Below are 114,392 nucleotides of genomic sequence, written 5' to 3'. Positions count from 1 at the left end.
CATCTGCACCTACAGTTAAATCTCCTTTCTCACGATCTGTATCTGTGTCTAAAAGCGCCACACCTGTTTTTCTTAATTAGGCTCACTAGTGATTTTGGACTTTACAAAATATTTGCAAAGAGCCAGTTTTAATTCGCTCCCTTCGCTGCTTTTTATTTCTTTTCTATTTCATGAATTTGCCTTCTTTTTATTAATTTTCTTTTACTTTTCTTTATTTTGTCCTTTTTCTAGGTCTTAAGCTGCATACACATTGAGTTCATTCCTTTCCAGCCTTTTTTATTTTAATTTAAAAAAATTTTTTTAACATTTTTATTTATTTTTGAGACAGAGAGAGACAGAGCATGAACGGGGGAGGGTCAGAGAGAGAGGGAGGCACAGAATGTGAAACAGGCTCCAGGCTCTGAGCGGTCAGCACAGAGCCCGACGCGGGGCTCGAACTCACAGACCGCAAGATCATGACCTGAGCCGAAGTCGGCCGCTTAAACGACTGCGCCACCCAGGCGCCCCTTATTTTAATTAAAAAAAATATATATTTATTTTAAAAGAGAGAGTGCACGTGCATGAGTGGGGGAGGGGCAGAGAGAGAGAAGGAGAGAGAGAATCCCAAGCAGGCTCTCTGCTGTGAGCGCAGAGCCTGACGTGGGGCTCGAATCCAAGAACGAGGAGACCACGACCTAAGCTGAAATTAGAGTCAGACTGAGCCACCCAGCCACCCCTTTTTCAGCATTTAAAGAAAATATTTATTGGGGCACCTGGGTGGCTCAGTTGGTTAAGCGTCCAGCTTCGGCTCAGGTCATGATCTCGCAGTGCCTGAGTTCGAGCCCCGCGTCGGGCTCCGTGCTGACAGCTCAGAGCCTGGAGCCTGCTGCGGATTCTGTGTCTCCCTCTCTCTCTGTCCCTCCCCTGCTTGCACTCTGTCTCTCTCTCTTTCAAAAATAAATAAACATTTAAAAAATTTTTTTAATAAAAAAATTTAAAAATGTTTATTTATTTTGGGTGGAGGGAGAGGGGAGTAGGGGAGGGGCAAAGAGGGAAAATCCTAAGCAGGTTCCATGCTGTCAGTGCGGCTCAGGGCTTGGTCCCAAGAACTGTGAGATCATGACCTGAGCCAAAATCAAGAGCAGGACGTTTAATCAACTGAGCCACTCAGGCACCCCAGCATTTTTTTTAACTACGTAATTTTAAATGATAAATTATCTTGTGAATGAAGATTACTGGACTCCATAGATTGTGATACAAATTTTCCCTAGTTTGATCATTGTGATTTCTATTTTTATTTCCTCTTTTCTCAGGTATTTTCCTCCACCCACTCTTCCTGGCAAATTCCTACTTGTTCATCCGTTTTCAGCTTAGATGTTATTCCTCAGGGAAGGCTTCCTGACCCTCCCAATCAGGTTAGGGCTTTTAGCTGTAAACTCTTACAGAGTTGATACTTCTGACACACATTAGAACCATTCTTTGTGTGATGATCTGTTCCTTCTCGTTCCTTACCAGTCCAGAAGCTCCTGAGCTCAGGGACTGTATTGATCTTTATCACCGTCTCAATATCTTCTTATTGAATGAATGACTGAAAAATACTTATCAGGGAGAATGCGAAATAGTACAACTCTTTGGGCGGTGACCTTGGCAATACCTAAAGAAAAAAAAAAATCCCTGATGACTTATGCATTTCCCCTTTGGCCCAACGTTTCCACTTCCAGGACTCTAGCCTAATGATACCCTGGAAAAAAGGTTAAAATGATTAATGCACAAGGTTATTCGTTGTGGCATTATTTGAGATAACAAAAGATTGGAAACAATCCAAATGTCTATCATTAGGGAGACTGGCTGAATAAACTGTGGTACATTCACACCAAGGAACCAAAGGGTGCCATCCAGCTGTAAAAAGAAATGTGGAAAATGCACTACAGTGGAATGATCTCCAGGATACGCTGCTAAGTGAAAAATGCAAGGTGTGGAACTGAGTATCTAGCATGCTATCTTTTGTGTAAAAATGGGATAGGAAGGGGTATAAATATGTATACAAATTGTTTATATTTGCAAAAAGAGACACTGGAAGAATAAACCAAAAAGCAAAACAAAAACAAACAACCCACCACCCAACAACAATAAAAATGATTGCTGAGGGAGGAAAGAACACGGTGCAAGGACAGTGATGGAAGCAAAATTTTCTAAATACATATTGTTATATGGTTTTGACTTTGGAATCAGATTAATATTTCACACATTCAAAAATAATATTAAATCAAAAGGAAAAGAGAAATAAAAGCAATGTCTAAAATTCGAAAAACAATCTGAAATGAAGGACCTTAACTGTATATTAAGTTGGTGATATAACCACTCAATGAAAATAATTACCTGAAGTGGCTTTACAACACAATATATCAATGGTACATGCTTAAAAAAATATTTTCTAAGGATAAAAAGAGCTGCAAAGAAATTTTAAAACTTCATTTGAAAGTCTTACTGTTAGTACAAATATTGGCATTGTTTTTGTAACTATTTTATATAAATCATTGCATAATGCAAATAAGTAATTATGTTAATACTAGAATCTGAGATCTTCAGAGTACGAGATATGAGGATAAAACCAAAGAAGTTAAGTAAAAACCCTGAAATGGTACATTTGAATTGGAAATATTAGCAGGAACTCATAATCCTGTTGGTTTTTTTTTTTTTAATGTTTATTTATTTTTGAGAGAGGGAGAGAGAGGGCATGAGCAGGGAGGGGCAGAGAGAGGGGGAGACACAGAATCTGAAGCAGGCTCCAGGCTCTGAGCTGTCAGCACAGAGCCCGATGGGAGATTCAAACCCATGACCTGTGAGATCATGACCTGAGCCGAAGCTGGATGCTTAACCGAGAGAGCCACCCAGGCACTCCCATAATCCTTCTATTTTTCTGCTCAAAAGTATGTATTTTCCAGCTCTGTCCACTGAAAAATTTGGAAGCAGTGATAATCCACCATCAGTGAGCATGCCTAGTGCCCGGATTGTGTTTTCCAACCACCAAGAATCAGGGCTCCTTGGAAAAGCAGCTGATTCCAGATCTGGGGCAGGAAATAGACAATACAAGTCTGGGGCATCTTGATGGGCCAGCAAGCAAGGACACTGTCACAGAGTAATGGGATCACACTGAATATATAAACAATCATCTGTCCATATTGACATTCCGCGAAAGAGAGAGAAAGCCTTAAATCACCCAAATATTATTAAACACCATTGGCGGTAACCAGGCCAGTTCTCATCCTGAGAATTAGCAGTGACAAGGAGAGAATCAGGCCCTTCTTCTGTCATTCTTCTATTTCATCTCAACCGAAAAGCTGTCGTTTATGAATGGTAGTTTCTTATAAAAAAAAATTTCAACTAATAAATATAGAGGGATTGATAGGATTAGAAAATTACCTTTTTTTTTTTTTTACAATCACTAATAAAATAATGGATTTAGGCAATAATCACCGATGGATGAAATTATTATATGAAAAGTTGATGGGGAATTTTATAACGGAGGGAATCAGGTTGTCCCTGCCTGAGCCCACAGGTCCATCTTTGCAATTGCTGTGTGTCTCCTGATGTGATGTCATATGACGTGCACAGCCTCACCCGTGAAGTGGCTGCCATAGTTTGGATTCCCTCAAAAGCACACCCTAGGAAAAAGATTTGGGTGCCAGTGGTTCACTTGAGAGATGATCCCGGAAAGTACCTTTAAGAGAGTGGAGAAACGAGGCAGGGAAAGAAGAAAACCGCTGAACAGTGAATCGATGAACGGGGGGCCACCACTCACACACCAGGGGGCCCAGGTCCTTTGGGGATCCTCTGAAAGACTGCAAAACAGGTGTCAGGAACCCCCGTCTCAGAGGCAAGGAGGCTGGAGCCACCAGCTCCCACCGGGCACTGGTCAAAGACTGCTCCTGGGGCATGAGCTCCCCAGCCACTCTCCAGACCAGAGAACGCCCTCAGGGTGCAAGCCTCAAAAGGGCATTGGTCTGGGGTGTCTGGAGGTGGCTATCAGGATTAGCCAAGAGGATTTGGTGAAGCACCAAGACCCCCCGCGGTGGTGCCATGCCAGAAGAGTTGAATTTAGGGCTGACTTCTATTTCTAGAAAATCAGGGGTAACGAGGAACAAGGTAAATAATGGAGTACCTAGAGAAACCCAGAATGGGGGGGGGGGGACCTTCTCCAGGACAAACGATTTCTTTCACAAGGATGGTCTCGGAGTTGGTTACCCCTGTGGGCAACCGGGCTCCGTCTGGGCCGCTCTGAGGACCCACGAGCCGTGGCCTCGGAATTGTTCCACTTGGGGCCTGACAGCCGAGGTGTTTTTCCGAGATTCCAGCCCCCCTCCCCTCCCCTCCCCCGTTAAGGGTTGCCCCACGGGCATCAGCTTCCTGCATTTCTAAATTGTTCCCAGCTGGAGGGCTGAGCGGCTTTACCCAGCTAAACACAGGCAACCTTTGCTGCAGGGAGGGGGAAGGGCACCGAACTGTCTCCCCAGCTGCTTCGAGTTGGGGGAGGGGGCGAGGGGAAGTGGGAGGGGCAACCCCAGTCCCCGAAGGCGTTTTGGGGGAGTCCTACAGGAGCTCCCAAAGAATTCCTGCTGCCGGTGCGGCTGCTGCCCTCCTGGGTGCCCCCGGCACCCCCCCCAACCCTCGGCAGGCAGGCGCCGGAATTTGTGCGTGCAGGCTGTAACAGACATGCTGTGCGATGCGTGAGTGTGGCGTGAAAGCGCCGGGCATCCCCAGCCGTGCTTCTCTGCGGGTTTGTGCTGGGCCGGTCCCCCTCCCAGACGTGGGCCCCCGCGGGCGCTCAAGTTCCATCATGTTGTTTCCCTGCTGAGGACCATCCGGTCCAGGCAGCCGTGGGCCTTCCTGAGATGCTGGAATGCGGCTCAGGCTCAGCTGCCCGGGTCAGGCGCGCGGGTGGGGGGGGGGGGGGGTTGCTGGCGGGGAGGGGGCTGGCGGGGCCATCCTGGCGGCCACCTCTCCTCTCTCCATCTGCCTCAGTGTCCCCTCTCTCCTTCCCGGGGCTGTCTCCCTCCCGCTTCAGCCTCAGCCCCCGTTCCCTCCAGGTCCGCCTCTATCTTGGCCTGGAAACACCGCCAACCTTTCACAGCTCTCTGTGTCCTTCCTCCTCCTTCGTAGTTTCCCCATCGAGAGCCGGTTTACAAAAACAGCTCTTAGAAAAAGGTTTTTTCTTACAAACATGGTATAAGGAGACATTAAAAGTTGGAGAGGGGGAAAAAAAAAAAGAATAACCCTGTCACTCTAACTCAGCAGCAGCTGTGGTCAATTTTGGTTATTTCCTTTCAGTTTTGTTTTTAATGTTTATTTATTTATTTTTGAGACAGAGATAGAGAGTGGGGGTGGGGGTGGGGAAGGGAGGCTGTGGAGGGGGCAGAGAGAGAAGGAGACAAAATCCCAAGCAGGCTCTGTGCTGTCAGCGCAAAGCCCCATCCGGGCTCAACCCCACCAACCGTGAGATCCCGACCTGAGCCGCGAATCAAGAGTCCGATGCTCAACCGACTGAGCCACCCAGGCGCCCCTCCTTTTAGTAATTTTAAAATGAGTTTTTAAACCTCTCAAGCTGTACTTTGAGCTTATATTCTGCTCTTTTTTTTATCTTAATGACAAATCCCTCCAGTGATTTCCAATCTCAGAGCAAGTATCAGAGTACCTTTACAGCGGCCTACAAGGCCCTACATGACCTGCCTACCCATGCCACCTCCCACGGGTGTCCGGTGTGCCCTCCTCCTTCAAGAGACCTCTCCCGTCTGCCCATCTCTCTGCTCCAGCCACAATGGCAGCTTCCCTTTCTTGCAGATGCAGCTTGGGGGCCTTCACATCAGCTATTCCTGGTGCCTAGAATGTCTTCTCCTGAGTCCCCATGGATCGCTTCTCACCTTCTTTAAGGCTGTGTCAGTCAAGCCTATCATGTCCGCCTTCCCTAAAAGGCAGCACCCCCCAGCTGCACTCCCAGTCTATTACCCAATTTTTCACTCTAACCGCGATGTTGGGAAACAACCCTACTGCACTCCTGTTGGGCAGACACCCTTTACCCAAGATTCTCTCATTGCCTGGAGGGACATTTTGGTTGACAGAGAATTGCTGGGCTTAAAGGTGTGCATATTTAACATTTCTACCGAGGGGCGCCTGGTTGGCTCAGTCAGTGAAGCGTCCCACTCTTGATTTCGGCTGTGATCTCACAGTTGCTGAGTTCAAGCCCCGAGCTGGGCTCCCAGCTGCCAGCCCAGAAGCTGTGTGGGATTCTCTCTCTTTGCTCCTCTCCCCCATGCTCTCTCTCTCAAAATAAATAAATAAACTTAAAAAAAAAAAACAACCCCGTATTTTTCTTTTCATACACTTTGTTAGAGGTTTGTATGTCTTCTGTGCATTTTATTTTTCATATTCTTTGCCCATTTTTTGTATTGCATTATCGGTCTATTTTTTTATTGATTTATAAGAGTTCTTTATGTCTTGTGGATCTCTTTAGCCAAAGCAGATTTTACCGTTATCTAGTTCTAGCAAGTACAGGTTGCAAGGGGTCTGCACTTCCATACTACCGCCTCTTCTATGGGTGTCAAAGATCCCACCCTCTGGTTTAGGAGGCTGACAAGAGTCCGAGGCCATTTAGAAAGGGGTGACATTGATAGGGGTGAGTGTGGATGGAGCTCCTCAGCAAAGTCTCAGGACAGGGCTGGGCATCGTTCCTTTTGAGCACTCCGGACAACTGTTAGTGAAGGCCCTGGCTGGACAGTGAAGAGCCCAGTGGCCAAAGTGGCCTGGGGCACCCACCTAAGTGACCACAGAGGATCTGCCGGTGAAGGCCCAGCCCCCCCACGAAGCTCCCTGGTAGTAATGACGGAGGGCTTAGCGGTCTCTGGGCACTGACTGTTTTCCCCTCCTTGTGGCCCCACAGGTCTGGTTCCTTCATCTCAGTCCCCCTTGACCTCTTCCGAGGCCCTGTCTGATCCCACTCCCTTCCTTTCTCCCACCCCAGTGACCCCACTGACTTCCCCAGGCGGCACATGGTCTGGGTCTTTTCTGTCCTCTTTCAATCTATAGCAGCTAAGGTATAAACTCTATCTTCAGCTTCCTTCAGGATCTACCTTTTTTGATTTTCGAAAGCACTTTTCTTTGGCAAAAGCAGCCTCTTGCAAATGAAAGCCTCTGCCTTCCAAAGTGTGGTTTCTGATGATCTGGGAAGTTCAAAAACAATGACATCTGAATGCAGGCTGTTTCTCTTTCTTTATGTTCCTGCTATGAAAGCACTAATTCTCCTGGGGGTAGAGTGGAACCTTTGATTGACATAAGGAAGTCGAAAAAATAAAAGCAAAATTGTTATTTTGAGATATGTACTAGCTGCATTCCTGCCTGTCTATGGCAGATTTGTTTCCCCGGGTCTGATACTTGTCTTTTAACTTGGCTCATGTAGTCTCTGTCATTCTGAAGCGAAATGTAGTCAAATCTTTCCACCTTTCCTACATGTCTTCTAAAGCTTTTATGGGGTTTTGTTTTTTTACATTCAGCTCTTGAAATCAAAGGTACTTTGTATGTGTGTCTGGTGTAAGGCAGAGTTCAAATTTTCCATCTTTCAAATCGGAGAGTCATTTGTCCTAGTGCCATTAATTAAATCGCCTATGTTTTCTTCGCGGATTTGAAATGCTACACATAATATAGATAGATGGATACATAGATAACGAAGGAGAGAAGGAAGGAAATAAAGAAATAAAACTCTTGTTTTATAAGTATTTTTATTTCAGGCTTGATAGTCTCCCCTCATTTTTATTCATTAAAATTAGTTTTTCCTGTGGAGAAAGAGGGAATGCGGAGTTAGTGGGGTTTTGGTTTGCTTTTTAAATGTTTATTTATTTTTGAGAGAGAGAGAGAGAGAGAGAGAGAGAGAGAGAGAGAGAGAGAACACGCGCGGGCATGAGGTGGAGGGGCAGAGAGAGAGACACACACAGAATCCGAAGCAGGTTCCAGGCTCCCAGCTGTCAGCACAGAGCCCGACGCGGGGTTCGACCTCACGAACCATGAGACCCGTGACCTGAGCGGAAGTTGGACACTCAACCGACTGAGCCACGCAGGTGCCCCAGGGAGTTAGTGTTAATGGGGACAGAGTTTCAGTTTGGGAAGATGAAAGAGTCGTGGAGATGGATGGTGGTGTTGGGGGCACAGCTCTGAGTGTACTCAGTGCCACTGAGCTGTATACTTACAAACGGTTAAAATGGTAAATTTCATGTTGTGTATGTTTTACTACAATAAAAAATTCTAAAAAAATTTTTTTTTGGATATTCTATTCTTGGGTATTTTTTCTTCCTATTAGACTCAAGAATCAGATTGTCAAATTCCATACAAGGTACCTTTGATATTTTGATTGAAATTGCGTTCAATTTATAGATTACTTTGGGGAGAACCAACATCTTTATAATCCCGAGCTTTTCCATCCGTGAACATGGTGTGGCTCTCCATTTATTCAGATCTTTTTTTTTTTTATGTCCTTCAGTAAAGTTTTATAATTTTATTCATATCAGCTTATTCCTAGCTATATTATGGCTTTAGTTGCCGCTGTGAACGGAATCATGAGTAGAGCACAGGGGCTGTCACTCAGGTCTGTCCCCAGCCCAGCCCCTGGGATGAATGACTAGGTCCAAAAGACACATGAGTCAGGAAGTAAAAAATGTCTTCTCATTACAACCTTCTGCAATAGGGAGCAGGTGTATCCAAGTGAGCCGAGCCGAAAAGGCTGGCAAGGTCCAGAGGAGGGCCCTTCAGGATCAGAGAAAGCCAGTTTTATCACCTGTGTGGTCAGGAAGAGGGAGAAGCTGAGATGATAAAGGTTAGGGCTGATGCTCCCCATGAATACTGATGTATCCCAAATGCCTCTTTCATCCTGCTGGGCAGATTGTGGCCCTGGAGCCAGGAGCCAGGCGTTTGAACCCTTCTCTGTCATTCACTAGTGGAGTGGCCTTGGGCCACTGACTTTGCTTCTCAGGAACCCGGTGTCCTCACCAGCAAAATAGGAGTGAATTCTAATTACATATTTAGTTGTTTAATTATTTGTCTGTCCCCCACCCCTGAACCGTAACTGCACGTGGGTGGGCATCATATCGATCTAACTCGGTGACGTGCAGGGCTGCTTCAGGTACATCCATTGCTTTTGAAGGAAGTAGGAAAAGGCACCCTGTTGAGCAGACACAGCTTTGTGAGCCCACAGTCTGGTGGTTGGTCCACGGGCTGGATCTTGGCCCCACTTGTCTGTCAGCTGGGGGGACTTCGTGTGGTGAGCGACCTGTCTGGGCTGTATACCCGGTGCTTGGCACAGGCCTGGCACATGAGAAGTGCTCAAGAAATGTACTGAATAAGTAGATGATTAGGTGTGGGGGCTTAGAAGATGAGGGAGCCTCTGAGGGGCTCTCACTTGTGCTCAAAAGGAAGTCCTCTGCTTCCAAGTGCAAAATAATATGGAATATTCCAGGTGCATTTTATTTTATTTTATTTTATTTTATTTTATTTTATTTTATTTTATTTTATTCTCTTTTATTTTATTTTAGAGAGGGTGAGAGAAGGGGAGAGAGGCAGAGGGAGAGACAGAGAATCTTAAGCAGGCTCCATGCTCACTGCAGAGCTGGATGGGGGGCTCAATCCCACAAACCTGGGACCACGACCCGAGCCAAAATTAAGAGTTGGACCCTCAACCGACTAAGCCACCCACGTGCTTCCCCTCAAGTATTTTATTTTCCTTCATTCTACAGATACTAGGGATGGTGACCTCGGTAGGAATGGGGTAATCTGATGGTCTGGTGGGATGGGCACCCCAGGCCTGAGGGAGCCTTCAAGAAGCATCCTCACTCAGGGAGGAAGGAGCCTGACTTGGTAACAAAAACCTTGAGCAATCCAGGGAAGTAGAGATGAAGAGTATCTGGTGTGTGCGTGGGTGCTTTCTGAGGAGGGGAAAGAATGGGGTGACCTGAAGGGTGAGGAAGAGCCAGACACAAGAGGTGTATCTAGAATATGCTTGGATGTTGGGTGGAACGTGCAAAAGTCCTGCTGCAGGGGACAGGTTGCTTAGCCTCTTTGGGGAGTTGAATATTGACAAAAGTGACTAGCCCTCTGAGCATCATTTCGTAGACTTTTCATTAATTAGATGCCTCTTGGGATTTTCTACACTGTCCTCCCCTTTCTGGACTTTGTGAAGTTCAAATAATGGAGACATACCCTCACTACACCACCGTCTCCCAGACACGTACTGTGTCTCTTCATATAGGGCCAGCCTAGGGCTGACAGAGTCATCCAGCCCAGACAGATAAGAGTCCCATCTCCACTGTGTGCTGTGTGCTATGTACTGTGTGGTATTTGTCAACTCCTCACAGCCTCCTTCTCCATCTATAAAATGGGGATAAGAAAACCGACCTTACCAAGTTGTTGGAAAGATTCTGCCCTCAGTAATAAAGGCAAATAGTGTAGAGCGAAGGAAAGACCACTTAAAACTCCAGGAAAAACATAAAGATGCAGAAGGAAGGAAATATACAAGCACACTCCTTGACTCAGCGATGAACGGTATTTAGATACAGTACAGTAATCCTTACCCTTTTAATTTCTTTTTTTGTGTCTTTCTGTGCCGGCCAGAACTTCCAATGCGACAGTGAGCAAAAGTGGTGTTAGTGGGCAACCTTGCTTTGTTCCTGACTTTCAAGGGAATGACTCGAATGTGTATCATCAAGTATGAATGCTAGCTTAAGCAGCTGTGGGAATAGTGAAATCTGAATCCTCGTGGAACCTCTGATCTTCTTCTGCGACTAAACAGTGGTTTTCATGCTTCAACCATTCCAAGATTCCACAGTCCCTATGGGATGAAGTTTAAGCCTTTGAAAAGCCTAGCATTCAAGGCCTCTTACTCTTTCCCAATCCTGAGTCTTTAGGATTTACCCACTGATCCCATTCCAGATGTCTGGACATTCCAGAACACAGTTTTGATGAGATCTTAAAGTCTGTCTTAGAATATCTGTTCCATTCCTCATTCCTGCCGGCTCTTCTCCTTGCCTGGAATACCCTTTCCTTTATGTACTCCCACTTATCTTTCAAAGGCCAACTCACCTCTTCAAGGAAACTTTCCTTCCACCCTCTCTCGCCCTTGATACGAGATTCGTTTATAGTCTGGGACACAGGTCCCAACACATACGAGGGTCTGTAAGTGTCTGTTGAATAAACAAATAAATCAAACTATGACTAAGCCTTTAGGTCACCAAAAGGAGAAAAAAAAAAAAAAAGTCCTGTTCTTCCAATAAATCCAGACTGTGCTTTTGCTTCAGCCTCCAAACTCCCACACATGTTCAAAAATGTTGTCTTCTGCTTTATACTTGATCAGCAGTTTGGCTCAAAATAAAATTCTTGAGTCACACTTTCTTTCCTTGCTGACTTTGTAGGTGGTGCTCTATTGAGTTCTAATGCTGGATGCTGCCATGAAGAAGTCAGAGGCCAGCCTGATATGCCCCCACTTGTAAGTGACTAGTTGCCTTTTGTCAAGTTGCCCAAAGGATGATGATGATTATTATTATTATTATTATTTATAACTTTGAGATCTATAATACCCTTATTAGGACATACTTGGTATTGATCATTATGAATCCATTTTCCTGGGTCTCATTAACTTTTCACTGTCTCCTTTTTTTAAAAAACATTTTCTTATATCTTAGGATATTTGTTTGATGCTGGGTTTTTTGTTTTTTTTTTTTTGTTATGTGTATATGGTCTCTGTCATGTTCTCTCATCATTTAAGCTTAAGAAAAATCTTTCCATTTTGTCTTTCTCACACTCCTCATTTCTTTTTTTTTTTTTTTAAGTTTTTTCTTAATGTTTATTATTTTTGAGAGTGAGAGTGTGTGTGTGAGCAGGGGAGGGGGAGAGAGAGAGGGAGAAAGGAGACACAGAATCCGAAGCAGGCTCCAGGCTCCGAGCTGTCAGCACAGAGCCCGATGCAGGGCTCGAACTCGTGAACCACGAGATCGTGACCTGAGCCGACGTCGGACGCTCAACCGACTGAGCCACCAAGGCACCCCTCACATTCCTCATTTCTAACCACTCTGTCCCTAGTGGTATTTCAGAAGAGTCTGTTTTCTTCGGTGCTACTTTCACATTGACTTTTATTTCTGCGATACCATTTTCCTGAATCCTGACAGCTTGTTGTATTTCCTTCGGTTGTTTTCTTTTGTTTCTGTGAGGTCTTCTATCTCTTTTCTGTACTCTTGTTTAGTAGAAATAAGCCCTTGGCATAGTGTCTGGTGTATGGCGGGCATTCTCTCTCTCTCTCTCTTTTTTTTTTTTTTTTATCAAGGTGACTGTTTTCATTTTCTAGTATTTTCTGCCAGGTTTCATCAAGTCAAGATGAATATCTTGCACCCTTGTGATCACGCTTTAAATCTAATTTTCCGGGGCGCCTGGGTGGCGCAGTCGGTTAAGCGTCCGACTTCAGCCAGGTCGCGATCTCGCGGTCCGTGGGTTTGTGCCCCGCGTCGGGCTCTGGGCTGATGGCTCAGAGCCTGGAGCCTGTTTCCGATTCTGTGTCTCCCTCTCTCTCTGCCCCTCCCCCGTTCATGCTCTGTCTCTCTCTGTCCCAAAAATAAATAAACGTTGAAAAAAAAAATTAAAAAAAAAATCTAATTTTGCAGTCTGCTTGTAGACTTACTATATTATAAGCACTTGTGCCCATGTTCTTGTAATTATTTAATGGCGGAACATCATGCCATTGAATCAATGTATCATTATTTATGTGACTGTTCTGCTACTGGACATTTTGCAGGGTCACAATTTCCTATTGAAATACATATTCCATATTATTGTTGTTTTCATTTGCATCTCACTTTTATTTCCTATTTCCTGTTGAAGGTTGCATATTCTTCCATGTTTACTTACTGCTTCTATTTCCTTGCTTGAATTACTTGCTTGTGACCTTTGTTCAGATGTATCTCTTAGCAACTCAGGCATTTTTCATCGGTGTGTATGAAACCCTTACATAAGGTAGACGTTAACCACTTGCCACTTTCCCCACTCCTGGGTGACCTTTAAATTATAGTTATTTTTCTAATATATGGAATTTCGGTGTTTTTGTCTATAAGTCTCTGCATTTGTGATTTCTTTGACTTAGCTAATTGTTTATACAACAAGCCCTGTGTGAGCACCCCGTCCATAGGACAGGTACATGGGGAGATAGGGAGCGGGGGAGTAATGGACACCCCGGTTCCTGATTTCCAGGTAAGCTGGGGGTACAGACATGAAAACAACCATAGCGTTGCCTCAGTAAGTGCTAGAATAATAAGGATTGCAAAGGCAGCAGCCGAAATGGCAAACCGAGCTAGCTCTCTTGCACCCAGGCCCCCCCCCCCCCCCCCCCCCCCCCGCCGTGGAAGAGCTTGCATACAATATCTCGCTTAAACCTCACAACAACTCTGTGACTTAGACAAGGAGAGTGATCCTCAGGATCTTCACAGATGAGAAGAACAATTCTCAGAAGGCGAACATGACTTATTCAAGCTCTGACACCTAGTAAGAGCCTAAGCCAGCATTTGAAGTCAGCCTTTTAGACTGTAACCTCCATACCAAACCCATTCCCTGGGGCAAAGTGGTGATGGTGGTTGACCATGGCAGTGATAAGTGATGGAGTTGCACATCGAGGAAAGCCTCCAGGAAGAGGTGAGTCAAAACTGAGAAATGAAAGGTGAAGACAATTTCACCATCAGGCAAGAGGCTGTGAAGGAATGGGCATCCCATTGCAGCCTGCTGAATCCATGAATCGTATGGTTTAACAAGGAGCAGATTTCCCCCAGGCATGGAGCTACAGCCCCCTGAGAGACTGCAAGTTGGCCGATAGCCTCAAGGTACAGGTGGTTCTTTCCTGACCCACGTTTTATTTGTCTGTTCATTACCCACAGGCTCCATGTAAGGTGCTGGGGACAGAGAGGTGAACGAGAACGAGACATTCAAGACATCTGCCCCATGGAGTGTGTGTTCCAGGTGGGGGAAATAGACAAAAAAGAAGCTGTACTGAATATTTGCTCTTCGCCCAATGACCTTTAAAATTTCTTTCTATATTTTGATTATTCCGGATATCTTGAGTTCCTCCTTCCCAAAGCAGAAGCCTGCCTCTCTTGAAGCGAAGGTGCAGGCATGTGACCTACTTCCCTCCAATCACACTCACCGATCGATCTGAGATACCAATGGCGGGGCGTGGGGGTGGGGGGCAGTGAGCTCTGTGTGGGGCCAGCTGCATGCTAGCCTGGGTGGTGGCCAAGGCGGTATGGCTCTGGAGTCAGTGACGACAGCAGCAGCTCCCACATCGGTTGTGCGCTTCTTGGACACGCTCCTGAAAACTGCATCTAGAGTCTGTTTCTTCACCATCCGATAAGCTAACATCCCTGAGTAAATTCCCTTTCTACTCAAACTGGCCAGAATGGACTCTGCTGTGTGCAAGCAAGAATACTGTGAATGTGCAAAGAAGTAAATATACACACTAAAGAAACTAAGACCTCCTCCCTCTTTGTCAGGTGCACAGATTATAGGAGCCTGGGATGAGAGCCTTTGTACCTGGTGCCCTGGCCAAAGGCTCTTGATCTCTTGTAGGGAGTACTATACTGTCCTCCTCTGTGAGGACTGTGAGATGATATGTACTGGGATGGGATTGTGTATTTTTATTTTTAATCTGCTTTTTTATTTTGTTAAAGATTTTATTTCTATGTAATCTCTACACCCAGTGTGGGGCTTGAACTTACAACCCTGAGGTCAAGAGTCACCTGCTCTTCCTACTGAGCCAGCCAGGCGCCCCAGATTAATGGTATTGTCATACAATTATGTACCCATCTCGTGGTCAGAAATAAGCAAGGGGCTAGAGCCTGACTGGACCTGTCTCAGGAAGGGAAGAAGGAAAGAAACAATCCAGGATGTGTGGCCTTGGGGTTGTGGGCCCTCCAGGTCCTGCATATCTATGTGATGGAGGCTGGCTCAGTGTCCCCGGAAGCCAGATTTACGCCCTCTGACGTCACCGTTAAGATTAGCTGCAGAAGGGAAAATGGGGGTCCTGCCCACAATTCAGGCTCTGCTTTAATTAAATCAGTGTCTTGTCCTGGGAGACAAAACGACTCGCCAAGAACACTAAACTGATGGCAGGGGAAGTGAGTGCCATGGAAGTGCTTTGTGCACTGGCAGGTCCGGTCTGTTAGCAGCGCAAGGTGAGAGGTGTTTTTCTGTCGGATGCATTTCTTTGCATTTTCCAAGGCTGGTGGATCAATAGCTACACACAGCTGAAATAAATTTCTGTCTTTGCTCTCCGTACCCTGTGACAGGGAGATGTTGGGCCATTAGATAACTCTGGTTCCCATCCGGTGTTCCTCCTGTCAGTGACTGCTGTCCGTGACCTCTCTAGGTACTCACAACAGCCTTCTAAGGTGAGGGCTACTGTGTCTATTTCAGAGACAGGAAAACCGAGGCCCGGGGCGGGGGGACATCATGAGGCAGAGTCCCAGGGCCTCTGTGCATGTAAGCTGTTGGTTCTTCCAAGTTCTGTCATTACCATTGTCTATTTTCCGGGCTACAGAGGAATCATGACCCTCAGAGAGGAAACATTGCTTGCCCAAGGTCACAGAGCCAGTGAAAGGCAGGGCTGGAGTTAGAAGCCGGCCTGTTGGATCACAGAGCCTCCTGCTAGGAGAGCTCATCAGCCTGGGCTGGGCTGACCTCTGCATGCCTGCCCTGGAATCAATGGGAGAAAGGCATCAAGATGTATATTCCTCTGAGAGCCCCTGGAGGGAGAAGCAGGCTCCTTCCCCATCCGCAGTAGCAAGGGCATCAATTCCTGGCTCTGGAAGGCCCTACTCCCCAAAGCTGCAGCTCTATTTTTAGCCTTGAATCCATCAATAAATGGAGCCTGGCAGAGCAGGCGACTCCTGGCTGCCTGATATTAATAAGATGAGAGAACGGGACCATTTATTAAGCGCTTTCTGTGTGCTGGGCATTATGCAAAGTGCTTAACATGGATTATCTACTTAAATCTTACAACATTCCTATGGAATAACTACTATTATGATCATTTTATAAATAAGGAAAGTAAGGCGCAAAGAGGTTAGGGGACTTGCTTGAGGCCACGCAGCTGATAAACTGCAGAGCCAGGATCCAAATGCAGGTCAGACCCAGGTTTGTGGGATTCTGAGCCCACGTGCTTTCCTCCTTACCACTTGGTCCAATAAAACAGGCCCCTGTTTGCCCACCCTGGGGGTGGGGGGCAGAGGCGGCAGCCGCAATCATGGTACCAGGAGGTGTTGTGAGGCAGGAAGGAGCCACAAGCTCCAATTGGTTGGTTGGTTTCTGTCACTGAGAACAGAAACCCGACCTGAGCGTCTCCAGAGGGAGAAAGGCTGGAAGAGCCTTGTGGGCAGAAGGAATAGCATAGGCAAAGGCAAGGAGGTATAAAGTGAGGCCTGTTCAGGGCACAGTGAACAGTCTGGTGGGATTTGGGCAGAGAAGGAAGACGAGGCCAGTCTTGGAGCAGGGCAAGATTCCGTAAGATCTTCAATCCCGGGAAGTTTCGATATTCTGGATCCTGGAGGGATTGTGAGTGAAAGAGTGGCTTTGTCATGTCTGAGCTTCAGAGCAGGGGGTGGACTTGAGAAAGAGACGTGGGAGAGGGAGACAGATGGCTATTCTCACTACTGGTAGTGACAATAGCTGCCATTTGCTGAACACCTGCTATGTGTGTTAGGCCCCATAGTAGGTGCTTTTCCCAAGTTATCACCTAATAAACACAGTGGTGGCCATTGGAAGGCTTTCATTATCCCTCTTTTACAGAAGAGGAAACAGAGGTTTTGTGAGGTCAAGTGACTGCTCAGGGCCACTAGGATTGGAATCTCCAGAGACCTTGGTGCTACACTGGCCAGAGAGGAGGGTGTGTAACAGTAACAGTCTCAGGCAAAAGGACATTTGTCTGAAGTCTCAGGAACAGAGACGATAAGGTAGGTTTCAAAGATAACAGAGACGAAGATTTTTTTGTTTTATTTTGTCCTTTAAATAAGTTTATTCTCACACATTGAGGATAGCATTTATGTTACTAAGGTTACAAAGCTTTTCTGGGGCCGGAACTGGCAGAAAGACTCAGCCAAGGGAGAGGGCATTGTTTCTCAGGGCAGTGGCTAGGAGAAGGAAGAAAAGGCAGGGTCTCAAGTTCAGTGTGTCCAGTGGCACAGTCAGAGGTGCAGCCAGGGCTCAGGGTTCGAAGGCCCTATGGCAAGCGGCAGGGGTGAGTGAAGGAAGGGGTCAGTCTGGGTCCCAACTGCATCTGACATCTGACATCAGTAGGGTTGCAGAGTCTCCAAAGAGGTGGGAAATATACCTCCCTCCACCCCCTGCCCACCACACACAATAATAGAGATATGTCAAAATGTTAAGAGACACAGGACCCAACTAGAAGAACTCCCAGTGGCCACAGCTGGAACAGTCTGACCAACAAAATAAATAAAGCAGCACTGGGGGCACCTGGGTTGCTCAGGCGGTTCAGTGTCTGACTTTTGATTTTTGGCTCAGGTCATGATCCCAGGGTCATAGGATCAAGCCCTGTGTCAGACTGTGTGTTGAGGGTGGAGCCTGCTTGGGATTCTCTCTCTCCCTCTGCTTCTCTCCCCACTCGTGCTCTCTCTCTCCTTAAAATTAAAAAAAAAAAAAAAAAAAAAGGCAGCATTGGGTTGTAACCCAAGTATAAAATAAATATCCATGAGTCTGTACTGATATAAATAAATGATTGGATAAATGATATAAATAAATGATTGCGAAGAGACAAATCTCCCATGCGGAATCCCAAATAATTTATGTAGAAATTCCACCCTCAGGGAAATGGTGCCCAGCTCCCCCCCACTGCTTGAGCGTGGGCTGCACACAGTGACTTCCTTCCTAAGAGTACAGGTGGGGGGCACAGTGGCCTTTTCAGAGGAGAAACCTGGCAAACATGACCCAGCCAGGTGATCGGAGTCAACCTCAACAGCGGTTAAGTCACATCGATCTGATGTGTGTCCATCAGCAGCCTTGGTCAGGGTGCCAGGGGCCCCTGGCAGCCTTGGAAAAATTCTGCTTTTCATAAACACAAGCGTACTTGCCTGCAGTAGCCACAGCTCGGGTCCATTCCTGGCTGTCTGTCCACACCCCGGCAGGATGGGAATGAGGACATGGCCTGGACGTGGCCTGAGCTGCTGGGAGCCCAGGGGCACGGGAAATCTAGTAACTTCAGCAACAACCAGGTCTTAGAGGTGCAGCCCCATCTAGGGGTGTGCCGGCAGGGCTCTGGCAGAGGCCTAGCAAACTGCACTGGAAGAAACTAAGGTATGCACGTTATAAGTTTAAGGGTCACTGTTGAAGATTAGAAATAGGGCGTTTTTTTTTTCTTTTGAGGAAAATAAAGGGGGTAAATGTGATTTGATAAATCCTAGGGCGCCTGGGGTGGCTCAGTCAGTTAAGTGTCCGACTTTGGCTCAGGTCATGATCTCGTGGTCTGTGGGTTCGAGCCCTGCATCAGGCTCTGTGCTGACAGCTCAGAGCCTGGAGCCTGCTTCCGATTCTGTCTTCCTCTCTCTCTGCCCCTCCCCTGCTCACACTCTGTCTCTCTCTTTCTCAAAAATAAATACACGTTAAAAATCAATAAAATAAAATCCTAAATAAGACGAAGAGGAACACAAAGGAAGCAGAGAATTTGTAATAAGTGTAGAAAGCAGCGGCAGAAATAAGACCAACTATATTAGTAATCCCAAGAATATGATTAGATTAAACACATCGATGAAAGACAGAGACGCTCTGATTGGAATTCTAAAGACTAGCTATGTCATGCACAAGAGGTGTGGTGAAAAGCTAAACTGCGCATACAGGTTGAAAATAAAAGGATAGAGAATTTAAGATGCAAGACAGATGAACATAAGGGAAGGGAAGCAAAAATAATATAAAAACGGAAGGGGACAAAACATAAGAGACTCTTAAATACAGAGAACAAACTGAGGGTTGCCAGAGGGGTGTTGGGTGGGGGGGGGATGGGCTAAATGGGCAACAGGCATTAGGGAGGACACTTGTTGGGATGAACACTGGGTGTTATACTACTCCTGAAATCATTATTGCACTATATGCTAACTAACTTGGATGCAAATTCAAAAAAATTAAAAAAAGAAAAAGAAAAGGATAGAAAGATTATACCAAGCAAATAGTGACCACAAAGAAGCAAGGTACTAATAAATATAAGCGAATAGTAAATGAATAATTATGATAATAAAGAATTTATTACTTCTAATAGAAGAATGAACTAATAAATGAATTAAAGCAACAGAACACCGATCATAAGAAAGAACATTTGGCACTGATGAAAATCCTAATCTACCAAAAAGATGTCAAAATAAATGAACGTGTACATACCTAATTAAGCGTTTGCGATATATAAAGCAGGAACTCACTGAAGTAGAGGAGAAATCTACAAGTCCACGATTATAGCGTGAGATTTAAAAACACACGCTTAGAAGCAGATCAAGCAGGTGCTTAGTAGCTGCTTAGAAGCAGATCAAGTAGGTGAAAAATAGTTAAAAATACAGTGGAGGACAAAGTGGACTGATTCACCCTGCATCTGTTCCCACCTGCCGGTGTGCCTTCTTATCCTGCAGAGGAAGGAAAGCTGACAATTATTTCCCAGAATCCCTTACAGCTAAGTGCTCCAAGTGTGGATTAGTTTCCAGCACTGGTTGCCACTGTGCAAGATCCAGAAGGCAGATGACAGGCAGAGGCCACTGTCGTCTTCCTTGGGTCATTACTGCTCACAAGCTCAGTGGGAGAGCCGCTGGGTTTTTCTGTGTCCATGTCTGGCCTCTAGTGTTGCGAATGTTGGGGGGCCGAGGCAGCGGCTGCCGTGCTCTGTCCCAGTCTTGGCTCGCTACCACCATGCCGTATTTTTAGCCAGCTCTAGTGGTGGTGTCCCTGAGCCCAGCCCAGAGTACACTCCTGCCACCCCTCCAGCCACCTGGTAAACACCCAACGCCTCCTTATGCTTCAGATACCAAGAGTGGTTTCTGTTTTCTGCCCTGAATACTGATTTCTATAGTTTCAAGTTATTATGGATCACCGTGGATTTGAAAAACATGAGGTAAAAGCTGACACGGTAAAGAAAGAGGCAAGGAAAGCTCACACCATTAGATCGACACTTTACATTGTTTCAAGGTCAAGTCTCTACCATCAGGACTGGAGCATTCCATAGTGGGAGGTCTTTTCACTTAAAAATCATTTCTTTTTGAGTGGTAGTCAGATGTAATTAGTGACATCCAGTCTCAACTCCTCCATCGTCTGTGACTCTAACAGCCAGATCATGACGGTTTTCGGTATGGATCACACGACACATTCGTTTTGTCTTTTCTTTTCTTTTCTTTTTTGTAGTAGACCTTATTTTTGACATTTTAATCTTTTTTCAGTTTTAATGTTCATTCATTTTTGAGAGACAGAGCACGAACGGGGGAGGGGCAGAGAGAGAGGAAGACACAGAATCTGAAGCAGGCTCCAGGCTCTGAGCTGTCAGCACAGAGCCCGATGCAGGGCTTGAACTCATGAACAGTGAGATCATGACCTGAGCCGAAGTCCCACGTCCAAGCTAGCCTGAGCCACCCAGGTGTCCCTTATTTAAGGTCTAAAAATAGTAGACCTTATTTTTTATGAGTTTTAGATGTATAGAAAAAAAAATTGAAGATTAGTACAGAGAGTTCTCATATGCCTGGCACTCAGTTTCCTTCCTATTAACATTATCTTGATTTTTAAATTCAACATTATGTGTCTGAGATACAGCCATGTTGATATAGAGACCTAACGCGCTCACTCTAACTGCACTGGAGTATCCCACTGACCCGAAAGCTTCTCCTGGCCTCACGTGGTGCCGGTTTAGGGCTGGCCGATTCCATTTCCCTCTCGGTGATGTCTATCAAATCCCTAGGTCCTCAGTGAAAATATTTACATAGCTGTAATGTCATAAATGTCATATGGTTTTAATGTTAAGAATCAATCTACAGGCAAAGTATGGCAAACTGAATTATCTTTACAGGCTGGGGCGGACGTACTACAAACCTTAAAGCAAAAGTAAAAGGTGAGACGCTGGGGGAAGGGCAGCAGCCGGGAGGGGGCGCTATTCATTTCACAGAGAGAGTCAAGCGATGCAAACTAAGGGAGAGATGGACATTTAAGACTATTATTCAAAGCCGTGATAGCGTTCGATAGAAACAATAACAAAATAAATACAAAAAAGAAAAACTGGCGGGGCGGGGGGAGAAAGGAACACAGGTAATACAATCACCACAGCAGGGAGTGAATAGATACTTTTTTTTTTTTTTTGAATGTTTTTTAAAACTTATTTTTGAGAGAGAAAGAGAGCGTGAGCAGGGGAGGGACAGAGGGAGACAGAATCAGAAGCAGGCTTCAGTCTCTGAGCTATCAGCACAGAGCCCAACGCTGGGCTCGAACTTGTGACCCAGGAGATCATGACCAGGGCTGAGGTTGGACGCTCAGCCAACTGAGCCACCCAGGTGCCCCAGTCCAATAGATACCATTAACATGAATAAGCCTAGCAACAGAGTAGGAGAATATTATTCACGGTTACGAAAGTCGCATAAATAAAAAACTAAAACAACAACAAATACAGTACAAGAAAGGAAGGTGGCTCCCAAGAGTCGGGATGTGAGAGGACGTTTAAGCTTTTTATTTCTAACCTTTCAGTTGGGCTTGGAGGTGCTTTTTCACCTATATGAATTATATTTTTACATTTGAGATGATTAAAATAACAAAGAATTAGGCAGAAATGTGACTCTGACTTCCCTCAGGCTTCAGGAACTTTCGGTAACTCCCCATGGCCCTAGGACCAAGTTTAAACCGTCAGATTCAAGGTCCTTCGATTCTGATCTCTGGTTCAGGCGCCCACCCGTCCCCGCCCAGGAGCCCAAGGGATTGGCGCCTCCGCCGGGAAGCCCTCGAGAGGGAGAGCGCGCCCCCTGCCGGTGCCAGGACGCCAGCACGCCTGGGGTGCCGTCCACGTGGCGTCTTCAGAGGCCCCGCCTCCCTCCCTCACCCGGGGGCTCCCCGCCTCACGTGACCCCAGCTCCTGCCCAGTCCGGGGGTGGAAGCCGGGGAGGGGGAAGCTCGCGGAGCCCAGGTGAAAGCTTCTGGACGCGTTGGGCCGTGGGGGACCGTCCAGGTCAGGCCTGGGAATCTGGAAGTCGTATCTACTGGAACGGGATCGGTGGGAAGGGAGTTATTCCCACTCACTGCTCATTGCCCAGTGGTTTAGAGCTGGGCTTTGGGTGGGGGGGGGGGGGGAGAAGCCCCGCTCTTCCTCCCCTATCTGCGTGTCCTGACCTTTGGTGAGTCGCTAAACGTCCCCGTGTCTCAGTTTCCTCACCTGTGGCTGCCGGCATGAAATGAAATTAGGCACGTAGTAGGTGATTAAGAAATGGCACTTTTATCACTCCAGCCCCGTTAAGCAAAAGCGTGAACTCTCGGAGATGGGAAGCCCTGCAGCGAGCGTCGCTGTCGCTCAACCCGGTTTGATGGTGGGCCTCCCCTCCCTCACCTGGGGCTCCAGGCCCTGCTGGGGTGCTTATGTCGCTGGGTGCTGTCTCACTGTGGCCGCCAGGCCTCAGAGTCGGCAGGGCCCCCGGGGCCTCCACCTGGAGGGGAGGCTGTCCCCCAGGTTCCCCCTGGCCTGGTGTCCTGAATGGGCTGGCGGCCAGACACTGCATGATGGGGTCTCCTCTGTCTCTTCACAGGGTCTGCGTTCTGCTTTGGGCCCCTGTAGGTGGACAGACATGTCTCAGGAGGGGGCTGCAGAGGGCTCCAGCACAGAGGACCCTGCCCTCAGTCTCAACAGCAGTGGGCTTTTCCAGGAGGATGTGGAAGAAGCCAGCTCCCTGTCAGGCCCCAGGCCACGTGTGCCAGGGGTGAACTCTGGGGCCCATGTCTGGGCTGGCAGCAGGAAAAGGGTCCTGAGGGGAAGAACCCATCGAGGTGCCGGCTCCCAGGCTGGGGGTGCTCCTGGGACCAGCCTGGAGGCGGAGGCCCACTTGATGGTCCTGGAGCTGCGAGCCATGACACAAAGCCAGGGTTTGGTGCCTGTCCCTGGGCTCCACTTCCAGCTGCCCATAGTGCCTGCTCAGGGGAGGACTCGGGCCTCCAAGAGGCTCCAGGTTTCTCTGCACGACATCTTAGCTGAAAGTCGGCCTGGGAATCCTCATGGCACGTCTGTGGGTCTCCCAGAGAGAGCTTTGGTTGGCAGGGAGAGGCTGGCGGGGCTGGAGGAGACAAGCTGCCCCCAGCCAGGAGAGGCCAGAGGAGGTGGGAGTTCTCCAGGGCGTGATGAGAGAAGCCCCACCCTCAGCAAAGAGGAGCCCCCCAAAAGGAGCCTGCCGTCCTCACCAGGCCCAGCCCCTGTGGGCGCAAGAAAGGAAAACAGGAAGTGTGAGGCCCACTCAGAGGGTGGGGAGGGGGGCTTCTTGTGGTCCCCTGGTGGGGACAACCCCCAGTGTGTGGGAGGCCTCCCACCAGGTGCTGACTGGGAGTCCCTGGGAGACCTTTGCAGTCCTCTCTCTCCCAAGGACAGTGGGTCTGGGCCTGGAGATCCAGGTGGCAGTTGTGTGGGATGTGTCTCGGGGACTGAGAAGTTTGAACATTTGCCCACTGCGGGGAATGGGGCCCAGCCAGTGGGCCCCTCCGACCCTGTCGGGGTCCCACTGCTGGACGGAGGATTGTCCCTCGGGCCAGCTGCCCGGGATCCTCCACAGAGCTCTGTGCTATGCCTGGAAGTGCCTGGAAAGGCTCTCACAGAGTGGCAAGAAGCTGAGCACATAGTCGGGGCCGGCTGTGATGACGGGCCTGCTGTCTCGCACAACCAGGAGGAGCTAGATGTCAAGGCTCAGCCAGAGTCCAGAGGGAGGCTGGGGCGAGGACTCCCTGCTCCCGCCGACGCCCCCGCCAGCTCCCTGGAGCCTGCAGCCAGCAAAGCTCGCTCAGGCCCATCCGTGGGGCAGAGAAGATCCAAGTGTGCTAGGAGGTTGAGGAGGGGCCCAATGCCCCATGCCCAGCACCAGGGCACAGACAACTCCAGCTGGGACCAGCCAGAGGAATCCAGCCCAGGAAGCTTCCCCAAACTGGTAAGTTGAGTCTGAGAGGTTGGGATAGGAAGGGCTTGGCCAGTCTTAACACACCATGCTTAGCGGTGGAGTTTAATAGTGGTAAGCTACAGAGGTTCTTAATGGACATTATCCTTCACGCCCATTTTATATATGAGTAAACTGAGACCCACCGTGTCAGGAAAGAGAAGATGAACTACATTTGCTGACATCTTTTGCAGTTGGTGAGTCCTGGGTTTAAATCTTGCCTCTGTCCACTTCCTAGCTGAGTAGCCTTGGAATATTTTTTAGCTGAAGATTCCTCATCTGTAAAAAGGGGATAGTAGTTCTAATTAAATGTATTTTTTTTATGTTTAGTTTTTGAGAGAGACAGACAGAGCATGAGTGGTGGAGGGGCAGAGAGAGGGGGAGACACAGAATCGGAAGCAGGCTCCAGGCTCTGAGCTGTCAGCACAGAGCCCGACACGGGGCTCGAACTCACAGACCAGGAGATCATGACCTGGGTTGAAGTCGGATGCTCAACCGACTGAGCCACCCAGGTGCCCCAGTAGTTCCAATTTAATAGGGGTTGTTCTAAGAATTACGTGAGATGATGGTGGAAAATAATGCGCCTAGCACAGCGTAAGGCACAAAGTAAATTAATTAATGTATGTTAAATTTGCGTTTGCTTTAGTGTTAACAATAACCCTCAAAGATGGGCATTAGCTACATGTTTCCAGATGGGGAAACTGAGGCTCGGGGCAGTTAACAAACTCCTCCAATCTCACACAGTGAGAGAGTCGATGCCCAGCCATTTCCCCCTGTATTCACTGCTTCTCTCTCCATTGCTCTTTAATTAGAATAATCGTTATTTTATTAATAATCATAGCTAACATGTTTCTACACCAAAGGCAGAAGGTGATGCTCCTGGTTTTGGTGTATATTTCTTACATAGTGGAAGTTTTATCACATTCATTGAATATGTATTATGTGTCGTAGGTACTTTTGATTTAATATTCCCATGATGCCTAGAGAGGTAAGGTAACTGGCCCAAGATCACACCTCTGGTAATTGACGTAGCCAGTGTATAAACCCTGAGAGCTCACCATACTGCCTGTTTGTGCAGCTTCCCTGTCGGCATCATGGTATCTGGCCTGCTTACCATGTGCTGGTAAGCACTTGGTCGTCGTCGTCTTTTTTTTTTTTTTTTTTAAGCACTTTATCTTCTTAACAACGCTATGAGGTAGGGGCTGTTGATGTATACCCATTTTATTGATGTGGACACTGAGGCTCAGAGAGGTGAAATGACTAGTTCAGGGCCAAACAGCAAATTAGGAAAACTGGGATAGGAGCACATGAGCTGCTGTGTGATATACCACTATTTGGTATTACAATTGCACTAGAATGCTATTACCTTGTTTTTGTAAACATCGCTCAAAAACAATTTTTAATAAAAAAACGCATGTGTTTATCATAGAAGATAAGAAAAAGAAAAAAAACCACGATGCCAACTTTTTGGGATGTCCTTCCTCTCGTCTTTTTCCTGTGCATACATATCTTTTCTTTACACATGTCCGATGTATAACTCGGCTTTTTTGGTATTTAAAAAAATGTTCACAGTGGGGCTGCCTCGTTGGCTCGGTTGGTAGAGCAGGCGACTCTTGATCTTGGGGTCGTGAGTCCAAGCCCCACGTTGGGTGTAGAGCTTACTTAAAGAAAAAAAATTTTTTTTCACAATTAATTTGTTAACACAGAAAGAGGAAGTCCCTTTGAATGCTTTCAGGCCTCATTGCCCTTCGTCTGGAGATCATCGCTGTTAACGGTTGGAGTCCCCCCCCCCCCCAGTGTCCTTTTATGAACATCTACATCTATCTATTACACACATATAAATAAGCTCATACTATGCTTCATTGTTCTGGGATTTGTACTTTGTTTATTTTTCAAGCATTATAGCGTTTGGAGGTCTTTCCAAGTCGGTACGTATTGTTCTGTCGAATCTGTGCTTTCCCTGAGCCCTATATCCTAGCAGGCTGCAGACATATTTGTCACAGCCACAGGCGCTGGTGTGACCAGAGGATGGGCTGGGACTTCCTTTTCTCATTTCCGACTGCCGTCGTGTAGTTAAGAGTACGGAGCCTGGATGCGGACAGGCTGACGTTCCGTCCTGGCTTTGCCACTGTCCGAACGACCTAGGCAAGTGGCTTCACCTCTCTGAGCATTATTTCCTCATCCGCAAAAGCGGGGGGGGGGTGTTAAAAGTACTTACCTGATAGGGTGGCGGTGAGGAGCAAACGAGGTGACATGTGTTTGGCATTTAGCACAGTGCCTGGTACAAGGCAAACACTCCAAAATGTTACCTATCATTGACATATACAGTGCTGTGCTGTTCTAAGCCACGCTGGGGTGAACGTCCCTGTGCATCTGGTTTCTCCCCATTTCAGGTGATTTATTTGGGCCACATGCCCAGAATTAGGATTCCGGGGCCTGAAGCGTTTTGAGGGGCTTGCTTGAGCTCTGTGGTGGCGCCAGGTGCCCACCTGCCTTGACCGGAAGCAGTCCACAGCTGCCTCCCCCTCCGGGCCCCATCCTTGACTCAGCCGGACAGCTTCCCAAACAACCCGTTGCTATGGCAACTGGTTCCCAGCTTCAGGCCAAGAATTGAGAGGGGGCTGTGACAGGGACGGATGGGTGGCTGAGGTCAGGGCTGAGTGCGGTGCGGGCAAGCGTGGGCAGAGAGTCCAGCCGGTCTGGGACCCTTGCAGTGACCTAGCACCTTCTGCTGGAGGCAGCCTGGCTCGCGCTGGGGGCTGACAGGTGGGTTCGAGATTAGTCTCTGCTTCGCACTACAGGGTCACTTGCGATGGGAGATGTCTGTTCTCTGAGTCATAGCGGCTTCCTCTATGAAATGGGAATCAGGTATGAGAGGCTGGCTGTGTTGTGTTCTTCTGGTGTGAAATACAGGGGCTCTGTTCTGAGCTCCTGGCCAGTGAGGTCTGGAGCCGCTTTGCAGATGGAATAGCAGGTGATGTGGGGAGGGCAGCTTTGCCAGGGCCCCCCTGCTCTGCTCGCCAGAGCCGGGGAGGTACCTCTGGCCCCACCCAGGTGTCCAGGCTCAGGTGCACTGTCTGCAGCTTCCAAGTGTCGGGATGTGTGCGAGAGGAGCCTGTCTTTCTAGCAGGCGGTAACCTAAGAACAGCTCTTTTTTTACTGGGTGCTTACCAGTGAGAGCATGCATACCAGGAACTTCACATGACGTTACCATCTCATATTTAATCCTCACAGCAGCATTAAAAGTTAGTGTTAAGGGGTGCCTGGGTGGCTCAGTCGGCTGAGTGTCTGACTTTGGCTCAGGGCACCATCTTGCAGTTTGTGGGTTCGAGACCTGCGTCAGGCTCTATGCGGATAGCTCAGAGCCTGGAGCCTGCTTCAGATTCTGTGTCTCTCTCTGTCTCTGCCCCTCCCTTCCTCATGCTCTGTCTCTCTCTCTCTCTCTCTCTCTCTCTCTCATACAAAAATAAGTAAATCTTAAAACAAAACAAACAAAAAACCAAAACCAGTTTCCTTTAAAAAAATAAAAACAAAGATAAATAAATATCAATAAATAAATAAATATGAGTGTTAATACTCCTGTTTGGGATTCAGAGAAGTTAAGTGACTCAGTCAAGGTCACACAGCAAGTAAGTGGTGGAGCCAGTATTTGAATCCAGGCCCGTGGGATTCCAGAGCCTGTGCTCTGAGCCAGGCTATGGGGTTTGGATTTTTATGGGACTTTATTATAATTTGTTTAACAAGCAGGGGGGCTCCTCCAGGGATCTCATGGTCCAATGGGGGGTGGTGAACAAGTAACCAGAGGTAGGGACTGAGGCCCGGCAGACCTTAAATACCCAGAGGGCACTTGAGTCTACCTTGGGGAATGGGGGGTGGGAGGGTTTGAGGTAGGGTAGGGTGGAGGAGCGGGCTGCCTGAGTTGGGTCTGGGCAAAGGAAGTAAGTGTTCAGCAGGCAGAGAAGGGTAAGAAGGACATATCAGGAAGAGGGCAGAGCATGGGCAAAAGTACACAGGCAGAAGGCAGCTTGGAGTGTTACGGGAGTGGAGCAGTAGATGGGGTCGGGTCTCGAGGGGAGGAGTGAGGTGGGGAGATCAGCAAGGACAGCATTGCTTGAATGGAAGTGGGGAGCTTAAGTGTGGTCGAGTACCCGGAAGGGATCTCTCAGGGCATGAGCCAAGGAATCTTTATTTATTTATTTTAACATTTATTTATTTTTGAGACAGAGAGAGACAGAGCATGGACGGGGGAGGGGCAGAGAGAGAGGGAGACACAGAATCGGAAGCAGGCTCCAGGCGCCGAGCCATCCGCCCAGAGCCCGACGCGGGGCTCGAACCCACGGACCGCGAGATCGTGACCTGAGCCGAAGTCAGCCGCTTAACCGACTGCGCCACCCAGGCGCCCGTAGGGAATCTTAACATCAGCATTGACAGAGACAGCATGCTGTGTTCCAGGCCCTGTTCTAAGAACCTTGCATCAACCCTGTGAAGTAGATACCTGGTATTATCCCTGTTTTACTGATAAGAAAACTGAACCACAGAGAGATTAAGCAATTTCCCCGAGATTATACAGATCCTAGATGTTGGCAGCAAGTATCCCATTGCATGAATATTGCCACGACTTATTTATTGACTCCATGTGGACATTTGGGTTGTTTGAATTGTTTTGCTGTTCCATCTGGTGCTGCTATGATGAACAGTTCTGTGTATGTTTCTGGGTACGCACGAGCAAGAGTATCTCCGTGGAATATTCCTGGGAGTGGAATTGTAGGTTACAAGGTATACACGTCTTCAACTTTCCTTAAACAATGCCAGATGTTTTTGAAAGTGGTTAAAACGGTTTATACTCCTACCAGCAGTGTATAAATTCCAGTGGCTCCAAATCTGCACCAACACCTGATACCATCAGACTTCAATGTTTGCCATCGTGGGAATATGCTCTAGTGTCCCAATGTTGTTTCAATTTTTATTTCCATTTCCCTATATTAAGGAGAACCTTTACATACATTTTGGGCATTCCTCTTAAGCCTTTGCCAAAAATTTTTTTGTTTCTTAAAAAATTCTTTTAAAAACATTTTTAATATTTATTTATTTTTGAGATAGAGAGCACAAGCAGAGGAGGGAGAGAGAGACACACAGAGAATCCGAAGCAGGCTCCAGGCTCCGAAGCTGTCAGCACAGATCCCGACGCGGGGCTTGAACCCACAACCCGTGAGATCGTGACCTGGGCTGAAGTTAAACGCTTAACTGACTGAGTCACTCGGGTGCCCCTCAAAGTGATTTGTTAAAAGAAAAAATAAAAGGAAGAAGGAAAAGAAGAATAAAGATAGAACAGTGAGGCCCAGTAAGATTTCTTGGTAACATATGGTGGGATTATACTTCTTAACTCTGTCAAACTCTATTATGGCAGAACTTTTACTCGAGTGCTCTAGTTGGGAGAATACATCGCCCCTGAATCTTTAAGTCTAGCCCAGACAGATCCCAAGAGCCACAGATCCCCTGGATAATTCCATCAAGACGAACCATAGCATCCCAAACTCCCATCAGAAACCTGGTAAAAGTCACTTGCCCCCTTTCTACTATTGCCTCCACTGTATTCTCCTTGCCTCTTCTCTTTTTATTCTCTGATACAATCTCTGTACTTATATCTCTGTCATTCTATTTTTTTATTTTAATTTTATTTTTTGAATTTACATCCAAATTAATTAGCATATAGTGCAACAATGATTTCAGGAGTAGATTCCTTAATGCCCCTGACCCATTTAGCTCATCCCCCCTCCCACAACCCTCTGTTTGTTCTCCATATTTATGAGTCTCTTCTATTTTGTCTCCCTCCCTGTTTTTATATTATTTTTGCTTCCCTTCCCTTGTGTTCATCTGTTCTGTGTCTTAAAGTCCTCATATCAGTGAAGTCATATGATTTTTGTCTTTCTCAGACTGACTAATTTCACTTAGCATAATACCCTCCAGTTCCATCCACGTAGTTGCAAATGGCAAGATTTCATTCTTTTTGATGGCCGAGTAACACAAACACATGTTCTTTATCCATTCATCCATCAATGGGCATTTGGGCTGTTTCCATACTTCGTCTATAAAAAAATTTTTTTTAATTTTTTTAAATTTATTTTTGAGAGATGGAGAGAGACACAGCACAAGTGGGGGAGGGGCAGACACACACACACACACACACACACACACACACACACACACACAGAATCTGAAGCAGGCTCCAGGCTCTGAGCTGTGAGCACAGATCCCGACGCAGGGCTCGAACTTACAAACCATGAGATCATGACCTGAGCCAAAGTCCGACAACTGACTGAGCCCCCCAGGCGCCCCTAACTTTTCCTTTTTGATCAGTAGGAGTTCTTGATATATTTTGGATACTATCCTTTTGTCAGTTCTATGTTCTGTATCCTTCCAAAATATTGCTCACATTTTGCTTGCCTTATAGTATCTGTTGATGGACAGAAATTCTTCATTATTTAAAGTTTTTTTCATTTTAGTAAAATGTACCATTTTAACCATATCTACGTATACAACGCAGTGGCTTTGAGTTACATTCACACTGTTGTGCTGTCAGTACCACCATCCATCCCCGGAACTTTTTTCATCTTCCCAAACTGAAATTCTGTATCTGTTAAGTAATGACTCCCCATTCCCTTCTTCCCCCAGCCCCTGATAACCAGTGTTCCACTTTCCATCTCTATGAATTTGGCTATTGTTGGTACCTCATATAAATGGAATTGTACAACACTTGTCCTTTTGTGATTGGTTTATTTCACTTAGCATAATGTCTTCAAGCTTCATGCTGTAAGCATGTATCAGAATTCCATCCCTTCCTAAGGCTGAATAATATTCCGTTGTCTTGCCTGGAGTACATCTTGTTTATCTGTTTATCTGTCTGTGGACACTTGGGTGGTTTCTACCTTGCAGCTATTGTGAATAATGCTGCTAGGAACAAATATCTGTTCAAGTCTGTGCTTTCAATTCTTCTGTGTCTACTCTGCTGCGAAGTGGCAGTTGAACCAAAGTGGGATTGAAGGGAGATAGAATTGCTGGAGAAATTCTTAATTTTCTAATTTATCTATTATTTCACTTGTGATGTATTAAAAAAAAATTTTTAGGGGTGCCTGGCTGGCTCAGTTGGTGGAGTGTGTAGCTCTTGATCTTGGGGTTGTAAGTTCGAGCCCCACGTTGGGTGTAGAGGTTCCTTAAAAATAAAATGGTAAAAAAAAAATTACAAAATAAAAATCTTTTCAAGAAGAAATGTAACGTTGGAAAGAAGTGATGCTAATAGGGACCCTTGTGTTGTTCTGGACTTTCCAGGAAATGTGGTCATCTCACCAGAGTATGTTTGCCATGTGTTTATATAACATGCCCTTTATCAAGTTCAGGAAGCTCCCTTCTATTGCTGGTTTGCTCATTATTCTGAATGGACAGTACATTTGACCAAATATGTTTTCGGCATTTTTTGAGATAATCATACGATTTTTATTCTCTAATCTATTACTGTAGTGAGCTTAATGACTTGGGTTAAAAAAATTTTTTTTTAATGTTTATTTATTTCAGAGAGAGAGAGAGAGAGAGAGAGAGAGAGAGAGAGGGTGTGTGTGAGCAGGGGAGGGGCAGAGAGAGAGGAAGACACGGAATCTGAAGCAGGCTCCAAGCTCTGAGCTGTCAGCACACGAACGGCGGGATCATGACCTGAGCCGAAGTTGGATGCTCAACCGACTGAGCCACCCAAGCGCCCCTAAAATTTTTTTTAAGTTTATGCATTTACTTTGAGAGAGAGCGCGAGTGGGGGAGGGGCAGAGAGAGAGGGAGAGAGAGCATTCCAAGCAGACTCCATGGTGTCAGTGCAGAGCCTGATGCGGAGCTCGAACCCATGAAGCTATGAGACCATGACCTGAGCTGAAACCAAGAGTTGGACACTTAACTGACTCAGTCACCCAGGCGCCCCATGAGTTGGGTTTTTAAAAAATGTTTATTTATTTTGAGAGAGAGAGAGAGCACTTGAGTGAGGCAGGGGCAGAGGGAGAGGGAGGGAGAGAATCCCAAGCAGGCTCTAGGCTGTCAGCACAAAGCCCCAATGGGGCTCAAACCCACGAACCGTGAGATCATGACCTCAGCTGAAATCAAGAGACGCTTAACCAACTGAGCCACCCAGGCGCCCCATCTAGATACTGAGTCTTAAATTCTGACGGTTATTATGTTTTTATTTCCAGAAGTTGTGTTTGGTTTCCAACCAAATCTGCTTGGTTATTGTTTGATATTGTTTTACCCTTCACTCATATATTTGACTCCTTCTTTTGTTAAACATATTACATGTATTTTGTATTCTAGTCTGATAAATCCAGTATCTAAAGTTCTTTGCTGGTCGGATTCAGCTGCCTGTTCTGGAGCCTAGTATGCGGGTGTACAGACCCCTGAGACAGGGGCCAGTCAAAAAGTTTTAAGCCAGGGAGGACTGTTCTCAATATCTTTCCTGCTTTCCTTCCCAGATATCCCGTTTCCCCCCCCCGCCCCCTTTTTCTAATTTACTTTTTTGAAAGGCTGATTCATTCCCATGGTTAAAAAAAAAAAAAAAAGTGAAAAGTCTCCTTTTCAGCTCCCTGTCCCTTTCCTACCGGCAGCCTCTGTTTTTAGGTTTGTGGATACTTCCAGAGATATTTTATGCAGATTCAAGCAAACACAAATTTAAAAATTCTTTCGCTTTTAACGCAAATGGCAGCACACTACACGCATTGTTCTAAACTTGCTTTTATATTTAAAAAATATGTTTCTGGTTATAAAAGAAATACGTGCTCATTTTGAGTCACATAAATACCCAAGTGTCTACAAGCAGAAAGTGAAAGTCCCTCTGGAATTTCGTTCCCCAGAGATAACCTCCATTATGCGTCTATAAATATGTATTTACATAAATGGGCTTATGCAACAGATACTGCTCTGTAACCTATTTTTTTTTTCCTCCAAATTCTATGCCTTGACATCTTTCCACGAATCTTTCCACATCTGTCAGTGCTGTCCACATAGCGCAGCAGTTCAGTGCCTGGGCTTGAGTTAGACAGACACAGGCTCTAATCCCTCGCTCTGCTGCTTAGTAGTTGTGGGACTTTTCGTATCCTCTCTGACCCTCAGTTTTCCTCATCTGTGAAATGGGGATGGAAATAGTACATACCTCATGGTGTTGATCTGAGACCTTAATAAGATCATGTGTGATGTGCTTTCTTCAGGGGCAGCTACTTTATAAGCCTCTGACAAAAAACTAGAAGTTTTTATTATGACTCATTCTTTTTTTAATGTTGATTTTTTATGTTTTAATTTTTTTAATGTTTGTTTATTTTTGAGAGAGACAGAGAGAGACAGTGCAAGTGGGAGAGGGGGAGAGAGAGAAGGAGACACAGAATCCGAAGCAGGCTTCAGACTCCCAGCCTTCAGCACAGAGCCCAACACTGGGCTCGAACCCACGAACTGTGAGATGATGACCTGAGCCGAAGTCGGACCCTTAACCAACCGAGCCACTCAGGCGCCCCTTTAATGTTTATTTTTGAGAGAGAGAGAGAGCGTGTGCACAAGGGGAGGGGCAGAGAAAGAGAGGGGGTCCGAGGATCCGAAGCAGGCTCTGTACAGCAGAGAGCATGATGCAAGGCTTGAACTCACGAACCATGAGATCATGATTTGAGCTGAAGTCGGATGCTTAACCGACTGAGCCATCCAGGCGCCCATGACTCACTCTTTGTAATGGCCACTTCGAATCCATAGTATGCTGTATCACGGTTTCTTAACCATTCCCCCTTTGATGGACATTGGAGGGTACTCATTCGGGATTTTTGTTTGTTTTTTGCTAATCCGGCGAACACTGAACATCTTTCACACCTTTGTGTGAGTGTCTTCTTGTGAATTATCTGCAGTGGGGTCACTGGTCCTCTGAATCCTAATCTCTGCATCCTTTCTCTCCAAGGAGGAAATGAAAATGCCCCATGGGGTGAAGCATGTGTGTTACGTAGGTTTTTCCTTTTTATTTCTGCTCTTCCTCCTCCCTCTCCTCACATTCGGTGGGGTGGGAGGGATCCTCCACACTAGAGGCAATCCCAGCCCCCCTGGCCTGCTGTCCTCCAGAGCCTTGTAGCACTCCCCTTTCCCTACGATGCTAAACCTCAGACTTCCAGTTTCCCCACCCTTTGGAACCTGACCATTCGTGATCATTCATTCAAAGATTAGATTTCAGACACATCTGCTTTTACAATAGTTCTCCATGGTTTGCAATAGATTAGAAGAAATCAAACATACTTGTAATGGAATAAAAGCCCAAAGTAAGAAAGAAAAGGGGAAAGAGAAGGAGAAATCTTGGTATGACAACCTCTACTATCTACCAATCCCGAAAGGTACAACTGCTGGACCCAAAGTTAATGCTGAGCTCCCTGGCAGCCAAAGTAAAAAGGGGAACGGGATAGATTCTACAGCTCATAAGAAGCCCCAAATCCATTTTGCACCTTGAGATACTCATAAAGGGCTGGGGCTGAGGAGGGAAGGTGAAAGGATAAGAATGAAGACAGGCTCCTCTCCTGGGACAGAGGCCATGCAGTCAGCAAAACATTTCTTATTTTTTTTTTTTCAACATTTATTTATTTTTGGGACAGAGAGAGACAGAGCATGAATGGGGGAGGGGCAGAGAGAGAGGGAGACACAGAATCGGAAACAGGCTCCAGACTCTGAGCCATCCGCCCAGAGCCTGACGCGGGGCTCGAACTCACGGACCGCGAGATCGTGACCTGGCTGAAGTCGGACACTTAACCGACTGCGCCACCCAGGCGCCCCAAAACATTTCTTGAATGCTACTTTGTGTCAGGCCTTTTCTAGGCATCGGGCCCAGGACATACATATTCTCTGTCCTCATGTTGGCTTACGGTGCCATAGGGGAGAGTGACAGTGTGAAACGGGCCCTCTGAAGGGCCTGCGCTGCTCAGTTCTGAAGTGCTTTTCCTCCCCTGCAGCTTGGATCCGGGGCAGTGGTCCATCTCCTGGGGGCCATCAGCTGTGGCCAGGCTGGGGAGCCACAGCATCCAAAGCTGGAGGTTCTGGAGAACATGATGGAGGCCAGCTCTGTATCACCTGTCCAGAGGTCCAGAAGGAAGGAAAGGCCCGTGGCCCGAGGCCCCACTGGATGCCAGGTACAGAACAGGTTCTTTTTTCTTTTTCTTTTTCTTAACGTTTATTTATTTTTGAGAGACAGAATATGAGTGGGTTAGGGGCAGAGAGAGAGGGAGACAGAGGATCCGAAGCAGGCTTCAGGCTCCGAGCTGTCAGCACAGAGCCGGACGTGGGGCTCGAGCTCACGGACACGCGAGATGGTGACCTGAGCTGAAGTCAGACGCTTAACCGACGGAGCCCCCTCGGCGCCCCAGAACAGGTTCTTTACACAGGCAATGCTCCCTACTCCCTGCTGAGATTTTTCTCCCTGCTTCACAGAGATGTCACTGCCTCCCACACGCATGGGGTGACTTGCTTGTGGTCACACAGAACATACTAGCCGGAGACAGGTGAGACCCTCACTTGGCTGGCTAGTGGGGCCTGTGTGCGCTTTCTCCCGCACAGCTGAATTCAGGACCTTGACGGGAGCCGGGGTGGGGGCTGAGCCTCCAGGGCATCTGGAGAGGGGGCAGTCACTGACCTTTGTTCCTGGCCGACCGGCGGGTAAGGTCTTCTAGCCCCCACCCTCAGGAGGGACAGCATGGGCTTCTGGTGGCCTCTGACCTCTTCTGCCATCTGATGAGTCATTCCTTTCCCCTCAGGGCCCCCCCCCCCCCCCCACTTCTCCATATCCCCTTTTCTCATGCAGGAAGGGGCTCCTGTTCAGGAGGCCTGTGCCGAATGGCCTGGGGTGAGTGCTGCTTCTCCTGCCCACTGGGGAGAAGGTGGGGAGGTGGCTGGGGGAGCAGTGGCCCCCTGGTGCCGGGAGGCTGCTCCCAGAGTGTGGCCTTAGTTCCTCTCCCCTCCCCTCCAGGGCGGCCCACGGGAGCCCGAAGAGGAGGAGCCTGTTGAACCAGACTGGAGGGAGGACTCGGGTGAGGGGCCATGGAGGCCTTAGCAGCAGCTGGTCTTCTAGGGACCTGCTGGGGTGTGGCGGGGCCTCATGCCCAGCTTCTGGCCCCAGCCCCTGCTAGGACTCATCCCTCTCACCCCTGCCCCTGCTCCCATCAACCTGAGTCCTTCACCAGAGGACTGGCTGCCTGGGGCTGGATCCCAGACATCTCAGGTCCCTGAGACTGAGCATCGAGTCGCTCCCTCCCCTTGCTCCTAAGAATCCCACGGGAGTTCGTGACTCTCTTTCCCCACAGCTCAGCTTCAGCCCCAACAGGAGAAGCTATCCCTGGATATCGGGGTACGGGGCGCTGTGGTCCACGCCATGCGGGAGGTGCTGTGGAGTCGGTAAGGCCTCGCTCCCCGCTCCCCTGACTTCCATGATATCCTCACAGTTGTCCTCACCTCCCAGGGCCATGCCATGTTGTCAGGGCTTCTGAATGTATGACTAACCCCCTTTTGTAGCCGTGAGGTCACTTGCCCACACAGCGAGCCGGTGGAGAGCTGACATTCGAACGCGAGTCTCTCTGGCTTCAGGGTCATGCTCTCCCATGAAACCACTGCTGCTGCTCATGTCCTTGCGCTTGTCACCCACAGCAAATGCTTCCAGACGCGGTGAGCCTTTGTTGGGAGCATCTCAGATCTGAGCCCAGAGCTCTCATTTACAACGGTGAGACCAAGGCTCAGAGAAGGTAGAACTTTGCCAAGGCCACACAGCAAGTCAGTGGCAGAGTCCGTGTTATATTCAGGGCCAGGGCTCTGTCCCCTGCCTGACTGATGCTCTACCCTTCTCCCCAGGCTTTCTCCATCCCAGTTCCACTGGCCAATGATGGAGCTCAGGCTGAGCAGTCAGATCTTGCTTTGCCACTGATCGTGTGGCCTTGGGCAAGCCGCTTATGTTCTCTGAGCCTCACTCACCCCATGTGTAAGTGCAGAATGATAACACTGCTTCCTCACAAAGTTGGGGTGAGAATAAATGTGTGTATATATAGGAAAATGCCCAGGATAGAAAGCGCAGTTGGTCCAGACCCTGCTCCATACCAGACTCCAGACTCTCCTCACCGGCTCAGAGTCATGGCCCCACCCTTGCCCTCCCGCAGCCTCCGGGAGCTCCCAGACCTGGTGCTGAGTGAGGAGGCGGTGGGGGGCATCGCTGCTGACATTGAGGCAGCCCTCTTCGACCTGACACAAACCACCAACTGCCGCTACAAGACCAAGTACCGCAGCCTGCTGTTCAACCTGCGTGACCCCCGCAATCCGGTGAGCTGCACTTTGGGCTAGGCCACACCCTCCCTCGGAGGCCAGAAGCCCTGGCGGGATGTTGGGGTGGGGGCTTCCGGAGCAGTGTGGTGCAGCCCCCCCCACCTGCCCCTGCAGGACCTGTTTCTCAAAGTGCTTCAGGGCAATGTCACCCCCCACGGCCTGGTGCGGATGAGCTCAACCCAGCTGGCCCCCCAAGAGCTGGCCCGCTGGCGGGACCAGGAGGAGAAAAGGGTGAGCCGCTGGGTCAAGTCAGGGTAGGTGATGTGGGAGGGACACGGAGAGAGGATGTAGCAGGACAGAGACAGTGAGGAGGTGGACAGTGAATGAGATACGGGGAGCACGAGACAGACAGAAACAGAAAGGAGGAAGTGGAAAGAAAGAGCGGGCAGCAGGGAGAAAGTCAAAGAGACTCTGTCCACCAAAAAAAAAAAAAAAAAAAAAAAAAAAGAGGCAGAAATGGAAAGGGGTTGGGGTGGAAAGCTTTGAGAGAGGTGACACCCTGAGAGGTGTCATCTTCCACTTGCTTTTCTGTGAAGCTGGGGGCAGGGGTGAGGGTACTGGGGATGATGGTCTGAAGTCTGGAATCCAGGATTGTCATCCACCATAGATGGGGTAGACCCCTTGGGGTTCCTCTGTTTCCATCTCAGCCTCAGAAGCCCTCGAAAAGGCTGGAAGTCTTCTTGGTGCCTCAGGCTGGGCGAGGGACCCCACAGCCCTCACGCTTCACAGTCATGTCCCCGTATACCTTGTGTCTGTGTCTCTCTCCCTTCCTGGGGGCTGCTCAGGGACCTGGAAGGTGTGGGCACTGAGTCGGCTTTGGGGAATGTTTGCACAATGCTTGCTGGTGGCCCATGAAAGAGAGGGGGCTGATCTAGGGAGTAGGCCAGTGGGGTGGAGTGGGGTGCTGAGGCCCCTGTTCTGGAAGACACTGGGCTGATTAGATTCACCTAGAATCCACTAGGTGACTCTGTCCACTGTAGGCTGAGCTTTTGTGCAGGAGCCTGTGGGGGACCAGGAGCAGAACAGCTACGTAACTTATAGGGTGCAGTCCAAAACAAAAGCATGTGGCCTTTTGCTCAACAACTATTAAGAATTTCAAGATGGTGGCCGCATGACATATGGGACCCCAACGAAGTGCAGCACCGCGTGCAACAGCATGGAGCCCTTGCCCATGAAGCCAGCCCTGCCAGGGAGGATGAGACCTCCTCCAGGCTTCCAGGAAACATTTCAGATAGCATGATATTGATCAGCCATAAGAATGACAGGCAGCATTTACTGTGAGCTTGGCTCCAGCCGAGCATTCTGCATACACTGTTTAACCTAATGCTCTTAATTTAATTCCTAGAAAACAGAGAAGTCGAGGCTCAGAGCAGTGAAGTGCTTGCCCAGCACCAGATTGCCTTGAGGGTTTCTAGTAACGACGCAGCTGGTGCTCCAGAGCCTGCACTCTTGGACTGCACTGTACTCTTCCCAGGACAGAAGCTGGGGTCCGGTGGGAGGCAGAACTGACTTGTAGGAGGAGGTGAAGTTCAGGAAGGCTTGCTGGAGGAGGCAGGGCTTGAGTTTGGAGGGTGGCTGAGTGGAATATGGGAGCAGTAGGGCTGAGGGTAGAGGGCTTGTTAGGGAAGGGGGAGAGTGGAAGCAGAACTATGAGGGAGAGGAAGGGGACCCACAGAAGAGGGGCCATGTGGGAGGAGTATGAATATCTTGGGGGCCTGAGACCTCCTGGCCTGGCTGAGTTTGGGCGGCTTGGCCCCCACCAGGGCCTGGAGATCATTGAGCAGCAACAGAAGAAGCTGTGCAGCCTCCCGGCGTTCAAACTGACCCACAAGGGTGAAGTCGAGATCCCGCGGGACGGGGACCAGACGCTGACCCTGGAGGATCTGATGGTAAGCGACAGCCTGACCTGGCACTGATGGGGCTCGTGCCCAGGGTCCCACTGCTCACCTCAGCAGCTGGGTGGCCTTGAGCAAGTCACCTGATGACCGTGAGGCCCAGGGTCCGCTTGATGAGCGAGGCAATGGTCGCTACCGCAGTTCCGCGGGGTGGAACTGACCTGTTGGCATGGCCTGTCCGGGCCTTCTCGGCGCCGGTCCCCTCCTTCCGGCCTAACTCCAGGGCGCCCCACGTGAGTGGTGGTTAAGTCTTATCACTGCAGCTTCTCCCAACTTAGCCATTCCCACCAGGTCTCTGGTTGGGAAACAGGAGGGCTGCCCTGAGGCAGTGGCTGTTCTCGGACTGTTCTCGGAGGACAGAGCCCTGCTCTCTCCGGTGGCGTGGCAGGGCTTAGCAGTGCTCCGGGCAGGCAGAGACCCATCTGGAGCCCCTCTTGTCACCGGGGATCCGCTCCGTCCTCGTGACCATCCTGTCCTTCCTCCCTTCTGCCCCTCCATCTTGCATGGGGCCCGACATGGTGGCTCGGCAGCCCTGAAATCAGTGAACTCATCAGCTCACCTCCCACAGACGATCAGAACGCCCCCCTGGCTTAGTTCAGTCACTCTCGGGAGGCCCCTGTGGCTCTGCTTGGGTGTTTGGTGGGTCAGATGTTCACCCGACTCTAATCAGCTACATGTCCAGGATGGACAGCGCAGGCCCCTTGAGCCTTGTTCATGGGGGAAATGGCAGTGAACATGACAGATGAAAACTCCCGCTCCCCCGCCCGCTGCAAACCGATAACCAGGCCAGCCTCCAGAACTGCGGCCTGTGCAGGAAGGAGTCCCCAACCCAAACCAGCCTGTGCTTTCTAAGTAAATTGAACCCAAGCATAGAGGTAGGAACTGAAGACCCAGAAAGAAGTGCTCGCTAGGGAGACAGAGGCCGAGTAGGGGTGGGGAGAATAACACAGAATCACATCTTACTCCTTATCGAGCACCTGCTAAGTGCCCGTTTTACAAACAGAGCCTCATTCAGATCTCACAGTGACCCACAGGGTAGGTGATGCCAGTTTCCTGGATGAGGACCCTGAAGCCCTTTGCCCAGGGTCACTTAGTTGGTCATGGGGTCACTCTAGTTGGTCACGGGGGGCTGTGATCTGAAGCTGCCCGACTCCAAAGCCTGTGCCTTGGTGCAACTCTGGAGGTGGTTTATAAGGCAAGAATAGAGTTTAAAAAAATCTTTAAAAATCTTCCTAAAGCAATATTTGTGCTTTAAAAAAATTTTTTTTAATGTTTTCATTTTTTTGAGAGACAGTGAGTGAGCAGGGAGAGGGCAGAGAGAGAGAGAGAGAGAGAATCTGAAGCAGGCTCCAGGCTCTGAGCTGTCAGCACAGACAGCTCAGATGGGGGGCTCGAACCCACCAACCATGAGATCATGACCTGAGCCGAAGTCGGCCGCTGAAGTGACTGAGCCACCCAGGTGCCCCCAAAGCAATGTTTTTTTTAAAAAGCCATTTCTATTATGAGGGACAAAGGTGATTCAGCAGTGGGCATCGAAAGCCTTTAAAATGTTTATTCTCCCTGATTCTGTCCTCTGCTTCTAAAACCTTGTCCTGAGGACATGGTTGAAAGTTTAGGAAAATACTTTCTGCATAAGGATGTCCTCAGTACTGTTAGCAATGGTGAGGATCTGGGAATGATCCCACCATCCAGCGATAGAGGAGATGTGTACATGACGGTCCACGGTGTGTATGGTCCGTGTGTGCGTGGCAGGCGCCTGTGCGATCATTCGTGGCACGGTGAGAATACAGGTTGAATATTTGATCCCAGCTATTTTAGTCAAAGAATCCCCAAAGCCCTGGGTATAGAAAAACTGTTACAAGGAATACCCAGAATACCAATTACTGTCATTGACGAGTGGGACAAGAGGTGATTTTTATTTTTTTTTTTGGTAATTTTCGAATTTTCTATATTTTCTTTAACAAGTTCTTAGTACCTTTATGGTAAAAGAACGTCTTATTTGGAAAAATGAAACCCTATCCCTGAGGCTCCCTGGTCCTGGAGAGCTGCTGACTTCCTTAGCGCCTTCCCAGCCCACCCTTCTCTCCCTCTGTGCCTCCTAGGGACCCATGGTGCCCGTAGACAGTAGCCCACTGGCCCTGCCTGCCACGTCAGAGGACACCACGGAGCAGTACGAGGACACCACGGAGCAGCACGAGGACACCACGGAGCAGCATGAGCACCATTTCCTGGACCCCAGCTGTCGCATCTGCATGGGTTGGGGCGGGGGCGCGGGATGGGTGCAGGGGTGGTGGGCAGGCTGGGGCTGAGTGTGGGGCTCAGCAGCAGCAGGGATTCATGGCCTGGGGAGAAGGTGGCAGGGTGGGCATATCTGTGTCCCAGGTCACCTCGAAGAGAACCTGGGTCAAAGCCTGGTTCTAAAGCCCTGGCCTGGCTTCATCTAGCTGCCTGTTCCTGTTTCAGTTTCTGCCTCTGTTCTTTGTAGACTGGAAGCCCTCGTGTGAACTGCCAGCCTCCTTCAAAGCCACTGGGAGGATAGGGGACAGTGTCTTCCAGAGAACCCCAAGCTCAACCCTGGTGTCCTCTCCAGTGATGCCCCAAACCAGGGAGAAGCCTCCCACACAGCTCCAGGACAGGTGTGGGGCGGGGGGTGGGAGAGGGTCAGTGGGGGAGGCCACCTGCTGGGGAGGCAGACGCGGCGTGAACTTTTCTTTGTCTATGGCCTTGGGCAAATCCTGCTTCCGCTGTGGGGCTCAGTTTCCTCATCGGTACATTGGAACCAGTCGCTGCAGTCTGCCGGTTCCCCCTCACCAGGCCGTGCTTGGACTGGTGTTCCAGCATACACACTGGGAACACAGGACCTTCTCTGAAAAGTAGGGAGATGCTGAGGGAGGTCCTGATAACCTGCTCTGCCTGGCCCTGTCTCTCTGTCCCTCTCTCTAGGCTCCAGATGCCTGCCGGGCCCACAAAGGCCCTGCCCAGCCAGCCGCCCTGGGAGGGAGTGCTGGACATGTTCTCCATCAAGCGGTTCAGGGCCAAGGCCCAGCTGGTCTCTGGAAACAGCTGTCGGCTCCTCATGGTACCCCAGCCCTGCTCTCCAGGGTCTCCCTCCCACCCTGGCCAGCCCGGTCAGCTACCCACAACCTCTTTCTTTCTTTCTTTCTTTCTTTCTTTCTTTCTTTCTTTCTTTCTTCCTTCCTTCCTTCCTTCCTTCCTTCCTTCCTTCCTTCCTTCCTCTTCCTTCCTTCCTTCCTTCCTTCCTTCCTTCTTTTCTTTCTTTCTTCCTTCCTTCCTCCCTCCCTCCCCTCCCTCCCTTTCTTTCTTTCTTTCTTTTCTTTCTTTCTTTCTTTCTTTCTTTCTCTCCCTCATTCTAAAACAAGGCATTGGGACCCTCTCTGTGCCTGGCACTGTACTAGGCATGGGGCAAATGAGACGCCAGCCCCACTCCTGCACACACACACATGGGTCAAGGACTCCCTGTAACCCAAGGCATAATGCAAGAGGGCCCTGGGAGAGGAGTCAGTCTGGTGCCTCCCTGATCCAGGGGAGAGCTTTAGGAGTGATTGTTGAGTGACTGAATGATCAGCTGAACCACTGGATGTGGGTGGGAGGTTCAAGAAGGGAGGAAGGGGCTTCTGAGGAGCTGTAGGAGCCTGGCCAGGATAGGCTGTAGGCCTCCAGGGGCAATCGGGGCTTCCTGGGCAGTCACTGACCTTCTTGGGGTCCTGGTGTACTGCCTGTCCGTCCTCTTCACTGAAGGCTGTGGCTTCGTGGTGGCTGGTGTTGAGTGCACCCTAAGTGGGTGGGAAGCTAGGGGGCTGACCGGCCATCCTACCTGCCCCCAGGCCCTGCCCGAAGTGATCCGTTCAGCAGGCTGCATTCCCTCCAATACTGTCTGGGATCTTTTGGCCAACATCTGCCCAGCCGAGGCCAAGGTAACTGCCATCCTTGGGCACCCCCTTGCCTTCTGGCCCGGGACCTTTAGCCCTGTGCTTCCCCTCTCTCCTCCTCTAGGGCAGGGGCCTGGTTCGGGGTGTCTGGGTCTAGTTCCCACTATAACTGTAGACGCTCTGTGACCCTGGGCAAGTCTCTCTGGTTCCTCCTCTGGAAAGTGGGGACACACATCCTCACAGGGTTCTCAGGGGCTTGGATGAGACCAGGGGTGTTCTCAGGGGGAAAAGATGGCAGCTGCAAAAGCCACTCCCCTTCCTTCAACTATAGGACATCTGTGTGGTCAGGCTGTGCCCACACGGGGCTCGGGACACCCAGAACTGCCGCCTCCTCTACTCCTACCTCAACAATAAGCAGCGCCATGGCCTGGCAGCCGTGGAACACGTGGGGATGGTCCTGCTGCCCTTGCCTGCCTTTCAGCCCCTGCCCACCAGACTGCGCTCTCTGGGAGGCCCCGGTGAGTGCCCTGATGCCCGTGCCGGTCCCTGCCTCCCCTCATCTGGGACCAGATGGGGCATTGTTGACAGTCACCTCTGTGGCCATGGAGGCAGGGCACATCTCAGAAGGGAACTCTTGAGACGGGCACGCGGGGCAACAATGATAGGTATATATTGCTTACTGTGTGGCAGACAGGGTTCTAAAAGCTTTACTTACACTAGTTCATTTAGTCCTCAAAATAAACCCATCAGAACGGTAACTGTCAGTTTCTTGATTTCACACATGAGGAAACTGAGGTAGGGAGAAAGCAAATGACTTGTCCAGAGTCACTCAGCCAGTCAGGAGCAGAGCCAGGCTTCACACCCAGGCAGCCTGGCTGCAGAAACAGGGCTCTTGAACACAACACATACTGACCCTTCAACTAGGCGTCCTGAATAGAAACTCATGGGACAGCCACTTTCATGCAGACACAGCGGGACAGAGGCAGGACCCACAAACAATCGACTGAAAGCATCGTCTAAGGACAGGAAGGAAGGATGTTTTCACCACCAAAACAGCACCTAAGACTGGAAGGAGGGATGTTTTCACCACCACTACCCTAGGCCAAGGTTGGCCTTTGTGCCCAGGAGGGTATCTCCAGGGCATGGCTCCAGTAAAGCACCTCGGGTGGGGGTGGGGTGTCAATGGGTACGCTGTACCCATTCCCAGGCAGAGCACTTGGCCTTTCTGGGCTGCCTTTCCTGGTGACAGTGTGGTAGATTCTGAATCCATACAGTCTTGAGGTCAAACCATTCATTGCCCCACTCTCAGGCAGGTGAGCCCTTTCCCGTGCTGAAAGTGACTCTCCTGAGACAGGCTCAGCCTCCTCCTCACTGGACCCCCATCTCGCTGCTGGAAAGCTCTTCCTGGCACCTAACCATAGACCTACTGCTGCACTCACGATGCAGCTTCTGGGGATGGTGTGTTCTCTCCTACCAGGCCTTGAGTCTCTGCTTCCTCTTTCCCCAGGCCTGGAAGCTGCTCACTCAAGCCTGGTGCTGGCTGTGCTGCTCCCCAAGGCAGGGCTTCCAGACACAGCAGAGTCCAGACCTCTGTGGCAGAAGGTTCAAAAGATGGTCTCCTTCAACAGGAAAGTGGAGATGAGATGCTACCAGTCCGAGCACAGGAGTCCCGATGTGGCCCCAAAGGGGTCCCATCCCCCAAGGGATACTCTGCAGCAGAACCAGGGCAATAGCAGCCTGGCTCCAAGGGGAATTTGTGCTTGGGAGAGGCCACCCAGAAGCAGGGGGAGACTGTGGGAAGAGCCTGAGACCTGGCAGAGTCCTGGGCGAGGGCAGTGGCCCCCCAAGCCAGGCCGGTGCCAATCCAGGCACCCCTATTCAGCAGTACCATCTGGCCATGGCCGGCGCCTCCACAGAGCCTCCTGTCCCCACCAGGCCCTGCTCCAACATCTTGAATCCCTGGTGTCCATGAGCCGTCAGCTCCAAGCCTCACTGAGGTCCCCAGGCCAGGAGATCCTTCCCCCAACTCCTGCCCTGTCCCCTGCAGCCCCTGGAATTCTCGGTCCACTCGGTCAGCCCGCTGCAGCTCCAGAGCCCCGAAGCCCAGCTCCTGACTCTTTGGGTCCTACAGATGGAGCTGGCTCTGAGTGTTCCTTCCCCAGAGAGACCTGACCCTCATTACCCACCAGAAGAGAGTCTTTGATTCCTTCCCCAGTGCTGAATCCAGAGCTGTTCCAGGGAGAGAGGGGCAGAAGAAAGGGAGGGTCAGCTGTTTGGAGTTTTCTGTTCTGCAGTCCGCTTGGTGTTGATTTTTGGTTCAATAAAGAGTTTGGCAAAGGTCAGATTGCATCTTCTGGCTGGTCAGGAGGGACCCTGGGCCTGACCTGGTATGGGTCGGGGCAGGTGTGTCTGAGTTTCTGTACACAGATGTAGCAGAGCTAAAGTGCTGGGGAGGGAGAGGGCAGCCTTGTCAGCTGCTTGTCTTGAGATCCTGAACCATCACTGTGCCCCTGGGCACAGCTGTTGCCATGGTGGGTTCTGGGAAGTATTCCGAACTAGGAGGAAGAAGTGATGGGAGAGAAGGCAGGACTAGGATGGGGGAGAGAGAAATGAGGCTTTTGAAGGGGCATAGGCATTTAGAGATAGGAAGAAAAAGGAGAGCAAGTTGCAATGTAAATTTTGTACTTACCAAAAAAAAATATTTTTTTCAGTTACCAGGATTTTTTTTCATTTGGATAGTCGGGTACCATCATATTCCCCATGTGTCTGTGTCTGTGTGCATCTGTGAGTGTCTCTATGTGTGCATGTGCCTGTGAGCATGTGGGTGCACCTGCGTGTATGTATGTCTGATTGCATGTCTGTGTGTCTCTGTTGGGTAAGTTGGGAGATCCATATAGGATGACTCTTCTCTGTGCCTCTTGCCAACCCCCCCCCCCCCCCCGAGACTGGTACAGGAGAAAGAGGGTCTTGGCCTGGGAGTGGAGGGGGTTGGGCATTCAGGGTGGGGTTGGAAGCTGGTGTGAGGGCTGGATGGTGCTGCTTTGCCTGGGGCCTGGAATGAGCTAACAGCAGCTACAATTGTAACGCATCTCTGGGAGAACGGAGTCTGGGGACCTATCTGGAAACTAGCTGCCCTCTGGCTGCTTAGCCCAGTGCAAAGAGGCAGGGCCTGGCTTTGGGGAGAGAACTTCTGGGAGGACCCCTCCGTCCTCCTCGACGCCTTCCCCAGTCCTTAAGGGGTGTACCCCGTCCATCCCTCTGAAAGTCTAGTCATGCATCAGCCTCGCTCAGGGCCGGGCTGGACTGGGAAGGATGGGGGCGTTGGTTGTTCGGGGCTCCCCTCTTCTCTGGCCCCATGAGCTCGCTGCTGCCCTACCCGCGGCCGACAGCAGAGGGGGCCCTCGGCCTAGGGATGGAGGTCGGGGCTAGCCGGACCGGAGGACGAGCTGGGGGCGGGGCGAGGTATGGAATTTTAGCCGGAGGGACTGGAAGAGGGTGCGGGGGGGGGGGCGGGGGGGAGGAGCGGGAGGTGCGGAGAGAGGAGAGGAGACCTGACTTGTGAACCGGGGGAGGGGGCGGGGCTCCTTCGGTAACTTTAAGGGCTCCGACGGGCTTGTGAGCGCCACAGCCTCCGGGCTATATGTAAATGACACAAATTACTATGCAACCTGCAGCTTGTTTCTGAGTCGGGAACTTGGGTCATCTTCCTAACACAGTTGGGGCAGGTCAAGGGGAAGATGGCTGTGAACTCCTTCCCCCCAGGCCCACGGCTTCCTTCCAGGGGGACAGGAGAGCATTTGCTGCCTTCTCAGGTCACTCAGGGAAGAATAACCTCTGGACTGTCGGCTGGAACTTCCTTTCGGAGAGTCAGTTTCGCCCCCTGCAATTGGGCATGGTGACGCGGCCCTATAGCACCTCACCCAGCGAAGAGGGCTAGAGGTGGACAGCGAAATCCTGCAGGCTGCTTTGAGGCCGGGGACCGGACAACACGACCTCCACCCACGTTTTGGCCCTAGTCCACAAGCCCCTTCCCTCGCCTTTCTTTTGGCAGAGGCGGCCAGGAGCAAGGATTAGGCTAGCTGTTGCTAGGGGGCGTGGTCGGCGGTTGCAGGGCTCAAGGGACGTTGCTGAGCAACGCTGGGCGGGGCTCACGTTGCTAGGCCCGAGTAGGAGTCCTCAGGGACCGGAATGGCCACCCAGCTCCCCTCGGCTTCAGTGGAGGGCGCCCCACGAAGCTGCTCTCTCGCGACTTTCTCCGGGTCTCAGCTTCCCTCAGGCTGGACGCAGTTTCTGAGGGTCCTTCCGGTTCACACCCTCCGAGACTCCGTGATCCTCTGGGCTATGGAGCGAGGAACCCTGGGTCTTTGTGCACGTGTCTGTACGCTCGCTTGTGCGGTAGGGGGGAGAGGGGGGTCGCATTTGGGTTTCCATAGCAACTGCTCCTGTGTCATCCCATTTCTTCCAAAGGTTTGAGCGGTAGCGTCTACAAATTTACATATATCTGCATGTCATTAACATAGAGGCGGGGCCGGAACTTGTTTGGGCAACTATCCCTGGACAGTTCCCTTTGCTTCCTCTCTCATCCCGCCTGAAGGGCACGTGGGCAGCGCATGCGTGAGTGTTTTTCTTGTTAATGTTCCCAGAATCGGGGTGGGTGGGTGAACTGTAATGCTGACTCCTGGTTCTGGCCCCCGGTCACCTTACCGAACCATTAGTATGAATTCATCCAGGTACTCTTGACCAAAGACCTTTACCAGCACCCCCAGGCAATGCCAGGCCCTGGTTGGAATCCCAGTCTGCCCTTTCCTGCCTGTGTGGCCTTGGGCAAGTTTAGTTCCCCTCTCTATGGCTCAGTTTCTTTCTTTGTAAATAGGATCTTAATCCCTAATTTATCAGGTGATGTGATTCTTCAATGAGATGTCACTTTTCACATACACTTATGCTGCTTCTGGCACACAGCAAGCCCTTAATGGTAGTTTCCACCCTCCTTCCATAGAGCCCAGCTCCTCTCAGGACCCAACCAAAGCAAATCAACATCCTCTGCAGCTCAAGACTTGACAACTAAACACCAGGAAGAACTTCCAGATGTCAGGATTCGAGGCAAAGGATGAGGACTACTGGTTTGCCTGTTTGTCCTTGGAGGCTGGAGGCCAGGTTAGTGAAGCATGGGACCCCTATCCCCCACCCATCACCAACACCACACACTCATGCACATCCTTACACGCCTTTCCCTCTCAGGGACCCGTTGTTTCCAGACACCTTGCATTTCTGTCTCAAAGGTGCTGGAGCCCAGGACCTCTGCAGCAGTGGCAGCTGAGTTTGAGAGGCTTAAAAACCGGAGCTAGGGAGGTGGTGACCAAGAAGGTCCCTTACAGGACTGAGATGTCTAGGGTGGATCAGGGTCTGGCCAGAGGCTGACGGCAGAAACTTTGGAGAGTCAAACATCTGAGCCTTTGCAAGGGAGGACTGGGAAACCCTGGAGCCACTCCCTTGCCCTTTCTGGGGCTCAGGGTCCCCACTGTGGACAATTGGGACTCCTCTGCTGAGACATGGGGCAAAAAAAAAAAAAAGAAGACAGAGGTCAGTTCAGGGTGAAGGACCCTCACTGCTGTAGTTGTGTAGTTGTGCCATGGAGGTAGTGAGTTCCTTGTTGTTGGGGCTTTGAAAGCAGGGGCTGAGCAGGACTGAGAGCATGGCTGGGAGGGAGCAGCAGATCTCCTTCTGGAATTTCTTGTTCTCGTTTGGACACTAGTTGCTCCGTATAGCCTCTTCGAAAGCTGGAAAGCCCTCCCCGGGTCTATATTCAGCCTTTCCTCCTCTGGCCTTCTTGCCTTCCTTTCTCCCAGAGTCTCTGTGACCTTCACAGCCTTGACTGCCAGGGTCAGAGGGGAGGCAGAGGAGGTGTTAAAGGAGGAGAACCAGTTCCACTCTGTGTTGGTCTCTTAGTTCTCAGTTAGGTTCGGATAATTAAGATAAATGAGGCTGGCTCCTCTCCTGGGTAGATGAAGTTTGTTGGTGTTGGAGAGGGAGTGTAGGAGCTGGATTCTGATTGGTTGTTTGGCTTCCTGGAGGAGTTAGGATTACATGGGGGCTAATACCCTACAGTTGTCACTCTGACCACTGTATGCAAGACTGCTGTCTGCCTGCGGATGGCAGCGGGCCAACTCCTTCCCTTGTAGCCACCTGCGCTCCACAGGTAAGGGTTCCAGGGACGGGCTGAGAGCCTGGCAGTGCCCGGCTGGCCCGCTTGTGTCCCACTCTGGGGGCCAATTACGTCTCCATCCCTAGCCGTGCCGATTAACAGTTAATAAGGCAGTAAACACCTGCAGCTACGGAGGCGAATTAAGAGCAACAGTCGGCATAATACACAACCCGATAAGTGAGCAATTAACAACCAGAGAAAGATTAATAGAACCAATTACGTCCTACTCAGAGCTCTGTAAATACGACTGTCAATGGCTGAGGGATTCAGAGCAGTCCTGCCCAGCCCCACCCCAGGCCACAGCTTCGGAAGGGAGGGGAGCCAGCCCAGCCAGCCTGTGAACTCCAGACCCCAGAGCCATATACACACGAGAAATGCACATATATGCAAACACGCACACGGACATATACAGATACACATCTGTGGAGAGATGGTCCACAAGATGCAGGCACATGATACACAAGTCCCCTACTGTCATCCACACTCACAAAAATGTGTACACAGAGGTACACATAAGTTCTGCCAGAAATACGCAGAGATCCAGAAAAATACCCGCAAAGGGACACTTGCGTGTTTTGCACAGAGCTAGAGCCACATAGACTACAAGACACACAGTGACACGTGTACAAATTTGCACACGTAGATACACACAGCTATCTACTCATGGAGTCCCCTATACATGTGGCCCTCCTTTGATGCCCACCTTGCAAAGGGTCATCTACAAGAGAGCTGCAGCAGGGAATCGGACTGAGCATGGAACAAGGGCGGGAAGGGACAGAATGTGTGTGCACACACACATGCAAGCATGTCTGCAAGCATGTAATAAGCATGTGTGTCCTTGCAACTCATGGGCATGTTCTCGTGTGTAAATAGGCATGCACCTTACATCTGTGTGCCTGTGTGAATGTTTGTGTGTCAAAATGTACGCGTGGGTGTATGTACATGTGCTTGTGTCCAGTGGATCTGTGACTGTCATGTGGGCTTCTGGTTCACAAGTGACCCTGTGCCAGTGTTCATGTCTGGGTCGCCATGTGTCACTACTTGAGAGTGGCTTTACGTGTGTCCTGCCTCTGTGCTGTGGCAGGTGAGGGGGGTCCCCATGGGATGCTCCCCAGGGAGCCTGGGAGCTCTGATGGCACCTGAAACTGGGGCCCACCTCTAGGAAACAAGGGTTTAGGACTCCTAGGGCCCACTTGGTTTTCCCAAGAGGGACTTCCAGCCCATCTAGTGGGATTCAGCACCACTGGGCCACCCAGGTCGAGGAAGAGAAATGAGAATCGTTTCTAAAGAAATGGACCTGGAGGTTAATTTCTCTGAACTGAAAGCTAAGAATGGGTACCTTTGTCTCAAGGCCATTGCGCCTGTCCCCACCAGACCTGACCCTCCCCTCTCCCATCTCTGCCTGGGAACTTCCAATGGAAAACCTACAGAGCCAAGACCCAAACGCTTTGCCCATATTCTGGGACATACATCGTCATACACAGAAACCCCAGCCCCCAAGGATCCAATCATGTGGCCATACAAACATAGACAGTCACGAATGCAAACGTAAAATTCTACCCACGGTCAACCTAGCCGCCCACAGACAGTGTCACCACACAGGAAATCACATACATACGCACACACACACCTGCACTCCCACATGCCCCTACGCCCATTACTCTCTGCGATGAGCCCAGTGCCAAGCTGGAGGGCCCAGGGGGCATCCTGTGACAGGTCCCCCCATCTCCTTCAATACCAGCCTGGCCAGATGGTGGAGGCTGCCGGGGCCCCAGGAGAGCTCTCTATCACTGCTAACCCGCCAGTTGACAGGCGGGCGCGCTGAGGCCTGGCCCGGCCAGAGAGGGGCAGGGGTGGAAATAAGGAGGTAATGAAGCTCGCCAGCCAGCACCCTCCACACCCTGCACCCCAGACCTGGATGGTGCCTGCCCCAGGGCCTTTCGTTGTTGGGCAGGGAGGAACTTCTGAGCAGGGACGCACAGGCACAGAGATTCGTGGATTCATACAGAGCCACTCTCACACACTCAGGCTTCCACAGGGCACAGAAGGACCCAGACGCAGGCAGGCACCTCCTCTAGCACCCACAGGTACAGCTACCCCGTCCCCAGGCAGCAGCCACTCATCAACGCCAGGGCTGACTTTGCAGAAAGCCTGGCCAGGCCCCTAGCCCCCCTCTGCCTCCTACCATCTAATGAAAGCAAACAAGAAACGGATCTGTGGGCCCCCAAAGCCAAAACATCTGCTGTAGCTCTGTCCTTCTGTCAGTGAATCCAGCCTTCTTTTGACGATTAGTCATTTGATTTTTGTTTTTCATTCATTCACTCAACCAGTGTTCACTCATTCATTCGGCCCATAAGGACATTAAACAAACCATTATATTCAGTCCAGTGACCTGGCTGTCCTCCTAGCATCTGGCATCCTGGCATCCTGGCCTGGGGGTATGGTAGCTGGGGAGGGAAACAAGGGGGGAGTCTGGGCTCAGAGGGATGGGGGCGGGGAGTGGAAGGGATGTCCCCATCCCTTACTTTCTCAGTCTCTCAAAGTGAAAGAAAAGGTGCTTCTTTTGCAGCTGGAGGGAAAAAAGCCAAATCCCGGGATAATATAGATAATAATAGTGAACACTTACAAGCCCTTACTCTGTGCCAGGCGCTGCTCTAAGTGCTTTACATGAATTAACTCAGTTCTTCCTCCTAACAGCTGCATGAGGCAAGTACTATTATTAACCCCACTTGGGAGTGTAGGGAGGTTAAGTAACTTGCCCAAGATCAAACAGCTTCTCAGAGCCACCCCGAATGTTTACGAAGCCTAGGGCAAGAGTATAACAGGAGACCCCTAGACCTCCACCCCCGCCCCCCTCCTCTTCCGTCTCTGGGCTCCAGGCAGCAGTGTGAGGGGCTTCGCGTGCAGGCCTGCGGATGCCCCAACACTGGAGTCCCTGCTTGTTCCACGCTCCTGGTAAATAGCCACCCTTCGGGCTTGAGGAGACAGATGTGGAGAAGACGCCACCCAGGCCTTGGCAGCTGGCTTAGGGCTCCGGGGGCAGGGAATTCTAGGGTCCTGTGTCGGGGTATGGTCTAGCAGCGGGCTGGAGCACCAGGTGGGGACAACCCTGTGGGCCTTCGGACCTTGAAATTCTTCATCCCATGCAGAAGAGGGTCGTCCGAAGTAGAGGGGGAGGGCAGGGGCCTCCATTGCCCAGGTCTGAGAGTATTGGAGCTGGTAAGTGGTGGTCCAGGGTACCATCCCAGGCACTCTGGCTAGTTCAGCTCTTAACTAGACTGGTAGGGGCTGAGGGGCCAGGGGGCTGACAGGAGGGGCAGAACTAGCTGAGTGTTAACTTCCCCACCCCTACTCCCAGTTCTGCTCTTACCAAATTCAGGCCATTTCTCCCAAGGGGACTGACTGCTCTGTGCCCAGCTTTCAGATTGACTCAATCTTGTTGCCCCTCCAATCGCACTCCCACTGACATCCCCACCCCTCTGGCCCTGGCATTAAGGAAGATATGGAGGCTCCCAGATTAAATGTGGACCTGGACCAGCCACACCAGTGCACCCAGCTCCCTGCCTCTGTTTCCCTGGCCCCCAAATTACCGGCTCCCTCTCCAGAGGCTTTTTCACACAATTACTCAGGCTAGGAATTTTGATCCCCGGTGCCAGCTAGACCCTTGTTATGCAAATATAGGCAAATGAGATGCAAACAGAGCCGGCCCAGATTAACAGAGAAATCCCCAGCAGCTGGAGGAGTCACCGAAAAGTCAACTCGCTGGAGCAAGCTTTCCCCAAACCCCCTTATCCAGTCTCTGTCCACCTGGATCTGTCTGGTCCCTCCCTGTCCTTGCCACCGCTCTCCTGCCCTGCTCAGGAGCTAACTGCTCAAACTTAGGGAGGGTCTGGAAAAGGGGGGACACCAAGGCATAGACTCTCTACCACCTTTCCAGTTTGAGATCTCTGTTCTCCCCCCATTTTTAAGAGATCCAGGCATGGGTGGAGGTTAGGGGTAGGGGTGGTGAGTGGGGCTGGGAGAGAGGGAGAACTCTGTTTTCCCTCTGTGGAAAGGGTAATATTCTCTCTCTCTCTCTCTCTCTCTCTCTCTCACACACACACACACACACACACACACAGAGACACGCACACACGCACACAGAGTTGACCTGGGAGTTACCCCTAAGATGCACACACATATACCCCATATACCACCTCACGAATCTGGCCAAGGTCCACCCTCTCCTTCTTCCCTCAACACACTGTAAATTAAGCCACAGACATCAACACACTGCAGTGGGAGGGTAGGCTGTGTCCCCCATTCCTGGGTCCTGGAGGTTAGAGGGTACAGCAGGTGGGACCCTGGGTCTGTGTGAAGACAGAAGGGAGTAGAAGATCCTATCCAGGGCATGACCCTGGGGAAGGAGGCTGGGGGTGTGTGGAAGAAGCCTGGCATGGGCAGTGCCCACCAGAACCCCCTGGGGGGGCTGAGGCTGGTGTCTATATCTTCAGGCCCTGCCCAAGGGAGCCAGGCCCGCTGGCCGGCCCAACCAGCCCAGGCCCAACTTCTAAAAATAAGAGCCGAGAATCTAAGCTCCTGGTTGGTTGTACAGGAGCCTGTTGCCTTGGCAACCCCTTCTCAGAGGCCTCCCTCCCGGCTGCCCCGTTTGGCTGCTGGTCCCTGTGCCAGTCCCCTCTGCTGGCCCCTCTGCCAGCCCTCTGTCTGTCCCCCTGGGGAGGGAGGACGGCTGTGGGGCGGGGGGGTGGAGCGGTCGGAGGACCTGGGGACTCTAGCTGAGCCCGAGGGCCTGAGTGTGAGACCTGTCTGGGGCTGTGTCGGAGGCTTGTCTGATGGTGGGTGTGTGACCGTGTGTGCGACAGGCCTGCATCTAACAGCCTGCGTCAGGCTGTCTCTGTGTACATCTCTCCTGTGACTTGACTCTCAGAGTCCCCGTGGGTGACTGTGCTCTCTCTCTGTGGATCTGGGTCTATGTGTGTGACGGTATTATGTCCCAAGGGAAGATCTGGCTGTCTGCTCCTGCCTGTGCCCACCCCCACTGCCTGTGGGCTTTCCCTTCACCCTGCCCGCCTCCACTTTCTGGGGGTGCAGGCTGGGAGTACAGAGGCACATGGGTGCCCGGGGTGAGCCAGAGGTCAAGTGTGGTGACTGGGCCAAGTTCAGCCTCTTCTAGGGTCTGCAGGTAAATATCAAATAAGGCTCAAATCTGACCCTCCGGGCGGGGGGGGGGGGGGGTTGGGGGTGCAATTCACTCCTGAAACCGTGTGATCTAAATTTCTGAGTGTGTGCCTGTATGTGTGTGTGCTGTAGTCCCTGTCAGAGGCAGAGCCTCCCCTCCCCCACCTGGCCTCCCCTCTCCAATTAATCACCAAGTCCTGTCAAATCTCATCATCACTGCTCTAGCTAGCTCTCGCTCCTCCTCTCTTCCTCTCTGCCACCCGCACCCAGCCCGGGCCAGACCCCTCCCTCACCCAGGCAACGCAACAGCCTCCTATCAGCGCTCCCTACCTTCCAGACTCCAGGTCGAGCCTCGCCCTCTCTCCTGTGCCCCCATCCCCTCCTCCATTCAGTGGCCACAATGACGATCCTTTAAAACACAACTCAGATTCTGTTACACCCCCTGCTTGGATCTTTGTTCTCAGAGCAAAGCACCAGCTCCTCAGCTCGGTCTTCTAGGCTTTCCCCAGTCTGGTCTCTGCTCACTGCATGGGTTTTACCTGTTGCCCCTTCACCCAGCCCCACGAGCAACTAAGAGTTTCCAGAAGAGATCGGGATCTCTCTTGCCTCTATGCCTTTGCACATGGTTTCCTAGCCTAGAACCAGTCTTCTGACTCTTGGAATGATAAATAAAGGTTATGTGTTCTGAGAGTTAGTACAGTCATCACCTCTACCAGGAAGCCTTCCCTGACTAGGATTAGGGACCTCTGTGTTCTCATGACATCCTGGGCTGCACCCGACCCCCCTACATTGCTTGCATTTTTTGACTTTTTCCCACAGATTTGGAGGAGACTTAGAAAAAACAAAAAAGTACCAACTGAAACAAAAAAAAAAATCACCCCAAACCCTCTCAGATTAACTCTTGGTTTATTTCCTTCCAGACTTTATTTAAATGAATTAATTTTTTTTTTATGAAGTGAAGAGCATCCTATATGTATGGTTTTGTTTAACTTATTATAGAGTGAGCATTTTCCCAGGTTATTAAAAATTCTTCAAGAACATGACTTTGAATGGTTGCATAATATTCTTATATATGGATGTATTGTAACTTATTTAACCAACCCTCAACTGCTAGACATTTACATTGGTTGTGATTTTTCAGTTATAGATAATGGCAATAAACATTCCTGATGCATGGTTCTTTTTCAGTATCTGGTTATTTCTTGGATTGGATTCCTAAAAGTAGATTAACAAGATCAAGGGGTGTGTTTTTAAAACTCCTGGCAGCATGGCCCAATGGCCTTCTAGAAACGCTGTTCTAGGGGAAGGCTGGCTGGCTCGGTTGGTAAGGCAGGTGACTCTTGATCTCAGGGTTGTGAGTTTGAGCCCCACGTTGAGTGTAGAGCCTACTTTTAAAAAAATGTAAGAAAAGTTGTTCTCATTTACTCTTCCATCAGCAGAGTCTGAGAGTGCCCCAGATTTCAGTTCACATCAACTCTGTCTTTAGAAAAAAAAAAAAACTGTATTAATTTCAATAGGTAAAACCACATCATATTGTTGTCTTAATTTGCATGTCTTTGATTACTGTTGAGGATAAACCTTTTGTATTTTCTCTTTCGTGTCATGCACAGAACGCACTGAGCTATATTTATATTTTTACATCCTGCCTCTCCTTCACCAACCTCAGCTCTTGAGGGCAGAGCCTATTTGGGTCCAATTCTCTGTATCAGGAGCAGGGACCAACTGAGGACGTGTTCCCAGAGTACTAGATGGATCGAAGACCCTTGTCTTCAGCCTGAGCTTTGACATCGGGCAGACCTGGGGTCAAGCTTACCTCTGAGATGTGATCCTGGGCAAATCACTTTGCTTGTGTGGGCCTCAGTTTCCTCACATGTTAAGTGGATTTGAGTGAGGATGAAACACAGTGAAGAGTGTGAAGAGGTGTGTAAAGGGCTGTGGGCAGTGGCTGTTGTTTGAGGTCTGCTCATGTTTAGGATGTTGGCTTTGCTGAGAGAGGAAGGAAGGCGCAAGAATAGTCAACTCCCCGCTCCCAGAGATGAGATGGTACCCAGATGCCCTGGTGGTCCAGAGATGGGTCAGAGTAAAGGTTCTGGGCAAGACTGGGATGGGCTATGACAGCAGGCAGGCCTAAGTTCAAGTTCGATTGGGACAAGGGGGGTTGTGCCCTTGTCTAATTCTGAGAAGGGAACTGCTGGCTTTGTTTGCATCTGGCAGGGTTTGTGTGTTGTGTGTTGTGTGTTGTGACCCACGCCATTGCCCAGTATGTGTAATCACCACCACCAGTGCCCCCTAAACAGAGAGGGAGAGTGCCTTTGTCCTGGTGACACAGCATCGCTTCCTGAGATTGGCCCTCTGCCGTAGGGAACGTCTTGGAGACAAACCCTAGCTGGGGGCGCCCTCACCCACTCTGGCTCAGGACATGTTCCAAGACAGACACGCACAATTTCTCTGCACATTACAAGCCTAATGATACTGTCATTCGGAGTCTGGAAATGAGGAGAAATCGGCTTTTTCTTGGTAATTAACATGAGTGATGGGCCTTGAGATGGAGTGGCAGCCCCCCAAGGGAGAACCAAGCTCTCGGGAAAGTCAGCTGGGTCTTCCCCCTGCCTCCAGGAAGGTCTGCATTCCACCCTCGGCCTCCGCTCAGTCTCCTTTAGGTAGGCCAAGGCCCCCTCCCCCCTCCCCGCTGCCCATTCCTTTAGGGATGGGGCTGAGCCCTGGTGGTCAGGAGGTTCCTCCTTGAGTCTGCCCATCGTCCTTCGTGTTGCAGTTCCATTTGCTGTGCCATCACCCTCATGAGAGCTGCCTTTATTGGGGAGGGGCATCCTTAGCTTAGCGGGGATTTCTGTATCTCATTTGTTGAAAGCAGAGCTGGAAACAGCTGGGTAAGAACGGGTTGGAGGGGGTCCTCCGAGCTTTGTGAAGGTGTTCAGGAAGAAAACCTGGAGGGATGGGGTCAGGGCGTGGCTCCAGTGAACAGAGGGCTGAAATCTGACCCAGCTTTCCTTCCATAAGTGAAGCATCCACCAGATTCATAAAGATTTCTCTGGGTCTCTGCCTCAGTTTCTCCACCATCCTCAGGGGATTTTTTTTTTTTTTTTAATCTCCTCCCTCTGTCTTCTCTATTCATGTGCTTTCTATGCCGGACGAAGACGACACAGAGTAAATCAGCTCCGGGCCCTGCCCATGAGCAGCAGGCAGGCACTGATACCACCAGCTCCAGTGTGGAGTGAACGGTGCCACAGAAGAAGGTGACAAAGGGAGCTCAGAGGAGAGAGAAGAACTGGGGCTTCCTGGAGGAATCTGGGAGGCAGAGGAGGGGGCCCTGGAAGGACCTTCCTGGGTAACAAGGAAGGGGTGTTAGGACAGCAATCCAGGCAGAGGGAACAGCATAGCCAAAGGCCGGGAGGTGGGAGAGAGGCTGGCACAATCAGGAACCGGGGTCTAGTTCCCAGAACGCTGGGTGGCTGTGCTGGCGGATAGGGAGGGAAACCTGGGAGGTCCACAGTGGCCAGATGGTAACAGGCAGGCATGCAGAGTGCTTGATCTTATCCCGAGAGCACTGGGGAACCATTGAGGGTTTAAACAAATGAGGAATCTGGTTTGCTTTGCTCGTTAGAATGCTCACTTGGGGAAAATATGGACAGGGGATGAGGGGCAGAGCTGGCAGGTCTGTGGTCCCGGACAAGGGCAGTGGCTTCTAGCCATGTTCAGAGGGGAGACTGGAGGCGACCTCACGGGGGCGGCTGTAGGTGGGATGGGTGGTTGCTGGTGACCCAAGGTCAGGACCCAGGATGAGTTCAGGCACAGTCTCCTCCTCCCACCCTGAACCCCCAGGGGCTCCCAGGCCTCCGGGAGCACGCCTCAGTTTGCTGTAATGGTGCTCTCTGCCTGGCCTTACCCACCTCTATGGCCTCAGCCCTCCTACCCCCCTACGTGCGCCTGTGCTCTAGCCTAACTGGTGTCTCCGTTGGTCCTGAGCTCACATGAACCACTCAAACATCCAAGCCTTTAGACGGTTAATTACTGTCCCCCAATCCTCCCACCTCTTCAGTGAAGGCGGCCCCGCCTGCCTCAGCTCCCCTGTCCCCACTATCCACCTTTCCTCCCCTTCCTCTATATCCTTCGTTTAAAGGCCTGGACGGACCATGTCCTCAGCACAAACAGCTAAACGGCGCTTAAAGATCCTTAGATTAGAGGACTGCAGACTTCGCCAGGTCAGGGCAGAGAGCTGGCGGCTCCCATCCTCTAGGGGCTCCGACAGGACCAGGCCCGGTGAACGGTCTCGTCTGCAGCTATCTTGCCTCGGCCAATGGAGCTGTCGTTATTGCTCCAAATTAGGCACCAATTTGCCCGTGTAATTGTTTGCTAATTGGCATGAAATCCTAATGTAATTAGTTGGGCCCCTTATCGGGGAGCCTGGGGAGCCAGCGGCGGTGGGGGGCCGCTGGAGCCAGGGGGGTCTAGGAGGCTGGGGAAATGTTCTGAGAGAGGAGGCCCTGGGTTGCCACCAGGGCTGAGATTGGACTGATAGAAATCGCAGGATCTCACCGTTGAAAGGGCCTTTGGAGAGGCCAGCACTTGCTGCCTATCTTACAGATGGGGAAACTGAGGACAGGTTGGGCGAGGAAACTCCTGGGAGCTGGTGGCAGAGCTGGACCAGATATCCAGGTCACCTGTCTACATTGACCACAGCTGTAGCCTGGCTGTGGGTCAGGATGGCATTGCCCATGCTGTCTGGCCTCTATTTCAAAAAAAAAAAAAAAAAAAAGTGCCCCTTTGCGGGGGGTGGGGGTGGAAAGTGAGTGAGGCTGTGGATACAGGTCTACCTTTTGAGTAGGAAACCCAATGAGTAGAGGCCTAGGAAGGATGTCACATGGTTAAAGTCCGAGGAGCAATGGCAGACAAGAGGCTCTGGCCCCTCCCTGGGGAATGACCTGGGTGTTGAGAGGAAAGATGGGGGTGGCTAGAAATCCTGACTTGTCTCCTACTAGCAGATCCCCCCCCCGAAGTTCTCCCAGACTTTGTGCCTCTTTTCCATCTCTCCAGAAAGTGTCTGGCAAAGGTGCTGGAACCAGTTCATACCAGTTTATGAGAGCCGATTGTTACATGTTCAGGAATCTGCCAGCCAATTGACTTCACGTTGGTTGTCTAAATTGGCCATCGCGGGAGGATTTACGCCAGCGAAATTGGCAACTGCTACAGATCAAGGCTTTGCCTCCCCACTTCCTCCCCAGAGCCAGCTGTGAAACAGTTAATAACACACGAACAACATCATCGGAAACGTGATGAAAGAGCCTCAGAAATTCTGATCTTGTTAGGGCTGGAAAGGTCCTGCTAGGATGTTGTCCCTCCAGATCCCACGCAGGGGGAAATGGAAGCTCAGCGGCCGTCTAGGAAGTCTGTGGTCCTCCAGACTCTCAGTCCAGATTCCCCTGTTCCTCAGGACTAATTCCTGCTCTGGGGGCTGCAGAGTTACTTGAGGATTCATCCTCAAGTGAGAGGAAAGAAGCACTAAAGGGGGACAGGTTGGCTCTGATGGCCAGGACAGGGGCAGAGGCTGCTCAGGGGACTTCCTTGTAGAAAGGGGCTCCTGTCTGCAACCTAGCCTGTTACCCTGGCTCTCTCCCAGGCAGCAGGGTAGACCGGCAAGGGCGGAGAGGCTGTGGCCCCAGGGGGATGGGAAGGAGGGGAAGCTAGGACCAGGACCATTCTAGGGGTGCCGTTTTGGTCACATGCTCCACATCCCTGCTCCCCACCCTAGCAGCCACTCTCCCCAGAACTGACTCTCACACCTTGGGCTGCCTCCCCATTCTCCTCCCTGCCGGCTACACTTAATCTCTCCTACTGCAGCAGCACCCAAGCTGCCCTTCTCTCCAGTCTCGATCTTTACCCACATCTCTCCTGTTTCCTGGTCACTGTCCCTGGATGTCCTGAAGGCACCTCAATGCAGCACGTCCAAAATAGAAATCATCCACTTTCCCACAAGTCTTTCCCCATCTGAGTAAATGGCACACGCCCCCTCAGGACCTTTTGCACTTACACTTTCCCCCATTCGGGCTGCTCTTCTCCACATATTCGTCCCCTCCTTCAGGTCTCTGCTCGGATGCTACCGTCTCAGAGAAGCGTTTACCTAAAATCGCCCCCTGTTCTCCTCTACCACTCCTGCCTCCGTACCCAACACTATTTTCCTTCTTTGGACTCCCCAACACTAACATTCCACATATTTATGCCTGTGTGTCTGCCTCCCCTCCCCCACTAGAAGGTAAACTCACCATAAGCTCAGCAGGTATGTGGTCAGGTTCTAGAAATTCCTTGAGGTCCTAGATTGTGTCCGTTTCACTCCCTCAGCGCCACACACTTTTATGTATTTATTTTTAAGTAGGCTCCACCACCAACGTGGGGCCTGAAGTCATGGCCCTGAGATCAGGTCGCAGGCTCGACCGACACAGCCACCTGGGCACCCCACGGCTAGACCCTCATAGTAAGCTCTCAGTAAATACTTGTTGAATGAATAAATGAACAAGTGAATGAGCTTAGCCCCCTTCTCCAGTCCTGGCTTCCTCAAATCCACCTTCCAGTGGCCCAGCTATTTCTCCCAAACAAATTTGACTGTGATTCTTTCCCGTCCAAAACCCTCCATAGGACTCTGTTGTTTTGAGAATAAAATCTACGTCTGGTTTAGCTTACCAGGCCCACGGTGATGTCTTTCCAGCCTAACCTCCAGCTTCCCATATTCTCCCCTGAAACATACACACACACACACACACACACACACACACACACACACACACGGCCATGCAGAGAGCCATGCAGATATACTATTTCTGCCTCTGTATGCTGCTCCCGCAGCCCTTAGGTGGTCCTCTACATTCTCTAACTCATTTATTTCTTTTCTTTATTCAGTCAGTAGTGTTTTTGGAGTAGCCCCTTGGTGCCAGGCCCCCGGCTGAGCCTTCCTGAGAGGAGTCAGTCCCTACCCCTTCTCAAAATGCTGTCATTCTTGCGGAGAAGGAGGACTGAAACCATCATCCCATCCCTAGTTCCTAATTTGTTGTCCTCTGGGTATCCTGACAGCGCCTGCCTGTTCCAGCCAGGACCCTAGGGGACCTCCCATGAGAAGGCAGCCCCTGGCTCTCACCTGCCTCTGGCTGTGGGCACCTTACAGCAATGACCAGGAATAACTGTATTTGGGGTCTTTGTGCCCCCACCTCCGCCCCAGCTTCTGGGAGATATGATGCAGGGTGAGGCATCCCTGTCAGGGTCCAACCCAGGGCCTGACAGAGTAAAGGCAACATGAAGTGACTCAGGCTACCCCTTTTCTCTAGGACTTCTGAGCTTTAGCCCTCTTTGCCCCACAGGGCCCAAAACCCAGGGAGGGGTGAGTTTGTTCCAGTGAGTGTGAGAACTTACCTGTGTCTCTGGATGTGTGTGTGTGTGTGTGTGTGTGTGTGTGCGCGTGTGTGCATGCGCACATGCTCAGTTCACATGCATGCATTCCCGGGTGCGCACCAGTGGGCCTGACCCCTGAGCTGGGTGACAGCAGCCTGGCCCACGCTCTTGTGTGTGTCAGGTGTGCCTGGGAATGTGCCCCGGTGTATCTGAGTTAGTGTCCATGGGTGCCTCTTAGGAGATGGTACCTTGTTGGGGCCCCGGCGGCCCTTCCTGCTCTGTAGCTTGAGTCCCCAGTGCAGCCACAAGGCGGTGGCGATCTCTCCGCAGCGCAAGCCCGTTTCCCTGAGACAGATGAGCTGCCCCCACGCCCTGGCCCTCGGAAGAGCGAGCGTGAAACGGGTGCCGCTCCGCCCCTCCGGCTAATGGCCCATCCTCTCCGGCCATTGCCTCCGGAGAGCCCGTTAAGTACCCGCGGGTCGGTGAGCGGGTCCCCCTTCCCCCCTTCCCGCTGTGGGGGCGCGGCGGGGGGCGGCGCGCTGGCGGGGGAAGGGGCGCCCCGCTCTCCCCGGGCTCCCCTTTCCCGCTTCCCCCACCCCGGCGCCGGCGCCGGCCCCGCTGCGTGCTCGCGCACACACCCACTCTCGCCGGCGCCAGCGCTTGCAGACGCACGGTGACACAGACCCCCGGCGCGCAGAAGCAGGGGCACACTCGCAGACTCAACGCTGGGACGCGGGGACTCTCAGACACGCGTTCCTATAGACAGATGCCCACACGGACTCACAGGTGCAAACGCGCGTTCACACGTGGCACAGACACACGGACACACCCTCACACCCCTGCGGACGTCCACGCGGTGACACAGGCACCAGCGCCCAAAACTGCGGCCACCCTCGCAGCCACACGCAGGGCCCGGAGCACGGACACACACGCACACACGGTGGTGCCGACCCGTCCTAAAAATACACACTCCCAGATGCAAGCATCTGCCCACAAGCACACGCACAGACACGCGGACACGCTGCCGTGGCCCTTCTCACGGTGGCAGAGACCCCCGGAGGCTCAGGCACTCGCGCTCGCAGACCACGCGGGGCCTCGAACACGCCTTTCAGAGGCACACTCACTAAACACGCTCACCCAGACACACGCCGCACACGCAGGCGCGCCTTGGCGGACCCACCAGCGCCACACACACACACACACAATCGCACGACGCAGACGCACTTGGGCCCCAGCTGCCTTTGAAATTCAAATCCGCGCCTCCCTTCCTCAGCTGGCAACCCGAGCCCCCGCACCTCCGCCGCTGCCCTGCTGGTTCAAGCCTCATTACGGCCGCCTGCCCAGAGCGGAAATTAAAATTCATTTCAGGGGAGACCTGGGCAGGGCGGGAGGGGGGGGGCATGCGGTGGCCTCACCCGTAGGGCCCTTTGTGAGTGAGGAGGGGAAAGGAGGGGGTCCTGGGGCGCCCTAGGAGAAAGAGCCCTGTGCTTCCTGACATGCGACCTTGACCCCTGGCCGGCAGTTTCAGGGTTCTCTTAGCACACCCCGCCTACCCCCCCCCCCAAGGCAAACACAGAGCCGGCCAAGATGCCTGGGAGCGCAGAGCATGGCCGAGATCTCAGCCTTTGGGGGAGGAGGAGACTTCCTGGGAAGCATTAGCTTGAAAAGTCCCCAAAGACAAGAATAACAAATGTCACACCTACAGCTCTGCGGATACACACTACACAATAATCCACACCCCACATCTAGACACACGTATAGGACATCCAGGGTCACAACCACTGAGAGTCACACACCAAATAGTATTACACACAATGCCCACCCCCCCCCCCAACCCCCCGAATTGAAGGCCTGCCCACAACCCCCAAGTACACACAGGGAAACACATGACAGGCTGGCACGGACACCTACCAAACACTGACACAGACACAGTCACATACAGGCCTGCACATGCCATATGCCCTGACTCACACTGAACCGAAAGGCCCAGACACAGGCCTGGAAACACTTCCCCTACACACACACACACACACACACACACACACACACACACACGTGCGCGCACGCGCACGCACAGGCTCGGGCACAAACTACAAAGAAACCCCACACACTGGTGGCACACAGACTCCAGCAGTAAACCCAGCCCTGTCAACACGCCCCACATTCACCTAGACACTGAGTGGAGACACAAACCCCAGCGTCAGGCACTTGTGTGCATTATACGCCACACATGTACACAAACAGAAAAATAAACGCACGAGAAACACCACACAGCCTGCATACAAAGACACACACACACGCACGCACACACAGGAGAGATCCCGGAGCCAGGCCCGGGCTTCTGACGTACAAGGCCTAGGCAGACACACACAAAACCTGCGCACAGGCACATCATATACACACACACAGACTCTCCCCCCACGCATTGACGCACACAGCCACCCACACGTGTACCCGAGCTCAGCCCCACTCACTCCCACTCTGACATGCAGAACGCTGGCTGGCGATGCACCCCGGGGCTCCTCCTCTCCAACCACGACACTCAGAGCCTTCTCCCCCGCGGGCCCCCAGCCCCCAAGCCTGGGACCCAGAGAGGTCAGAGTTGTGCCAGGTTTGAATGAGATGGGAGGCCCACCCTCTCGCTCACTCGGCAGTGACTGCTTTACTGCTTTACAGCACGAGGCAGTGTGTGTTCCAGCAAGAGGGTTGTCCTCCTGGGGTGTGTCGGCGAGGAGTGTGGCTGTGCCTGCCAGCAAGGTGCGTCCGTCTCAGCAGATCCTGTGAGAGGTCCTTCCCAGCACCCTCAGCCACTCTGTTTGCCTCCCCCAGATCTGGGTGTCCGGCTTCAGCCTCTTACGGGCCAGGCCCTGGGCGTCAGGTCCCTTCACATCTCTCACCCTGAGAGAGCTAGTTCTCTCTGGGAGATCAGCTCTAATCCTGAAAGAAGTTGTTTTCCACAGTTGGCGCTTGGTCTGTCCTTTGGAGGGTGGCAAAGAGGACAAGGAGAGGCGAGACTAGGCAGGGCCCTACTGAATGAAGTGGGGGGGGGGCTCTGGTTTTCTCTCTGCCTCCCTCTAAGCCATGTTCCTCATCTGGGAAATGGGGGTGACCTTGCCGGGGTAAGGGTTTGTTGTGACAATAAGTTAAAAGCAGCTGGCACAGTGTTAGGCCCACAGAGGGGCTCGACAGGATGAGCTGGTCCCTCTAGACCTCTAGGTCACCCCCACCCCTGCCTGCTATGCTCAATGTGTCCTGCTTGGCACAAGCCCAGTCCAGCTGGATCCAGGTGGCAAAGAGCCCGGGGGAGAGAACATGGGGCATCCCAGATGGTGGGAACACACTGGCCCCCCACTGCTGGTGTGCCCCATGCCTGCCAAGTGCCCCAGACCCTCCTTGAGGGATTCCCCTTCCCTTCCCCCCCCCCCCCCCGGGGCAGGAAGCTGGGAGCAGCTCTTCTCAGGCACCTCCACCCTCTACATGTCCCCCAGCCTGTGGGTGTGGGCACAAGGGATGGCGCTGTCATTTCTGGGTGTCCGGAGTGGTTGCCAGGGTTCCCAGTCCTTAAGGTCTGCAGCAGGCGAGAGTGGGATTAGACCTCAAGGAGAACTTACCAAGGGGAGTACCCACGCTGCCTCCTGTTAACCTGCAGGGTTTGTGCCTAACCCCAGCCTAGAGCAGGAGGCAACAGGACTGATAGATGAGTCTGACAGGTCCCCACTGGGCCAGAAAAGCGGAGGGGGGTTGTGTGTGTGTGGTTATGTATACACCTGTGTTTCCTAGTCAAGGGTATATGTCTGCTGGCCGGTGATTGTGTAAGTGTGTGGATATGGGTTTGTCTGTACATGCATCCGTGTGTGTGTGCATGTGTTTACACAGACAAGGAAGGCGGAAAACGAAGAGGGGCTGCGACATAAGGAGAGGAGGTACCGCGGAGAAGTGGATCCAGACTCAGTTTCTGTGCAGTGATCACCCACTCACCGGTGCGACCGTCCTGATTACACAGGTGGCCTCTTTCACAGCAAGGATCTCAGCAGATAAGAACTCCTCTCTCCCTAGGTGGGAGGGAGGGGGCACCGGGAAGGCCTCAAGGTCAGGGCCCCATTCCGAGTCTTCTCCATGTCTTCAGAATGCAGAACAGCTGCAGCCCTGAATAAGTCTGAAAGAGGGCCATATTCATGCAGATGACACCTCCCTGGGTCTGGCACTGTGTGGGGTGCTTCATCTTTGTCATCTCATGGGGACTCACATCAGCTCTGCTAGGTTGTTTCCATTTTACAGAAGAGAAAACCAAGGCCTGGACAGCATGCATGACCTGTCCCAGGTCACACAGCCAGTGAGGGACAGAGGCAGAAGTCCTTTAGAAGTGTAATCAGGGGAGGCCTCCTAGAGGAGGTGATGTTGGTACTGAGACCTTCCTGGCAAGTGGAGTCAGCCACGGCAAGTACTAGTGGAAGAAGGATTTGGACTTTGTCAAAGTCCCCCACTGTGTTGGGATGGGGCGAAGGTGGGGGGTAGGAGAGATGGTTCTGGAGAGGTTGGTAAGTGCCGGGTCATGCAGGGCTTGGAAGGTCATGGTGCTAAGTGCAGTAGGAAACCATGGGAGGGTTTAAGAAGAGGTGCTCTGATTTACAAGTTAGAGAGATGACTCAGTGGGCTCTGGGAGAATGGAGTGGAGGAGGGTGAGGTAGATGTGGGAGCATGGAGGTCAAATAAGGGAGGTCCAGGCACCGGATGATGGTGGCTTGGATTCTGGTGTTGGCAGTGGGGATGTCAGGAGGGAATCGATTTGGGATGTTTTGGAAGGTAGAAGCAACGGAACTTGCTGATGGCCTGGATCCCAGCGCCTAGAACATAGTAAACACTCAATAAAGATTCGTTGAATGGGTGAGCAAAGGCACCTTTTCGGTGCCAGGCTCTTGTGCGCATCCTCCAGTGTAAGACTTGTGTGAAGATCACCCAAGATCCTAAAGGTCTTCTCCACCCACTGCCCCAGGGGCCAGAGAATGCAGGCACTGCCCAGAGGGGTGCACGCAAACCCGGCACTGACCTTCTGGGAGGATTTGGCTCCAATGCTGCTAATCCTCCCTCCTCTCCTTGATCTATAGCACCGAGAAAATGACACACACCCAACCTGGGTTGCCCCAGGCTCCTAACCCATTTGGCATCTGCAGCAGGAAGGATGGAAATTAGACATGCAGGACTTCCCACAGACAGAGAGGGTCAGTCCACCTTTTCCAGGATACCCCTCCTGAATCCATGACATCCAGAGCAATGAGGTATGTATCCCATGAGCTCTGGGACAGACCCTGATAGAAGACTGTCACATGGATTTGGGTGTCTTTGGGAACATGTTAGGAGCTCCTGATAGGTATCTGGGGTGTGGTTGGGGGACTCAAGGGGGACCTTGGTACTCAGAGCTTTGGGCTGCTGTGGGCGCCTGGCTGAGTGTCAGTGGAGGGTAGGGGCTGAGGGACGGGCACTCTTAGGTCCCACCAGCTAGAAGGAAACCTGACCAGGCTCTGGGCCAAATAAATCATTGGGAAGAGAAGAAGGGCATTTTCTCATCTGTTTAAAGGGCAACGAAGCATAGCAGTGGCTGGCCCAGTGGGAGGCAGGGCTGAGGCCAGGCGGGTGAGGCCAGGCCCGTGAGGCCAGGGTTATGCGTGCCCTCATCACCCACTATCCTCTCCTAAGCTGCCGCACTGAGGGCTGTGCTGCTTCCGGAATGGGCCACTGGTGGTTGTTATTGTTAACCAAAAGATGAATTAATTGGTAATAAGACAATTATTTTAAAAGGCCCCTTTCAGTAGCCTAGCTCTTGCTATAATGCACATCTTTTATCTCATTGGAGCTGGGTGCCATCATTTATACCATTTCACAGGTAAGGAAACAGAGGCTCAGAAAGCTGGAGGGACTTTCTCAAGGTCGCCTAGGGAGGCAGGATGAGAGCCTGGTAGAGAGCCTGACTTCTAGTTGTCCTTGTAGGATTGGTCCTCTCCATGCCATCAGAGATTCCAGGGGGAGCTCCAAAGGACTGGGGTCATTGTCTGTTGCCCAGTTTTTGTTTTGGGGAGAGGGGTAGGCAGGAAGTATCCATTTCTTCTGCTTAAACCCTCTGTGCTCAAGCTCTGACTGGTGCCCCTTCCCTTGCCCAGTCTCTGCCCTAGGCTCCCCAGAGGCCCCTCCTGGGGCTTAGACTTGTTCTTCCCACCCCCGCCTGGGCTGTCAGAGAAGTAATTTCTCTTCAACCAGCTGGATTTGAATATGGAAACGATTTGTAATTACTCCAAGTCCTCCCGGGCGGCATTATCACCAGAGTGAGTCTGGAAGGGCAGGGGCTCCTGGGAAAGGAGGTGGGGAAGCCCCGATGCCGGGAGGCACCTCCGGGAGAGCCTTCGGGAGGCTGGCCCTAATCTAGCCTGCTTCCGCACACCCCCTGGGAGGTCTGTTCTCTCCACCCAGCTCCCACAGCCCTTGCTGCCTTGCTGACCTCGCCACCCTGCGCCTTGAGCCCCCAGGTATGGGGTACCATCACTGTCAGTCTCTCCCTCAGTCTGAAAGACTTTCCACCCTGAAAGAACGGGGTTGAGAAGTCAGAGGGCTACCAAGGAACACGAAACAGACAAAATGCTGCTGTCTCTCCAGCCCCTCCCATTACCCTGTACCCAGCTGGATCCTGGGTGGGGGGGAAAGGGAGGGCCTCAGGGATCCAGCTGCCTTACATCTGCAAGAGACCTGCCTGTGTTTCTTTGGGCTCTGGGTCTCTAGTATGCTAATTCAGTGAATATCCATAAAGAGGGAGGCAGGCTCCCTGTGGGAGTGGAAGGGGCTGGAGCCCTGGAGTACAGGGTCCTGGGAGCTTCTGAGGACCTGTCCTTATACCTTTGTGCATACCTCATATCCGACCACTCACTCACTCTCTCCACCTTTGCCCACCTCCTTAAGGCATCCACTTTGGCCACGCCATTGCCCTTCGAAATGCCCCACGTAGGGAGACCTGGGATCTCCCGCTGCCCTTGGGGTGGCTCTTGACACGCTCTGTAGATGGCAAGTTCTGCCTGGCTTGGCTTTCACAGTAGCGGCTGAGTCTCCAAACCCAGAGACCTGGGGTGTTTGAGAGTGCCCGGCAAGAACCCAGGAGCCCTGCCTGCCAGTGCTAAGTGTAAGGCATAGGCCTCCCTGGGCTCCCGCTGGGAAAGGAAAGGTGCCAGCCTCCTCCCTGTCTCACATAGCCTCATAAATTCCCTTAAGGTGACGGGTGAGATTCCTTCATCGCCCCTTATTACCTCCTTCCATTAAAGTCGATAATCTCTCACAATCACTCACAACAAATGTCATCGAGACTGCTGGAGGGGGGAGAGAGAGAGAGACGGAGGGAGAGATCAGGGGCTTTTCTCTCTGCCTCTTCCTGGCAGGACGTTCCTGGGGGGACGAGGCGTCTTCTTGTCCTAGTCCTCAGGGTGACACAACTCAAGGGGCTTCAGTGGAGAGGTGGGGTTGGGGTTGGGGTTGGACGGACTGGGGACTTCCTTGCCTCCCAGGCTCAGCCCCCTCCTGGCCAGGGCACCTTTAAAAAGTAGGGTTCCTGAAACCATCCAAATGCTCCCTGCAAAGCTGCCCCCTGCTGGCTCCTCCTCTGACCAGAGCCATCTGATTAACCTACTTGTCTCTGGCCGAAGTGGCGTGTCCCCGGTCTGCCCACCTTCTTGGTGGCAACATGCCCAGGCCACAAAACCACCAGACCAGGGCCCTGAGCCATGGGCATCTCCCTGGGAACCACCTTCACCATGTGGGCTCTGGCCCCACCCAACTGCACAGTGCCAGGATGGGGAGGGGGCAGGTCTGTACATTCCGGCTGCTTCTACACAAACAGATGCAACATGGGGGCGCCCCTGGCACAGGAAAAGGCACTTGTGGGAATAGACAGGCGCTCAGGAAAACATGTAACACACTGCACACGTGTAGCATCCCCGTGCCTAGGGACATGCAACATTGCAGTTCACACTAGAGTATGCACCAAACATGCCACACTGCAGCGTACATGTGTGGCTCCTACATACAGGTGACCCACGGCACTCAGCACATATGTGGCACTTATAAGCTTGCACACATACAGCATCTCTACACACAGGAACAAGCAACATGCATTCAAGACCTGAACACATGTTAACACGCTGTGTGTGTGTGTAGCAACTGCATGCACGGAGCCAGGCAACATTGCAGTGCACACGTAGGGCACCTGTGTGCATAAGCATATGCAAAGTTCAGCGCACAGGAGTGGCACCTGCATGCACAGGGATATGCGATTTGCAATGCATACGGGGGAGGGTGGGGCAAATGTTTCAGCCCCCAGGGCCCCAGAGACCCCGGCTGCGAGAGCTGCCTCCGGCCGGGGGATCTCTGGAGGGGCGTCGCGGATCGCCGCATCCTGCGGTCCAGGAGGCCGCGGGCGGGGCGGGGGCTTACCCGGGGCTTCTCCCGCGCCGGCGCCTGGGGCCCAGGGCGGGGAGGAGGAGGGTGCGCTCGGCTCGGCTGGCGCTGCTCCCCCTTTAACAGGAGGCGGCGCGCGTCGCCCCCGCCCCCCGCCCCTTCTCCCGCGGCTCCTCGCGCCCGGCCTGGCGCGCGCCCCCTCCCGGGCCCAGCCCGCGCAGGCGCCGCGTCCCGCCTCGGCCGTCACTCGGCCCGGCGCGCTCTGCGGGCAGCGGCCGGAACGGCCGGAGGAACCGGGTTCGGCGGCGGCGGCGGCAGTGGCAGTGACGGCGGCGGCGGCGCTCTGAGACCGAGGATGCGGCGCCGGCTTTTGGAGCCCGGGGCTGCGGCCGCCACCCGCGAATAGGAGGCGGCGCGCGGCGCGGGCGGTGCTCGGGGCGGGGGAGCGGGGGGGGGGGGGCGGCGCGGCGAGGAGGCGGCGGCAGGAGCCCGCGCCCGGCCCGGCGCCCGCCCGCCCCGCGCTGCTCCGCGGCGCCTTTTCTGCACCCGCGGCTCCGCGGAGCGGGAGCCTCGGCCCTCCGCGCCGCTGCCGCGAGCTGCCCCGCGCCCGGCCAGGCCCCCGCCTTAGGGATGGCAAACTTGCGCCCCGTGGCTGCCTCCGCCAGCGCCGGCCCCCGCTCCTGCTGCTGACGGCGCCCAGGTGAGTGTTCGGTCCCAGACCCTGACCCGGCCCCGCACCGAGAACCTCCCGGCGCGGTCCCGAGTTTCCGCACCGGTCCGGACTCGGGGCGCTCCCCTAGCTCATCTCGGTCGAATCTTCCCCCTCCCGAACTGTGTTCGTTCAGCATCTACCCATTCCTGTCTCTTTGGGAACTTCGAAGCCTGGGGCCGAGGCCCCCTTCATCGCTGGTGAGTCCCTTTTCCACCCCCATCCCCTTCCCCATTTCTGCTAAAGCCCTCCCCCACAATCCTGACCCAGACCTTACCCCCATTGCTGTCTCGAGTCTCTCCGTATCTTAGCCTGGATCCTGGCAGTGCGCCCCCCACCTTGATTAGAGCCCCTTTCTCCAACCTGCAGCTCGACTGTGTCTTCCACCTTAATCCACCCCCCCCCCCACCTCGGCTGGATGCCGGACCCTGCTCCTCCACTCACTTCATTTCTGCCCAGAGTCCTACCCGTCCCTATCCCTGTCTGCCCACAGTTACTGCCTTTCCCCGCGCCAGTACCCCGACCATGCTTCCCTTCTTATTTCTGTCCCGATTGCCTCCTCCCCCATATCTGCCCGGAGTCTCTCTATCCCTCGCCAATCTCTGCTGCAAGTCTCCTCCCCCTCACCCAGGACTTGGGGCCGTGTCCCCCGTGTCTGATCTGAGCCCCCTCCTCTCTGGCCGGGATCTCGGCTGGCCCTGCATCCCTGACTCCCGTGTCCATCTTTGGTCAGAGTCTGTCCATCCCCCATCCCTCTCTTCCCACCCTTGGGGCATAGAGCCGGGCACCACACGCACCCTCCTGCAGCCCTGGGGGCTGGCGTGTTGGGGCGGCGGCGGGGGGGGGGGGGGGCGGGTTGTAGGTTGTGAAGTTGGCGGCCACTCCCGCAGTCAGCTCGGTCCGAGGGAAGTCCTCTGCGCCGCGGCGGGTGCAGAGCGGGCGAAGGGTCTGGTGCCCGCGGGGGGAGGGGCTCCCGGGCCAGAGATACTGCCCGCCTGCCCGCCTCGCCAGCTGCCGGCCGGGCCCCTGGGCGTCCTCTGGCGCCCCCTGCCCGCAGCCCTGGACCCGCCGCTCCTTTTCCTCCCGCGGGTAACCCCAGGTTTCCGCAGCCGGAGCAGCAGCGGTGGCTGCGGGACTGGCAGTGGGAAGTCCCTGGGGAAGAGGAGGTTGGCGGGCGAGGCCGGGTGCCCCCTCGTGCTAGCCTTGCGGGAACAGTCCTGGTTGTCAGGCCATATGCTCTGGGGGTGGGGTGGGGTGGGGTAGGGTGGGGTGGGGTGGAGGGCTCATCCCAGCGGTAATTCCGGAGCCCTTTGATCTATCAGGGACAGACTAGGAAGACTAGCCCCTGGATTTGAGATGGTCTGGATGGGTTTGTTTGGGCTAGGGCGGGTGTCCCCAGAGAGCCTCTGTGTACCCCATGGCAGTCTCCACTAGGTGAAGGGTGGGGGCAAAGGTGGGCTTGGTCTACTTTGGGCATGGTGTAGACGTGGGGGAGAGTCCACCTGGCCCTGGGGCAGAACAGGCACCTGGGGAGTGTCTCCCTCGCTGCCACAGGGGTCAGTATGGATTCTGTACTGGGTATGCCCTGATGGTGGTGGTGGTGAGGCTTGAGGGAGGGTCTTCCCTGGACCAAGATTGACAGATTTTCTCTTCTCTTCTCTTCTCTTCTCTTCTCTTCTCTTCTCTTCTCTTCTCTTCTCTTCTCTTCTCTTCTCTTCTCTTCTCTTCCCTCCCCTCCCCTCCCCTCCCCTCCCCTCCCCTCTCTTCCCCTTCTCTCTTCTCTTCTCTTCTCTTCTCTTCTCTTCTCTTCTCTTCTCCCTTCCCCCATCACTCTTCAGAAAGGGATAGGTCTCGCCTGGGGTGGCTGTGTGTGGTAGGCATTCCTGTGTCCCCAAATAAGGTTCCAGCTGGTCTCTGCCTTCTTCTCTCCCTCCCAACCCCCAGGTAATGGAGCTGAGTAAGTAGTTAGTAACTCAGCTTTTGGTCAGATGACCTGGGTTCAAAAGATGTATGACCTGGGCAGGCTACATAACCCTTCTGAGCCTCAGTTGGCCCTCTATAAAATGGGTCAGTGATAAATGCCTCATATAGTTTCTGGGAGAATGAAATTAGATTGCATAGAGTGTCCGGCATCTAGTGGTGCTCAACAATGATTGGCTTATTGGGCGTTCGTCTTCAAGGCCAAGGTCAGGCCCCTTGCCACTCTACTATTCCCAGAGGAGAAGTGCAGAACGGGTTCTAGTGACTTCACTCTATCCCCCAGGATAATAAAGCCAGAAAACACCTTTAGCTCCCCAGAGTGGGTCCAGGGAGCCTGTGACTATCAGTCTCTTCCCTCCCTCACCCATCTTTCACCATCCCACTGGACGGCTCTGGGATCAGCTCTGGCCAGAGGGGCATCAGTGAAAGCCGGGCCAAGGTCTCTGAGGTCCTGGCTCCAGTGTGGAGACTGGGGAGGTAGGAAAAATGCAGGGAAGAAACCCAGGTCAAGGTCCCCAAAGGCAGGCTTGCCTAATGGGGGGGAGGGCACGTGGGAAATCAGCCACAGAGGAGAACATGGTGCACAGAGGAGCCTCTTACCTCTCCCCAGGAGGTCAGACGCCATCGGGAACTTTCCAGGACAGTTAGTGCTTCAGATTAGAGTTAGGGGGCGACCCAGGCTCAGGGCCCAAGAGTTTGAAGAAACCTGGCTTTGGCGTGAGTGGCTTGGTGAAGGGCAGGTAAGAGGGAGAGAAGAGAGAGGGCTTGAATCCACGGCGTTCTGCTGGGCCGGAAGCCTCTGGGCAGTGTGGCTGGGCCTGGGTCCCACCGGGGAGTGGCAGCCTCTCAGCCTCCAGTCTGCCCGGGTAGCCCTGACATTGGGGAACAAAAGCTTTCGGTTCCTGTAGCAACGGCGGCTCCAGCTGCTGCAAAGTTCCGGGGAGGCGGGCGGAGGGCGGCTGAGTCACCGCCCCCTCCCCCGCCGCCCTCGAGGCACCGCCCCCACCCCCCACCCCGGTCTCCCTTCTCTTGGTGGGCGGAAGGCCCCCTCCCCAGACCGAAAGGCCCTTGAGAAAGAGGAGGAGTGGCCGGCTCCGCCAGGTGGAGAAGGCGGGGCCGCACTGGGGTGGGGGGGGGACCCCCCTCCCCTCGGTCCTGCCCGCCAGCTCCAGAGGCTGGATGGAAATGTGCGCCCTCCTGGGTACCAGAGCTCCGGGAGAGGGGTCCTTGGGGACCCTGCCAGCCGGCCAGTGCAGGGGCAGGGGACCCGAAGGCCCCGAGTGGGGGGTCCCCGCCCGCGTGTCGGCCTGGGCTCGGCCCGGCAGCGAGCGCCCGGGAGGCGGAGGGTGAGTGACGGGCGGGCGAATTGGAGCTGCCAGGTGGATAAACGCGACCGACGTGCGCACTGCTGCGCCCCCTCCCCCACCCGCCGCCCCTCCCCCGACCGCGGCCCTGGGCTCCGAGCGCCCGGTCACCCAGCGCCGCGCTGCTCCCAGCCGGCAGGGCGCAAGGGGGTCGATCCCCGGGATCCCCGAGACCCAGGCCTTGCCCTGAGGTGCCCCCCGCCCCCCTCCCCCTCAGCCCCAGTCTTTTCCCTTACAGCTGCTGCGAAAGCCTCCTATTCCCTCATTAGTGCAGAAGGGAAGCCCGAGGCTGAGCAGGCCTGCGGGGTCTGGGAGGAAGGGGGTCTCAGTGTGCTAGGACACAGGGTGGGTGGCATTCTCAAGTTTGCTGGCGGGCGGCAGGCATGCGGTGGAGGTAGCTGGAGGAGGGGGTCCCTAAGACTGAGATTATGCCAATGGGCAACTCACCCATCTCAGCCCAGTGAGGTCCTGAGGGAGGAGGCTTTTAGATTATCCTCTCCATTAACCTCCTGACGCAGGAAGTTCTTCCTCAGAGCTGAGCTCCATACCTATCGTCTCTAGCTCTTGTGTGTGTATGTGATCTTGCTGTTTGGGTTTGGAGATGGCCAAGCCATTCACATGGCTCAACCCAAAGGGCCTTCCCAGAGATAGCGGTGGAGCTCAGCAGGAAAGCCGGGAGAGTTTGTGAGGTTCCGTGGGAGGGGGGAAGGGAAGGTGTGCATACCCTGTCTGTGCCAGGCTCTGTGCTGGGAACTCACTGGGACGCTGAACAAGAAAGTGTGTGTAATCCTGGGGGCAGGGATCATGGTCTCCATTCCACAGAGCGGGGAACTTGCCTCCGTTCAGGGAGGTTGAACATGGCTAATAACCGCTTCGGCTGCCTGGGAGGCAAGGATCCTTCCAGGTCCCCTCCCACGAGAGGGTCTCTCTGACTTGGAATTGGGCTTTTTGCCTTATTTTGTGGATGTGGAGTGAGATTTAAAAAGGGCCCCCAAAGGTCTTATGTCATAGCAGGAACCACGAGGGTAATACATACCCAGGGTGAAATTCCCAAGTTGGTGTGAAGGGGCTGTCTGGAGGAGGGGGCTTGGTCAGGGTTTAGAGGCGGCTCAATTCTGGAGAAGCCAGGCTGTGGCTCTGAGGATGTGGACCTAGTGCTTCTTGATGGATTGGTGCTATGGAGGAGGGAGGAGCTGGGGCCCAGGAGGTGGGGTTGGGGGGGGTGGTCTGAGCCCCCAGCTTCAGGAGCACACAAAGGAGGGAACAGCAAGTCAGACCCCACCTGCCACTTAGCTGTCATATGCTAAGCCTCAAAGAACCAAATGCCTGTGTATATTCACACTAGAGAGGATATTTCCATCTCTCTCCATGTGTACGAGTGTCTGGCTCTTTTATACCTTGTACACGTGAGTGCCTGTACCCTAGTGTGCACGTGAATTCACTCATCTGTGGCTTCACTGATCTGTGTGCGTGCTGAATGCCTGTGAACACCTGTCTATACATGCATCTGTGCATACATGCTTTTGTGTGCACGTCGCATGGCACAGCAATGTTCAAGCCTGTGTGTGTGTGTGTGTGTGTGTGTGTGTGTGTGTGTGTGTGTTCCTCACCTTGCTCTAAGTGGGGGAGGCGAGGCCAGTTATAATGAGCCCCCACCTCCCCTCTGCTGAGCTACAGCTATGGCCTGAATTTTGCAGCCTGCTTAAAAATAATTGGGGGCAGCGGGGGGATTGGATGTCAGTCATCATCAGCCACTGGCTTCGCTGGTGCCGCAGCAGGCTGGGCGGGCTGAACAGTTTAGGACAGGCATGATGTGGGGGCGGGGGAGGCCAGGGGTCTTGTGTCCCTTTTGCAGTTCTGGCAGGAGCAGTGGAGACACAGCCTGTTCTGACTTTTGTTGGATAACTCCAGGCGGGTCTTTGGGGGAGGGTGGGGCCGCTCCTCCCCAATAAATGAGCCTGCCTGGAGCTTGAGCCCCCACCCCTCCTTCCCCCTATGGCTGGGGAGGGGCAAGTGCGGGATCTGGGGGAGTGAGGAGTTCCATGGTTGCTGCACAGAGGCTGGAATTCTGGGGTTCTAATTCCTGCTCTCTCACCACCCCCACCTCCAACCACTATTGAGGCTCCTAAAAAGCTAAGGGGAAATCTGTGCTTGGGGAGCAGCTACGTCTTGGGAAAATCTAGCCACACCTGTGAGTTATCCTATGTTTGTGATTCAGTTCCCAGAGCCAATGGCTTCTCCATTGGACGTGCAGCCTGAGCAAGGAAGGGGACAGAGCAAGAGGCTATTGGTGGATGAGAGGGAACCCCAGGCTGGGGCCTCAGGTCCCGGGCTCCAGTCCCAGCTGGACCACTCTGTGTGATCTTGAGCAGGTTGCCTCCCTTCTTGGAGCCTCATCCTTTGTCCTTTAATGTGGAGCAACCAGGCTCTAGGGGCCCATCCAGTGCTGTGAGCTATGCTGCCGGCATGGAGGAGGGAGGCAGCATGGATCACTTAGGGGGCAGGGCCGGGAGCAGGGTTGAGCCAGCCCAGGTGCCAGGCTCTGGTTTCCGGACAGCGCTGTGGACAGGCTGTGGGCAGTGTGGACAGGCTGTGGGCAGTGGCTCTGTCCTGGCTTGGTGGGTGGGAAGGCACCTGCAGGTGCCCTGCCCGCCAGCTTCTGTCCACTCGGCCCTGACCGTCCTGAGTGTCTGTCGGGGCATGGCCTGGGTCCTGGTTGCCTGCCCACGCATGGAGAGTACATTCATACCTGCTGAATTTTGCAGCCTTCTGGGAGTTTGGTTTAGTGTATGTAGTGCTTTGCGGGGAGGGAGAAATCAGTGAACTCTGGTCTCCACTCCTGAGATGAGTGAGATAGCCCTGGGGAGACAGCAGGGAATAGAGGTGACGATTGGGGGGCATGGGCTTTCAGGAAAGGGCTGTGGGAGCTGAGAGCCGGGCGATGGCTTTGTGGCCTCCAGAGGTGGGGGGGGGGGGCCAGGTAGCAGACCCTGAGCCAGGCCTTGGAGGATAACCCATGGCAGGAAGGGAAAAGGGGTTAAGGGGAATACTGCACCCATTTTGCAGATACCTCTCCCCTTGTTTCCACCAGGAAATCCACAGCAGTGATACTCATGACGCTCATACTTGTGATGCCCTCCATGGGCATGGCTTGGGTTGTGCGCAGTCCCTGGCACCCCAGTGGTAACTCCTCCCCTTTCTCTCCCACTCAGCAAAGCAAGTGAGTGAGAACGACATTGTTCTGGGAATAACCTTGAATTGCTCTGATTTATAAAAAAGCAAATCGTTGTCAAACACTGCTCCTTTGACAATTACCGCTGGATTATGCGTGACATGGCTCACAACTGATCACGATACGCTGCGACTGAGAGCAACAGTTCTGGAGAATTTAAGTTGGGTGGTGGGGATGAGGCGAGATCCAAGTGTCAGGCCAAGATGCCGGTGGCTGATGAGATTGACTGAGGAATCAGGATAACAGAGGCAACAACTGATGTTTCTTAAGGGCTTACAGACTTCCAGACACTCTCCCACGTGCCTTCATTTTACAGGTAAGGCGACTGAGGCTCCGAGAAGTCACGTCCCTTGTCTAAGATCACACAGGTGGACTTGGGCGACTCCAGAGCCTTAACCGCCAGGCCCTCTCCTGCAGCTTGCCACAGGAGACTCAGAGCCCACGCTGGCAGCTCCTGGGGCTGCTGACCACTGTCTCTCTCCACAGGGCAAGGGACATAGGATGACCCCAGCCTGTCCCCTCTTACTATCTGTGATTCTGTCCCTGCGCCTGGCCGCTGCCTTCGACCCTGCCCCCAGCGCCTGCTCCGCCCTGGCCTCGGGCGTGCTCTACGGGGCCTTCTCACTGCAGGACCTCTTTCCTACCATCGCCTCAGGCTGCTCCTGGACCCTGGAGAACCCTGACCCCACCAAGTACTCCCTCTACCTGCGCTTCAACCGCCAGGAGCAGGTGTGCGCCCACTTTGCCCCCCGTCTGCTGCCCCTGGACCACTACCTGGTCAACTTTACCTGCCTGCGGCCTAGCCAAGAGGAAGCCGTGGCCCAGGCGGAGGCAGAGGCGGGGCGGCCAGAAGAGGAGGAGGAGGCAGCGGGGCTGGAACTGTGTGGCGGCTCGGGCCCCTTTACCTTCCTGCACTTCGACAAGAACTTCGTGCAGCTGTGCCTGTCGGCAGAGCCCTCGGAGGCCCCGCGCCTGCTGGCGCCCGCTGCCCTGGCCTTCCGCTTCGTCGAGGTCTTGCTCATCAACAACAACAACTCCAGCCAGTTCACCTGTGGCGTGCTGTGCCGCTGGAGTGAGGAGTGTGGCCGCACTGCTGGCAGGGCCTGTGGCTTCGCCCAGCCAGGCTGCAGCTGCCCCGGGGAGGCGGGGGCTGGTTCGGCCACCACCGTGCCTCCGGGCCCGCCTGCTGCCCACACCCTGTCCAATGCCCTGGTGCCTGGGGGCCCGGCCCCACCTGCTGAGGCCGATTTGCATTCAGGGAGCAGCAATGACCTGTTCACAACCGAGATGAGATATGGTGAGTCAGAGCAGGGCCCCGGTGGGGTGGGCATGCCCAGGGCTGAGGGTACGCTCTGGTCCCCGTCTTGGCAGATCCTCAGGCCATTTGCGTAGTTCTTCGCCCCTGTCCCCTCTGTGTCCAGCCTTCTCCGGGTGCTGGGGTCTCCGAAATGGATTGGGGTTAGACCCCACTAACCCCAAACTCTTGTTTGTAGTCTGGGTAGGTGAATGGGGGGCAGAGATGAGACAATGCAGTGTGGTGAACCCAGGGAGAGGACCCTCCCACTAGGCAATCAAGGAAGGCTTCCTGAAGGAAGTGATACAGGCGCAAGCAGAGATCTGAAGGACACGTGGAAGCCAGCCAAGCCAAAGAAGTGGTGAGGGCGCTCCGGGCAGAGGGAGCAGTGCGTGCCAAGTCGACAAGTTTGCCTGGAGGCTGGAGAGTAGGCAGGGAGCAGGGACATGTTCCTGCCCACACGGGTCGGCGCTTTTTGGCAGTGGCCCCAGGGTCAGGGCAGAGGGAGGTGCAGAAGAATGTGCCTGGGTGAAGAGGACTGGGCTTCGAGGCTGCCTTGGAGGGCTGGGCTGGCTCCGCTCCCAGCATCCCCTGTCTCCCCCTCTGGGCCCATGTCTTCTGGGACCGAGGCTGTCACAGCTGCTAGAGCTTCCTGCTGACTGGGCAAAAGCTCTGCGAGCCCTTGAGCCCTGCCTGCTCCCGCTCCCACCCCGGCTCCCTCACCACAGCCACTTTCTGCCGACCCTCCTTCCTGCAGCTACAAAGCCCCCAGGCCCTCATCTGGATCCTGTGTGCCCGCCGAACAGTGCCGGGCCAGTGACTGGCCAGGGGGTGGGGGTGGGAGGGAGGCAGAGCTGGGATCTGGTCCCCAGCTCTGGGACTAAAAGGGAGTTCCCCTCCCTCTCCTGGCCTCAGTTTCCCCATTTGGGATAACAGGTGCTGGCCTCCCATCATGAGGATGTCACGCAGGGATGGAAGTCAGAAGAGCCATGGAGATCGGCCTGAGAGGATTTACAGGGACACAGGGGGTCTTGTGTGAGGGCTGCTAGGAGTATTGGAGGAGTATGATCTGTCCCCACCCCTGCTTTGAAGGCCAGTGCTTGGGAGTTGAGCACTGCCGTTGACTATTATCACCTTGAGTGGATCCCATCTTTTTGGCGTCAGTTTCTTCATCTGTAAAATGGGGAGATATCTCTGAGTTAATTAGAGGGCCAGTTATCATGACAGTGGCCTCTCCCAATGCAGTGGGGAGGCACTTCTCAACCTCCCCTGTGAGACATCTGGCACCGTGCCTTTCCGTGGCAAGTGCCCAGTGGCCTTGCTCTGGCCTCTCCCCCTGGCCAGCTTGGCCTCTAACATCGGTCGATGAAGCCGTCCGAGTGACAGCCAGGCCGTGGGCAGGTTACAGGCCCTGGAGGTTGGCCTGGGATTTAGTGCCTGCAGGAAGAAATTGAATTTCGCTTCTTTGTCGAACATTGGCGGAGAGTGCCAGGCGTATATCAGGAGGTTTATGACTCTTCCTGCCTGGCGGCCACTGCCCGTCACTCTGTGGGGGCCTCCCCCATCGCGCTCAGCAGAGGGCAGGCTCTTTTGTCTGGCTTTCCCTGCGGTCCATTGGCCCAGTGGTCTCCAGTGGACGGAGCAAGGCTCTGCCCTCATGGGCGGGCACCATCTGGGCAGGCTGCCATGTGGAGCACAGAGCCAGGAGCAGCCAGCTGGGCTTGGTGAAGCCGGAAACAGGAGTTGGTTGGTAGTCGGAGTGACTTTGGGGGTCAGAGAGGGCTGGTGATGGGAAGGCCACCATTGTCCCCATCATCACAGCCTCTGCTGGGGGCCTCTGGGACTGAGCATGGGTGGAGATTGGGTGCTGACTGTCCCTGGGCATGAGGCCTAGTATTATCTCTGAGCTGGGAGTCCCAGGCTCCCAGGTGTTCCACACCTGACCTCTGCTCATGCTCCTTGCTTGGCATGTTTTCAGGCTGCTCCATGGGGTTGCCTGCAGGGAGGGCCCTTGTGGGGAGTTACAGGGGGTGATGTGGCATTGGTCATCCTAAGTGATCTTGTCCAGCACACTGGTGCCCAGAGCCCCTTCCTCTCCCCTGGCAGGCAAGAGGCTTTTACTTTTCCTCTCTGCCATCTCCTTCCTTCTGCCCAGTCTCTTAGGGGCAAGAGACAGTGGGCGTATGTCTCGATTTGTTCCATGTGGCAGTGGGCATCTGAGGGACAGGGCACTGTCAGGACTCAGGGCCCTTTGTGTCTGGTTGGCAGGACCCCCTCCTCCCCACTGGGCCAGCTGGACACATGTACCAGCTGTGGGAGAACCGGCTCACATGTGGAACTGCCAGATTGAGAACGAGATTGGTGGGCAAGGCGGTGAACAGGAAGAGTAAGACCCTCGTCCTAGCCCCTCTGCCAGGCCCTGTGGCACGGGAGCTGTGTTCCCCTTCTCTGGGACACTCTGCATAGAATCAATCGAAGGCAAGGCCAGGTGGAGTGGGACTGGGTCCATGCTGGAAGAGTGGCACTGGGGGACAGTGCCTGGGTGGAGTGCCTGGGCCTGCCTCAGAGCCCAGTGCGTTTGACAAGAGGGTACAGGCGCCTGTTAATTTCACGCAAACTGCCTTTGATAGATCTCTTGTTATTTTTGGTGAGTTGAGCCATAAATTTGTGCCATCTTGCTGCCGCAATCTGTTAAGTGGGGAGAGAGGAAGAAAGGGAAGGCAGGCAGGAAGGAGCCCAGCGGATGCTGGCTGAGGCCGGGGTGGGGGGCAGGGAGCAGGAATCGCGGTGAAGACGTGGTGCTGCCACCCTGCGTTTCCTGCCTGCTGACCCCTCCCCGGTCCTGACGAGACACTGGTCAGTGGGGATGGCTGTGCAGACTGACACCTGGGGGAACCTCCTCTCTCCTCTCCCGCACTCCCTGCCTTCCTCAGAGGTGCTGTCCCATCCTTGGCTGGCTGGCTGCTGCTCACCCACCTCCCCATCACCCAGGCCCCATTCCGGAGGCCAGAGTTCAAATCCCCACTCTGCCACTGCTGCTGGGTGACTTGGACGATGGGTTGCCCCACGGGGGCCTCGGGGCCTCCAGTAATCTGTGCACCACTTCCCAGATCCAGCCCCCATACTCTCCATCGTGGCACAGACTCTTCAGCCTGGCATTCCAGCCCCACCCCAGACCCAGCTGCCACCTGCTATTCAGCCTTCCCTCTAGTTCCGTCCTACCCTTGACCAGGGCTTCTCACTGGCCCCTGAGCCCCTGCTTTCTGGACTCCCTGCTTTTGCTTGGGCCTTTCCCTCACCTGGAATGCCCTTTGGCCTTGGTTTTCCACAACTTCCCATTTTTCCCAGGGCTGCTCAACCCGTTTCCTCTAGGAAGCTCCTTGTACCTGCCCAACCTAGTCCTAGATTGGTCTTTCTCCTCCCGGTGCTCAGGCCCTGCTGTCCTCTTTTGGCCAGCCTGGTCCGCTGGTGGGAAGTGCAGCCTTATCTGCCTGTTTGGTGCTCAGACACCGGGGAGGCCAGGCCTCTCTCACGGTGGGAGGAGGGGGCACCTCACACATTCAGTACATTTCCTAGAAGGTCCTTCCAGCCGAGATCTGTGCTTCTGGAGCTCTGTGTGCTCTGTCACAGGATGGGGAGTGGGACCCAGTTTCCCCCAGATATCTCAGCAGGGACTGAGTCCCCACCCACCCATCACACACATCTCTGTGTCTTTATTGGAGCCGAGTTTGTGCCGGGCCTTGGGTTGGCTCTGGGTGAATGAGATCCCAGGTGCATCAGATGTACCTCCTGCCCTCTGATCGGGGAGAGCGACCACTAGGTATACAGTGGTGGTCAAAGCCACAGGCTGAAGTTTCCTGGCCCTGGATTCAATTCCCAGCCCCACCACTGACTAAGCTCTGCGACCATGGGCAGGTTTCTTCACCTGCCATTTCATTACCTGTAAAGTCGGGATAGTTGGGCTATTCACAGAGTGATGATAAAGATGAAACAAGAGAATATAGGTCAGTGCTTAGTACAGTGCCTGGCACATGGTAAATCCCTAATAAATAGCTGCGTGTTGTCATAATTTAGTGCCATAGGTTTGATGTACCTGGGCCAGATGTCAAGGGAGGAGGAAGAGTGCAGGGTTCAACCACAGAGGGGTGGGAAGGCAGTCTAAAGAAGATGATTCTGAGTTGGGTTTTGAGGAGTGAATAGGTATTCACTACCCATGGAATTTTTCTTTACATTGCATCACTTCTAAAATTTAATACATTAGGAAGAAATTTCACATCTTACCTGGAAAAAGAGTATCACTTATCTGAAGCAAAAGATAACAGAAGAAATAGCCCCAGTGAAAACAAAGCGATGTTAGCAAATTCTAGCTAGACGTTCGTCCTTCTTGTCGATTTGTTAGAAAGAGAAATGAGCACGTGCTGGCGGTGTGTGAAAGTCTCAGACTACACGGAGACTTTATCTTGCATGCATTTGCAAGGATTAAAAGTAAGGCAACCATATAATTTATCATCTAAACTGGGACATTTTTGAGGTTTTTAAAGCAGGGGAAGGGGTCCTATTAATTATGTCATGGCAGCAGGCACAAACCCGGTGACCCCAGGCATATTGGCAGGAAGTCACCCTAATTAAAAGAGACCTAGAAGGGGTAACTGCCCCAGTCCATGATGCAGGGTTTTTTAAGGGCACATTGGTGAGCCACCCCAACTCATTTCCTGCTGCACGCTTTGGGAAACCTGGCAGGAGGAAGCAGCCTGTGCAAGGACATGGAAGTGTGAGCCCCGGTGGTGGGAGATGGGCCCAAGGTTCTGACTGCCATCCCCAGACACTGGGACCCCCGCCTCCATTGACCAAAGGCCTCAAGCCAGCAAGAAGTTGGGTATCGTGGGGGAGGTGGGATGAGTCAGTTGTGGTCCCCGCTCTCGAGGAGCTCCTGGCTGTGTGGGGGGAGGTGGCAGGGACCCAGCTAGCTCTGTCGAGAGGCTGGGCAGATAGGCCAGCAGCTTGGGGGAGGGAGTCATTGGGGGGGAACTGGCATTCTGGCTGAGTATCTGGTCTCACCGGGATACCCAGTTGCATTGGACTGCAGAGGTAGAGCTTGGAATTTTCAAAAGCCATCTCTCTCTCTGCCCCTGCCCTCCCTCTCCCCTCACCCCGGGTTTTTTTTTTTTTTTTTTTTTTTAAGGCACTGTAGGGTTCACGAAGCACTGCTGGGGGTGGGAAGCCATGGAGGGACATGACAGAACCATGTTTCAAGGGGATCTGTTGGTGCCTACTCAGGGCTCCAGGGCCAGCTTCAGGGAGGATGTAGAGAGCCCTGGGAGGGCTGGCTGCTTTGTAAATCTGCACTGCTCTCCCCGTGGAAGTGATGATTATCGTGGTTATTTTTAACATATTCATGACAAAGGAGGCTGAGGGGGCTGGACTGTGTGGAGTCTGGGGGGCAGGGTCTGCAGAGCATGGTGGAGCAGGTGCCTACCGTCCTGCTCAGATGGCAGAGAGCCCCTGTGCCCACCCAGCCTGCCGGTGCAAGGGGGGAACAAGAGTGGCCCCTGGGTGATTGGGGTGGAGGAACCCTCAGGGATATCTGGCCCATGTCTGCTGAATGCCTGTCTTGTGTCTGGCTGCTCAGAGCTGGGCCCTCTGTGCAAGAGGAGTGAGGGAGATTGATACCCTCCCTTAGTGCCCACAAGAGGGATGAGCCTAGGTTACTCTCAGCCGCGGTGGAAGACAATCTAGGGTCTCAGCCACAGGAGAAGGGGCCAGCATACCAAAACCCCTGTGTGGTCAGCCTGGGAAGGCTTCCTGGAGGAGGCAGTATTTGACACGTAGAAGATTTTGGCAGATGGAGGTAGAGGAGGGCATTGCAAGGGGGAGGGAACACCAATCTCAGGGAGGAAAGCAGGTGGATAACAAGAGAGGGGGCAGTCCCTTTGCACAGAGAGCTTATTGTATTCCAGGCGGTCCATATCTCTTGTTTCATTTAATTCTGAACCTGTGGTAGGACGTGTCCTCTTTATTTTCAGTTGAAGATTTTTTTAAGCTCAGAGAGGTGAGGCGACTTGCCCAAGGGCACACAGCAAGACTGGCAGAATTGAGAATCAAATCTGCTTCTGTCTCTGGTTCTCTAATCCATGTCCTTCCCACTGGTCCACATGACCTTGCAGTGTGCTTGGCTGCCTGGTGGGGAGAGGAAAACAGGACTGGACAGGGCATCAGAGGCCGGCACATGCCAGGCTCAGAGGCTTACACTGGTAGCAGTGGGGAGCCACTGAAGGTTCCTCAGCAGGGGAGTTCGTGCGCTTTGCGCTGGGCTCCCAGAGGATCACTTTGGAGGCTGCAGAAGAGAATCAGGCTCACCTGGGGGAGGGGGGCGGTGGGGGAGTGGATGTGCAAAGGAACAATAAGAAGGTGGCGTGAAAACAGGATAACAGTAGCAAGTGTGAGGGGCTTTGGCGGGATGAGGGAGTGACTCAGGGTCCTATGGGAATTAAGAAAGCCATCTCTCAGGAGGCTCCAACTGCATTTTGTTAGAGCCAGCGCAGCTCAGTAGAAAGAGCACGGGCTCCAGAGGAGTCAGGCAAGCCTGGCTTTGAATGCCACGCAGCCTGTCTCCAGCGTGCGACCCTGGAGCCTCCTTCCTCATCAGTAACATGGGAGAACCCATCCTCATTAGGATTAAACGAGGTGCACGGTGACTGGCAATAGCGGGTTGTGTAGTGAGTGTTACCTCATTCAAAACAAAACGGAACAGTGAGGAGGTCCTCAGGGGTAGAGCAGGGTAGCGTGTCCTGGGGAAGCGGGTCCGTCCACACCAGGGCAGGCTCGCAGGTGGGAAGGCCTATAGATTGCAGAACTTGTGAGGATCCGGGTCCTACAAGCTGCCTTTTCCTGGACCCCTTCTTGTCCTGTTGGCTCAGCTGCCTCTTAGACTCCCCCAGCTGTGGGCCCAGAGCTGGCTGTGGCCTGCCTCATGGCATATGCTGAGCTGAAACATTGTTTGAGTGGGTGACCCCCCTGGTGTTCCTCCCTTTCGGGTAGAACTAGCTTTCACACGTGTGGGAAATAGACTGCCAGCCTCCCTTCTGAGGGAAGTGGGGTGGGGGTACAAGGGAGGGCAGTCAGTACAGGCCCCTAATGGGTAGCCTCGGGCTTGTTCCCTCCCCTCTCTGGCCCAGCCCAGGAGGCCGGGAGAGGGACTCAAGAGCTGGGCCTGGGACACATTCTGATTTTCAAATAGGGTGGATCCTAGAAACCACCTCCATCACCTCTGGTTGTGTCGTGGGGGCTGGTCCGCAAAGTGCTGGTGCACGGTTTGTAGAGGATGTGGGGACCACGGGAAGCAGCGAGGGGGTCAGACTGCTGTCTCGCATGTCTGTGTTTCCTGACCTTACCGGACGCCAGGCTGGTGGATGCCACAGACACGATGATGGTCAAGACGCCAAAGCAGGAACCGGATGACGGGATCCTCAGCTGGATTTGTGATAGGTCGAACAGCATCTGCAGAATGTTTATTCAGAAATGGGTGTCAGGCCCGGGGCTGCTGTAGGTGGAGGGCTGCTGGGCAGAGCCGCTACTCAGGATGACAAGTGCTAATTCGCAGTGACCCCCGTGGGGTGGCAGGGAAAGCTCGGAGCAGTGTGTTCATTGCTGTTTGCTGGTGTTCCTCTGGGCCTGTGTTCACTGGGGTCGGGGAGATGGCGTGCACAGCCTGCCTTCAAAGGGCCAATGGGCACGGGGAGGTTCAGATGGTCGGAAGATGGCATCCTCTGGGACGACAGGGCACACAGAGGAGGGGACAGCCACTTCTGCCTGAGGAGTGGGGGATGAGGAAGACCCCCCCAAATGAGAAGCCATGTGAGGTGGATTTTGAAAATCAGGTAGGAGTTTCCCAGGTGAAGGAGGTGATGAACGAGCAGGTGGAGATTCGAGAAGAAGGGGTGATCTTGTCTTAGGCGTGCTGAATTTGAGGGCCCCTCGTCAGTAGACCTGTCCAGAAGGCAGGAGGCCACCCAGGAGTGAAGCCCCGAGTGGGGCGCTGGGGGTAATGACTCTGGAGCAGCCACAGAGGGGCTACTTGAACCTTGGGGAGGGGAGTGTGGAGCGAAGCGTGGAGGCCCAATAGGGGAAGGGGCAGGAAGACAGACCAGTCAAGGAGACTGGGACAGAGGAGCCAGACAGGTAGGAGGAAACCTGGAGAGCCAGGGAGGGGAGTGTTTCCAGGCAGGAACAGTCAGCAGGGCCCCGTGCTACCCAGGGGTCAAGTGGGACGAAGCTGCAGAGTGTCCGTAGGATTTAGTGATAAGGAGGGCGTTGATGACTTTGTCAAGAACGGTTTCAGCAGTAAGATGTGGTCAGAAGCCAGACTGCAGTGGATTACCAGGCGAGGTGACATTTGAGCCAGGATGTGAGTGGCAGGTGAGAAACTAGAGTGCCAGCTGTGGACCACTTAGTGCTGGGGAGGAGGAGGCTGAGGGCAGTGGCTGGAGGAGGAAGGAGGTTCAAAGAGGGGCCCCCCCCAGAATGGAGGTCCATTCTTGGGCTGCCGTGAAAAGACAGTGCCGACCAAATGCTGAGCCAGAGGGTTAACGGATGGCTCAAATGGAGCCCTCCTGGAAGTGGCAGGGGGCAGGGGGGAGTAGATGCAGGGAATTTGGGAGTTGGAGGGGTGGGGCAGGAAGTGTGTGTGTGTGGGGGGGATCCTACGCTGTTTTCTTTATAGAGGAGCTCATTGCAGAGGCGGGGGGCAGAGATGAGCTCAAGGAGAGAGGTCAAGGTCTGGCACAGCCAGCCAAGGTGGGGAGTGAGGAAGGCGGGGAGCCGGGGAGTGCTGCCGAGAAGCCCCGGGTGCCCAGCGGATACGCAGCCCTGAGTCTGTAGTGGTGCCAGTTGGCACAGCTGTGGATTTCTTCAGCAGCCTGGGGGTGGGCGTGGAGAAGGCGGCTTGTCACAAGGCTCCGGGGCTGGGGACTGGCTGAGCGGGTGGGGTGGAGGGCTGGGTGAGGGGATTCAGGAGTCGGCAGGCACGGCACCAGCACCTTCTCTGCGGGTCCCGATAGAGTCAGGGACCTGACAGAGGCAGATGCTATTTGAAGGGAGGCCCAGGGGCCTGAAGGGTGGCAGGGGAGGGTGGGGAAGAGGTGCAGGTTGTGAGGGGAGGGGGCATGGTAAAAGTAAACCCACAGTTCCTGCCTTCTGAGCACTCACCACATGCCAAGCGGGGTGCCAAGGGCTTCGTGGCCTCCTGTCCGGGAGTCCGAGAGTCAGCCCTCAAGGTAGGGGGTGTTCGAGTCTTGTTCTGCAGAGGCGAAAACAGGGGCAGAGAGGCAAAGACACTGGCCCAAGGTCACACAGCTGGTCAGTGTCCCAGTTGGGATCCAGGATTGTTGGACTCCAACGCTCTCCTGGGGATCCAGGTTTGCGAGACGGTGGAGAAGTTTGGGGGAGAACATAGATTGAGCTCTGGGACCAGTGGCCGCAGTGGAGGGAAGGGCCCCGGAGTTGATGAGACCATAAGCTAGGCTGAGTGGCACTTCCGGGCCCCCTGTCCGGCGGGTTTGCTCCAGGTGGCCGTCTTCATGCCTGGTCAGAAAGAGCTTTCTCTTGGACGGACGCAGAGACCGGACTGGGCAGCAGGGGGCAGGAAGAGCACAGTCCTCTCCGGTTCCTTCAAACCCAGAGTGCCTGCTAGGTGCTGACCTGGCTTATCAGAAATAGGAGAGGGCCTGGGGTGGGGGGTGGGCGTGGGGGAGAGCAGTCCCTTCTAGTCCGGGGACAGCATGGGCTGAGCCGTGTCCCAGAGGCTATTCCCACCTGCCCAGCAGTCTCTCCACGGGCTGGGTCTTTCCCCTCACACTCGTGTCAGCCCCCATCTAGGCTACCCAGCCTGTGGGAGAGGGCCTGGCTGAGCTCATGTCTGAGCAGCTTTGGAGAATGGGCGTTCCCCACCCCTCCTCCAGCACGGGTGGTGCTTCCAAGGCCTAGACCAGACACATAAATCAGAGTGATGAGCCGAGAGCCCGGTGGGGCTGGGGCCGCAGCAGCAGCGGCCTCTGGGAGCATCAGCTGCTCTCCCAGCTGCAGGGGCAGCGGAGACGAGGGTCTGCAGGTTGTAGGCACCCACCCTAGGCCCCTGGGTCTCAGAGGCACCTCATTCTGACCTCCAGGCCACAGTCTAGTGCTGCATGGGGAGCAGATTTCTGGACCTGAGACTCAGCCCCTGGCTTGGCATGAATCGTGTCCCAGAGGCAGGCCTGGGGGGTGGTCTGTTCATCAGCCTTAGGAGTCCGTCCTGTGAAGGCAAAGAGCCTGGGCTTCAGGCTCACCAAGCTGTGTGGCCTTGGACAAGTCACTTTTCCTCTCTGGTCCTCAGTGTCTTCATCTTTAAACAGAGACGTTGGTCCCTACCTCCCAGAGGAGGATTAAAGGAGATAGGTATGGAGAGCACGTGGGCACAGAAGCCTCCCGGAGCTCGTTGATGTGAGCGGCTACTCTTCTTCAGTCTCCCCCAGGCTGACTGAGACAAGAGGAGGAAAAGGAAAAGACGGTTGTGAGGCCGTGGGCAAGTCCTGTGTGGCCTCCTGAGCCTCAGTTTCCTTATCTGTGAAATGGTGGTGGTGGGGCAGGGGCAAGGACTTGAGCCTCACTCAGCATTGCCTGCAGTTGGTTCCAGGCCCTCAGGCTGAGGGCGAGCAAGGCTGCCCTCTCTGCGCCACTCTGGCAGGACAGAGCTGGCCTTGGCTGAGCCCCTGCCACCACCTCCGTGTTCCAGGTGAGGAGCCGGAAGAGGAACCGAAGGTGAAAACCCAGTGGCCAAGGTCTGCAGATGAGCCTGGGCTATACATGGCGCAGACAGGTAACCCGGGCCCGCCTCCCTTCCTCTGTGGCGGGGGCCCGACTGTGTGGCGTCTGGTGGCATGTGTGCTTGGCGTGTGCCCGTCTGTGTCTATGTCCTAGAGCTCAGTCACATCTCTGCCACGTGAGGCCTGTGGGCAGGGCTGGGTGGCCTCCTTAATAAGAGCCTGTCACTTGGGGTCAGGGTAGGAGGATCCCTATGAGGCTGAGTGCTTGGGAGGTGCCCCCTGCCGCCGACGCTGTCCCTCTCTCGTAGGCGACCCGGCGGCCGAGGAGTGGTCCCCGTGGAGCGTGTGTTCCCTGACGTGTGGGCAGGGTCTGCAGGTGCGGACCCGCTCCTGTGTGTCCTCCCCCTATGGGACCCTGTGCAGCGGGCCCCTGCGGGAGACCCGGCCCTGCAACAATTCAGCCACCTGCCCAGGTATGCCCACCCTCCCGCCTGGTCTGCCTGCAGGGTTAGGTCCTGCCTGGGACTCGGGCAGGTTCAGTTTCCAAAGATGGTTGGTTGCCTCCTTTTTCCATTCATCAAACTTGACCGTCCCCCACACTGTGCCTAGCCCCACACAGGGCATTGGGGACACAGATGAATCAGACCAGGGCCCACAGCAGCGGGCTCGGTTCTGGGCCCACCACTCCCCTGTTGCCTACGTCCTGGTAATCAAGGCTCATCTTTTTACCCTCACCGCCCTCCGTATTCCCTTTGCTCTGGCCATACCAGCGCCTCTTGCAGTTTCCCACCTCCCTGCATTTGCTTATTCTTATCCTGTCCACCCCCCGCCCCTCCACCTTGGCTGTTACAATTCAGTCTGACCTTCAAGGTCTAAGACCAATGCCAATGCCACTTTTTTTTTTCTTTTTTAAATGAAACCTCGCCTGACCGTCCCCTCCCTCCTCTGATTCCCCATCCCAGTCCCCAAAGAGCCTCCTCAGTCCAGCATGGAGTGTTGAGAATGTGCATGTGCCTGCCTGGGACAGGTGGTCCACCATGGTGGGGGGCCAGCTTCAGCCAGGCCTGCTCCTCCTGCCCTGAGAGAGTGAAGTGGTGCCTAGGCCATAACCAGCTCCTGGCTGTGGATTTAGGGGTCTTCCCCTGTGGGGAAGGGGTCTTGGTACCTGGGGGTGTGGCAAGAGCTTGCACAGGGCTGGGGCAAAGCTGTGTTCCAGAGTGTGAGCTCTCTGTGTCAGTGTCCATGTAGAGGTTCGTGTCTCTGTGTGTCCATGCGCTTGGGGTGGGAAGGGGCGCTTCTCCTGCCCCAGGTCTGCCATGTTGGATTCTTGCTTCGGGTCTGGGGATGGGGAGGGCTGAAGAGAGGGGGGATGGGCTGGGGCAAATCTTGAGTCCTTTCCTGGGCTTTCCCTGTGCTCCCAGGAGAGGAGGAGCCCTGGCTCCCCTCCCGGATGGGTCCTAGTCTCCCTATCCTGGTGGCCACAGGAGGCACCCTGTGCCAGTTGGTACTAGACTCCTGTGTCTTCCCCCAAGGGGTGGAGTCCTGGGGCCCAGTGCAGAGCCAATGAGGAGCGGTAGCAGAGCTGCCGGAGCTCCTGATTGGTGGGCGGATGGGCAGTGGGCGGGGCCAGGGTGCCGCCCTGCCACCGGCCACGTGCTTCCTTGCAGTGCACGGCGTGTGGGAGGAGTGGGGGTCCTGGAGCCTGTGCTCCCGCAGCTGCGGGCGGGGGTCCCGGAGCCGGATGCGGACCTGCGTGCCCCCCCAGCACGGCGGCAAAGCCTGCGAGGGTCCCGAGCTGCAGACTAAGCTCTGCAGTATGGCGGCCTGCCCGGGTCAGTAGCGCCCGTGGGCTTCCAGGCGGGCGCTGCCCAGCCGGGTGGGGGTTGGGAGACCCAGGGGAGGTAGTCAGGTCCAGTGCCTTGACCCTGGGGGCCCACGAACTTTAACCAAGTGTGGGGGGTGGGGGGACTGGCGAAGTGTACCTGCCAGCGTGGGAGGTGATGTGGCCCCGCCCAGACTTGGAGTTGGCACACTGCAGGTCCATCAAAAGAAGACTGCCCCTTCCCCTAAGCCCTGGGATACCCTTGCCGTCCATTGCCCTTGGGTGCTCATGGCAACTGGGTTGTGAGGGGACATAGATCTGGGCTTAAGCGTGGGCAAAAATCCAAAGCTGCCCCTGGGACCCATTTCCCTAACCCAAAGAGAGCATGTGCCACCTCGGGGCTGAGTGTGGAGAGGTATCCTGTGTTCCTGGAGCTGGTGGCAGGCAGGCAGGCCCAGGCCCAGGCACCACCTGCTCGCTACAGCCCCCCCTTCATCTACCCCTCTCCAGTGGGTCTGGCCTGGCTCAAGTCTGAATGCCTGGCAGGCTCTGCCATCTCCCTGCGGTGCTCTGCCCCCACGAGACCTCACACCTCTTGCTCAATGGCCACCCCTGCTTGTGTCTCCCATGCAGTGGAAGGCCAGTGGCTAGAATGGGGTCCCTGGGGCCCGTGCTCCACATCCTGTGCCAACGGGACCCAGCAGCGCAGCCGGAAGTGCAGTGTGGCGGGGCCGGCCTGGGCCACGTGTACGGGTGCCCTCACGGATACCCGCGAGTGCAGCAACCTTGAGTGCCCGGGTGAGTGCTCGGCACACGGGTGGCAGGTGGCAGCCCTGGCCCTGGGGGCACTCGGGGCCGCTCACGCCCCGCTTCTCCTGCAGCCACAGATGGCAAGTGGGGGCCGTGGAACGCGTGGAGCCTGTGCTCCAAGACGTGTGACACGGGCTGGCAGCGCCGCTTCCGCATGTGCCAGGCCACGGGTGCGCAGGGCTACCCCTGCGAGGGCACTGGAGAGGAGGTGAAGCCTTGCAGCGAGAAGAGGTGTCCAGGTATCGGTGGCAGGTCCCTGGGGGTTGAGGGACACGCCCGTGGGGACTGGCTGAGCCCCTCCACTGTCCCCCCGCAGCCTTCCATGAGATGTGCAGGGACGAGTACGTGATGCTGATGACGTGGAAAAAGGCGGCTGCTGGCGAGATCATCTACAACAAGTGCCCCCCCAACGCCTCAGGTGAGGGGGGGAGGTGGCTCTCCCCTTGGGCCCCACCCCTGCCATTCTTGCCGTCTCCGTTCCGGGCCCCCAGCCCGTGGGAGCCTCCAGCCTGAGGCGCGGAGTGAAGTGGATGAGAGCCGGGCCCCACACCCAGCCCCGTGTCCTGTCTGCCTGCAGGGTCTGCCAGCCGCCGCTGTCTCCTCAGTGCCCAGGGCGTGGCATACTGGGGTCTGCCCAGCTTCGCCCGCTGCATCTCCCACGAGTACCGCTACCTGTACCTGTCAGTGAGTGTGCCCCGCTGGGCTGGGGCGACCCAGGATCTGTCCCAGACTCTGGGAGGGGGTGGGGGGAGCTCGTTTCTTGCTCTTGCCCATGTGCCTTGGCATACGTCTGCTGTGCCCACTTCTGCCTGGCCGCGCCTCTCTTTGTCTGGCAAGCTCCTATTCATACCTCAAGACCTGACTCTCAAGTGTCTCTCCTTATTCCTGGTGCCTATTTCTGTGCTCTTCTTGTCCCCTGAGCTTCCCAAAGTCATTAGGTGTTGTGGATGCTCATCGAGATGTCTGTGTCCTGTTAAGACTATGAGCTCCTTAAAGGCAGGGACAAAGTCGAATTGATTTCTGTGACCCCAGTGCCCCACCCAGGGCCTGTCATGGGGTAAGAATGTTGGCAGTGAACGTGGCCTGTGTTCATCTGGCTGTAATTGGTACTTGCGTGTTTGCACTTGGAGCTTGTATTTGGAAGGGAGAGTGAGAGAGTGCGTTACGCTCCAGAGTGGGCATGACCCCTCTGGGATGGGGAGGTGCCTTGTCCCTGTGCCGTGCTTGTCATCTTTTATATGTACATCTGAGCACCTTCCTCCTCTAGCTGTTTCTATTTCAGTCTTTTTAAAGTATCTTTAGGTCTTTTTCTTGGACTCTGTCTCCTATGAGCCCCTTTGAGCATCTCTCTCTGACCTTTTCACCCTCCCTCTCCCTCTGGATGCAAGCAGAGGGTGGACTGGAGTGGGATGGGCCAGCGGCCGGTCCCAGCTCCTGACACTCTGGTGACAGCAGCCTGCCTGTCCCCTGCAGCTTCGGGAGCACCTGGCCAAGGGGCAGCGCATGCTGGCGGGCGAGGGCATGTCACAGGTCGTGCGCAGCCTGCAGGAGCTGCTGGCCCGGCGCACTTACTACAGTGGGGACCTGCTCTTCTCCGTGGACATTCTAAGGAATGTCACTGACACCTTCAAGAGGGCCACCTACGTGCCCTCGGCTGATGATGTGCAGGTACTGCCCTGCCCCGCCAGAAGGAAGGAGGGCACCCTAGACTGAAGCAGGAGGTTGGGCCCCTGTGGCAGAGTCTGCTGAGGGTAGCACCTGTGGCTCTGATGGGGAAGCTTCCGTCCCTGGGGCTGGAACCTCCTGACACCCACTGCTCTTGCCCCAGCGCTTCTTCCAGGTGGTGAGCTTCATGGTGGATGCGGAGAACAAGGACAAGTGGGATGATGCTCAGCAGGTGAGGGGCTGGGCTTCCAGGCTTTGCCCCCCATGACCGACCCCTGCCTCGGACCCTTATACACTCTCTGTCTCCAGGTGTCCCCTGGCTCTGTGCACCTGCTTCGTGTCGTGGAGGACTTCATTCACCTGGTGGGCGATGCCCTCAAGGCCTTCCAGAGCTCTCTGATTGTCACGGACAACCTGGGTACAGGAGGCAGGCTAGGGAGGCGGGGCTGGACATGGCAGAACCCAGGCTGCTGTGGGAGTGGGGTGGTTTCTGAGGGCTCCTCCTATTTTTCTCTCTCTCTGGGGCCTGTAGTTCCCTCGTTTAACCCCTTCTTTGTATCTCTCTCTGTGTCTTCTCCTTCTCCACCTCTGTGTTGTTTCTGTGTGTATGTGTGCCCCACCCGTGTGTTTGTACCAACCTCGATATCTGCATCCTGGTGTCTGTCTCTCCCGTATCGGCTTCTTCCCCTGTGACTCTCCCCTCTGCCTCTGTCCCTCTGGCTCGGGCACTGGTTGCAGTGATCAGCATTCAGCGGGAACCAGTCTCCGCCGTGTCCAGTGACATCACATTCCCCATGCGCGGCCGCAGGGGCATGAAGGACTGGGTGCGGCATTCAGAGGACCGCCTCTTCCTACCCAAGGAGGTGCTCAGCCTCTCCTCCCCGGGGAAGCCAGGGGCATCTGGCACCTCGGGCAACCCTGGCAAGGGGAGGGGCCCGGGAACCGTGCCCCCTGGCCCAGGCCACTCCCACCAGCGCCTCCTGCCGGCAGACCCTGAGGAGTCCTCCTCCTACTTTGTGATCGGTGCTGTGCTCTACCGCACGCTCGGCCTCATCCTGCCACCTCCCAGGTGAGTCCCCAGGAGGGGTGCGTGGGGCCGCCCAGGTGAGACCAAGAGGACTGAGGCTGTGCTGGTCACAGGGAGCTCCCTCTGCAGCCTCCTGCGGCCTTGGGCACCCTTGTCTGACCCTGGACATAGGTGCCTCTCAAAGATGTCTGTGCGGCTCCCAGAGGCTAAGCTGCGGACCTCACCTGAAGTCCTGGGCCCCATGGAACTCTTGGCCTTTAATTGGTCTTGGCTCCCTGGTAGCCCCCTACCACTGATCCAGAGCACCTTTGAGGTCCCAGACTGGGTCTGGGCAGCGGTGGTAGGAGCTGACCTCAGTACCCGTCCCCAGGCCCCCGCTGGCCGTCACATCCAGGGTGATGACAGTGACTGTGCGGCCCCCCACCCAGCCACCAGCTGAGCCCCTTATCACAGTGGAGCTCTCCTACATCATCAACGTGAGTTGGGGCCCAGACAGGAACCCCGGGGATACCCCATCGTGAGCAACCAAAGGCCTGTCTGATGGGGAGGCGGTCTGCCCCGATAGTGGGTCCCGTGTGGGGCCTGCCACGGCAGGATGGGTAGCTGTCCTGGTGGTGACCTCCCCACCCCACACCACACTCATGACTTCTGTTCCCCAGGGCACCACGGACCCCCACTGCGCCAGTTGGGACTACTCCAGAGCGTGAGTGGGGCAGGGGTGCAGTGTGGTGGGGGTACAGCCCTAGCACTTCTCTGTCAGGAGGGCTGTCTTAACCTGGAAAGCCAAACATTCCTCAGGGCCATCCTCGGGCTCGAGATGTCAAGGGCACATCCCGGGGCGCCCTAGCCACTTGCCTCTCGGGTGTGGTCTTGCTCTGATTTCCCTCGTCCTGGGGCAGTGGCCAGCGCTGGGAGTGGGGCCACGGAGTTGGGCTGGGTATCACTCCACCTCTTCCCTCACCCAAGAGATGCCAGCTCAGGGGACTGGGACACTGAGAGCTGCCAGACCCTGGAGACCCAGGCAGCCCACACCCGCTGCCAGTGCCAGCATCTGTCCACGTTTGCTGTGCTGGCCCAGCCGCCCAAGGACCTGGTGAGCGGGAGGGAAGCGCCTGGGCCTGGGGAGGGAGGGCTGCTCCCGGGTTGCCAGTGGCCATCTGTGACGGTGTTGGCAGAGACCTGGGTGATCCCGTACGTGCATCTGAGCAGGTGCACTTGTGGGATCACGCCATGGAAGTCTGTGCCTCTGGGATGGTGCTCGCGGGGATGATGTACCCGGGGATGTGTGGCGGTGGCAGTCGTGTGCGTGTACACACACGTGCGTGTGTGGTTGTGTGTAGAGAAGTGTGGGTGACTGAGCATAAATACACACCCACGTGTGTGACTGGGTCTGCCCTGTGCACACGTGGATACAGCAGCGAGTTCCTTCCCTGTGAGTGTGAGGAAGGTGCAGGTGCCAGTCTGGGCTAGACAGGGAGTGGGGAGGGGAGAGGGGCCCCCCCCGCAGCTGCCTCTCCTGGTGACCCAGTACACCACCGGCTCATCTTCCCTAGACCCTGGAGCTGGCAGGCTCCCCCTCGGTCCCCCTCGTGATCGGCTGTGCTGTGTCCTGCATGGCGCTGCTCACCCTTCTTGCCATCTACGCGGCCTTCTGGAGGTAGGTGGGACGCCGGGCAGGCTGGGGCGGGAGGTGGCCGGCCACCCCGGGTTGGGTTGGGCCAGCTAGCGCCTCTGTTCCCTCCCGCCGTGCCCTCTCAGGTTCATAAAATCCGAGCGCTCCATCATCTTGTTGAACTTCTGCCTGTCCATCCTGGCGTCCAATGTCCTGATCCTCGTGGGCCAGTCACGGGTGCTGAGCAAGGCAGGTGCAGGTGGCGGGTGCCAGGGTGAGAGTGGAGTGAGCGAGCGTTTGCAGGTGCCAGCGCGCGTGTTTGCACATACCTGCCCAAGTGACAGGTGTTCGTATCCCTCAGAGCCATGCGTTGGGGGTGTGTATGTGTGTGTGGGGGGGAAGTAGTGTGTGTGAGTGGAGTGGACGTGACGGCGTTGGAGAGGGGTGTGTGTGCACTCGAGTGGTGAACGTGTGCATCTGTGAACACGTACATGAGCTGGGCACACGTGTCAGGCAGGTGGCATCTGTGGAGCCTGGGCCTCCCCGTGTCTGTGAGAGCCCAAGTGAGGCCTCTTGTGCCACCTGCCTACGGATGACCCATGCCGGCTGTCCTTTAGGCCCCCTTGGCCTTCTCTGTGGTGCCAGCACCGCGAGTGCCAGGCGTGGGGCCCGCCGGACCATGATGTGGCAGGTGCTCCTGTCTTTCCCCCAGCCCCCACCCCCGCCAGCCCCGTCTGCACGTGGGTGGCCTGCCTGCCCGCCTCCCGGATGTCGAGTTCTGCGTGCGTGTCACTGGGCCTGTGTCGTGCCGTGTGTGGGTGCATAAAGGCGGGGGTGCCTGACAGGGCTCTGTGGGGGGCCGAGCTCGGGTGGGCGGCCATGGCCGCACCCAGCAGCGGGTGTGGGAAGCCTGGCCCCACCCACCCCGGTGCCTGCTCAGGGCCACTCCCTCCCATCCCTCTCTCTGCAGGGTGTATGCACCATGACTGCCGCCTTCTTGCACTTTTTCTTCCTCTCTTCCTTTTGCTGGGTGCTCACTGAGGCCTGGCAGTCCTACCTGGCTGTCATCGGACGGATGCGGACCCGCCTCGTTCGCAAACGCTTCCTCTGCCTGGGCTGGGGTGAGCAGGGCCCGTGCCGGACTCTGTCACTGGGCCTTGGGGGCAGGGGAAGGAGGATAGGGTCAGCTTTGGCCCTGGCCCCACTGTCTGGGCCAGGGGCCAGCCGCGCTGGGTCTGGGAGGAGAGGGGACATTGAGGACTGACAGCCGTCTCACTGTGGCCACCCCCCCCCCCCACCTCCTCCAGGTCTGCCAGCCCTGGTGGTGGCTGTGTCTGTCGGCTTTACTCGCACCAAAGGATACGGTACATCCAGCTAGTACGTTGGCCTCCCTTGATGGGCAGCAGGGGTTACTGGACCTGTTAGGGCATCAGACTGGCCATTGGGCCTTCTCAGGCCCATGCCTGTAGTGCTTTGGGCAAATTCTTCCCTGTCTCCAAGCCTCTGTTTCCCTGACCGTAAAAGCACGTGCTGGGATTGGAGGTAATCTCTAAAAACTATTTAGCTCACGGATCAGCCTTTGATCCCCACGGTGGGCTGGGGCCGGGTCTTTGTTAGAGGGGAAACTGAAGCTGAGCAGGAGCCCAGGGCTCACTGTAACCCAGCTGGAGGCCCTGCCCCATCGGCAGTCCAGGGGACACCGAGCGGTGGTGTTCAAGGGGCAGGCCTCCCGGGTGTCTGATGCCCCCTCTTTTCCCTCCACCCCAGCTGCTGGCTCTCCCTGGAGGGCGGCCTGCTCTATGCCTTTGTGGGCCCCGCAGCCGTCATTGTCCTGGTATGTGCCCCTTTAGCATCCTGGGAGGGATGTGGCCACAGGGGCTCTACCATCTCCCTGTACCCTAGCTCCCAGTTGGGGGTTTCCCTGCCAGGCGGGCGCCTGTTGATCCTGTGTCCCCCTGCCCGCTGGGCCCCCAGGTGAATATGCTCATTGGGATCATCGTCTTCAACAAGCTCATGGCACGTGATGGCATCTCGGACAAGTCCAAGAAGCAGAGGGCCGGGTAAGGGGGCTGTGACTTGGCCTTGTAGGAAGAGGCACAGGGAGGGAGGGCCGGGCCTCTTGGAGACTCAGGGCTTGACGATGCCAACCGGGGCTCCCTGACCTTGGTGCATCAAGGGTGCAGGCAAGGTGGGCACCCGGAGTGCTCTGCTGCAGCCCCTCGCCCACCCTAACCCACCTCTTTCTCTCTCGTCTGCCCTCCCCCTCCCACCCCACTTGGGGCTCATGCTGCCCCGTCTCCTCCCGCTTCCCATGTGTCTCCCCCCCTCTCCCGTGTCTGTGCCGCCCCCGAGGTCGGAGCGGTGCCCCTGGGCCAGCCTGCTCCTCCCCTGCTCAGCGTGTGGAGCGGTCCCCAGCCCCCTGCTCAGCTCAGCCTCGGCCAGGAACGCCATGTTAGTTGTGCCCCCCGGGGGGCGGGGTGGGGGCGGGCGGGGGCAAAAGAATGGGGGGCAGTGCCCATGGTTGGGGGGAGGAGGGAATCAGCCCAGCGCCCTGGAAAGCTTGCCCTGCCCTGCCGACTTCCACACACTCTCAAGGGCTTGGCATCGACATTGGCAAAGGGCAACGGGGAGTGAATGTCTGTGCCTCTGGGAAAATGCTGGGTTCCTGTGCCCACCCCTTGCTCCCACCCCTGCCCCCACTCCCAGCTTATGTTTTATCCAGGCACAGCTGCGGAGCCCTCCTTACACTCCCAACCTACAGAGGCTCTTAGAATGTGAGGCCTTTAGAATTTGTGAGCCCATAGAACCTTAGAGCGATAGAATCTTAGAATAAGACAATCACAAGCTAAGAATGTTAGAATGAGTGAATCATAGTCTTATCATTTGTCATAGAATCTGAGATTTAGAATTTCAGAGGCATTGAATCTCACAATCAATTGGGGGGCAGAGAATCTTAGAGAATTATTTCGAGGAGATACCTCTGGAAGGTGACAATCTTAAAATCGCAGCCATGCGCGAGTAGGATGAATGAATGAATCCATAGGAGCCTGGGGCCCAGCCTCCCACCCAGGGCCAGAAATCCATCTGAGCCTCCCTGACCAGTGGGGGTCCAGCTTTATCTTACACACCTCTAGGGTCAGGAGCCTCACCGCCTCTGGAGGCGGCTGGCACCATCTCTGGGAAGCTGTGCATCGTAGAAAGCTCCCTCTCGCTCAGGCTGCCATCTGCCTCTCTGACCCAGTCTCTCAGAACTAGCGGTTAAAAGCTGGGGCTCTAGAGGCAGCCAAGCTGGGTTTGCATCCCAGCTCTGTCTCTCTCTCCTAGTTGGGCACACTCCAGTTTCCTCATCTGTAAATTGGGATAATAATCCCCATGCCTGTTTATTGAAGTTGTTTTGATCACAGTGCGAACTAATGTATGTAAATTGTTCAGTGTAGGGCCTGGCAGAGGATTGGTGGCTAATCAATGGTAGCTCTTATGACTGTGATTAGGCCCTTTCGGAGTCTTGGCTCTGCCTCCAGGGGCTGTGGAGACCCCTGGGCCCGCCCCCTGCCAGGCTGAATAGCCCTGAACTTCTCTTCCTAGGACAGGTCTTGGCCCCCTGCCCATCTTTCTGCCTGGTGCAGAGCTGTTCCCACCGCTGCCTGACTCTCCAACCCAGGTGTTCACGAGGCAGAGTAGGCTGGGCGTGGCAAGCCTGCCCCACTGTGCCCATGTGGGCAGTAGCCAGGGAGGGCGGGCTGGCTCCTGTGCCTGGATGCCAGGACCCCATCTGCCTTTTCCCACCCTGGACAAGGAGGTGGTGGATGTGTGGGTTTGGTCATGACCCCAGCTTGTACGGCCAGCCCCAGCTGTAATCTTTCTGCCCAGGGCTCTGAGCAGCCTCTGGGAGCCTGGCACCGCCTCCTTGGGGACCTGAGAGGGAAGAGCCTGTGCTTCACTGGGCCGGACCCCATCCCCAAAGATCTGCGCTCTGACGTCCTCCATGCGCTCGCGCTGTTGAATCTTTCTGTGTGTCTGCTTATTCCACGCTCTCTCTCCCTGGCCGCTGTCTCTCCTCGTCCAGCCTCCTGCCTCCTCTCCTGGAATCTCGGGGGGGGTGCAGCCCAGGCCCGTGATTCCGTGCAGACTGGGGCTGAAACTCACAGCGTCTGCGTCTGCCTCCCTCTTCCTTTTCTCTCCCACCGGCTCTTTCCACCTTCCCCGTCTCTGTCCTCTGATGCTACCCCTGACTTGGCTCAGGTCCACTGTGTCAGCCCCTTCCACCTCTCCTGGTCCCTGCTCTGGCCCCCACCGTTCTCTGCCTCTGTCTCTGTTCTCTGTTTCTCTGCCTCGGGCTCCTCAGCCTCTGTCTGCTTGGGGACATCGCTGAGGTCTTAGAGTTTGGGGCCCTGCCAGTCTTGGGCAGCTTAAGGACCCCAGGCCAAGTGGAGGCCTGGACTCAGCCCCCCACACCGCCCCTGGAGCGTCACCCTGATGGACCCTCTGCTGCTGTCCTCAGGGCCTCGCTCTGGAGCTCCTGTGTGGTGCTGCCCCTGCTGGCGCTCACCTGGATGTCAGCCGTCCTGGCCATGACAGACCGCCGCTCAGTCCTCTTCCAGGCTCTCTTCGCTGTCTTCAACTCGGCGCAGGGCTTTGTCATCACTGCTGTGCACTGCTTCCTGCGCCGAGAGGTGGGGCTGGGCGTCTCCTGCCCCCTCCCATCCACCTCACCTGTGCAGACTGGGAGGATCCAAGCCCCAACCGGGCCCCCAGCTGGGCAGCCCTTGGTATTAGAAGCTGGTAGCCTGGGACAGCCTTGTCCTTGGACTCCTGGCCTCCCAGGGCTCCTTCTCCCCTCTGACCTTCCCCTACACTGGATGTGCCTCTTTCCTTCCATACCCGCCTGGGCGCCTGGGGTGGGAGGCACAGCCAGCTGTGGCCGGGGGCCCTGTGGTGGCCTCAGGCCCAGCAGACACCCGCTGCCCCCAGGTCCAGGACGTGGTGAAGTGCCAGATGGGTGTGTGCCGGGCCGATGAGAGTGAAGACTCGCCCGACTCATGTAAGAATGGACAGCTGCAGATCCTGGTGAGTGAGGTGGCCTAGGCAGGGTGAGGGTGGGTTCTGAGTGTGCTCCCCACCCCTCGCCCGTCCCCCTGCCCCACGTTCATCTTCCCCATCCGTGGAGGGGATGGGAGACAGGGAGGGGACCGAGATTGGGTTTGATTCAGGCCCAGCCACTGACCGCTTGGTGGCATTGGGCAAGTCTTTTCCCCTTTCGGTTTTCCCACCTATCTGGCGAGGCTGGAGAAGACCATGTCTCAGGCTCTTCTGGGCTCTGTTGGGCAGTGTGCCAAGGGCAGCCCCTCTGGGTGGCTAGGGAGGGGCCTGAGCCCCGTCCCCCCACCCTGATACATGGATCCTCTCTCTGCCCATCTGCTCTGTCCCTCTCTGCCTATAGTCAGACTTTGAAAAGGATGTGGATCTGGCTTGTCAGACAGGTGAGTCTGCGGGTGCGGAGCCGAGAACGGCCCCCAGGGGTGGGTAAGAAGGGAGGGCTTCCGGCCCCATCGTGGGAGGCCCTGCTAGTGGTCTGGTCGTGCTGTTTAGCTGTAGAGTCAGACAGCCCTAAGTTGGAGTCAAGGTTGTGAACACCACTTAATGTGTGACTTTGGGCGAACAGCTTAGTTCTCTGAGCCTTAAATAAATGAGGGAACGTCAAATGCTTAGCAGGGTGCAGGGCATCTAGTGACCGTTACCTTATTATATGATTTCCATGCCTCTTGCCAGAATCTCCAGTTCTGGCTCCTGGGGAGGAACTGCCAGGGAATGGGGAGGAGCAAGGCCATTTTGACAGCCTCGTAGCTGTGGGGGGTCAGGGCTCAGGACCTGCACCGGGAACTGACCTATGGGAGCTCCTGCCTTGCCCTGCCTTGCTGTGGGCCTCTGGGCCAGTCTGAACACTCTTCTTCTTAACATGCCCAGTGTGTGAGAGAGTATCTACCCTGTAGCCACCTCTCCAAGACTCAGTTTCCTCCTCCATCCAAGCCCAGGGGCTTGGTATACCTCCCCAGCCTGGGCAAGGGCATCAGGGCCTCCTCCTCCCCAGGACTTACCTCTCTCCCACTCCTGCCCCCAGTTCTGTTCAAGGAGGTCAACACTTGCAACCCATCTACCATCACGGGCACACTGTCCCGCCTGTCCCTGGATGAGGACGAGGAGCCCAAGTCCTGCCTCGTGGGTCCCGAGGGCGGCCTCAGCTTCTCACCGCTGCCTGGGAATATCCTGGTGCCCATGGCAGCCTCGCCAGGCCTGGGGGAGCCACCGCCCCCCCAGGAGGCCAACCCCGTGTACGTGTGTGGGGAAGGCGGCCTGCGGCAGCTGGACCTCACATGGCTGCGACCCGAGCCGGGCTCCGAGGGGGACTACATGGTGCTGCCCCGGCGGACTCTGAGCCTGCAGCCTGGCAGCGGGGGCGGAGGTGGTGAAGATCCCCCGAGGGCCCGGCCCGAGGGCACCCCTAGACGGGCTGCCAAGACAGTGCCCCATGCTGCCGAAGGCTACCCCAGCTTCCTGTCTGTGGACCACTCGGGCCTGGGGCTGGGCCCCGCCTATGGGTCTCTACAGAACCCCTATGGGATGACCTTCCAGCCACCACCACCGACACCCAGCGCCCGCCAAGTATCTGAGCCGGGGGAGCGCAGCCGGACCATGCCCCGCACTGTGCCGGGCTCCACCATGAAGCTGGGCTCCCTGGAGGTGAGGGGCTGGAGGGCATGGGGTGGGCGTGGGAGGCCTGCCCCTGTGTGCCCGAGACGGTGTCTGAGTCACGGGCAGCCGCAGGGAAGGGACAGCCAGCAGCGCACCTCCCCCCTCCCCAGGGCGGCACCTTTGTATAAAGTGGCTGGGAGCGTGGACACTGTGCATTTCTTCCTCCGTCTGTGCTTACGGACACAAGGGAACCCTGGCTTCTCTGAACCCCTGAAATGGGCTTGGACTTGGTGTGCTGAGAGCACACTTCTCGGTGCATTCCTGCTTGTTTCAGTGTCTCTTTGAGGTAACTGGTTAGGATGGGTCTTCCTTTGAGGGGCCCGTGGCTCAGGCTAAATGTTGTGTTGTTAGGGAAGCCACACCAGGCCCTGGGAGCCTGGGTCTCTTGAGTCTGGCAGGTCTGAGTTTGGATTTGGGCGCTACTGATCAGCCGTGAGATCTTGAGCGAATCTCTCTCTGAGCCTCAGTTTCCTCACTGGTAAAGTGGGGAGACTCTTTGTAGAGTTGTTCCGAGGACGAATTGAGTGGTATAAAACGCTGGTGTCTGTGTGGAACAGGTAGTAAGTGCTAGATAATTGGGAGTTGCTGCTGTTAACATCCCTGGAATCAGCCTCAGACACTGCCCATGGGCCTGTGGTCATTGGCCCTCTTTTCCTGAGAAAACACAAACCCCTTTCTCTCCCTACCTGTGTGTTTTCTGTGGAGGCTCCACCCTCCCTCTGGCCATGTCAGGGAATTGCTGAGAACAAGCAGGTGATAGTGGTCCACTGTAGAACTCCAGAACATTCTGGAACTCTGGGAGTAATGATGGAAATGTGGATAAGGACAGGGGCAGGAGTCACGGCTCAGACACTGTTGGCTGCTCATGTTTGGCCTCAGAAACCTCTCCCCATCCTCCGCACAAAGGAAATTAAGTTAGCAGCTAGAGGTTTGCAAGTTGAGTTTCTCTCCCAAAATGTTTCTTGAACATTTGGTGCCTGCTCCCGCTGCAGATGGCAAAAACCGGAAGGCATAACAAAGACAAAACGACACCGGCACTGGGGAGGAGTGCATTCAGCATCATGGCAGGTTTTGTTCTGTGGACACCTGCCCAGGGCTGGGCCACTGAGGCGGGGCCAGTTTCAGGCTCCTTGTGTGGGAGGTAGCAATAAATGTGGCAGTATCTTGAGGGGTCAAGGATGACGTCCAGCATTCTGGTGCAGGCAACCGCAATGGAGTGGAGGCGGAGGAGCGGGTTTGGGGCGGGGAATTCTCAGTTTTTTTAGTTGGGCACAGCTGTGTGTGTGGTGCCTGGGGACAGGAAGAGATGTCCCACTGCCTCCAGAAAGAGAGAGGTGGCCAGAACAGAGAGGACACCCATGTGTCACCCATGTGCATAGAGAAGGGCAGGAGAAGGTCCAGGGCACAGCGCGGAGGGCCCAGCGTTGGGGAAGCCAGGGTGGACGGTGGAGAAGGGGCAGGCAGAGAGGCGGAAGGACCAGGAGAGAGTGGTGTCATAGAGGCCAGTGGTGATGACCATGTCTACTGGGCCTGGGACTTGGGAAATCTTAGATGGCGGTCTTAGCATCATCCCTGAGGGCCTTGGGGTAAGTCCCTTCTCCTCTCTGGACCTCAGTTTCCCCAGTGTAACCTGGGACAGTTGACTTTGGTCTCATGAGTGCTTCTGGTGCCAACGTTCTAAGATTCTAAGGCCTCCTCCTCGAATAGTTATGGATGCTGCGTAGGTCACCGGGGCCTTGAATGCTCTTGGGCAAATGAGGGGCTGGAAAGGGCCTGGAGCGGTGCAGAGACCAGGGAAAGGGGCAAGGCAGGGTCAAAGGAAGGACTTGAAAACCTGAGTCCTCGTGTTTGTAGGACAAGTGGAGAGCTCCAAGGAGAGGGGAGCTTGTAGCTGGCAGAGAGAGTAGGGCGAGATGGGGCAGAGGGGTAGAGTCCGGGGCACAGAGGAAGGAGTGTCTGCTCTGTGATCCCATGTGGGAACCCATGTCTGTGTGTGGCCGCACGTCTGTGGTGTGTCTGTGTGTGCGGTCTCCCTGTGAGCGTCTGCCTGCAGGCTCAGTCATGTGTGGGAGCAGCAGGGGTGTGGGCCTGCGGCCTGAGCTGCAGCCCTGTGGCCGGGTCATGCCTCAGCTCCTCATCCCCCAGACCTCCGTCCTGTTCCCACAACCCCAAGGGCTGCCCTGAAGTATTCCTAGCTCCTGGGCCTGTGCTGTAGGAAGGTTACAGGGATAGGTGCAGATGTTGGGTGCCAGGTCTCTTGTCTCTAAAGCCACTGCATGTGGTAAAAAGCTTTCTTCTCCTTCACTGTTTCCTTGGTGCTCCCTCCCAGCGAAAGAAGTTACGATATTCAGACCTGGACTTTGAGGTAAGTGGGGTGTGTGTGTGTGTGTGTGTGTGTGTGTGTGTGTGTGTGTACACGCATATGTGCATGTATGCGCATGTGTGTTGGGGGGCATCCGTGGGTGGTGTCTGTCCCTGGAGGGCCCACTCCTAAAATTAGCCAAAGCCCCATTGCAGAGTCTGACCCAAGGACCCTGAACCCGTGGTTTCCATGGGGGCTTCCCACCATCCCCCGATCCCAGCCCAAGCATCACTCCGGGGTAGAGGGAGACCCAGGCCTTGTCCCAGAGGGCCAACAGCAGGCAGGGATGTGGGGAGCCAGGGGACAGGGGTGGGGGGTGGCTCACAGTGCCACCCCAGTGCGGAGCACCTCCTCTCACACCCTGTGGCTCCCAGAAGGTGATGCACACCCGGAAACGGCACTCGGAACTCTACCACGAGCTCAACCAGAAATTCCACACTTTCGACCGCTACCGCAGCCAGTCCGCAGCCAAGGTGAGGGCTGCTCCCGCGGTTTTCCCTGCCCAAAGCTCGGGGCCCAACCTGACACAGGGCCCCCTGGGGTCGGACCCTGACCCGTGGCCCCCGTTGCAGAGGGAGAAGCGGTGGAGTGTGTCCTCGGGTGGGACGGCCGAACGGAGCGTGACCGGCGTAAGTGCCCCTGAGCTGGGTTGGGGTCAGGTGGGCTCCGAGGGGCTCATTCCCTCCCAGCCCTCCTCCCCTTCCTGGGCAACCTCAGCCTAGCTCACTGAGGGTCCACCCATGGCATAAGTGACTGTTGTGAGGCTGCTCTGGGGATGGGGAGCATTGCCAGAGACTCCAGCAGGGTCTTGAAGGGGGGGGGGGCACACAGAAGACATGATCCCAGGGGCCTCTCAGAGCATCGGGCTCAGGAACCCAACTACGGAACCAGGCGGATCTGGGTTTCAGTTCTGCTCAGGCACCTGGTTGCTGGGTGACTTTGGGCTTCACCAGCCCTCTCTGGGCCTCCTCGGTTTGTCCTGTACAACGAGTAAGAGTCCTGTACAACGAGTGGCCCATCTCCACGGGTTCCTTCCCACTGCCCCCACAGGAGAAGCCCAGCCCTGGGGAGCACCCCGGCTTGTCCCAACAGCGGAGACATCAGAGCTGGAGCACCTTCAAGTCTATGACATTGGGCTCGCTGCCCCCCAAGCCCCGAGAACGGCTGGCCCTGCACCGAGCAGCAGCCTGGGAGCCCACAGAACCACCTGATGGCGACTTCCAGACAGAGGTGTGAGTGCCACACCGGACTGCCCACTGCGTATAAATATATATATCTCTCTATTTTCACACTCCACTTTGGAACCACCCAGGAGCCGGCGCCCCCTCCCCTTTCCCGAGGGCTGGGCAGGGAGGCGCAGTGGACTCGGCCGGGCTGGGGAAGCCAGACACGGCATGGCCTGGGGGGCCAGGGCCCTTCCCTGTTTCTCAGAGGCCCCCCCATCTTCACCCCAGGCTGTCTGTCCCTGTCCTGGGCTGGGGAGGGGGGAGGGGAACTTTGTCGGGAATAAACTTCACTCTGTGGATTTTGCTGCTGAGCTGTTTGCTTCCCCCAGGTGAAGGCCCAGCCCTGGGACCCCAGCTTTGTTCCCCCATCTCCTTGGTTCACCTCACTTGGTCTCAGCAACTTGCATAATGGGGTCAGGCCAGCCCTGACTGGGAGGGGACACCTGGGCTCTGACTCCATCTTTGCCCCCGATTTCCTGGATGACCTCGGACACATCCTGTCTCCCGTCAGGGCCTGGGTGGGTAAGCAGACTGGGCGTGTGGTATGGGACCCCTTGCAGCTGGCCTTCCCCCCGTGGCTATGATGGTCATGGTTGCTGTTCACTGGGACTCAGAGGCCAAGCTGCCTAGGCTGGAGCCAAGGCAGTGCTTAGTGACCTCAGTTTCTGTGAAATAGGGATGGTGATAGTACCTACCTCATAGGGTGGCTAAGAGGATGAGACACTAATATATGCAAAGGGCTTAGCGAGTGCCTGGCACAGAAGCCACTTCTCAAGTCTTAGCTATCATCACTTGGCACTTGGTCTCATGCTGCGCTCTGTGCTAGGAGCTTTGCACACACAACCACTGATGCCTCAGAATAACCTTGCTGGAAGGTTTTAGGCTTGTGGATAGGAACACAAGGCCGGAAATGGGAAGTGACTTGCTCAAGGCCATTGTCAGAGTCAGAGCTGGGATTTCAAACCCAGGCTTGGTGGACAGTGGAGCCCACCCTCGTACACCTTTTATCAGCCTCCCCCTGATAGGACAGGAAGCTTCAACTCACCTCTCGGCACCTGAGCTTCATGGCTGCAGGGGAGCGACAGGGTGCTGGGTGGCAGTGGAGCCTCGGGGTTCAGGGCTTAGTGCGGGTGTGGAGTGGGGGGACCAGGCTGCCTTGGTGCCAGAGGGCCAGGATGGGAGGCTCATTGCTGGGGTGTATGCTTCACATGCCTGAGTGGATGGACCCTTGCTCAGTTCCCAGGCACCCAGGAAAAGGGGGCACAGGCTCAGCATGTAAAAATAGCTTGCAGTCTGTGCAGTAGTGTGCTTCTGTGGTCAGGCAGCATTGGGAGCGGGGGCCACAGGTGCAGCTGCTGGCCTGGCCATTCAGCAGCGTGGGCACCCCTGGGCCACTCCCCAGGGACTCAGTCTCCGGGGATGGCTGACACATCAGAGGGAGGGGTTAGGTGCTGTGGGAGCCTGGATGAGAGAGTGGGGGAAGGGACTGGCTGCTGCAGCAGGGGTGACAGCTAACAGCCTCCTGAAGGAGCTGGAAGAGGGATGGCCATGGAGGTACAGGCTCCCTCAGTCTTCTCTGAATTCTGCCTGCTGTGGGCCTGGTCAGGGGAGTGGGAGCAGAGTCCTCAGGCCTGTGCCCCTAGGCCCTGGGCTTTTCCAGGCCCCCTCAGTTCCTTTGAACCTTCCAGGCCGCCTCCCCTTGGGCACCCCAGGCACTTACTGTGCACGGTGCTCTCTCAGGCACGACTTCATTTGAGTCTTCAAGGTAGGTATTGTGACTCCCCCACTTTACAGATGAGAAAGTCAGGGCTCAGAGAGGGGACATGACTTTCCCAAACTCACACACCTTGTCAGTGGCTTTACTGGGACTTGGGGCTGTGAATGGCAGGACCTCGATACCAGCCAGCCCAGGTAAAAGGGAACTTTGTTCACTCAGGAGTTGCAAGCTGCAGCAAGGACAGTGGTGGGCATGTGTGGCTGGCCTTGGGTGAGGGGACCCAGGGTCAGAGTGCCACTGGGCGTTCTGCTCCTCACAGCTGCTCTGTGTCAGCTTCATTCTTCCAGGCAAGCTTCCTCACCCCCCGCACTGGGTTTCCTTCTCCCAGCGCCCAGCACTTGCTTTGCCCCCAGAGAGGAAGAAACTTTCTCCTGAATTCTAATCAGAAACTCCCCAAGGAGGGGTGTGATTGGCCCCAGGCGGAGGTTCGGGTGCTGTGATGGACATTATTGGCACAAAAAAAAAGCCTCTGGCCCTGACCTTGGGCCCCCACCATGGTGCAGGCCAGGCTTTTCTCTGAGCTATCACCTAAAGCCGTCTCCGTGCCTTTGCTGTATTCCTGTCTCCTTCCTTCCTGGCCCTGGGCTCCACTGGCCACCGCTGGGATCTCTGGGGCTGAGCTGCCATGTGCTTTCCCCTCCCCTCTTGTGGTTTCTTGCTGTGCATCTGGTTTGGGGCAGTTTAATATTCACCTTGTTGGTTCTGCTCAAACAGGCTGGAGGCTCGCCGCTTCTGTGGCAGAGCTTTCCTGGGTTCAGGGCCCCATCCCTCTGCCCCTCAGTCCTCACTCCCCCAAGCCCTGACTTGGGGTGTGACTTTGGACAGGCTGCTGGGCCCTTGGCTTGGGTTTCCTTATCTGTAGGCCTGAGAGCTCTTCCATTAGGGCTAATAGCTAACTCGTCATTTCTTTCCTGGACTTGAATTTCTCACCTTGTTGTCTTCCTTATTCTCTCTGCCTCCTATCTCCAGTTCTTGGTCCACCTGGCCCAAGTGTGATCTTTTCAAAATGCAGACGTGGCCTGGCCACTGCCCTGCTCAGAAGCCTCCTAAGGATCCTAGAAGTAGCCTAGAATCTAGGCCCTTGGTGATGTGACCCTTGCCTAACTCTCCTGGCCTGTCTCTCTGCCCTCTGTGCCTAGGCACATGTCATTTCTTCTGTTTGGGACTCCCTCCTGGCAACCCCCTTCATCCTTCTAGATCTAGCCCAAGTGCCCCCTCTGTGAAGTCATTCCTGAACTCCCTGTCTCAGGAGTTGGCACCCACTGGGCTCCCAAAGTCCTGGCACACACTTTCACTGTCAAACTTCTCACAGAATTGTTGTCATTTATGTTGATCTGGTCAGGTTTGTATGTTCAGTTGGCTCCACACAGAGCAGGCATCAGTGGATCTTTATTGAGTGGACAGACGGAATGCACAAAACAACATTGGTTTCCTCATCTGCAGAATGGGGATATGGATAATTCTTACCCAGCCCTCCTCACTGATATTATTATTCATGGGGAGCATTTTGCAGGTGATACCTGCCCCTGTCTCGGTTATTCCTTCCTGGGCCTTGGCGCCATCCAAGGACCCAAGGTGAAGACAGCCCTGGATGCTGTCCAGGGTGCTGAAAGGGACCCGCAGCCCTCCCAAGAGGTGAGACAGCCTTCGGGACTCACCCAAGCTTGGTTGCAGCTTCCCCTGCCTTCCAGGCCATGGCAGGGTCATGGGTGAGCAGACCAGCCCTATGTGTGTAAGACCAGACCCTGGGAAAATGCCCAACAAAAAAACGAAAACTACATATGTAATTTTAAATGTCAAATTCTCTAGTAGCCATTTTTAGAAAGGAAATAAGGGTGCCTAGGTAGCTCAGTCAGTTACGTGTCCAACTCTTGATTTTGGCTCAGGTCATGATCTCACAGTTTGTGGGTTCAAGCCCTGTGTCAGGCTTTGTGCTGATGGCATGGAGCCTGTTTGGGATTCTCTCTCCCTCTCTCTCTCTGCCTCTCCCCTGCTCACATGCTCTCTCTCAAAATAAACAAATAAACTTTAAAAACAATAAAAAGAAAAATAGGTGAGATTTATTTTAATAATATATTTAACCCAATATATCAAAAAATCACTTCAACACATAATCAGTAAAGGAAATTACCAACATTCTCTTTTCTTACTAAGTCTTGAAGTCTAGTGTTTGTTTTACACATACAGCACATCTCAGTTCAGCCTGGTGACATTCTAAGTGCTCAGTAGTCAAGTGTGGCTAGAGACTACCATATCTAGAGCACAGCTCTAGATAGAATAAAGGCAGTGGCCTTGGACATGTCAGTTCAGAGTCATTTGTGGAAAGGGGGTACAAGTACTACTTGCCTCACTGGGTTCTGATGGGGGTTCAAGAAAGTGATGCAGGGAAAATTCTCAGCACAGTGCCAGCACAAAGTAGGTCCTAAGTCAGTGATACTGGAACCTAGGTATTCAGGGGATGCAGGTGGACAGGGAGGGGGTGTTGGGGAAGTAGAGAAGGTCCCAGGGAGACCTGTGGACTATCAGGCCTACCTCAGCAGGGCTGGGGGAAGGGTGCACACTCCTCCCCACCCTCAACAGCCTGTCTTCCTTCTTTCCACCTGCAGCCACGGACTCCTGGGAAAAGGGAGGCAGGTTAAGACTGGCACTTAAACAGACACATTAAAACTCAACAATTCACTTCCATTAGGCACCAATTAAAAGGAAATTAGGTGACCAAGGAGGCCTGAGGGAGACCTTGGGTGCAGGATACTGCCAACTTCTGCCTCTCTGGACTTACTTCCCTCAAGGCTTCTTGCCCACTCTGGAAGTTCATGGGGTCCCACAGTTGGGGCTTTTTAGGGGCAGTCCCCAGCAGCCTCCATTATTCCTCCCTGCACTTCTCCAAGGCCACCAACCCCAGGAAGACCCCTACCCTCTTAGGCCCTCAACATACGTGTTAAATGTCAGGACAGAGGAGCCTCCAATAGGGCTTTGGCATTTCAGGCCAGTGGAAAGTCAGGAAGGGTGTCAAACAGAGGACTGGTGTGATCAGATTATATATTAACAGGATTGCTCTGGGTGGAGGGAAATGGATGGGGGCGGATAATTAATGAAGAGTAAGGGTGGGTACAGAGAGACCAGTGAAGAGACCATCCATGAAGGGAACTTTTAGTGGAAGGGGCATGGAATTTATGTGTGTGTAGTGGGTGGAGTTGTCAGCCCCTGATATGGACAGTATGGAAAGAAGCCAAGGATGATTCATGGCCTTCCGTCTTATGCACCTCAGTGGATGACTGTGCCATTAGATTTGGGGCACTGGAAGAGAACCCGCTTTGGGGAACATGATTATGACTTTGGCTTTGAGTGTGTTGACCTGGAAATACCTTGGAGATGGTCAAAGGGGAATTTCACATAGGAAGTAGGTGGTTAGATGCACAGGACTGGAACACAAAGCTGGGTCAGAGTCATTGGTGTGGCAGGAGGCCGTATTGGAGTGGGCCTGCTCGTAGAGTGAGCAGGAGGTGATGAAATGAAGACCTTTTTTTGCCTATACTGCCTATACTTGCCTATACAATTGCCTAATTGCCTATACTTGGCAATTCTTGCAGTGGGGCTATGAAAAGGGAGAAGAAGTTCAGGGCCCACTGTAGGCTCTAAAGGTGAATTAGCCGGCAAGGATGATTGATGGAATGTTTCCAGCAAGGAAGAGGTCATCCTATCCCCCTCCTCAAGATCCTACATAGTGACAGACCAAAAATAACCAGCTCTGCCATTCTGGGAGGCAGGGTCCTGGGGCCTGGAAAAATGGATATCGTCACGGAGATTGATTCTGCTCATCTGCTGGGCCGCAGGCCAGCCACACTTCCTGAAGAGGGGATGGAAGGTAGAGGTGGGCTCGCAACAAGACCTCAGCTCTAGGACCTCTGGGAGGAGGAAGCTTTGGACTCCCTGGGGAAGTTCCCAGGGTACAAGATAAAGGCACGTGCCCTGGGCTCTCAGCAGTCGTTGCCCCTGCTGCTCCTGACCAGGCAGGAGCAGGGGCAAGCCCTCCCCACAATCCTCCCCACTGGGCCTGCTCCAGGCTGGTATGTCCCCATCCCCTGTGGTGCATGGCACAGCCCCAGCCATCAATCCAGGCCTCCCTAGAGTCCACCAAGAAAGTCAATATTTAATTTGGGCATCATGTTAATGCTATCGATTGCTGCCTCCCCTTCTCCGCTTCCTCAGGCTCATTTGTCACTTCCCACCTACTGGGGGCTGCGGGGGTGGAGTGTGCTGGAGCGCAGAAGAGGCAGAGCTCACTCTGAGGTTGGCTTGAGAAAACTGGCTTGCACATGAGGGTGCTGCCCTGAGCCACCTTGCTTCCCGTTCTGCCTGAGAATCTCTGATCTGCTTTGTTTGAGTTTCCTGAGCCCTGGCCCCAGGGAGTGCACTGAGGTGGGGAAGAGAGAAGAGAAGTCGACCTTCCTCCCTGGTGGGGACTGTGTCTAATTCCCTGTAGGGTCCACAAGCAGAGCGGATGTGGTTGGAATTGAATGGTAGATAGAACCTGCGAAGCACACCACTGTGGGAGAGAAGTGAGAAGGGAATCCTAGGACCCAGGGCCCAAGGGCTATTCCATTCGAGCTTCTGGAACCCCTCTGGGTGCCTAGCACTGTGCCTGTATAATGCTGTGGGACCCACATGGAGACCTTGAGACGAGGATCCAGCTCTAGGCCCAAGGAGGGGCTTGGGAGTGCTTTGAGCTTAGAGCTCAGCTGGGCAGCAAAAGAGGCCGAGGGGAGGGCAAAGCTCACCTCAAGGCTGTGCTGGGCTTTGCTCCACAGTTTGTTCTTGTCACCTCTGGGGATCCAGATCCAGGCAGATGGGCTGTGCCCCTTGGCACTCTTGCCCAGCCTGGCCTACCCACCCTCAGGAGGGGAATGGAGTTGGCTTGGGGGCCAGGCTCATGCTTAAATTGCAGCTTGATACTTGCCCAGTGGGCTCGGGCAAGTTAAGTAAACTTTCTGAGCCCTAGATTCTTCCTCTGAGAAGTCTCTTAGGGCCTTGGTCACTGTACAGTTTTCAGAGGGTCGGAAATGGGCAGGGGCAAGCCGCAGTGGCCCAGGGGGCGTTACCAGCCTTCTCGCGCTACACACCTGCCAACTCTGGTGCAGCCTTGAGAAGCTGCCAGCAAATGCTGCTACAGGCCACTTGCTATCAGTTAGGCCTGGGCCACCGTGGTACCTTGGCACTCCTCATTAGCCAGAGCCCACAAGCTGAGACCACATCGCTGAGGGGATAGTTGGGCCAGGCCTGCCTTCTAGCACTGGTTGACCGAACGGTCCGGCTTGGGGCACCAGAAGGTGACAGCAAGACACATACGCACACACATACACACACGTTCAGAAAGAAATTCTGCTTCAATAAGCTTATCCAGAATCTCGTGGTTGAAAAATTGGAAAAGAAGTTGTTTCCGTTTC

At 54.3% G+C, this 114,392-nt stretch overlaps 2 protein-coding genes and 2 long non-coding RNA genes across 25 annotated transcripts; all 4 read left to right on the top strand.

The window, feature by feature from the left end:
• Positions 1–4,537: 4,537 nt before the first annotated feature.
• On the top strand, positions 4,538–17,533 carry LOC113599442 (uncharacterized). 2 transcript variants are annotated; one of them, XR_003420305.2, is made up of 3 exons: positions 4,538–4,706; positions 11,424–11,497; positions 13,926–17,533. It is a non-coding gene; the product is annotated as an uncharacterized LOC113599442 (long non-coding RNA). The 2 variants fall into 2 exon arrangements; XR_003420306.2 differs by having other exon boundaries at positions 4,538–4,756.
• Positions 17,534–22,102: 4,569 nt separating this feature from the next.
• SPOCD1 (SPOC domain containing 1) lies at positions 22,103–45,976 on the top strand. 5 transcript variants are annotated; one of them, XM_053210613.1, is made up of 16 exons: positions 22,103–22,228; positions 22,800–24,179; positions 34,147–34,188; positions 35,180–35,356; positions 36,025–36,066; positions 36,190–36,250; positions 36,524–36,614; positions 37,367–37,526; positions 37,644–37,760; positions 39,293–39,418; positions 41,527–41,680; positions 41,910–42,060; positions 42,368–42,503; positions 43,270–43,359; positions 43,646–43,832; positions 44,822–45,976. In XM_053210613.1, the coding sequence occupies exons 2-16, from the start codon at positions 22,839–22,841 to the stop codon at positions 45,484–45,486; spliced, it is 3,540 nt and encodes a 1,179-aa protein (XP_053066588.1). In that variant the 5' UTR covers positions 22,103–22,228; positions 22,800–22,838; the 3' UTR covers positions 45,487–45,976. The 5 variants fall into 5 exon arrangements, with proteins under 5 accessions (XP_053066588.1, XP_026915603.2, XP_053066574.1 ...); XM_027059802.2 differs by having other exon boundaries at positions 22,130–22,394; XM_053210599.1 differs by having other exon boundaries at positions 22,130–22,394; positions 22,505–24,179.
• Positions 45,977–46,140: 164 nt separating this feature from the next.
• LOC113599443 (uncharacterized) lies at positions 46,141–55,947 on the top strand. 2 transcript variants are annotated; one of them, XR_003420307.2, is made up of 4 exons: positions 46,141–47,692; positions 47,782–47,928; positions 48,311–48,468; positions 55,883–55,947. It is a non-coding gene; the product is annotated as an uncharacterized LOC113599443 (long non-coding RNA). The 2 variants fall into 2 exon arrangements; XR_008293656.1 differs by lacking the exon at positions 55,883–55,947 and having other exon boundaries at positions 48,311–55,862.
• Positions 55,948–71,080: 15,133 nt separating this feature from the next.
• On the top strand, positions 71,081–107,470 carry ADGRB2 (adhesion G protein-coupled receptor B2). Of its 16 annotated transcripts, none has more exons than XM_027059807.2 (31): positions 71,081–71,219; positions 78,291–79,101; positions 89,867–89,950; positions 90,206–90,370; positions 91,565–91,729; positions 92,353–92,517; positions 92,601–92,768; positions 92,846–92,947; positions 93,107–93,213; positions 94,003–94,197; positions 94,358–94,426; positions 94,504–94,612; positions 94,933–95,263; positions 95,592–95,697; positions 95,881–95,924; positions 96,188–96,314; positions 96,775–96,878; positions 96,980–97,082; positions 97,804–97,954; positions 98,141–98,210; positions 98,601–98,667; positions 98,808–98,893; positions 99,186–99,284; positions 101,335–101,506; positions 101,805–101,900; positions 102,274–102,313; positions 102,952–103,571; positions 105,913–105,948; positions 106,323–106,418; positions 106,518–106,574; positions 106,996–107,470. In XM_027059807.2, the coding sequence occupies exons 2-31, from the start codon at positions 78,306–78,308 to the stop codon at positions 107,179–107,181; spliced, it is 4,716 nt and encodes a 1,571-aa protein (XP_026915608.1). In that variant the 5' UTR covers positions 71,081–71,219; positions 78,291–78,305; the 3' UTR covers positions 107,182–107,470. The 16 variants fall into 16 exon arrangements, with proteins under 16 accessions (XP_026915608.1, XP_026915606.1, XP_026915613.1 ...); XM_027059805.2 differs by having other exon boundaries at positions 106,320–106,418; XM_027059816.2 differs by lacking the exon at positions 71,081–71,219 and adding an exon at positions 71,365–71,428 and having other exon boundaries at positions 106,320–106,418.
• Positions 107,471–114,392: the final 6,922 nt, after the last annotated feature.

The sequence above is a fragment of the Acinonyx jubatus genome, chromosome C1, assembly GCF_027475565.1.
Source record: "Acinonyx jubatus isolate Ajub_Pintada_27869175 chromosome C1, VMU_Ajub_asm_v1.0, whole genome shotgun sequence".
In the NCBI taxonomy this organism is placed as follows: Eukaryota; Metazoa; Chordata; class Mammalia; order Carnivora; family Felidae; genus Acinonyx; species Acinonyx jubatus.
Note: the sequence above shows the minus strand (reverse complement) of the source record. Positions and strands in the feature narration are given on the sequence as shown.

Bases quoted from the DNA above. Each gene is read 5' to 3' on its own strand.
- SPOCD1 (XM_053210599.1), top strand. From the start codon at position 22,536: ATGGGAAGCCCTGCAGCGAGCGTCGCTGTCGCTCAACCCGGTTTGATG. The intron at 34,189-35,179 runs GTAGGTTTTTCC...CCTCCCCTGCAG, and splicing joins GGGTGAAGCATGTGTGTTAC to CTTGGATCCGGGGCAGTGGT. The intron at 36,251-36,523 runs GTGAGGGGCCAT...CTTTCCCCACAG, and splicing joins AGACTGGAGGGAGGACTCGG to CTCAGCTTCAGCCCCAACAG.
- ADGRB2 (XM_027059805.2), top strand. From the start codon at position 78,306: ATGACCCCAGCCTGTCCCCTCTTACTATCTGTGATTCTGTCCCTGCGC. The intron at 79,102-89,866 runs GTGAGTCAGAGC...TCCGTGTTCCAG, and splicing joins CACAACCGAGATGAGATATG to GTGAGGAGCCGGAAGAGGAA. The intron at 98,211-98,600 runs GTACGTTGGCCT...CCTCCACCCCAG, and splicing joins GGATACGGTACATCCAGCTA to CTGCTGGCTCTCCCTGGAGG.